We start from the raw sequence: 144,179 nt of genomic DNA, 5'->3' as shown, positions 1-144,179 counted from the left end.
TTGTTCAAAAGCTGACACAAAATATCAACTTCCACTAGATTTAAGAGTTGTTTGTATCTTTGGTTTAATTCATTTTCTCTCTTTTCCTATATATATGAGAAGATCTTCATGGTAACTTCAAGGTCCTCATGTATTGACATTCCATCTTCTCTCTTTTCCTACCAAAGCAAGTTTTTGATCAAATCCAAAACACAAAAAAGCACTGCTTTTCCTTTTCCTTCTTTTTTACCTTTTTGCTCGCGTGGAACATTTGTTAAAGAACACAAAAAATAAAAAAGATACTATTTGTTGTTATTATTATTGATTATTGATTCCTTTACATTCTTGTTTTTTTTCTTAACTTTATGAATGTCTTAGTAGGAAGCCTTGCTACCTTGCCTTGATTTTGTTGTTAATTAACTATCTTCAACAATCTTTTATGTAAACATAAAATCAGCACAAGCTATACCTCTTGAAACTTTTTTTATGGTATAGATTCTTATCATTGTGGGTCGAATATCGTGTGTGTGATACATGTAACCAACCTAATGTAGACCTCATGTACTGGGATGATAAAGTTTTGTTATTGTTGTTGTTCTAGGAATTCTTGTCACAAATGAAAACTTATAACTATAGGTGTTCTCTCTCTCTCTCTCTCTCTCTCTCTTGGGGTTTCTCAGGACAATATTGGACTTATAATTGTGAGAGTAGTCATGGAGGGGATGGCTCCCAATTCATGTGCAAGGCCAGTTGTAGAGAAGAAAGCAAGGCCACAAGAGCAACTGAATTGTCCAAGGTGCAATTCAACCAATACAAAGTTCTGCTACTACAACAACTACAGCCTCACACAGCCAAGATACTTCTGCAAGACTTGTAGAAGGTATTGGACAGAAGGAGGGTCTCTGAGAAACGTTCCAGTTGGAGGTGGTTCAAGAAAGAACAAGAAGGTCTCTGTGACAGCTTCATCATCACCAAAGGTTCCAGACCTAAACCCACCAAACCACTCAGCTATCTCATCACACAACCCTAAAATAATGCATGGTGGCCAAGATCTCAATCTTGCTTTCCCAGCCATGGAAAAGTACCATCATCATGGCATGTCACCTTATAACGTTGAGATGCAAAACAGTAACACCACCACTACTCATCATCATCACCAAACCTCTCCTTCTTGTTCTGCTCCTCCAGCTAATTCTCTTTCAGCTCTTGAGCTACTTAGGTCCAGCATGGCATCTAGGGGTTTGAACCCTTATGCTCCTAATTCTTCCTTGATGCCAAACTCAACAAACAACAACAACAATGCCCTTTACCCATCAGGGTTTCCCATGCAAGAAGTTAAACCTAGTCTTAACTTTTCTTCAGTTGATGGGATCGGAAATAATAGATCATATGATCAAGAGAGGGGTGGTGGCAGAGTTTTGTTCCCTTTTGGAGACGTCAAACAGCTTTCTGCTGCTGCAGGTGCTGCTGATCAAGTGGAACAACAACAACAAGGAAATTCAACTGGTTATTGGACTGGAATGATTGGTGAAGGAACATGGTAAGAAAGAAAAAAAAAAGGGAGGACAAAGGAAAATTAAGAGAACATGCATTAATAACATTATATTTATATATCTTTTTTTTTTATTTTGGTCTTCCCTTTTTTTTTCTCTTTCCACAATATGGATATCATTTGGCAGCTGAAGTTGTTCAGGAACTAACAATAGGACACACATGGTTAATTATTTCTTTGTTTTGTACACACCTCCTTTGTTTTATTTGAGAGAACGTAAGAGGATTTTACTTCTCGTCTCCGTTGTTTTCAATTTTTATATATAGATAGACATAGAAGGGGTGAATACTGGACCTGTTTTTGTCCATGGCACATGCAATTCCTGTATTCATTGAATTCTATGAGAATTAATTAGCAGATCTTCTTCATTTGTACGTATGAATTTTCAAATGTTTGGTTCAAATTAAGGACTTTTGGAGTGATGAAGGAGAGAATTAATTAGGTTTTCCAAGTTTGTAAGTGTAACCATAATTATAAATTTTGGTTGAGTTGCTTTGTGCTCTTTCCAGCTACTCTTTTACTATCTCTGTCTGTGCAATAAATTAGTGGGCTGTCAGCTTTGTTGTCTACATTATCACATCTGAGATTCTTCCAACTATGAAAGCACTTTGGTGGAATTATTCGGAGGAATTATAGTAAAAGAAATCTGAAAAGGAAGGACAAGGGAGTGTTCTAAGATCTCAGTGTTTTAGCCGAATCAGGAATTAATATTAATGTCACACACCCACTTTTTTAATGCAAGCTACAATTAATAAAACAAGCAAATAGTTAATTACATGTAATATACTATATATAATAGTAACACCATATAATTTGACAAATCTTGAAAATTGGACTACCTGCCCCAACTAAATATACTAACATAATAATATAATTGTCATCCCACTTGTAGTTTAATTTAATTAATTTGAAGACTTCAATTAATTCCATGAGTGTCTCCTATGTCATGATCCATCCACCTGCTGTTAATTATAGGATTATTTGGAAGGACTAAGAAAATTCTTAAAAGCACAACTTCGTTCGGTATTTTAGTGGGGCCCTCAAACATTCCCTTGGGGCAAGTGGAAACTATTTCTTCCACTAGCCAGGTCAATGGTTTGGCTTTACATCTGGACAATTCATTAGCTACTAATTTTATTTTATTTTTATCTTGTTATGTTATGTTTTTCACTTTGAGGGAGCTCGATGGGGGGACAAAATACCTTTCCTCATGTGTTGTCCTTCTTACGCCAATCTCTTAATTATTCCTTTTCTTCTTCTCAGTCTCAGGGTATAAATTCATCTTTGAAAATGAAAATGTTTTTTTTTGTCCACGATAGATAACCGATCTTGAAACGGATGACACAAATCATTTATAAAAGTATCAGAGCAGTTTATACTTTAGAGCACAAGTGCAGTCCGCTAAATATAATTAATTAAAAACTCAAGATGTATTAAAATAACAATTAAAGGACATAAAAGTCTTCATCGAAATTATTTGATGTCAACGAATGAATAATGAGAAAATCTAAAGCAAATTATATTAACACTCTCAAAGTATTGCATATCACTCTAATTTTTTAACATTTACATCGATGCTTTTTATAGTTATAGGAGTACATGATATAATGTTCTTGAGTAATACCGCCGTGGTGTCAATATATAGATATTTTTAGCTTAATATTTTTTTAAAAAATTAAGAGATTAGTGTAAGGATAAATAAGAGGTACATGATATAATGCTCACTTGTTTTGTTTTAGTCCCTGTATAACTAATTTTTTTACGTTTTAATTCCTATAAACTCCTCTTAAAAAATTCCTATATATTCTTCCCTTTCTTCTCTTGTCCCTTGTCTATTTCCTTCTTTTCTTTTCTTTTTTTTCTCATCAATATCTCCTTCCTCATTTTATTTTAAGGATTGTTTCTTTTAAATCTTCCTACACTAACTAATTCTCATTAACCCTAAATTGAAGAGTATAAGTTGCATAATTTAGAGGCACTTGGACAATATGAGGTAGCTTGTGAGTAGCATTTCTTGTTAACAGTCCTTTTAGTTGCAATAATTTGTTGCATCATTTTGATCTTGTTGTATAGAAATATGAAAGTTATTTAATTCATTTTCTAGATCACATAATGTTTTCACCAACTTTCATTGCCAAAAATCTCCTCTGACAACAATATGTGATGAAAGCATTTTGATTCTTAAATTTCTAACAATTTAACAACCATAAAAAATATTTAAGTTAATAGAGTTACATGAGACGAATATACCAAGTGTTTCATGCAACAAGATTAGAACGATACAGTATGCCCCCAACGTTGTAAGGAGCATCAATACAAATTCACTACTCAAACTATCTTGTCTTGTCCAATAAGCACATTTGAACTTTGCAACCTCAACATTCTCAAATTTAGAGTCCATGAAAATTAAATTAATGTAAAAGCATTTTAAAAAATGAATGAAACAAACATCAATGCCATGTTGTGGATAATTTTCAATTTTGTATTCCGGTGAATGGGGAGAGGACGAGGGCGAGGGCGAGGGCGGCCGGCTAAAATTCCGATGCCACCGTCAACAACTACTCAAAAATCACCACCGAAATTGAACCCGGAACCTAGCAATGCTAGTCATGAAGTTACTGTTGAAGACTATGTGAGCTCTGAGGATGATGAATCTGAAGAAACCCCAATTCCTTCAGCTAACCTACCGAACTGCAATGTACCAGAGAAACCTAAAGAGGAGACGAACGAAAATAAGGTACCAAGAAAGCTATGGACTGATGTAATTAGTGGAAATCGTAAGCCTGAGAATGGGATGACTCTTGAGTTTTTTGCTCCAAAGATTGTGGAAGGAAAGCCGATTGCTAAAATTGAACCTGAAGACATCATTGGTGAGCTTAAATATTGGGAATCTGCTTTGATTATGTATGTCATAGGGAGAGATCTTAGTATGAATTCTGTTAAGCAATTCATGGAAAAGAATTGGAGTTTTGTGAAATTGCCAGATCTGTTCTATAATGATGAAGGATACTTCATTATGCGTTTCCATTCTTCCCAGGACAAGGATGAAATTTTATCGAAGGGTCCTTACACAATTATGAACATGACTATGCTCCTTAGAGATTGGTCCCCTGAGTTTAATCTCAAGAGAGACATGCTGAGAACAATCCCTATCTGGATTAAGCTTCCTCAATTACCTTTATACCTTTGGGGTGCGAAAACCATGGGGAAAATTGGTAGTATACTGGGAAAACCGATAGTTACAGATGAATGCACAGCTCAAAGGCTGAGAATCTCTTATGCTAGAATGTTAGTGGAGATTGATATCACCCAAGAAATGCCAAAGGAAGTCACTATTGCTGATAATGAAGGGCATGAGTTAATTCAAGCTGTGGAGTATGAATGGAAACCGAAGTACTGTGGAAAGTGTAAAAAGTTTGGACATGTGTGTGAAAAACCTAAAGTCAGAAAAGAGAAAGTTTGGGTACCAAAACCTACTCTGAAAAGTAATGAGCAAGAGGAAGGGGGGCCTAGCAATAAGGAGACACAGATGATCAACACTACTAATACTGAGGACCTGGTTTCAGAGTGGACTACAGTACAGAAGGCAGGAAAAAAGACAGTTACTGATACAGGTACAATGCAGAAAACTGGAAAGAAGATAATTACTGATACAGGTACCTCTGAATTGAATTGCTCTAATGGATTTGGCCTACTAGGAGTTGTGAATGACTCTCTAGTAGTGCAGGAGAAAGTGCCATGATGATTTCTTGGAACATTAGGGGACTAAATAAGGTTGGTAAGACGATAGAGATCAGTTCCCGTCTCAAGAGTCTCAACCCCACTATTATCGTTCTTCTTGAAACTAGAGTAAGAAAGAATAAAACTCTTACTGTTAGAAATAAACTCAATCTGAATATGAAGTATCTGGATAACTATGATAAGCATGAAAATGGGAGAATCTGGTTTATTTGGGATGATAGCAAAGTTATGATCAAGCACATTTGTAGTACTTCTCAGCTGATTCACTGTGGTGTCTATAATCCCAATGGTGATTTCTTGCATTGGTGCACAACTATTTATGCTCTTAATCACTTAGATGATAGAAGGAAGCTTTGGAAAGATATCGAAGATCTCAGAGTTCAGCAGGCTGATCCTTGGTGTCTTTTGGGCGATTTCAACAATGTTCTAAAGGCTGAAGATAGAATTGGTGGCAGAGATGTAACTGAGTCTGAATATGTTGATTTGAGAGAGATGATGTCTAGAGTTGGTTTGTATGAAATGGATACTTGTGGAGATTTCTTTACTTGGACCAACAAACAAGCTGATAATACCATATACTCTAGGATTGACAGATTTTTGGGTAATCTCAATTGGCTGCAAATGCATATTGATTCCACTTTAAAAATTTTGGCTCCTAGTGTTTCAGACCATGCCCTTATGTTTCTCAGTTGTAAAGATCAAAGTAGCAGGCTCAGGGGTAGATTTAAGTACAGAAACAGTCTGGCTAGGTTGAATGGTTTCCATGATAAAGTTAAGAAGAATTGGAACTTGGGTGTACATGGTAATCCTATGTATAAACTTTGGACTAAGCTCAGTAGACTTCAATCTGTTCTGAAAAACCTCAGCAGTCCTCTAAATGGCCTAAGGGAGAAAATTGATGAAGCTAGAAGAAACTTGCAGCAAGCTCATGAAGATCTATGCAGAGATAGATTCAATGTGGATAACATTAACAGGGTAAAGGACAGGACTTCTGAGCTTCTTCAACTCAATGAGTTGGAGGACAGTGATTTGAGACAAAAGGCTAAGATTAATTGGATTCGTCAGGGGGATGGTAATAACAGCTACTTTCATGCTACTATCAAAGGTAGATATAAGCATAATGCTATCAGATCTCTGATTAAAGAGGATGGGAGCTGCATAACTTCTCATGAGGATATCGAGGAAGAAGTTTTAAAGTTCTACAGTGCTCTTTTGGGTTCTAGTGAGAGCAATCTGGCTGGTCTGAACATTCCTGCAATTAGGAATGGCAATACTCTAAATCAATTTCAAAGAGATATGCTCATTGGCCCTGTTTCGAATGCTGAGATTGATACAGCTATAAAAGGTATGGATGTGAATAAAACTCCAGGAATTGATGGCTATGGTGTGGGTTTTTTCAAAGATGCTTGGAGCATAGTTGGTAGTGATGTGAGAGAAGCTATCCTAGACTTTTTCCTTCGTAATAGGCTTCATAAAGGTTTCAATAGTTCTGTGGTGGCTCTTATTCCCAAGCATAAGGAAGCTAAGATGATTAAAGATTTTAGGCCTATTTCTTGCTGTTCTACTGTTTACAAGATTATTTCTAAAGTGTTAACTAATAGATTGAGTAAAGTTATTGACACTTTAGTGGGAAAGAATCAAGCTGCCTTTGTTCCAGGTCAGCAACTTCATAATCATGTTCTGCTGGCTTTTGAGCTTCTTAGGGGCTATGAGAGGAAACATGGTACTCCTAAATGTATGTTGCAGATTGATATTCAAAAGGCGTATGATACGGTGCATTGGGATGCTTTGGAGCATATCTTAAGAGAGCTTGGTTTTCCTGATCAGTTTATCAAGTGGATCATGATCGCAGTCAGATCTGTCACCTATGTCTTTAATATCAATGGCAGGTTCACTAGAAGATTAGAGGCTAGGAGAGGAATTAGACAAGGGGATCCTATCTCCCCCTTGCTGTTCATCCTGGTTATGGAGTATCTCAACAGAATTCTAAGCCAACTGGATAAATTTCCTAACTTTAATTATCATTCTAAATGTGAGAAGATGAAGATAACTAATTTGTGTTTTGCGGATGACCTTCTCCTTTTTTCCAGGGGTGATATCGGTTCAGTGCAGATTATGCTTGACAAGCTCAACACTTTCCTCCGTTCTATGGGCCTTCATGTGAATCCTTCAAAGTGCAACATATACTGCGGATCTGTTGATATTAATGTCAAAGAGCAATTATTGTTGATTTCTGGTTTTAAAGAAGGAAAAATGCCCTTTAGGTATCTTGGTATTCCTTTATCCAGCAAGAAACTCAACATAAAGCATTATCAAGTTCTTATAGATAAAATTGTTGGTCGGATTACTCATTGGAGTGCTGGTCTTCTCTCTTATGCTGGTAGAGTGCAACTTATTCAAAGTGTCATCTTTGCTACAATCAATTTTTGGATGCAATGTCTGCCCCTGCCAAAATTTGTGATCATGAGAATAAATGCTATTTGTAGGAGTTTTCTGTGGATAGGTAATAGCAACATTTCTAGTAAGTCTCCAATTGCTTGGGAAAAAGTCTGCAGTCCGAAGATTAATGGTGGTTTGAACATCATCAACTTAGCTATATGGAATAAAATCAGTATCCTGAAATTACTTTGGAATGTCTGTAATAAATCTGATAATCTTTGGATTAAATGGTTGCACACGTACTATATTCGAGGTCAATCAATTTAGAGCATGGTTTTGAAGAAGAGTCACTCTTGGATTATGAGCAACATGATGAAGTTGAGGCCCCTGTTGCTGCAATACCAGTCCAGAATGCAGGATGTTTTTAAAATGAAAAAAATTTATTTGGCTCTGTTTGAGGAAAGTGAGAAAATGAGTTGGAGGACTCTTATGTGCAACAATCTGGCCAGACCGCGGGCTCTTTTTTGTTTGTGGCAGGCGTGTCACTTCAGGCTTGCTAGCAAAGATCGTCTGATAAAATTTGGTTTGAATGTTGATGCTAACTGTGCTTTTTGTTCTTCTATGGAATCCCATGAACATCTCTTTTTTGGTTGTATTAAGTTGAAGACTATTTGGACTGCGGTTCTTAATTGGTTGCAGATAATTCATATGCCAAGTACTTGGTCAGAAGAATTGAATTGGATTACTAGGAAGTGTAAAGGAAAGGGATGGCGTGCTATGTTACTCAAATGTGCTTTTACTGAAACAATATATCATATTTGGGCTTATAGAAACCATAGGGTTTTTGGTGGAAATGTAATTAACAGGAAAGTTGAGGATTCGATTATCAATACGATAATCTATAGAGTGTGGGATAGAAAGAGGTATAGGAGGTATATTGCTGAGTTGATGACATAGGTTCTTTTTTGGGGTTTTGGTTTAGCTTAGAACCAATTCCTTGGTCTTTTTGTTCTCTTGGCTTGTTGGGGCTGGATCGGTTGCGATCGCCTTGTGTTTATCGTTTTTTTGAATTAATTCATTTCTTGATTCAAAAAAAAAAAAAAAACATCAATGCCATGTTAACACCATATCATCCACTATTAATGACATTATTTTTTTTATGGCAAGAATCAAAACAAAATTAAAAGTACTTTATATATATAAGTAATTAAACCAATTGTCAAATACGTCCTTTTAAAACTGACAAATAAATTGATCCTACATTAACTTTTGTCACAAAACATCTTGACATATTAAATGCATTATAGAAGACCAACTAGCTTGAAGTCTCGAATAAGGCATCATTTTATTCTCTAAAAATTAAAGAGGCGGATCAAATTAATCTTTAAAAAATAAGTGGATAAATTTGAATCAAGGAGGAAAGAAAAATGGAATATAACAATTTCTTGCGGCTAGTATGAGACCAACCACAGAATTTCTTCGGTTACATGTAGAACAGTTTTTTTTTTTAAAATCAAAATAATTACATCTAGAAAAAACAGATATTTTTGCTTTTAAAACAACCTCAAAATAAGCCTTGCACTTTCATGCAGAATCTGATATCATGCAGCAAATATTTATATTTGGCCCAAAATACATGCTTAAAATTCCAACGTAATGTGACTTGTGGTTTTCAAGTTTCCACAACACCATTCAACTTGTCTCTCACACCACAAAGTCTTCACCATTTGACTTCTCAAATTTCAGGTGACGTCTAATGTAAGTATTCAATTTATGCTTTTGAGTTATCAAAAAGGACTATTATTTCCAAAAGAAAAAGTTAATACCAACGGAAAGGATCATCCTTGTATATCTCAGTTCTAAAGCATCAAATAAAGGAAAAAATACTAGAAAAGAAAGGTACATTTTAAAAGCACCGATATAATCTGATACATATACTTCTCTACTGTACAGAAATAACTCAACATATTTATTTGTTTAATAATACTTTTAGAAGCAGCTTAAAAAGCAGTTGGCAACAAAACATTACTTGAGTATCCTTCCAGTTCTGCCTTCTATACAAAGGTGTGACCTTTTTTTCCAGAACAAAAGGACAAGAGGCTCTTGAGCAGGTAAGGAGTGGTAACCAAGTGTCATGGCCACAGCAACATTTCACTTATCAGCATTGATTCCAAATATCCTGACCTTGTGCATGTGGGGGAACTTTGCAACAACCAGCACAATCACTGCAACAGTGTTGAATAAGAACATTGGATTCTGATAGTCTGTTGTGTGTGAGGCTATCAAGTACCTGACAATCACCAAAAGTACAAAAAAGAAACACAGTAAATAACTACTAAGTTTTAAAATTCTAACTACACTCTACTCTATCTACCCTTCAAAATATGGAAAATTTCTTCGAAATATCAAGTATTGCGGTGCTTCTCATCTTCAAGATACAATTACAAGATTAGTTGTCTAGTTGCCTATTGATATTAAACCTTATTCTGTTAAGAAGTCTTAATTTTGATATTGATTATGAGTATGTTATTTAATTATGTTTGGTTATTATTATTCATATATGTTTTAAAATAACTTTTAGAAGTATGTGAGCTTTTACTACTTCGAGAGTTTAGTTTTACCTAATGTCTCAAGTTAGGCAACCTCACAACAACTACACAAGCCCTTCCCCACTAAGCAGGACAGCTACGGATTAAACAAAATCATTATGTTATGTCAATAACTAAATCCTCAGCAAATCCATTTTTTTCTCACATGGTCAAACCAACTAAGGTGAGATTCTACCATATTTTCCTCGTAGATGTTGGCCCTAAACACATTCATTCATGATCCCATCTTGTCATGATTTTCTGCTCCTCCACTATAATAATTTATCTTTGCAACACTAAGCTTATGCTCTTTTTGACTCTCTATAACCCAACATTTAACAAAACACAACACTGAGTTTTACACCAGTGCAGTAAAAAAATTCTTTAAAGTTAGAGACAGTTTCCATAAGAATCTGAATCATGGCAAAGCTGCTGACATACAATCCTCTAGCTGAAGCCCAAATCATTTCCATAAATAGTACCTCCTGCTTTTGAACTTCTCAGTTGAAAAACAAGATGGGTGTACCCTTTTAGGGCACTTTTGGGAATGATTAGTTCTTGGAAAATAACTGTTTTTGCCCCCTCAAAAGCTCTCCAGGAAGCTAAACGCCTAAAAACATCCATAAAAAAAAACTTCAAAGTAAATTGAACTAAATGTACACTTGATCTGGATCAGTTATGATAAACTCCATAGATTTTGGTAGCACCAAGAATGTAATGGCTCTAGGCAACGTTTTCTATATAAATATAAACTGCTCACCGCAGTATTTGGCATGTTAAATGCAGTCATTTTCAAGAATATCTTCAGGCAAAAAAATCTGCTATTGTAAATTAACTTTTTTTTTTTGCCTCTCTGGTGCTTACTACAGTCTCTTTTTGAGGTTTTGTTTTAACTTGTTTGAACTTCTTTTCTATGTTTATCTTCTGTGCCTTCGTTAAGGAGGATTTCTTATCCTGTCATGTAATTGTGTTTTTCATTTTAGATTTGGTTCCTCTAAAGTGAAGGGGGGCTGGCTTTAGAGAGAAAAACGTACATAATAGATCATGAACATGCATAATAGATCATGCTAAAACTTAATTCACTGATTTTCCAATAAATAGCTATAGTTTCTACTCTCTAAAAAAGCACCCCTAGTTTCAAAGGAAATGGCTTAATAATGTTTAGATCAAACATTATTTCTTCTATTAAAGCAATTTTATGGCAAAACTAACCAAGAATCAAGGCAGCTAATGAGTTTACCACACCATGAAGAATAGAAACCACCACATCTTAAGCTAACTTATTTGTTTCATATAATTCATTTAGCAAACATTACTACTCATTTGAAAAGTCACTATGGCTTCTTAAATTATATTTGCATCCTGATATTTTTATGCTTACACATCCAATAAAACTCTTGCACATCCATAACAACCATTTTATAGGTCGTAACTTTAGGCATACTAACTTCAAATCACTTTACAAGTTCCCCACACCAGCAGCCCATGTAAATAGTAACAGGATGGAAACTGTCCTTAAGAAACAACATTTAGTATTAGCTACCCAATTGATTTACAACCTGTCTATATAATATCTTACGATATGAATGAAATATATATTAGAACTACATATGGTTTGGCTTCTTTGGACCATAATTACAAGGTTTACACTTTCATTCTGAATAGCTAATAAAATCCTTACTCTTCCTGAAATAAATGTCACTCAAGAGAAGTGGGAAACAAATCTTGATTTCAGACACAATCCAATGGTATAGAAGTTGTTCAGGAAGGCCACAGTTACTACAGATCATAAGGTGCAGAAATTTTCAAATGTAGCCATTTTACTTGGCTTTTTCTTTTTCTTATATTTCCTTTTTCTTATTAAAACAGATTCCTGTTTTCTAGTAATTACTTGTGGAATTGTCATGAAGCATATAGATATAACTCTTCAAGTATCGTGAACTTCTTAACAAACAACAGAGTTACAAAATGCATGCAACTTATTAAGCTACATCACAGCAGAGTGGTATTTTCTGTTCATGTGAACACACATGCTCACACATCATGAGAGAGAAGGAAATCTAATTCAATAAATAAGCAATACAATACCCAAAAAAATGTTTTGGAAAAAAAATCTATTAAATTGGATAATAGTTCTCAATCCCAAAAAAGCAGTGCAGAGTGGTCATCCCTGAACATGCTATGGCAGGATAGTGGGATGGCTGACATTTTAACCAATTAAAACAATATAAAAAAATTAAAGGGTAGGAATTAGAACAGGACAGTGAGATGAAAGACATGCTTTAGATAGATTAAAAAACAGAACAACAGAGACAGAACAGAGCACAGCAGCAAAGGTCACGGTTGGCCAGAAACAATGACAGGTTCTCCAGAAAATGGCCAGAGGTCAGGGATAACTGGAAACTAAGGAGAACAGAGCTGCAGAGGTTAGGGAAGGCCAAAAATTGTCGTAGATATAAGAAGTGTTGTTAGAGAAGGGTCAGTGTTTGTTGGAAAGGAGAACAGTGGGTGCCACTTCATAACAGAGTGCAAGAAGGTGGCTGAGAAAGTATGGTTTTCAGTTCTGATTCAAAGGTGGGGGCAAAATCCTGAATTCACACAATAGCCCTAAATGGTGCTGATTAGTACTAAAAATAGGCATTTTGCAACCCACTCCAAGAACACTGGCTCCATCTGTGATTTTCAGCAATTTTGTCCACACTACTGCAGCCGCAATGGCTTCTACCTCAAACTGTGATGCTATTCAATTTTTGTAGCATGCTCCAAGTCGCTCTGCAACACAATTCTGCAATAGTGCCACTGCCACTAATTGGCATATTGACAACTAGCAACTGGATAGGTTGTGATTAATGGTTTCCACACATAAACACAACATTCATTTGCAAGTCTAGCACCAAAAGAAGTTAAGTCCAAAAAAAGAGTATAAAATGCATACAAACAATGGCAGACATTTGTTCACACCAGTGATTTAGTGTAGACCATATTTAAATGAATACTGTTAACATTTATATAACAAGGGTGCACACACATTTATAGACCCTATGACATCACCAGAAGCAGATAACTTTGTATATAAAAATGATGGCAAGTAAATTAGAGAACTTACAGCACCAAAGGAACAACTGTGAGAAACTTCCTGTTCCGAGTAAGCTGCTTTCCATTGTCTACCTGCTCCCACCAAGTCAATCTATTGTAGATCCCTTGGTCCTCCGCAAATGGAGTTCCTTTCTTCCAGTGAAAAAAGTGATATGTTACCTGATGGACACAACATAATCAATTAAGCGCCATGTAGAGAAGTTAAATTATTTTAACATCCATTAACAATATTTACAAACAAAATATTAATTTATAACCTGACTAAATCATTCAATTTTGATTGAAAATAAAAAGGAAAAAAAATGTCCTGCCCATCACTTCATGAAGTAATAAATGAGCAAAAATGGATTCTCTAAGTATTATGTTAATATGTCCATTCCAAACCTACCTGTTTGAAAATTATTTGATGATAAGAAAATAAGAAATATAAGGTTCTATGAGAAAGCACTATCAAATGAACTATACTTTTAGAAATGGCCACACCTTAAAAGAAACCATGAAAATTGAACTGTCATACTTCTAGAGTCAAACAGAGGAAAAGCAAGAGCAAAATAAAAGCAAATCTAGTTCAAGATCCACAACAATTAATTGAATCAAGAGAGGAAACAAATATGTGAAGGACTCCTCTGTACTGTGGAATTTCCCAGAACCCCATTCGCCTTCTTTTAAAATTTCATAAACAGTTGGCACTCCACCTTCACAATAACACACAAAATAAACTTATGGACAGCAATTTGGAGCAAAGTCAGATCACCATCAAAATCATCTGCAGGCAAAGAGATTAAGAGACACACAGGAAACCTTGTACATTTCCAAGTGAATTTTCTCTAATAGCATCAACATCTTCCTAAACTAAGAGAGGCAAATAATGGTTTAAGAAGAGACTACAACGAGTAAAGACCAAACTATGCTTATGTATCTTGTAGGGTTGGGGCCGTGGAGAGGATACATCTGATATAGTAAATATTTATTAAAGATAGTTAAGAACATGGTGGGGCCATGGAGATGGGAAAGAGAAATCAATTGTGTAATATTCTAATAACTAAATATTTACTTTGGCTTTACACTATATCCACAAAGTACATATATTTTTAATAAGCGTGTATAATAACTCCAAAGCTTCCCTTGAGTGGCGTATCACATTCCCATCCTCATTCCTCATTCCAAATAACTAACTTTCAAGCCACATGAGAATAAGAACAAGATTATTGCAGAGTAGTTTTCCAGGCCATGAGATAACATGAACAAGATTATAGAGCAGACACAACAAATTGCTGGCCACCCTTAATCCTTGACAATAGGAAACTAAGGTAAAATAGTAAAACATAGGATGATAGGAATACTGATCACTTTCAACTTTCAATTCCAGATTGTGATTTTATGAGATGACCAAGGTACCTCCAATTTGTACATGCCTTGTGATAACTTCCCCCACCCCCTTAAAACCATTTATCAAGCCCCCATATAAGAACAACTCCAATACTAAACAACCGCCAATGACACAATAAATTATCATCCCAATTTTTTCTCTAGGTCAAGCACAATTAAATTCCTTCTATCCAAGATATAAATCACATTCTTCCAAGATTCAACAGAAACAACACAGGCATATAACCTAAAAAGCCTTAAACTGCAAGGTTTCTAATAGGGTAACCAAATCAACAAATAAAAGACACCCAGAACTCAAATTCAATTTTTTTTGGTAAAAAAGGCAACAATTAAATTAAATGACAGGAAGCAAGAGATAGAAGGATACAGCAAAGTGTGCGAGATTAACGATGGTCCAAGCGATGCCAGGGGAACAACCGAAGACGGAGAGTACGAGGATCCAAGAAAAGAAAAGGATGAGGATGTATGTGGTCCAAACGCCAGGGTACGTGAACCACTCCGTGTTCCTGTTCAGATCCGCCGGTGGCACCGCCTTCACGTACAGGTTTGCCATCAATCAGTTCCGAAGATAATACCCTTTTAACCAAAAACCCCAATTTCGCGATCCCAGATGCTCAAGTTTCGACCTTTCAAATTCCTTCGATGATTATTATTGATGGGGCTTCTTGTTTTTCGATATTGGCTGAAATTTCCAAAACCCAGAAACACACCCTCTCTCTTCTCTCTTTCTCTCTTTGTTTTTTCTTTTTCTTTTTCTCTCTCTAATTAAAAATATCAAAGACAGAAATTGGATGGCGTGTGTGGAGGAATTGAAAAAAATGTAAATGAGAGCTGAAAATTCAATTTTTAAATGGGAAAATTAATGATAGTAGAAATTGATAAAGTGGACAAAATATCTTCGAATAAAAGCCTAAGTGCCCCTCTTATACACATATTCAGAGGGCGCTAAAGGTCGTCGTTTGGGGTTTCTTTGATTTTGTTGAGAGTTGGATGCTGTTATTTTTTTAACTTTTTTTAGGGGTATTATCACACAACTGACACAAGGAAAACTAAATTGAAATAGCCAGCATAGTTTCTTTTAAATTCTGTTTTTTTTTCTTTTTTTAAAGGATTGTTTGACCAATCATATATTTTTTTATATACTCTTTTAATATACTTTTTTCAATTAGTTAAAATTTGATTAAATCTCTATATGAGATGAATTTGTGAAGCACTGTGGTCGAATTTAAAAAAAAATTCAAATATTTTTTTAAAAATAAAGTTACTGTGTCTTTAGTCTCTAAAATTACAATTAAAAAATATCAAATAATTTGTTTAAAAATAAATTTTTTAAATTTTTTTTTTAAATAAATGAAAAAGCAGATAAAATTTTCTTAACGAAAACATAAAACTATTATTTTATAAAAATAACTTAAACAAACACATAAAAATATAAAATTATTTATGTTATTTAAAAAATATTTTTTAAAATAAGTTTAAGCAAACAAACTCATGATCTTTAAGAGAGTTAACAAAAGAGACTAACATGACTAATGAGTTTTAATTTTAAGAACTTATTTGAATTAAAAAGATGATAAATATCATATGTAGTTAGAGTATTTGACTTTTGCTAATACTCTGAAGTATCCTCATTTATTACAAACTTTGGTCCCTTAAGCAATACTACAATACTGTCTCACAAGTTTAAGGATTAAAACAAAGATTTACTTATTAAAATTTATTGAACTATAATGTCAAGAGAAAGATTCATTAAATAAAAATTGAAATCCACAATTTTTTTTGTAATTTTTAATATGTTTCAATCAATTAAAGAGAAAGTGTGTTACGCTTTGAGGGAAAGTGTTACAAAAAAAAATGTAATAGAGAGTGTTTTTTTTTTTTGTTCAATTGCACTTGAGAAGAGGAACTAAAAGTCTTTACGAAAATAAATTTGAACTATATCAGCTTTTACGGCTTCCAGATAAAGTTAGGAACGAAATAAAATACATGAAAATTTATAAAACAAATAGAGAGAGTGTTGATCGTAATTCTCTTACAAATTTATATCACCATTTTTCATATAATATATCACATGAAAAATATAAAATAAAATTGGTTTATAAATCCCAATTTAACTGCTAGCACTTTACCAGTTCAACTCAACAGATAATTTTGCTGTAATTTGATTGGAAATAGAGATGAAAACATCCAAACGCAGCATTATCATTTCGAGGCAATACATTTCATCAAATGCACGCAACTAGAATAACTAAAGACAAATTTATAGAAAAATAAAAGTGATATCAATAACTAATAGATAGCAATCCGCAAGAAATAACAATTTGACAAGATTAAACAACATCAACCATTAATTAGACATATGCATCAGTTTTATGTGCATATCAATAGGTTTATTCAAAGCCAAATTCTCAACTGTCCCCTTGATCACATCAATGTCAGTTAGTCACACCAACTGAAACAGTACTAGGCATTAAAGAGGATAAGGAAACATTTCAGCCAATAACATAAGAAATTTGATCACTTTCCATTCCTTCTTGGCCATATAGCAAGACTACAAGACCACTTTTGCTATACAGGGCAAAGTCCTCACAATTGTTCAATTACTAGCACTAGTATAGCATATCATGATTACCGAAGCCTTGGGGTAGTGGTACATGTGCCTCCCCTTGTACTAAAAAAAACAGTAACTACACCCATTTTCAATTTTCAACATAGCAATAATGAAGAAGGTCCTCAATATGGGAAGATGACTAAGGCTACTGTCATAGGCCCAACTTTCATCTACTCATTATAGAAACTCAATGTGTATAGAGGCCCAAGAATAAAGATTTTCAAAAAATTTAAAATATTATAATGTTAATGCTCTTGTTTGTCATCGGTAACAAAAATAATTCATATATAAATGTCACTTAATGTGATTTGATGTAAACTTTATATTATTTTCTATTCTCATAAATAAAAAAAAATCTTAATGGATTCATCTTTTCAAAATTACCTCACAAAAGACTAAAGCTGTCAAAAGCATGGGACAACCACATATTTAGAAACAATGAAAGAAGTTCCTCTGAAAATAAAAAAAAAACATATCATGGCGTCGCCCGGACTTGAACCGGAGACCTTCAGTGTGTTAGACTGACGTGATAACCAACTACACCACGACACCGATGCTTTTTATTTCTAATAAAGATTGTATAATTCTATAACAATTTACACCCGCTGTAGATAAAAGGCAATATAAACGAATAGAATAACTTCCCTTTTGTTGCATTACAGAAAACGTGAACAAATTGCACACTATCTAGTTTTTTTTCTTCTATTTCTCTAAAATATAATCTTATTATATTTTTAATTTTTACAAAAATTTTGCTCCATGTTTGATTCTTGTAAATTTTTGTTTTTGTTTTGGAAAGGAAAATTCCACTACTAAAAATAACTAGTCAATTTTTTTAATAAAAATTGATATGAATAATGAAACTAATGAAACATGATAAAAATTTAAATATGAATTAAGTTTCTATAAGTTCATTTTTTTAATTTTTGGTCATATAATTTTTATTTATTTTTAGTCAGTTTTATTTTAATTTTATTTTCTGTAAGTTTTATTTTATAATTTTTTTATTTTTTTTTATAAATTTGTGTTTTTTTAATTTCAAATACTAAAAATATAAACTTAAATAGATTAAAAAATATATAAACTTAAAGGAAGTAAAATTGAGAAACGTAAATCTAGCAGAATTATTTTTTTTATTTTTAAAAAATCTTATTTTAAGAACTAAAATTTAAAAGAAATCTTCCTTTTAAATTATATATATATATATATATATATATATATATATATATATATATATATATATATATATATATATATATATATATATATTCTCTTTTTCCATCAAAAAAAAAAAAAAAAAGACATCTGATTCTCATCTCCACATTAATATATATTAAGGTTTCTTTCTGTTAGTTAGTTTAGTTCACAACTTCCCCCAATTGACCTCAAAAGTCAAACCTCATCTTCTTCCTTCTGAAATGCAAATTTCTTAACCAAATTAGCTCTCTGATTCACCATACACCTGTGTGTTCACCCCTTCTCTTTCTCATCCCCTGTTTCCTCTTTTTCTCTTTCTTCCCTCACAAACCACCATCCCCCCCCCCCCCCCCCCCTTTTTCCCCCTTTGATTTTTTTCCTCAGAAGATTGGATAATGGGAGACCCATTTGGTAAATTTTAAACCCTTTGAAGGTTTTGGTACCTGGGTCGATGGAAAGAATGGACTTTGAGAGGAAGGCGATGGTGTGGGTTTCATTTGATTATGAATTTTTGCTCTGACATGGAAGGTTGGGTTTTGGATTTACGTTCATTGCCTCCAACCATTGTCATCGAATGTCGGTTCCAGCTGTGGTCGGCATTCGATTCCTCCTTCGTTCAGTCCCAACCTTTCTCCATTCCAATCACAAACTAGGCCCCATCCAATAAGCACAAATAAACAAAAACACAAAAAGAAGCAATTTTTTGTGTTTGGTTCTGTTTGTCTCAGCCACTAGAATGAATTCTGGTGCTGTCTTGGCATTGCCTCCAGTAAGCAATGTATTCAGGACAAGGGAACCTCATGATTTTGAGGATGACTTTGTGGAGAAAGATCCAACTGGCCGGTACATAAGGGTATCATGATGACCATTCTTCATTTATATATATTTTTGGATTCATTTGTGGTCAACTTTGGTGGTTCTACTACATTTTAACCAATGTGTGTGAAATGTGTTGTGTTTTTGTGTTTTATAGAGGGAGGTGGAATGTTTTAATTGCTTAGGTTGGTTTGGTGGTAAAAAAAAGTGCTAGTTGAGCTAGAGGGCTAGGCGGGCACATTTGGAATCAATGCTGCATTCGTGGTTGCACATATGCTGGCCTTCAAAGTTCAAACAATAGTAATTTGATATTGATTAACCATATTTTTCTTGTGTGACTTGTGGATTACAAATTTGCAATATAAGGCCCCGTTTGGGGCCTAAGCTATATAAGTTGAATAAATGGCGTGATGCTGCAGACTGTATATTATGTGTGTAAATGCATCATCTCCTTCACTTTGAATTGTGCTCGCTTTTGTCGGGTTTGAAAGTGTTGTTATCATTAGAGAAAAGAAGTTGTAAATTTCCTAATAGGTTGTATCTGTAATGAATTACCTTGATACAGCTATGAAAGACAGAATCACATATTAAGTTCCATTTTTACTTTATAAATCAGGTGTGGTAGTGATTATCATTTTTGAAGCAGAAGTGTTAAACCTAATGCTTAAGATTAATTATTACAAATAATCCTCTGAATGAGAAATTTGCTTTCTGTAAAACACAACTAGGGGCATTTATTACAATATGCACACAACGTCCAAGGGGATTTGTTTACTTCTTTTCAATAATTCTATGATTCACTTGTTCTTTATATTTGTTATTTTCATTTGATTTTTTTTCTCTTGTTTTTGTCTCAGTACAATGAAATCTTGGGTAGAGGTGCCTTCAAAACCGTGTACGATTCTGATGCCTAATCTCTATTTTTCTTTCTATTTTTAATATTTTTTTCTCATTATCTCTATTTCATTATATTTTCTTCCTAGTCTTCTAGTTTAATTTGATTAAGAATTTACTTGCTATGAATTATTTCTTCAAGAAATTTAGTCCTCAATAACATTTAGGAGGGTCTGGCAGTTTTTACTTGTTAACGCATGCTATTTAATCTCTTTCTCTTTTGCAGTTATAGGGGTTTTGATGAAGTTGATGGAATAGAAGTTGCTTGGAACCAAGTTAAGATTGATGGCCTCATGCATTCAGTAGATGATCTTGCGAAATTGTATTCTGAAGTTAATCTATTGAAGTCTTTGAAACATGAAAATATCATTAAGTTCTATGATTCTTGGATTGATGATAAGCAGAAAACTGTTAACATGATTACTGAACTCTTCACATCAGGAAATTTAAGGCTGTAGGTTCTCTTGATGTCCCCTCTTTCCTTTATGTTATTTGGTTGTAATGTGCACATATGAAATTGTTGTACATCTTTGGCTGACAGATATCGTAAGAAGCATAAATATGTTGAAATGAAAGCTATAAAAGGTTGGGCCAGGCAGATCCTTCATGGCTTAGTATATCTTCACAGTCACAGGCCACCCATTATTCACAGAGACTTGAAATGTGACAACATCTTTGTGAATGGAAACCAAGGTGAAGTTAAGATAGGGGACCTTGGTTTAGCAGTTGTCATGCAACAACCAACTGCCCAAAGTGTTATTGGTAACATTTACTTTCCTTAAATGTGATTTTTTTTTATCATTCTGGTCCCATATGGCACTGAACTATGCTTTTGTTTGTTGTTTCTCTATTTTAAAAGGGACTCCTGAGTTTATGGCTCCAGAACTATATGAAGAGGCATACACTGAACTTGTTGACATCTATTCTTTTGGGATGTGCATATTGGAGATGGTTACTCTTGAATATCCCTATAGTGAATGCAAAAATCCTGCTCAAATCTTTAAGAAAGTTACCTCAGTGAGTAAATCAATTATTGGCATATCCTTATTAGTTATAATTGCATGCTCATAATAAAAAACTTTTAACTCGTCTTTATGTTATATTGTCATGCATGTCATTGCAGGGCATCAAACCTGCTTCCCTTAATAAGGTGAGTGATCCCCAACTTAAGGAGTTTATTGAGAAATGTTTGGTTCCAGCATCTGAGAGATTGTCAGCAGAGGAGCTTCTTAAAGACCCATTTCTACAAGTTGAGAATCCAAAGGATCCCATCCTTTATCCTTTACAACCGCCTAGCCGAACACTGAGAGCATATTCATTCAAGTCTGGTTCTCTATCTATGGACATGGATTCTGACTGCAAACCGTTTTCTATGAGTATCTGTTCTGAAAGCAACCAGGAAAACCCACATTGTCCTGTTTTTGAAGTGCAGCGGACAAATAATAAACACGAGTTTAGGTTGAAAGGGACTAAAAATGATGATAACTCGGTATCATTGACCTTGCGTATTGCTGATACATGTGGTGAGTATTTAGTCTGTCCTTTAGCTTCACTTTCACTTTTTGCTATTTTTGTTTCGAGGAGTAGAGAACTTTTGAATTAGTTTTTGACATGCTTTCCTGTGCCTTGGAATTTGATACTTGAATGTTGTTTGTTGTGCTACTAGCAGGTCGAGTCCGGAATATACATTTTCTCTTTTACCTTGATACAGATACTGCAGTCTCTGTGGCCACAGAGATGGTTGAACATTTGGAGCTGGCAGATCATGATGTAGATTTCATAGCTGAGCTTATTGATTACTTGATAATGAAACTTCTACCTTGGTGGAAGCCCTCACCTGATCATTTCTCATGTGGAGAATTAAGTCCTTATAGTACAAATATAGATGGCCAATGGCCATGGGGTTCTGTCCTAACTAGTATTCCCTCTGAATTGGCTATTGATCAGGATGGCTTCTCTGGGTCTGATACAACTCCCAAAGAAGATTTTGTTGCATCTGAGAAGAGCAGCGTTTCCAAAAATGATAGCAATGCTACTTTTGAGGGTGATTGTAATTCTTCTAGTCTGGTTAAATTGGAAGATCGATATTCACAAGGATCTAGAGCTTCTGAGATGATTGTTGAAAACACTTCTATGAAAAATGACAATTGTCATGATTCCAATGCTGATGTAAGTTCTGAAAGCTTAAGTAATTCCATGTCTGAACTTGAGATTGGGGGTGCATATTTTGAGGACTGTAAATTGCAACCAGCAGAATATTGTTCTGGAGAAGGAGTTGTGATAAATGAATTCCCAAAGAACTCAGGGTCAGTTCTTGGAACGTCCATTAATGTTGAGAACCCTACAAATAGTTGTTCTTATGTGTCATCAACAGAAGAGGACATTATTGATCTTGAGCTACAGTTTAAACTTGATGAAATTGAGGCACACTATCAGCATTGGATTGATGAACTTAAGAAAATGATGTTGGAGGCATTGGATTCCACCAGAAGGAGTTGGGTGGCCAAGAAGAAATTGGCTGTTCAGTGATTTTGAGCTTGTTGATTGACCTCTTTTTACCCTTGTCAAAATTGTTTCATTGTAAATTTTGTAATCTTAACGGCAATTTGTATATTGGATGTGGCTCTTTTTAGTGGAAGCGAGTGTCCTTACCATCAACCTATTTTTTCATGCTTTGGAGATATTTCTCAGTCTCTAATTAGCATAGCATAACGTAGGAGAATGTGTCTTTAAGAAAAATTTATAGTTCTAGAAGACACATTCTGATGCAGACTCTTTGCAATTTTAGTATATTGTTCATCATTACAACTTTGCATGCCAGGATTGTTGCAAATCATTAGACTTCTTCACTCCCCGAATTAAGCATGAGATAATATAATCACATTAAGTGCTTTATTCTTTTTTATTTATGATTATTAAGTGTTTATAAAAGAAAACCAGCATTTCTTTAGCTCCACTAAACCATATTTAGTGATAATTTGGATCTAATCCTCTTGATTTTAACCAACTAATATAAAAAAAAAAACTCCTGTTTTTTAAAATTCAGGTGTGAAAGCTGTGATTCATCTTTACCCTTAAAGGAAATTAATAGATGAAGTGGTTTGTGGTGATTATGAAAAGTATGTTTGAGTACCATATTATATTGATTATGAAAAGTGAAATTATATTTAATAGTCAAATTAGATGGAGGAAGTCGTTTGTGGTGATTGAGACTTGAAATGTACATTATCACGATCCATACTTGTCAAAAAGCAAGGAAAAGAACATTGAAGTTTTATAAATTGTAAGAAATTTTGTGTATTAATGTGACCGTGTGAATTACACGAGATAATCTTTTTCATTCTTTGAACCGAGATTAAATCTCTGAACCCCCAACAAATAAGGACTTATCCGTTGGGAAGACTAACAACTCCAAAACTAAAATAATTAGACTAATACATCAGGCATTATTCAGAGTTTATATCTTCTAAAAATTCCCCGCACATACAAAGGGTCAATTAGTTAGCATTTGCAACCGAAACTCAACCCCTCCCTCCTTTCTCTCGCACCGACACCCACTCCCACAGCTAGGATTATATAATAGAAAAGAAATTGCGCCTTTAGTCTCAATACCTTTGGTCAAATATAGTAGTTGTCTTTATACTTTTATATTGATAAATTTATTTCTCAAATTATAAAAAAAACATGCAGAATTAATCATTCCTCTCTAAAATTCAACATATTTTTTAAACTTAGAAGAGACTAAATCCATATATTTTAAAGTTTAAAGATTAAATTCATTTATATAAAAAATGTAGGACATTTCGCCAAAAATAGTGACTAAAACTACACTTTTTTTCTTATAAAAAACTACATTTTTTCCTATTATAAAACACATAAATACCGAGCGCTAAGCATAACTAATGCATAAACCAACAAACATACACATCAAAAACCAAAAGGGCAAAGGTAGGTTTTACTTTAATGTACAAGATGATGAATGAAAACACATTAACACAAGACTCCACAATATCAATTGGTGACATTTTCAGTGGAATATTCCTTTCTGTTGATTCTAGTTTTGCATATGTTGTATGTGTTTGTTCTCTCTTGTGCTTATGCTAAAAGGAATACCTAGCTTTTCAAGCAACACAAAATATTTCTTAAAGAATTGCATCACTTTCTCACCAAACTATTGTACTACTTTTCTCATGCCATCATAATCGACACCTTTTATTTAAGTAATATTCTTATTATCAAAACTCTTTTAAGAATCTGCGTTACTCAATCACCCTCTTAGGCATATTCTTTTCTTCAAATTATTTTCTATGTGTTGACGTCACACAGTTTGGATAGGTACGTATCATGCACTTCAACCAGCCTTATAGACAGTTTGAGATACTCATTTGACAAACCATAACCATTATTATCACATTTCTGACATGGTAAGATAGGCTTCTAGTGTTTGGTTTGGTCACTTTTCTATAATTGAGTCTTTGACCAACCTTTTTCCTTTTACACTTTTATTTATGAGTAGGAGCAAAAGTGGCAGTGCCAGGAAAATTCATCAATGGCGGAGTTGATGGCATCACAGGCATACTGCTGCTTTAAGTGCCAGAACCTTGTTGCTTTTCATGATGATATTGTCTCCAAAGATTTCCAGGTGAACCTTTTTCTCTTCCATTCTTGGCATTTTTCTCCATGTTTATGCTACTTTTCTAGATTGAAATGGATCATCCATTTGAACCTATTTAGAATAGGATCTGTTGATGCTAAATTTTGACTAATCAACTGTCTGAAACGGCTAATTACCAACGAGATGATTCCCTTAAAGCGCCAACAGGATCCTAATAATAATGATGATGATAATAATAATAATAATAAACAAGACTTCTACAACTTGTTGTGCTAAAGATTAAGATTTATATACTCAGTATTAATCATGTCAAAAACCTTTTCAAACATGGCCTGAAATTAAACTAATCTAGAGTGAATCACTTCAAATTATGACAATAGAATAAGGCAAGGCAGATTAATTATCCTTAATTGTACAGATTTGTTGCCAGATTAATTATCTTTAATTACACAGATTTATTGGCCCTTTAAACCAACATATCTTGCATGATTGTATTGCTGTAATTATGTAATTATTGTAGATTAGCAGATTAGCAATATTCAAGGCTACACATCATATTGTATCAATTCTATTTAAATGAGAATTCTCCAAAGGAGAACACACAATTTTACCCACACATTTTTCTGAGTTTGATAAATTATATTATAATTTTCCTTCAAACTTGTCCATACCATGGCTATATGTATGTATATATAGTGCACAGTTTATTTTTCAGTTGTTTGTGTGAATTAATTTGGTGCAAAAACTGGATAAAAGGGTGGATGATGAAGATGTTTCAAGTTCCGGTTTAACCAAGGATTCTCAAGAGTTATGTGTAACAGGCAAGCAATGGCAGAGCTTTTTTATTCATGCAATGAACATTATTTTGGGTCCTAAAGAGGATAGGCTAGGCAGCTTATCACTGGTCTTCACACATTGGTTGATGTGTTTTGCTCAGATTGTGGAGAGGAACTTGTTTGGAAATATATTAAAGCTTATGAGGAAACACAAAAGTACAAAGAAGGAAAATGCGTACTAGACAAGTTCAAGATAATCAAGAGCAATGGATAGTAAATGTATTTTACCATGTTAGATCCAAGCCATATGATCTCAATTGCTCATAGGTTGGTTGTGAGTTTCTTGCAAAGATCAGGGGGGAAAAGAAATTGAATTTGTTCAAATTTCAAAACATTATTTTAATAGTTACTCTAAAATTTTTCTAAATGAAATAAGTTACAAGATTTCTCCCCTAATGTGAACAGTTAGTTGGTCCTTTTCATGTTGCACAAAAGATTCTTTTCAAGAAATTACGAAGGTTATTCATTGGTCTTGGTACATAAAGCTTGGCAACTAGCAAAACCCTCTTTTGTTTTTTCACTTTATCAGCCAAAATGACAGACTATTTAGGAATAGATAAAACAGAGATACAATTCTATGTACTTTGGTGTTGTTCTCCAATCACAATTGGGGTTTTACCAACGTAACTTGCATTCACATTTAATGAAATAGTTTATTATGCGTTTTACTAAAGTAATTAATAGTAGTAATTTATATTATAGTAGTAATTTATAACTTAACTATAATTTTCTATAATTTATTTTAATAAATTTTATTATTAAGTTTATAACTTGATTAATTTGTTTAACTGAATATCGTCTAGTTAGACTGCTCTATTTTTGCATGAAGTAGAAACTTTTTCTTTGTGAGCATTTCTTGTAAAATTGAAATTTCAACTGTTAGAAAAAGTTGAGACATTGTAACTCTCAATTAAGCAGATTCCCCACAACCCCCATATAGATATCGTTGTGCCCCCGCATTGATAACAGGAAGTACTGTCTGAAATTATCTGTGATATTTGTACTAAGTTCTGTCATAAAATAAATTGATTTTTTATCCTTTAAAGGACAAAGTAAATTGAATATGCTTGGCACATCTTTTGCTGTTTCGAATTCTACTAATTCAAAATTTCAGCTGTTGGAGCATCTCAAATAGTTCTATGGTAGAGTAGCTTTACAAATTTTTGGTGAGTTTTACCGTAACATGAGATTTAAGAATTTTAACTAGTCTTCTCTCAATGGTGTAATCCTTAAAAACTTAAAATGGATCATAAAATTATTTTTATATCATGAGTTTTAATTATAAGGAAGTTTTGTCAAACAAAAAAAAGATTAAAAAATTAGAAAAACTATAAATATTATTACCATAGTGATTAATTTGTATTAAAGTTTCATTTATTCTTCCTCCACTCTTTTACACAAACTATCTAGAGTTTTGATTCACTTTCCACACTGCATCACTTATTCTTCTCACCATTCTCGGTCTCTTCATCACTTTTATTTATTTATTTATTTTTTCCTCTTGCCACTTTTCTGTCACATAAGCAGGTTGGTTGTATCTACACATAGATACGTTTTATGCTGATGAAAAATCCAAATTCTAAGGGGGTTCTCTTTAGAACCCCACCTAAGACTTTGATCATTAAGTCATTATTACATGTATAAAAAAAATTTATAATATAAACCTAAACCTGAGAGCCAACTCAATCTGTTGAAGTTCTTAACAAGACAGCAAACTTGTTGATGTTTGAAAATACTATTAATTATGCCAACATACACGAACATGTTCCTAATAGTTTTCCAAAGTTTATATTAATAATATTGAATGGTCTAAAACTGATCCAACAGACAAGAACCACGTCCAACTAATAAAGCTCAGCATTTGCTAGGATTGCAATATTTATCTATTGCCTTTGGCAGAAGAGTGGATTAATTAAAGTGACGAAGTTCTTCTTAATTCAATCAAGAAAGCCCATATTTGTCTGGTTTCAGAAACATAGTCTGTCTTCTCTACTGTAATGCTTGTCTACTTAATTGGTTTATGTTGCATGTTTTAAATATCTAGTTCTATTGTAAATTTTTAATCAATAATAAGTGTTTTGATATTTTTGGCATTTTCTTACTATTATTATATACCAGTGAAATTATATCTTTCTATAAATCCTTTTAATACTTCATAAATAAAATGAACAAATACATTTAATTTTTTTGAAGCACAAAAAACATTCACTAACTAGTAATCAAGCTCTTGTTAAATCGGAGCAGAAAAGGCAAGTGAAAATGCTATTTTGAAATTTGAATAGCAATTTTAAGCTGCAATCTGACTCGTTCAAAGTTGCTATTTTGACTAGCACTTTCAGATAGCAGATTGGTAATGTTGGCACTTTTTAGTTTTCTCCCTTAGAGGAATAATAAGATGAAGTGTGTTTAAAAGAGTCCGTTTAAAAATGTGACCCTAGGCATTTCTTTTTACCCTAATAAAATGGTGTGATACTTATCATTTACCAACGGTCAAAAATAAAATTTTCAGCCGCAGAACTTTGTCCCTCATTAAAAACATATGATATATAATTGTGAAAAACTTGTAGGTTCTAGCATCAATTAAAGTAATTCTAGCCATCCATTTCTTATCTTGTTTTGCTTTTTTTTTTGTGTATATATGTTAGTAAGAAAAATATTAATAAGTTTTTTCCTCATAAATATTTTTTTATTAAGACAATTATATTTAAAGCAAGGTTGGACATTAAACATAGATATTCTCCCAATACACTTTTTAATGTCTAACAACGCGCATTGTTTTAAAATGAAATTAAAGCAAGTCTCATTATAAATTTGAATCGTATTTCCTATTTAATTAATCTCACGTGAATGTGGCTCAATAATAAGGTATTAAAAAATTCGTTAAAAAAAAATCTTACTGATTTCTATATTATTAATAACGATTATGATAAAGATAAAAGTTAAAACATGACCTTTTTTTTAATTTGAACTTTTGACTTTTCACACTTAGCGCCAAATTGGCATCTCTAAGGATCAAAGAAGAAGCATTATTCTCTTGGAGACTATTGTGGAACAAGCTGTCAACTTGCGATCAATTGCAAAGGAGAAACATCCACATTCAGAATATAGAAAATTCATGCTATTTATGTGGCAGCAATTAAGAAAGGAGGAATCACTTATTTCTAAGCTGTGAAATCGCCTCTCAGATTTGGAAGGCAATTTTCAATTGGTTAAATGTGAACTTTGTTTATACCTGCGGAACCAGTTCAGCTGTATGAACAATTTGATCACCTGATTTCTGAAAGGACAAAAAACAATGGAGCCATGTGATTTGGCATGCAACAATGTGGGGCATTTGGAACGCAAGAAATCATCGCGCTTTTCGTCAACAAGCTGTCAAGGTTGCTAAAGTTTTTGAGTTCATACGCTTTATTACATGGCAATGACTACTATACAAGCGTAAGAAATGTCATTATATTTCCATATCAGATTGGTACTTAAATCCGGTTATGTGCATGACTTCTTGTCTGTGAAAACCTTCTGATATAAGTAGACTTATGTGCTGGGATAAGGAGAATTGAGGCAGTTTTTTTTAGATTGACTTTTTGAAATACATCTAACTTAAATTGTTAGATCTTATGTATATGTACACCTTGTGCATGTTGCTTTTGCTACAATCATATATATAATACAACTTTGCCTTTCAAAAAAAAAAGAAGAAGAAGCATTATTCTCATGCTTAAATTCAAGAGTACATGTGCTCCAGTTTGCATGATCATCTATCTATTCATATATTCGATATATACTTGCGTCTTCGTCAATCATTCCGTAAACTCGCATAAAAAAAATCATTCAGTAGCACGAATAAATTCATAAGTAACCTGTAACAACTTGAGCAATATTTAATTAAAAACCCAATATTTCTACCTTTCTTGTTTTCGTATGTGGAAATAGAATGCCATTCAAGTCATCAATGACAACACCATTTCAAGAAACTTGTCAATTTCCTTAATTGTCTTTCTTACATCTCCAAATTTGTTTTTTCTTCCCTAAGTATTCATTATCCATGTTTAAAATTTAAAATCAACTAAAGTAAATATAGTTTATAGAAAATTAAATCTCTTAAATATATGTATTAGAGTTTGTTTATAAAATATAAGTGTCAATGCCTTTTAAGCTTAGGGCTTGAGGGACTATGAATTATTTGATCAAGTGGATCGACCAAGAATAATAAGGGTCCATGCCTTTCAAGTTTGAAGGACTGTGAACTATCCGGTCAGGTAAGCCAACAGAGCATAACAAGCGTCCACACCTTTTAGGCAATTAGGCTTAACGCTTAAGTGACTTTAGATTGTTTCGTCGAGTAAGTCAACCAAGCATACCAAGCGTCCACACATGTCAAGCTAAATGCTTGAGGGTTTGTGGACCGTTTAGTTAGATAAGCTGACTGAGCATAAAAAGTCCTACACCATTCAAGCTCAACGGACTACGAATCACTCAACCAATTAGGCCATCTAAGAATAATAAGCACCCACAACTTTCAAGCTCAACACTTGAGAGATTGTGGATTGTACAATTGGATAGGCCAATATTGCATAACAAGAACTTACTTCTTTTAGACTTAGAATGCCGATCAAGTAGGTTGACCGAGTATTGTAAATTGGTTGCTCGTGATAGGACAATTAGACATTTATTCTTATGCCTAACAACATTTCCTAACTTATGATGATTGAGCATCAAACCTTTGGCTCAATCATATCCAATAAATTAGATGTAAATAATTTCTAATCATGTATATAAAAAAAATTGCTACTAAGATTTTTTTTATCAATAAATATGAAGCCTATTCAGATGATTTAATTTTACATTTTGAAGAGGTTAGTTTCCTTTTGCCGATTAAAAAATTTCATTGAATCACTCGCAAAAAAAAGCAATGATCTACCTTTGATGGGTAGAGTTGTGAAACACGTAAAGAGTGCATTGGATCAATCTTCAAATAAAAAAGTAAAGGAAAAAAATATAAAATATAAACGAAACCAAGGTAAAAGAAGATGTTGTGATATGATTTGCTATTTCGGAAAAGAAATAAAAAAAATTAACAAAAAAACAAATATCTTGCGATTGAGAATGATGTCCCGTGTGGAAAGGTTGCAATCTTGGCGTGGTTTAACAACAGATAAATTATTATGGCACTTGTCACATATATGATTGATTGAGAACACGACAGAATACCAAAATTCGATTGATAGAACATATAAGTAGAAGAGGAAGCTTCATGGAAGCCAAACTATGGAAAAATTCCTGCCAATGAAGATTACGTCTTAGCTAGAATATCCTTCTGTTCCCACCAAAGGCACCTTCCTAGAAACCTTCCTAAATAGATGGATGCATATTAAACTCATGAAAATGAAATAAAATTCAATGGCACAGAAATACATCTACTTGTGACAAACAATACCGTCTTCTCTAGATTCCTGAAGTCCTTGACTTAGTACAATTTCCACCTCCTCAATCCAACTTAAATATTATTGGAGACACTAGTTTTCTTCGTGAACCTCATCACTAAGACTTGGTTCTCTTTTGTGCACATCATTACTATTTCTTAATTAATTAAAAATTTACCATATTATTGTTTTATGTTTAGAACATGCCCCCAATATGTGTATTTGTGTACCTATGCATGAAAGTGGTGTAACTGTAACATAAAAAAATATGCGTCATGGGTTGGTTGCGATGAGTGAGTTACTCGTAGGGAATTAAACTAAGTTAGACTTAGGAGTAAGCAATTATTAGGAAGACTCTAAGTCATTATAGCTCCCCAAATAAATACTTAGTCTAATCTAATATTAGTACTTGATTCCTTACTTTAGTCAGAAAAAACAAATCAATAGGTAAAGCATATCAAGAATACAACCTCCAAACATACGGTTGAGATCACAAACACAAGCTGGCCAATTTGACACCATTCAAGTACAAGAACGGTAGCAAGAAGAAATTATCGTATAACTCTTCCATATGTAAAAATTGGTCGACACTACTTGTCCATGATTCTTGTTAATTTTTATGTGACAAGTAGCCGAGTTTTATTAGCTATTTCTTATAAATTGAAAATTCTTAACTACATGTAACGTAAAAATTGACCGAAACCAGGAAGGATAGTTTGGAGCTATACAATAATTTCTCACTAGGAATAGAGTTATTCCAAAAAGGAAAGGACTTTTACATCTCTATAAAAGGCCATTGTCCTAATAACGAATTCTCTTTCAGTCTTCATTCCTATATAATAGAAAAGTCTTCCAAAGTAGCTTTCCCCATCCATCTTTCTTTCCAACGTTCACAAAGAAAAAGAGAAAAAAAGGAAGGTTGCTATTAAAATGGAAAGCAGCCATAACATGAGGCAAAGCACCATGGAAACTGAGTTTGAGGACTTGCTGCCAGTGATGGCAGAGAAGCTTGATGTGGAGTCCTTTGTCTCTGAACTGTGTGGAGGTTTCAAGCTTCTATCGGACCCGGAAACTGGTTTGATCACGAGCGAGAGTCTAAGGACAAACTCAGCTCTTCTTGGCATGGAAGGGATGAGCAAGGAGGATGCAGATGCTATGGTTAGACAAGGTGATCTTGATGGAGATGGAAAGCTTAATGAAACTGAGTTTTGCATCCTTATGGTGAGGCTTAGCCCTGGAATGATGGAAGATGCTGAGTCATGGCTGGAGAAGGCAATTGATGAAGAGCTTAGGAAGTCATCATCTTAGAGATAAATTGGTCCCCTTTTGTAATCAATTGTAAGTTATGATAGTATGTATTTAATTTTAATCTTGCCAGTTTTTAAGTTCCATGAAACTCATCTTTGTCCTAATGGGTCGTGGCTTATGAAATGAATTTCTTTGATTTCTTTTGTTACCGCGATATTGATGTGATATATATATCGTTTTTGTCAAATGAATATGAGCCAAATCTATGTAAGGTTGTTTTGAGTTTATCAGGTACATACGTTAGTATAAAAGTTTATTTAGTCAATCAATTGAATGTTATTAACAAATTTATCCTTCTAAGAAATCAAATTTAATATATATATATATATATATATGATAGTTTTTAATTGATTTTTACACTATGAGTACATGTGTACAACATTTTTCCTCACTTGTAAATTCTAATATCATTTGATGGTTTCATCTTCATCAGCAATCAATATAGCTATTGATGAAATGATTGAGTCAGTCCTTTTCCTAAAACTTTACAGTCAATAAAAGACCATCCGGAGGAAAATAACTTTGATAACTTGATGTAGAAGATGCGGACATCAGAGTTAAAGAGCAAGGAGTTGCGTTAACTTTCAGCCACAAATTCCAACTCAGATTCATCATTCAGTGGTTAATTGGTTGGTTTTTGTTATTTTGTTTTGGTGTTTCAAATCAATTTTTAGTTTGTTTCAAAAATGGTTAATTGGTTGGTTTTCGTTATTAACAGGAAACACCATGATGTCATTATTATCCAATTTTTCTAATGAGAGAAAGTGCATTTTAGAAGATAAAATACACATAGTTATGGAGATTAAATAAAAATCATATACTTATACAATAAATTTAAAAATTAATTACAATTTCATCTGTTGAATTTTTAATCAATGATTGTAGATACATTTTATCTTCAAATGTCCACTCTCCTCACTTATAGAAGTCAAGTCCATTGATCAAAATCTTTGAGAAATAAGTTTTGAAGCAAGTAAATTACAATAAGAAACATTTATTCACATTTAAAATATTTTATACATTCTCCTACAAAAATATTGTATACATTAAAATAAAGTTATTTAAGAAAGTATCATATAATATTTTTTAATAGTAAGTATCATATAATTTTTAAATTATGGGAAAAAAAAGAAAGCTACGTAAATTTGATTTACTTGGTAAAAACTTAAATTTTGTAAGATAAAGTTAATGAAATTTAATGTCTTTAATTAGTTATTAAATAGAGTAAATGCAATAAGACTTGGGGCATGTTTGATTTAGTTTCACTAACGCACTTATTGCTAAATTTTCACGTCCAAATTATAGAAAGGCACAGAAGTAACAAATTAAAACATTGATATAGATGCTTATAAGAGACATCTAGTGCCAAACCAAACACATGGTTAGCGTGTGTTTGTGTATGCATCAAACGGAACGCAACAAAAAGTAACAACCTAGTTGTTTTGACATTTTTATATTTGAACATGTAATTTTTCCTTTTAACGTGGGTGTGACACATTTTTAAATATATTTTTTTTTCATTTTTTTCATAGTATTTTTTTTTAATTCTTATAAAATGTGTTTATTTTAATTGTGCATTTTTTTTTATTGTTCAAAGTGCTATTATGAAAAACAAAACAAATACTTTTTACAAAGACTAAAATGAAAAAAAAAATTATAGAGACAAAAATTTATAAAAAAAAAATGCTAAATTACAGGATGAAAAATATATTTTATCATTTTATTCATTGATTATGATAATTTAATGATAAAATATCGTTATAATCAGCTATTAAATACTTTTAAGAAAATGCTGATAAAAAAACTATTTTTAAGAAGCTACTAATAAAAATTCATTTGCCGGAATGATTTAACATTGTTATTTACTCCAAGATATTTAAATATGTAAGTCATCTCAACTCATTTGTCTTTTCCAAGTGTCACCCCCAAATCTTCCTAAGTTTTGGCTGAATTGTGTGAAAATTTTCTGTGCAACATTAATCATATTTTAACACTTGCTGAGTGTTATAATCCCATCATTGTTCATTCTTTCCCCTAAAACTTTGTTGTATCCCACATAAAGCAAATAAAAACTTAAAATGTGATGGCTTAAAAAAATTAAATAGCCCTTAAATAATATAAACATTTTTTATGGACTTTGTTTTAAGAATTGATTCATAACAAAAATATGCACACATAAACATGCCAAAGTACAGAGTTGCACATACACGACAAGAAATTTTATCTCATGAAGGTAAAGCTACCCCAACCGTTAAAATCTTATCTTAAGCTGCTGCTAGGAAAACACGGAATAACAAGATATATTTCACATAAATGTACTATGGTTTTTACTCCCTTGGACCCTTATTATATGAGACACCCATTATGAAATCGAGCAAAAATGTTTATTTTCAGGGGATCTAAGAGAGTTTAACCTTTTGAGGCTTATACACACAATTTGACCATACCAAATTTAAAAGCATCCCAAATATTCTCTCTTCGTAAAGAGCCCCTCTATTTTTACTTAACTGTCATGTAGAGGAAATGAACGCATTTTGAATAAAGCACCCCCAATTCAGAGCGTGGACTAGGCACGTTCTTCGACTCAATTTGATTCAATTTTTCATCAAAAAAAATTACCCGAATCGAATTTAAAAATATATGCAATTTGATTTAATTTTCATTTAAAATAAAATTCAAATCATATCAAACCAATATTTTATAAATCCAAAAAGAATCAATTTAATTCAATTTTCAATTTTTTTAGCAATTTTCAATTTATATTTTGGATCGATTTCTCCTTGTATGTATGGCGCATGGACCCTTCTTTTTGCTTACAGCAGTTAATGTAAAATTATAACTGCTAAGTTGCATTTGCGAGGTGAAGGGATCTTGGTTGGGTTTGGATGCTTAAATTGATGCTGCTCAAAGATTTTGATGCCGGCATTTCTGCTATTAGTTACTGATAGATTTGTTTATATGGGGGAAATGCCCGAGGTATAATGGTGTTCAGTTCCATCTTAAACTATGTATGTAACTTGGTTGGTCTGGGACTTAGGAACAACTGACAAATAAGGTTAAACTATGTATGTAACTATGTATGCTCTTTTTGCTGTGAAAAAGAGAAAAAAAGAAAAAAGAGCGAGCGCACTAATTCACAATAGTGTCTAAACTAGGGTACGAAAAAATATTCAGTTGTAGCAAAGCACGATGTCATTGCAAAAATATGCATCAATTCAACAATAAACAGGGTTTCCGGTCTCATATTCAGGTCCTATAGAACCATTGGCACTGACTGCTAAACAGCAAATACGCAAACCACATTAAACTGAGAAGTACCGTTTACTACAATATACCACATGCTATTCTAACAACTAGAAAGTAACAGTGCCACTGAAGCCTTCCGTCTTACCCTAAAACCTGAGATCACCTATGTTCTTGACCTTCGCACCGGCGAACGGCTGCAGATAAATAACAGAATAAATAAGCTCTGACAAGAGGGGGGAAAACAGTTGCAGAAGATTATTATATTGACTATACTACAATACCTGCGATATCTACCATATTCAGGACTCCTGGGTTTCCCATAATCAGGACTCTTGCGCCTTCCATAATCAGGACTCCTGCGCCTGCCATAATCAGGACTTCTGTGCCTGCCATAATCAGGACTCCTCCGCCTGTCTGGTCCACCACCATTGTACCTATCATAGACAGGGCTGCGTGGACGACCATAGTCAGGACTTGGTCGCCTGTGATAAGGACTGGGTGATCTCTCATAACCACCTCTTCTAGGACTGTCATAATTGTCCCCCCTCTCACCATCATCCCTCAGAGCATACTCCACAGACACCACCCTGTCCAGGATCTTACTGCAAGTGTAATGAAACCAGAAATTCATTATTTGTATATAGTAAAATAAAATAAAAAAAGAATTTTACCATAAGACAATATAATGTCATCACTTACCTCATATTTGTACACTCTATAGCTTTGGTAGCATCTTCTTGTGTCTCAAACTGCACAAATGCAAAGTTCCGCCGAATTCGAACATGAAGAACATTCCCATAAGGTTCAAAGTGTTTTTCTATATCACGAACTCTAGTACGGATTGGGTCAAAGTTAATCACAAAAAGGGTTTTTGTTGGCTTCTGGTTTGCCTTCGATCCATCACGATGACGTCCACGTTCACCCTGCCAAAAAAACAAAGAAAGCTCTCATTAATTTCAGGTATGACACTGTTATACTTTCATGATCTCAACAATAAGTAAACAAAACTAAAGCATGATCATGAAAATACTATCATACCCTAGCCCACTCCACTGACAGCCTTCGCTTTTCATGACCAAATGGAACATTGTCAAGTGCACGAATTGCTTCTTCTGCATCACGCTCATCCTCATAATAGACAAAAGCAAAACCTGTAACATAACTAGTATTAGAGGCAGAAATGATTATGAAAGACATCGGCATGTTATTCCTCACCAGAAGTACATCAGCCAAATCAGGAAATCATTTTCCCTGTCAGGAACAAAGGAATACAACACCTGAATATAAGTGAGGGCTGATGCACATGAAGCTGTAGAGGCGTTGAATGAGGAACAAAATCATGATTGCAATTAAAGGTTTAAATCCAAAATTCATATCTGAGACTGCCAAGCATGCTTCTCCATTCAGACAGCACAAGTGATTTCAGAAATAGAATGGCATGACTTGACAGAATTTCATTGATCCCCTATTTTCAGAGAAGCTAGGCATGGCTTAATAAATTGATTGATGATCCCACTAACAACATTCTGATGGAAATGTCAATGTTGGGAGATGATGAGGTGAGTGACCAGTGATCAGATGTGAAAATGCAGATCTGTGAGTAGAAGGAGAGCAGACAAGCAGGAAGTTTTCCTTCCCAAAAAAAATTTGCAGAGAGGTTGGCAAACCAAGACAGAAGCTCAGCATATTTTCCCTTAGTAGAAGTTCCTGCGCCAAAAGAAACACTTAAAAACCAGAGGATTTTCTTTCCAAGGCATTGCAATTGTGGCTTCCATTTATTTCCCACCAGGACATAGGAACTAGACATTTAAGCCACAAAAGCAGCCACGTTCCAAATTCCAAATCATGGGCGCCCCAATATCACTAGCTTTTAGATGAACATCTTATTCAACTACAAAATACTGTTTGCTTGTTTGCGTATGTTTGGAATAACTTATTTGAACTTATCTAATGGCATAAGCACTTGTGTAAGTGTTTAGGAGAGCTTATGAAAATAAGCTACGATCAGCCAATATGCTGTTTCTAGCTTATTTTAATATGCTCTCTGCGATAACTTATGAAAACATCTTGCGACCTATATGAAAAAACTATGCTCTCTGCGATAACTTATGAAAACATCTTGCGACCTATGTGAAAAAACCTTATCTTTTCTTCGAACCAACTTATACATAAGCACAACAGCAAGCACTTATATTGAATAAGTGCTTAATTAACCTACCCAAACCAGCCCTAAGTGATACACTAACTTCACACAATCACTGAATGACACCGTATGGGAACCATTAAACCGGTTTGACAATGGATCATTCGAACATGCCAAAGAAAAACAACGGAAACAAGAATCAAAATGGGATGACAAAGAAGGGTTTTTTACACGAAAAAAAATCAATAAATATAATTAAAAAATATTCAAACTTCATCACAAGGCAAGGAAAGCTAGTTTAAAAAATTAAACAAGTAAATTCCCATTAAAGTATTCGTGATTACGTATATTAGAACACACAAACGCTAGGGTTTTACCAGATTTCATGTCCACGCGGTCAATCCTTCCATACTTTGAGAACAAGCGCTCAAGCTCTGATTGACGAGTATCGTACTCCAAGTTCCCAGCAAAAATCGGCCTCATCTTCTTCTTCCCTCAAAATCGCTTTCGAAATCAAACCTATTTCATACAGCACAACCAAAAAATCAAGCCACGAAACCCTAACACCCCAAAAATCTAACCCAGCAAACAAGAGACAGAGAAAGGGGCATAAAACCCACAATGTCCAAAACCCTTATCCACCCCTTTTATCACTATCCCCACGAAGACAATTTCTTTGCTAAGAAACCCTAAAGTGCTGGTTGAAGTGTGAGAGAGAGAGAGAGAGAGAGAGAGAGAAAGTACCTGAAAAAAGGCTTTGGAATTTTTTGGGTTTGAAAAGAAGCAGAGTGTGAATTTTAAATAATAGGGTAGCCAGGTGAAGTGGGTTGGTTTAATCCAATTCCCAAATGAGCCCAAAACGAAAAACCCTAATTTCGGCCCTTTTTTCCTGAGATGTTTAATTTTATTTAAACTAAAAATTTGTAAAAAAAAAATCAAAATAATTAGTATTTTAATAAATATTTGTGTTTATATAACGAAAATTTATAAATAAATATTTATATACAGATGTTATAATTAAGATTCGTATGAAACAAATTTTTTAACATATAAATTACATTTCAGATTTATAATAAATAGTTTATATTGTGATAAGATTTTTTTTTCATATTTCACAACCTCCCCTGATTTCATAACCAAAACCATTTTGAACGTAATAGTTTCATTTATTGTATTCTTGAGGTATTAGTTATTATAAACGACCTGCTGTGATTGATCATTATGACTTATAGCTAAAGGATTTTTAATCCTTGTTTAGTATTCATGCTTAAGTTGTAAATGTCCTAAAATATTATTAATTTTATTATTTTTTAAAACCCCACTTGTCCAAAATATTTTTCCTATTCTCGTTATGACCAATGAGTTTGTTTTTATCATATCCAAGTTAAAACAAATCTAAAGAGCCACGGTTAGAAACAAAAAACGTCACAATTAATCATATTTTACTAGTTTAGTAGTTTTATGATTAAAACCTAATTGCATGCTCAGTAACAACACTTCAAATGGTTGATAAAAGCTTTTTGACATCTCATAGATATACTAGCATGATATTCTTTAAGGATCAAGTTCTCGTAATCCAAAATGATGACAATAACTTTTCTCTTGGTATGTAGAACAGGTGATGAGTAGAAAGTTACGAGGTTGCCACCTTAACAAGTGATTGTCAATATACCTGAGTTGTTCAGTATTAGAAGCACCTTAGATTATTTTTCAATAGAGTCATTTAGAAATCCAATAAAAGTATGAGTGTTTTTAATGACTAAGTAAATGTGGGTAAGATTTAATGGAAGAGATGCAAAATTTAAATCGAAAATACGATTGAGTAGAAATAACTTGCTTGAGACAATAAATTAATATATCCCATTGTTTTAAAATGTAGTCACAACAACATAAGTAATGGACTGTAGACACAATCATAGAAAAGTAATTGTGCTCTTAATCATGCTAGCAAATTTCATCATAATTTTAATGAAGATGTTGTGACTTATGATGATAGAATAATGGACATAGAACAAAATGTATAAATATTAATTTGGAAAAGTGAAGTATTTTTCTACCATCAAAATATAATTTGGTGGAAGAAAAAAAACTCAGACAAATATTAGTTGTAGATGTGTTGGATTATTCTCAAATTTATTATTTGTTAAGACCCCACATGTCCAAAATATATTATTCTTCCTCTTTATGACCAGTTTTATTTATTTTTGAATCTCATTCAAGTAAAAAAAAGTGACTTGAAGATCTATTGTTAGTAAAAAAAAATGATGTCATAATCAACCACTTGATTAATATTTGTGATTATAACCTAATTTCATGCTCATTAGTAATCCTCTAGATGGGTGATAAAAGCTTCATTGAATATGTTATTGGAGACAGTCCATAATTATATCATACAGGGCCAATAAGAATCTCAAGAAAACTTGTAGTAAATTTCTTATTTGTGTAACATGTTTTCAATTATTATAAATTAATGTAGCAAAACATTCCACACAATTTAAATAGTAAAAATAAAATAAAGTCATACAATATAAAATAATACTAAAAGACACTCTTCGTAAATACCATTTTTTCTTTCTTTATTTAATTGTGAGCAAAACTTTCTAGTTTTGCTGATAGGCACACTTTTGGATTTGCCTTATGTCAATTTTTTCTTACAAACCTTTATCTTTATAATTTTTAATGTTTTGCTGTCGTGAGTGTGTATTTTATGTTTTGGTTTGTGTAGGAGGACCATACAGGAGTTTTGTTGGGGGTGGAAGTTTTTTATTCTATTGAACTTAATTATTATCTTAAGCTCTATATATTTATTAAGTTTCGCTAATTTCTGTAAGTTAAATTATTGAAATTACTTCAAACGAGTACAAGCTTAATGATCGGTATTATGCTTGCACTATACCTTGTTTTTGTCATGAAGATAACTCTTTAAGTATCTTCAAGGATCATGAGACGAGTGTCATTTCAATAATGAAAGGGATTAAAGGGAGGGCATCCTAAGCTTTTACAAAGGCTTAGGGACAATTTACATAGGTGCAATACCTCCAAGAATCATTTATGCAAAAATTCTAGAAAAGACAAAATACACCTCCCTCGATTATGGAAAATGTTGAAATAACTGAAATTATGAAGGTTGACATAACAAATGGAGTAGCCCATAATTTATCTTCATTTGTGGCGTACAACATGTATGTACCATTTTATATGGTATGTATATGATGCTTAGTTGTATTAGAAATTATCCTCTGTCAAATGATTAATCCTTAAAACTGATACATGTAAGACATTTCTTGTATTTCTATTCAGGATTATCCTCTGTCGAGTACCTAACCCCTAAAGATGATGCAAGGATGAAATTAAAATAAGAAAGGATAATAGGAAGGGATAATAAAAAAGATTGCATTGATAAATATAAAGTATACAATACATCTTTTAACTTTTTAGACCTACCAGACCCTAATTAAGGGTTTAGTCTCTCATAATCATAAGGGGCCTTACACTTGAAAAGGGGTTTAGAAACTGATGGAAGAAAAAGGATGGAAAAAAAATAGAAAAATAAATATTTCTCCTACTAGAGACACTCAAGCTTAGGACGTATTCATTAAAGAGTTCTGAGTTTCCGAAGTGATGTCTTTTCTCCTTGGCTTGACTTCCTTTTTATAGTTGTTGGAGTGGACTTGGGTCTGATGCCGAAAATCTTCCTTATTCATATTTTTGGATCTTTTTCGCTTTTAATCCCTCCTTTTCATATTTGCAAGTCATAAATAAGAAAAATATCAATTCCTAAATTTAAGCAAAAAATAATTGCTAAATAAATATTTTTAAAGATATTTTCAATATATTTTTATTATTAAAAATAGTTCACATTTAGCACTTATCAATGATGCTTATTGTTTGCTCTCTCTGCGATGCTATTCGACAAGTGCACCGAGTCACACAAATAATATAAAAACGGTAAGAACCGAGTATCATATCCACAAGAAATTTGTTTCACTCAGAAAATGTATGTTCAGTGAGCAAACATTTGTACACAACTAAAAGCGAAGTAAATATCAAGTTAGATTTTTGTGTGGAAATCTAGTTAACTATAAACTTATTTATGGTTTGAGAAGTAAAAATAGTCAAGTAAAAAGTGTTGAGTTGTTCTACTGAATCTACCTTGATGTTGCTATATATTTTTCTTCATTTAATGTTATCCTAGTATTCTTATGCTGAAAAATTACCCAAACCAAGATCTCTCGAGTGAATGGGCTTAACTCTCTTTAAACCTCGTCCTTGATCCCTCAACAAACTCAACTTAAAAGAGTTGCATTAAGATTACAACATAATAAAAACTAAATCACTACACTTCATTCCTAGACATACAGTTTTCTAGCTTGCTTTATCAAGTTCTAAGGCTTTAAAGCACTTTCCAATGCTAAAAATCCTAACTATACATACAAATGGGTGATCAAGCCACAAGCATATAAAAATAAGCATGGATAGAAGCAATGAACACATAAAAATAATATTAAATAGATAGTGAAAGAACATTACATCAAAGGTTCAGCAGAACTCCTCAACCAAGAGGTTTAGCCTTCCATTACAAGTAATGAGCTTTCAATACAAAGAAGAACAAATTTTGGAGGGAAGAAAATGGCTAAGGAGGGTTGAGGATGTCTCCTTCAACCTCTAGAACCCTAATCTCACTTCTCTAACCTAAACTCTCTTGGTGGCTTCGTTTCTGTCACTCTAGCTTCTCTCATGGCTTTATTTTTCGATTCCTCCCTTAGTTTCCGCCAACTTCAGTGTTTTAAAGGCTCCTTGACGTTTTAGATTCTGAAGGCTCGCTTAGCGAGATTGGCTCACTAAGCGAAAGTAGGTGAATTTTGGCTTAGCGAGCTGGGCGCCTTGAGCGCGAGAAGAGACAAACAACTCGCTGGACGAACACATCTCTGACTGATCCTCTTCTAGGGTTTCTCAACACGCTAAGCGAGTTGTGTACCTCGCTTAACGGATGTCACTCGCTAAGCGCATATGCCTCGCTTAGCGAGACACCAGCTACTTGAACCTTCTCTTCTTTTAGCCTAAAATTGAAGTGATTTCAACATTAATTCACAAAATGGGAGTATCTACTATATAAAATCAAATTAAACATGAAGATATGTACAATTCCTACAAAAAGAACCATAAATTGGGAAAAAGATGTTAATTTTATGTAACTATTTAGTACAAAAGTTAATCGTAAACAACGACTAACACTTACCAAAACCTAGATAAATGAGTCTTTAATAGATTATCTAAAAAAATCATAATATATACTAACTATTCACGTTGAATGATATTTAGATTGATCAAAAGTTGATGGTATAAGGATACTCTGATCATGCCCAATATAATGGGGCTCTAGATGTTATATGTAAGATGACATAAAGGGATTGTATAGATTATTTTAATTGACATCAAAGACTCATGCATAATCTAGTGTTGTATGGTGGGCAAGTTATGACTCAACTACAAAATACTTGTGGAGACGAGACAAAATAATGCTTATTCTAAAGTCTTAAAGCAACTGATTTATTGTTGTATTATCTTTTCCTTTATATTATATTGTTGGGTAAAATATATTTTTTATTCTTATAAATATAGAAACATTTGAAATTTGTCATTGTAAAAAATTTTGTATTTTTTTGTCCTCACAAAATTAAAATATGTTGTTTTTGGCTTAGAGCTAGACTTGAATGAAACTGAACCTACGTGACTTTTTTTTAATTTAAATTTTAACATGTAATTTGTGGGGGTTAAAAACCCCCATAAATTACAATAATTTTTTTAAAAAAATTAAATCACAATTTGTGAGGGTTAAAAACTACCACAAATGGTAGGATTTCTTTTTGAAAAAACCCTTTCATTTATGGGGTTTTTAATCCTCACAAATTGTGATTTGATTGTCATGGCAAATACAACCATAGCATCTCCACAAATTTGTGGCAGTTTTTAATCCTACAACCCTAGATTTCATAAATTGTAGGATTTTTAACCCTTTCAAACACAACTGTAGTGTCGACACCGCCAGCGCAACCGCCACCACGACATTGTTAGATTGTCATGGCAAATACAACCATAGCATCTCCCACGTGAACAACGAGTTCCACATGTTTCAGTCCTACCTTTGGTGGATGTGCTTGAACTAGTCCAACCCTTTCATCTTCGCACTCTAGCGATCCCCGTCACATTACATTTCCTCCTCACCTGCCTTGGCTGTGATGTCTGCCCTTACGACGCCATCGTCCAACTCTCCCTCACCTCCATCTTTTCCCTCTCCATCACCTCAAAGGTGCACACATTTCTCTCTCTTTCTCATATTTGCCACCTTGACGCTGTTGTGTGTCTCCATCACCACCATCTTTGACCAAATCTGCCTTCACCTAGGCCTCCAAATACTTCCACCACAACCCCGGCCTCCATCAACCACAACCACAACAACCATCTTGCATTATGTTTAATTTTTGTGCGTTTTTCTTCTTGGCATTACTTGGGTATAGATGTGGATTTTGGGCTCACCTATTGTCGTGTATGATTTTTGGTGATGTGTTTATTGTATCTTGTACTCCTTGTTGGTACCCTTGATACGTTTGAATACATATGTTTTTTGTTGTTAAAAAAAAAACAACTACCAACAGATCCACATGGTGTTGAAGAGAGAGAGAAAGAGGGTTTAGCCTGGGATATGGACAAGCATTTTAATATTTATAGAGACGAAAAATATATTTAATCATTTTTATCAAATGATTAGAAAAATTGAATATTTATAGAAATTTGTGTGTTTAACTTGAGAATTTCCCTTTTTGACGTTTAACCAACACCATTGGGGTACTATGTCATTAGTAATGAGTGTATTGAAAAAACTTATAAATCTATGCAATATATCAACAATTAGTTAGGCTTTAATGTATCATATATGTAAATGTTCATTGTAATAAAGGCACTAATTTCAAAAGTAGTTCATTTAAGTTAAATATGTGTATATTTGTTGTATTCATAATTCTGAGAAAATGGTAGAATTACAAAAAAAATTGATAAAGATCTTTAAGTTTAATGTTATTCTGATCAAATCAATGCAAAGGAGTCAATCCCAAAAAATTGAAGTGTGATGCTTGAAATTTGTGTATATGTAAGTTTGGAGAGTTAAATTTCCTCTCAACTTAGAGAACTTATAAAAAACATGAAAAATTTTGCAGTGAGCTTAGGTTTTGTATCAAGTTTTTTTAGATCAACGGATTTTATCAATAACATGGTAATGAACTTTCAATAGATAACATTATACTAATATCTTGTATCTGCATTATTAGTCAAACTATTTGATATTAAGGATCATTATCACTAATTGCTTTGGCAAATTCATAGATAGTAATCCAAGTATATCAAAGACTTTTCTAGTTCAAGCGGCTAGAGGAATCATTGTTGGTGTAACATCCCAAATTATAGGCATGTAGTGATAATGACAAGATAAATGAGATAATAGTCAATTTAATTGAATTAGTATACCTGCTATATATGATGTTTACACCCTGCAAAGGTAATAGACACCCTGCAAAGGTAATAGACACCTAGTATGAAAAAACAGGAGGCAATATGCCAAAAACTTAAGAAAGGAGATACAAACCATAACATCAAGTAGATGAATACTAATTAAAATGAGTAAATTGCATATAATTGATATAGATTAAAATAGATTTGCTAAGTGCCTTTTGGACACGAAGCGATAGGGTCTCACCAACTAAGTGGGACAAGGTCTTTGCTAAAGGGAAAATAAAATGAAAGAGGTGGTTCAATGTCTCCAAATAAAAAAAAGGGTGATTCCATAATTATCACAAGGGGGAATGTGTTTTTCACTAAACCTTTTGTAGGTTCAAACAATTGTGAGAGGATTCTAAAAGAGTAGTTAGGTTGGATTGACTTGAAAATGTTAAAACTTTATAAAAATTTCTCACAATTAATTCAATTGTACTTATAATACACTCCGTAAATATTAATCCACTCTTTACACTTTTAATTAGATATATGCGAGTAGTTTCTCATAATGACAATTTGAAGAAATGAGAATTGGTAAATTTATGTGAATAGGTTAAATTTTTTAAAAAAATTATAGGAATAACACAATTATTTTAAAATATGACTTCTTTATATGAAGTCCTTTAAAACACGACTTACTCATTGTCTCTAGTATTTTCAAAATCTATTTATTCTTATAATTTTTTTATAAAATTAACTCATTCATGTAAATTTGCTGACACAATTAAAAAAAGTTCAAGGATTTAACTAAAAATTTGATAAAAGTATGAAACCCGCAAAATAATTAAACTTTGATTATTATTATTTAGTCATAACAAGCATCATTAAGTCTTTTTACTCTTCCGTTTAATCTCTTTTCCGAACAAAACCCACTTTATGACGAACACTTCATTAATTGTTAACCTATGTACTCTACAGTGACAAAATATTTTAAACTTTTTGGAAGATGACATATTGACATTGTGGCGTATGCGTTTTGGTTATCCTTGATAAAAGTCAGATGTAAGCTATTTTAATTTGAAACGTTAAGAATACAACTTGACGGAGCAAAGTGTAGTTGGTCAGCTTCGTATATGCGAAGCACAAAGCACGAAATAGACATCATGGATAGAAAAGGAAAGAGAAAATTACATCGAAGCTTCCACGGTAGAAAAAAGTTTATACTCGACAAAATTAAATACATCTCACTACCTGGGTTTGGTATAATCAAATGTTTAAGGAAAAAAATATATAGAGAGTAAAAAAAAAAAAAGGTTAAAAAGAAGAGAGAGAGTAAAGAAAAAGAAGTGGGTATTACCAGGTTGGTTCAGGTTTAATAAACAAAGGAGAAGGACAATGTCTGGGTATTTTGAATGAGAATGATAACATGCAAATCAAAAGTCCTTTGCCGTATAAAACATAGTTTGGTGTTTGCATACTTTTTAAGGGTTAATTAACAAACCATCTTTTTCCCCATTGAACTTCGGTCTTATAAAGCTATTGCTAATTATAATTACACACTCGTTGTTGTAAGAAATTGGCTTTTTTCCTGTCATTTTTTTTAGCTATTTTGGTGTTCTTCACTTAGTTTGTGTTAATATTTAATTTTGTGATTTAATTTAAAATTATATAATTTTTAAGAGATCGTACAAGAACAGCTAAAAAAAAAATAAAGAAATTAGCTCGGTTGTTGCAAATGCACCGGATGTCATAATTGTGACATTAACACATAGCCTAACAGGCTAGCACTCGTGTCTTTAAAGTGTAAGAGATAATCATACCATCATATAAAAAGAGTTTTTAATTTATTCAAGTTTCATGCTGTGTTCCCAATTGCCAGGATAATGAATTTGTTATTGATTTTAATTTTCATATGCTTTTGTTATGTGATTAAATAAATTTAATAGTAATACATTTTTATAACAAGAATTAAGGAACATCATGCTGAACGCAAGAGTGAAAATAAAAGGAGAAATGCCGCTTAATACGAAATTATTTTCGTCAAATTCACAAGAAACCTGTTTCAGTCAAAACTTACTCTGTACTACTCTTTTAGTTTTTTTTAGTTAATCTCTGTTTAGAAAATGATATTGGTCCAACTTGCATTTGGTTCAGTACGTGCCACGGCAATGTTAAAATGAAAAGTTTGCAAATAAATAAATGAATATTAAATTTTTATGAGTATATGATAGGAAAATAAAGTGAAAAAATTAGAGAAAAATATAACATTTAATATTATCAATGTATTTTCATAATAATTTTTAATAATAACTTTAACTTATAAAACTGACCTTTAAAACACACATTTTATTTAATATTTATTTCTAAGTAATTTAAAAATAATGTGTACTTAATATTTTTATACCAAGTACTCATGCGCACATAATTAAAAAAACATAGAAGAATTAAATTTTAGTTTAGTTTTTACATATTGCTAGCATAAAAAAATTTATATGATCAGTTAATTAAAAATTATCTTACACATAATTTTTAAAATAATTGTTATAAAATAAACAATATTAACAAATATATATATATAGTAATCATAGATAATATAAATTATCTTTACATTATTGGTGCATTTCAATTAATTTCTTGAAGTTATTTAATAGTATCTTTTTGGTCAAAAGTTGTTATAAATGATTTTATTTTATTAAAAATACGTACATTTTTTCAATTTAAGGGATCTCATTGGGTTACGATGACTCAAACAAAAACTCCTTTTTAACAAGTCAGCTAAATTTATTATTTATTATAAATTTTAAAAGTCAATCCCCAACATAAAAATGATAAAATAGAACTAGAAAACAAGCATTACCATTTTCAGATTGATAATGTTGTTGTGTACTCCCACTACCTGCAGACACCGCGTTCACCAACCTTTCTGTCACCCTTTTCTTACCTTGAATTATTGTTCTTTACAATTTTTTAATCATAGTTTTTGTTCGCAGATCCTTTAACTATTAATATCAATTTCATTTTTAATCACTATTCTCATTTGTCATATCTTGGACGAATCCTTAAGCAACAAATTAGCCGTTCGCTAGTATTATAAGAAATATTGCATCCAAGTATAATAAATTATTCAGGAGGTTACTCAATTATTTGAGAATTTTCAAATAGGTTTTAAAATTATTTTCATTTATGTAATTTTTTAATTAAGTCAATTTTTATATTTACCTCAAATTATTTCAACTTAAATAATCATCTTTGATGTCCTAGTGAAACTGGACTCATCTCCTTAAACAAAGTTTCAAATTATTCAAATCTTATGAATAAAAAAAATACTATTAAAATAAAAGATTTTACTAAAATAATTGAATAGATAATTAGTAATTAATAAAACTGACCACACAAATGTCTAATAACTGTTACATAGTATTTAGTTCAGTCACGAATACCTGAAAGAAGAGTTTATCCATGATAGTAAATGTATTAAAAATAATAAAAGTATAATAAATGCATTTAAAGCAGAATATGATATGAAATTAAGACAAACAAATTTCAAATGTGTAAGTGTAACGTTGCAGTTAATAAATGGTTTTAAGCAAAGTCAAAAGCAGAAAGTGGGGGTGTGCAGTTCATTCCAACTCACGTCTCACGCACCCCTTTAGAAAATTCTAAAGTATAACTGACTGGACTTGAGCACTGGTTATAATAATTTATACTGAAAAAGAAGAAGAAGAATTTTAAAGGCATCAGATTCTGAAATTCTCTTTCAGAGATGAAGGAGTTTCCTAACCCCACAACACAAGAAGATTTATCCAAAGTTGTGTTCAAAGACAATACCAATTGACCAGTGATTAGTCCTCAGTCTTCACAACTTCTATTTCTTGGGCGAAAGGATTTCATTTTCCACCCTCACAGCATCTTTGGAAAATTCCAGGCCATAGCTTTGCTTGGTTTCCAAGCTAAAACAATTCAACGTTTTCTGCTTCTTCTAATGGTACAAATTCTGTTTATTTCCATCTTTGTAACTTAACCAAATATCTTGACTTCACCATGCACTTTATGCTGTTTGTGTGTGTGAGAGAGAGGGATAAGGTACGCAATTTGTCTCCATTTGATGTTCTCACAAGATGTTTTTCATGTACCATAATATAAAAATTTGTCTTCTGCAATCACTTTGTGTCTTTGTCAGTTTACTTCCTGAAAAACAGGAAATACTTTTTTTTTTCTCTCTCTTTTTCTTGTTTTTATGTCCAAGATAACACGGTTGAGATTATTTTCTAGTGTTTATGATCTGTTTAGGGAGTGCTTTGATGTATGTGAATTTTAACAGCATGTGGGATAAGGCTTTTTTTCTTCTTCTGGTTGTTATGACATTTATTTAATGTATAATTTTCAGTGGTGAATTTGGAGAAGCACATACATGAAGGTTTCAATGGAGGAAAAACCATTCCCTGCATGGTCCTGGTCCGTTGAACAGTGTTTGAAAGAGTACGGTGTGAAACTGGACAAGGGTCTGAGTACTTATGAGGTTCAGAAGCGGCTCGAAAAGTATGGTTGGAATGAGTTAGCAAAGGAGAAGGGAAAACCCTTGTGGGAACTTGTGTTGGAACAATTTGATGACATGCTGGTGAAGATACTTTTGGCTGCAGCCTTCATATCATTTCTCTTGGCTTACTTTCACGGAAGTGACTCGGAGGAGTCCGGATTCGAGGCATATGTGGAGCCGCTCGTGATAATTTTGATTCTGGTTCTTAATGCAATTGTTGGGGTTTGGCAAGAGAACAATGCAGAGAAGGCCCTTGAAGCTCTCAAAGAGTTGCAATGTGAGTCCGGAAAAGTGTTAAGGGATGGCTATTTTGTGCCTGATTTGCCTGCAAGAGAGCTTGTTCCTGGTGATATCGTGGAGCTGCATGTTGGAGATAAGGCCCCCGCTGACATGAGAGTTGCGGCTTTGAAAACCTCGATATTGAGGGTTGAGCAAAGTTCTTTAACCGGAGAAGCAATGCCGGTTCTCAAGGGAACAAATCCTGTTTTCTTGGATGACTGTGAGTTGCAGGCTAAAGAGAACATGGTGTTTGCAGGCACCACTGTTGTCAATGGGAGTTGTGTTTGCATTGTTATCACCACAGGAATGGACACTGAAATTGGAAAGATACAGAAGCAGATACATGAGGCTTCTCAGGAGGAGAGTGACACCCCTTTGAAGAAGAAGCTGGATGAGTTTGGTAACAGGCTTACCACTGCAATTGGGCTAGTTTGTCTCATTGTTTGGGTTATTAATTACAAGAATTTCATTTCTTGGGATGTTGTGGATGGATGGCCCTCAAACATCAAATTTTCATTCCAAAAGTGTACCTACTATTTCAAAATTGCTGTTGCCCTTGCTGTTGCTGCTATCCCTGAAGGCCTTCCTGCTGTTATCACAACTTGTTTAGCACTCGGTACACGGAAAATGGCTCAAAAGAATGCAATTGTGAGAAAGCTTCCAAGTGTGGAAACTTTGGGATGTACCACTGTGATATGTTCAGACAAAACTGGCACTTTGACAACAAATCAGATGGCTGTGACAGAGTTCTTTACTTTGGGAGGGAAAACCACTGCTTCTAGACTCATTGGTGTTGAAGGCACAACTTATGATCCTAAGGATGGGGGCATTGTTGATTGGGGTTGCTATAACATGGATGTCAATTTGCAAGTCATGGCTGAAATATGTGCTGTTTGTAATGATGCCGGGATTTACTTCGACGGTCGCCTTTTTAGAGCCACAGGTTTGCCTACTGAAGCTGCTCTCAAAGTTTTGGTTGAAAAAATGGGAGTTCCAGATGCAAAGTCAAGGAACAAAATTCGCGATAATACAGAACTTGCTGCAAACAACATGATGAATGGCAACACTGTGGTGAAGTTAGGTTAGCAGATGGACTTGAACTTTATGTCATAAGTGCTATAGTGCTAGGAGTAACAAAGTATTGTTTAAACTTTGCTGTACAGGATGCTGTGAGTGGTGGAATAAAAGATCCAAAAAGGTAGCTACTTTGGAGTTTGATCGAATTCGGAAGTCGATGAGTGTCATTGTTCGTGAACCAAATGGTCAAAATCGGCTTCTTGTCAAGGTGACTTGATCTGATGCTTTATCACCACCATGGCTTTTATCAGAAAAGAAATGATCAACGGTTGTTTGAACTGAAGCGTATTACTATGCACAGAAAGTAGCATACTTAAAATACGTATTTACAATTGGACCTTATATAAAACCATTTATTATCATTTGAAAGAAGAAATGATATTCTGCTACATAGTTAAAAGACATTCCCTAAAGATCTTTCAGGATTTTAGTATGTTTTCTACTTTGCTTTCAGTGAAATTTACTTAAACAAGTAGAAATGACAGGCGAAGTAGAAATGGAAAGGTTAACGTGGTTTGAATATGATTCAAGTTGGGCAGCAAGGGGCCAAAAGGGGTTTGTGATGCTGAGCCAGATTATTGAGTTCTTATGATTCAAATTTTGACAGTGACTATTTTGTCTCGTGTCATAACATTTTTTTTTAATGATTACTACTTTCTTTGCGTGATGTTATTATGTATTATTTTTCGTTTTTTAATTCTTGAACTCACATTTTTCAGTTCTCACTAACATTATGGCCTTTGATTTGTGTCTCATTAATTCTTAACTTGTGGGGTATGTTTCAATAGCTAGAACAAGAAAGATTATCTTTATCTGGCGTTAATAGTAAAATGTCTCCTTGAGTAAAAATTGAGAGTTGTTTTGATATTCCCTATTCACAAACTGGGACTTTTTTCTATGCCTGGTTTCATCTAGTGCTGCTTTTTTTAAGTTCAAAAGTAATTGAATCTCAGGGTGCTGTTGAGAGTTTACTGGAGCGTAGTTCACATGTGCAACTTGCTGATGGATCTGTGGTTCCAATAGATGATCAATGCAGGGAACTACTTCTTCAAAGACTCCAGGAGATGAGTTCAAAGGGATTGCGTTGCTTGGGTTTCGCATATAACGACGACTTAGGAGAATTTTCAGACTATTATGCTGACACTCATCCTGCACACAAGAAATTGCTTGATCCAACACACTACTCATCCATTGAAAGTGATCTAGTTTTTGTTGGCATTATTGGTTTAAGAGTAAGTTTGTGCCATTACTTATGGATCAATGAATCAATCAATGATCACTCTTTTGTGATGCAACTTTTTGAGGACATTCATTTAGTTCATAATAATTGTGTATTTGTCTTGATCAGGACCCTCCTCGTGAGGAAGTTCACAAAGCAATTGAGGATTGTAAGGAAGCTGGCATTAGAGTTATGGTGATAACTGGAGATAATAAGTCAACAGCAGAGGCTATTTGTAGGGAAATCAAATTGTTCTCTAAAGATGAGGATCTCACAGGGCAAAGTTTGACTGGTAAGGAATTCATCTCATTTTCTCCTTCAGAACAAGTTAAAATATTGTTGAGACCTGGAGGCAAGGTTTTCTCTCGAGCTGAGCCTAGACACAAGCAAGAAATTGTTAGACTACTGAAGGAAATGGGAGAGATTGTTGCAATGACTGGAGATGGTGTAAATGATGCACCTGCTCTTAAGCTTGCCGACATAGGGATTGCTATGGGCATCACTGGGACAGAGGTGACATAACTTTTGCTATAGTGGGGTGCAACTAACTTTGTTTTATGTCAATGTCATACTCATATCATGACCCTTCCATTTCTTTCTTCTTTTTTTCTCTTGTGGCATTGTATTTATGTTAGTATTGTCATAATAAGTTGAGATGTATATTTCCATGTACAAATGTTCTTTAGATACTATTGGTGCTGTTTTCCAATCAGAATTGGAGTTTCATCTTAGTAATCAGTTTAACAAAGGTTTGTACTAAATGCCAACATAAATTATCAAGGTGAAATTCCAATTCTGATCGAAAAGCAACACTAAAGAACCTTAAGGAACAGTATCTAAGTTTTTCCTATTTCTTTTCTTCAGAAACATCACCATAAAGTGTGAATTGTATATTGACTAAAAATAAATTGAGACCTGATATGGGTCTACTTGGACTTCTTAGCATTCTGATTGGAAGTTCAATAACCTTGTCTACTAAAACACAACAGGTTGCAAAAGAAGCTTCAGATATGGTGCTTGCAGATGACAATTTTAGTACCATAGTTTCAGCTGTTGCTGAGGGTCGCTCTATTTATAATAACATGAAGTCATTTATCAGGTATGTTATGTCTCTTGGTATTTCATTTTGAATATGATTTATCTACACCAATCCTTCACATTTACTCAATCTTCTTCAGGTACATGATATCATCCAATGTTGGGGAAGTAATATCCATATTCTTGACTGCTGCTCTGGGGATCCCAGAATGCATGATTCCAGTGCAACTTCTGTGGGTGAATTTGGTGACTGATGGTCCACCTGCAACAGCTCTTGGTTTTAACCCTGCTGATATTGATATCATGCAGAAACCACCTCGCAGAAATGATGATCCTCTAATAAGTTCTTGGGTTCTTTTCCGTTATCTGGTACGTTTTGCCCAAGTCTCTTCTCAATTTAATGCACAACTTTGCATGTCTATGCTAAAGCATTCTCATTGTGGACAAAACTTAGATGCAATTCCTTACAATTTTTTCGTGGAATTTGAGTTTCAAATCTGTTCTCCAATTGAAATTCGAGTTTCATTTCTTTAACCTATGTTAACTTTTAATGCAAATTTTTATTACGAGAATTATTGAAGTGAAACTCCAGTTATGATTGAGGAAAAATATGAAAAGTATTTAAGGAATTGCATCTAAGTTTTGTTCATTTATAAATTCTAATCTTCTTTTTTGGTGAAAAAAACAGTTTTTATAAATTCTATACAATATCAGTGTAAAAGTTTTTTTACTGTCAAGTGTCAACTAATAAAAAAATTATGATATGTATGATTTTTAAGGTAATTATTGTCAAAGTCAACAAACTAACCATATATGTTAGTTTGTAATTATTAGGTGAGAGTGTAAAATGTTCAATGTACGTTCATACGCAATTTTTTACTCTTGTATTTATCACATGGTAACGAAACTAATGCTCATGACAGGTAATTGGTTCCTATGTGGGACTAGCCACAGTTGGCATTTTTGTCTTGTGGTACACTCAAGCATCTTTTCTTGGCATCAACCTTGTGAGTGATGGTCACACAATCATAGAATTGTCCCAGCTTCGCAACTGGGGGGAGTGTCCCTCATGGTCTAATTTCACCATTGCTCCATTTGAGGTTGCTGGGGGTAGATTGATCACATTTTCAAATCCATGTGATTATTTCTCAGTTGGCAAAGTAAAGGCCATGACCCTCTCTCTCTCAGTCTTGGTGGCAATTGAGATGTTTAACTCTTTGAATGCCCTCTCAGAAGAGAATAGCTTGAGGAAACTACCACCTTGGAGGAACCCTTGGCTTTTGGTGGCTATGTCAATATCATTAGGACTACATTGCCTCATACTCTACACCCCATTCCTTGCAGAAGTGTTTGGTGTTATTCCACTTAGTTTGAACGAGTGGTTTATGGTACTTTTGATATCAGCACCTGTTATTCTTATTGATGAGATTCTAAAGTTAGTGGTGAGGAGTCATAGAAGGTTGTTGACTAAGGAGAAAGAAGCATGAAGTCTCAGGCACATGGCCACTATAGGAAGCAATAAAAGATGGAGATAGGATGATAAAGTATCAAGCCAAATTCTTTGATATATTCTTTTCTCTAGCCTTTAGGAAAACTACAGCTCATTAATTTATGGCAAGAAATTTGTCACTTTTTATGATTATTACAGTAAGTATATCTTTTATGAACATTTTGTTCAATTGCTCTCTTTTACTTTTTTCCTTTGAGAAAAATCTAAATGTTGAGTCAAAGGAACAAAGAAAGAGGAAGTTCTGTTTATATTTTGGTGTACTAAACTTCAAATATATATATATATATATATATATATATATATATATATATATATATATATATATATATATATATATATATATATATATATATATATATATATATATATATATATATATAAAGTTTTAGGCTTAGCATATTACCTGCAAGTATTGATGAAAATGCATTTTTTTTTGTCGTTAGATAGGGGAATGCAAGTCGAAAAAAAAAGGCTTTCTACAATTTTTTTTTAAAATATTGATGGTGACTTTTCCCAGCCAGAACCCGTCATCGTCACCAACTAAAAAGAAGTGGCATTGGCCATTTGTGAAGTTGATTACAAAGTCTTGATAATAATGATATTGAGCGATTTCATTTTATTCAAAAGATAGTTATCTTGCAGAGAGAGGCAAAGAAATTACGATTGGTTTTTCGAATTATGAATCTTCCTTTAAACTCTTTCATAATATATATTTCATGAAGCTTGATAGGCTGTTAGACTTAGTGTGCAAAAAATGGATATTTTTATTCAGTAGTAATACATTAAATTAATCTCTAAAATTATAAGCACCAGTCCATTTAATTCCTATAATTATGAGAGAAAAAAACCTATGGCTTGTTTGATTCTCTTTTCACCTTTTAGTTTTAAAACTGTTTTCTAAAATTATTTTATGCTATTTACCAGTTAATTTCTCAAAAAAAATATCAAGTTTTGAATTTTTTTTTAAAAAAAGTGTTTTTAAAAAAATGACTGATAGTTGCTAATTTCAATGACTAAATTTTCCTTTTTCGTGATTCTAGGGACTAAAATGACTAGCAAATGTAATTTAAGGATTAATTTGATACTTTATTCTTATTTTATTTTTGACCATTGAATCTGTGATTATTAAAAACTGAGTAAATGCCAACACATTTGCTTGGCCAAAATGGGAATGGAGGAAAATTTCAAGGTTACAAGTTTGGGGTATCCACTATGATTAATCTTAATCCCTATGAATAGTTGCTCAAATCAAGATCCAAATGACATTCAAATGCACTTCTATTAAGCTTTATCATTTCATAAACTCCATCAAGCAAGGCAAAAATTTCGTTGCTTTCAGGATGTGATCTATCTTCCACAATGAACTTATGCAGTTGGCCTCCCTCTTCAATGAAACTATGTCCAGCTGACTTTGTAATTTTGCTTCCCTTCATCACTTTCCTGAGCTTTGCAACTCCATCCCATTGGCCAGCTGATGCATAAATGTTGGAAAGAATGACATAGTTTCCTGGATTCCAAGGCTCAAGTGCAAATAGAGACTCGGCTGCAATCTCAGCCAGCTCAACATTATCATGGAAGCTGCAAGCTCCCAATAGAGCTCCCCATATCACTGAGTCTGGTTTCATGGGCATTCTTTGTATTACCTCATAAGCTTCTCTCAATTGCCCGGCACGGCCTAGGAGATCAACCATGCATCCATAGTGTTCTAGTTTGGGAATAATGTTGAAGGATGTGGTCATTGACTTGAAGATATGCCTGCCTTTTTCAACCATGCCTCCATGAGTACATGCCAAGAGGAGCCCCACAAATGTCACATCATCAGGTGAAGTTCCTTCTCCCTGGCACCATCAGTGCATGCGCACATGGTTAGTATCATTTACAACTTCTCAAGGTTCAAAATCACTGCTTCATGGACCATGGTTTAAAAGGGTCTATTATGAAATCTGTGGAGGAAATGGTTAAACTATTTACTTAGTTCCTATAGTTGTACTCATTTTAAGTTTTATTCCCTTTACAAGAAAATGATAAGTTTTAGTCCCTACACAGTTTTTGTAATGGTTTATCATCGCTAGAAAAATTTTGCAGCGGTCTTATACCAGCAAAATGTTTTCTTTTGTATTATCAATTGGGATCAAAACTCAACTTTTTATGCATGTGTAAGAACTAAAACTTACAGTTTTCTTGTATAGGGGGGACTAAACATAAAATGGAGACAACTAAAAGGACCGGATCAATAATTTAACCAGAGGAAATTAAGAACAAGGCCAACCAAACTGCTTACCAGCATTTGATCATAAAGCTTAAGGGTCTTGCAACATTCTCCATGGACAGCCAAACCCATGATCATTGAATTCCAAGAGCACAAGTTTCTCAAGCTGCCAATCTCATTGAACACCTTCCAAGCAACATCAATCTTACCACATTTTGCATACATCTCCAACACAGCATTGCTCACATATAAATTCTTAAAGAACCCATTCTTCCTTGCGTATGCTTCAACCCTCTGCCCAATCTCCAGTGCTCCAAGATTTGCAAAAGCTGGAAAAATGCTTGCCAAGGTTACTGCATTGGGCATCATCCCTTTCTCCTGCTCCATCCTCAGGAACAACCCCAAAGCCTCCCCGTACTTTTTGCTCCGCGAGTAACCTGATATCATGGTGGTCCATGACACCACATTCCTAGAAGGCATCAATCTAAACAATTCCAAAGCTACATCCATATCACCAAATCTTGCATGCCCAGCCATCATAGCATTCCACGTGGGCACCCCTCTCACAGGCATTTGATCAAACAGTTTGCGTGCCAGCTCCAAAGTACCAACTTTTGTATACATGTCAAGCAAAGCAGTGGCTGCAAAGAGGTCAGGTTCAAAGCCTGATTTGATGAAATGGGTATGGAGCATTTGGCCAAGGGATGGGGAAGAAAGGGAGGTGCATGCAGAGAAGAGAAAGTTGAAAGTGTGTTGGTTTGGTAGGAAGCTATGAAGGAGCATTTGGGAGTAAAGGGAGAAACATTGGTGTTGGTGTTGAGGGTGGGAGGAGTAGGCTTGAATGAGCTTGTTGTAGAGGAAAAGGGTTGGCTTTGGGGAATGGTGCAACACCTTGTGTGCATAGTGAAGGTTTGGGATTTCAAGTAGCTTCTCAATAAGGATTTTGGTCTGGTCTATGCCATTTCTTAGAGTGTAACCATGAATTTGCTTCACTTGCCTCATTACATCACAAATCTTTTTTTGGTTTGAGTTGAGTTCCTCAAATGTTGGAAACTTGGAAGTTGTTTGTTTGCCTCGTATAAATGTCACTTCTAATCTCAGTTTGGTTGGTTTAACTTGTTTAAAAGCCCATAATTTAATTATTGAGTAAATAGTATAATGACAGGTGTAGTATTAATATTATTGTTGCAATGCTACGTTACTTGATCGTATAGGGCAAATTTCAATTTAAGTATTTAACATTAAAAAAATCAGTTATACTCTGATGTAGTCTTTAAATTATTAAAATCAATATTAACAACAATTTTATTCAAATGCTATATTCTTAAATTGAAGTTTACGACTTAAAATAAGACATCATAACGGAATGGTACTATTACAGTATAATATATAGAACTTATAATCATCCGAAGAGTGAAACCACTCATCAACTATGTACAATTTACACCAATCAAATTAAGTTTATTTATTAAACAAGTTGGACTTTTATATTTTTATTATAGAAGTTAACTTCTAGATCATTTAAAAAACTTTAAAAATGTAAGATTGACCTATTTAAATAAAACAAATAACAACAACATGAGAGCCAATAATAATATAAAAACATGTGTGCATCAAAATAACAACTTCGAATTTATGTGTAGTTATACTTCTTGACTCGTGCTATGCTTTTGCTTGCTCCACAATTGCTTTGCTCCTCCAATAGTCTGTTACTGTATGCTTGAAGGGAGTGCTTATTGAAAATCACAAAAAAATGTGAATTTTACTTTTGATTTAATGAACTTCACTCATAATTTTGCAACTTTCAAAAAATTTAATCAATAATAAAGAATATGTTAAAAATAAAGCGTTAGAAGTGTGTTAGTGACACTCTTTAAATGAATATTATGCATATGATTACCAGACTTCACATGCATAATATTATAGTGCAGTTATAGTTAACAACACAACATCATAACAAAGAGATGACTGCCATACTCCTTGTCAAATATCTCTCTACCTTTTCACTGTATAAGAAGAATCACAATGAGTTCGAATAGCAAAGAATACAATTATTAAAGAAAAGGGATTTTTTTATTACTTTTACACCAAGCAGTGACAACAATCAATCTTCAAAGTTACAAGTTATACTATTTGAGACGTTTAATGTAGGCCTCAAATAAATCCCTGCATGTCCAATGGCGCTAATTCCTTGACACATTAACAGCCCCAACAGAACATTGGTCACAACTCACAATGGTTCAAGAGCTAAAGGGACACTTCATGAGAACTAGCCAAGTGCACACTTGCAAAGATTTTTGGTCAAATGGTTACAACAGATTGAGGAACACCATGTGAGGTTCTCCTGGTATGTGAAACAATGTTGTTGCTTTGAGGAAAGCAGTTATCTCTGTTATAAAAGGCTCCATTTCCTGTCCAAGCATGTAGTTGATGTCATGCACAATGCATCAAGAGAAGGTTACTCCACAACATGGTTAGCTACCTAGCTTAGCTCAGTACACAAACTTGAACCAACATTTTTCTTTAGAAATATGAAGATTGATCGTGAAGCACGTTCAAATGTGCCAATATTCTAGCTGACATGGACCTAACACTACCATTACCCCTCTGAGTTAAGTCAACTAGAGGCATTTGAGCTGAGGCTCCATACATCTGTTTGTATTCGACCAGCCGAAAAATCCTTTCCAAAGCATGTAGAGACTTCTCCTGCAAGCCAGGGGAGGTGGAGCCAAGGTATCTTATTATTAGTGGTATGGCATTTGCTTCTGAAAGCACTTTACTACCACTCTGAAGTCTTTCACCTTCAATTAATGTTAATAGAGCGTCCAAAGAAGCCTCACAAACTCCGGGATCAGGTTCCCCAAGAGTCCTTGTGAGTGGTCCAACTGCATTAGCCTCCAAAAGGCAAAATGATGATTTGACTGAGCATATTCCTTCATGAACCATGCAGCCAATGTCAGCAGGAGCTGAGAAACACCACAGTCCTTTGCGCTTTGATATTGGCCGGCTCAGCTTAAATGAGCTTTTAGAAAATTGAGCAAGAGACTGTGCCACGCGTTGCTTTGTCAAGTTTGTTCCATTTTCAAGCAGCTGCACTAAAAGAGTCATGATCCCAGTTTCAGCTGCACTTTTTTGCCATTCCAAGTTTGTTGGAACTGTAAAACGACATAGGGCACCAATGGCATTCTCTACTAAGTTATTCCTTTGATGATCTCTGTTTTCCCCATTTTGGACGTAAGTTTTAATGATTGGCAGTGCACCAGCATCCAAAAGCCATTGAGTTATCTGGTCAACTTCGGGAAGATAGCATATTATTCCCATGGCAGAAAGTATTTCCTCTTCATCAGATGGAGATTTTATGATCTGGAGTAGAGTATTAATGCATTTCTGATTCACATGCTCCTGTATGATGCCTTCGTCACAACTCTCTACCAAGCAAGAAAACAACTTTACAGCACTTGCTCGTAGGTTTAGGTTTTCATTCTCACACAGTTGAACCAATTCTGGAACCGCTGAGCACTGTGCATAAATAAGCAAACTAATTCAATTATGGTATACTTTCATGCAACAAAAACTGGAAAAGTGAAGGAGTCAGAAACACATCAAGTGAACTCAAAGCCAAACACTGGAAATTTTGGTCCTCAATCCGCCAAATATTGGCATAGCCATGACCATAAGGTATATCTATACATGTATGGGTGTATGTATTAACTCTGGCATAAGGTATAACTGTACGCGTTATATTGGCATAGCTTATACTAGAAAATTAGTCCCAACACCTCAACATATCTTCATTAGAAACTACATGAAACCCCAAAAGAACAATGGCATAAGCATGGAAAGAAAAGTGGGATGAAAAACAATTCAGAAGACTAGTAGCAAGTTATGACACGATCATCACCTATCCGATATCAGTCATGACATTAATATTAAAGAATGAAAATCGGGAAATTAAGGAAATATGAGAACAAGTTTGTTTATATCATATCTAAGCCAAATGTAATTAATTACTAAACTTAATTGAGTGCTTACAAGAAAACTCTGAAAGCAATTGCTTCCTGGATGCTTGCTCAATTAAGCATGCAATATTCATAAGGCTATAATCTACCCAGCGTTGTCTTTGCTCTTTAGTTAATAGAAAGTTACACCTAGATGCATGATGTCTTAAGTAATCAGCAATTTCGTGCCTTGAAAATCTTGAACAGGCAGGAGTTTCATTTGACAGAAAGACTCGGTCTATTGATAGCATCAAGTTTTTGTTCTTTTCTAACTGAAAGATATTTGCCAAGTGTCTTAAACATGATTATCAGGATAGACACTTAGACAGTAAGATGGATCTTTTAGAACTTAAATGTTGATGCCTAGCTCTTTTCTATATGTCTTGGCATTGACAATGTTGAGTGATTTGCCTATTTAGTGCACTAGAGTCATGATTCAACAGAAAAACATTTCTAGCTGTTGTCGGTGCACTTAGTTTCAGTAAGATACATACCTCTATTAGTTTGGTTCTGATAAATGAAGCTGAGGGTGTTTGACACAAGGAATAAAAGGTCTGGATAATGTTTTGTTGCACTTGCACAGCAGACTGTGGGACACTAACTAAATTGAAGAGACGGGAAACATCATCATCAAAATCTAGTAATAAAACAGGTGTTTGGGAATCCTGAGAGATAGTTGATGCAGCAAGTTGCATAATTATGGCTGCTACATCTTCCCACAAACCTGTGGTGTGTAAGCTTTGATTGAAAAGAAGGTTAAGTAGTGGCCGTGCAGCTCCCTGTCTTATCATTTCCTGTCCATTTTTCTTTGAGCTGGATAAATTCTTAAGTGCCTTAATAGCAACAGTTTTCACCTGTAGATCATTATGTAAGAACATGTGAAGAAGAGGAACCAGTACACCACCATCAAATAAGGACTCCCTATTGTGGTCAGTTAACTCCATTTCGGCTAAATTTGTGGCCATAGTCATCTTTACGTCATCTGGTCCTGCATAGAAAGAGGTAGAAACAGCTTATGGTAAAGGCTTGTTCTGACACAATCACCCTTATCTTTTTGTAGCCAACATTCAGATTGATTGAAGTAGTGTTCTTAACTGAAATTTATTCTGTTCTTAGAAACTTAATAACAAAACATAACATACTTCCTTGCACTACTAGTTGCACAAGATAAAAAAATATTTGTGAATCTGATCTTTTATGTTACCTGCGTATCTTTTAAAAGAAAATGAAGAGGGGAAAAAGAATGTGCAATTGAATACTAATACACTGACTCTACTTATGCAGCTTAAAGAATAAACCTGTGGAGAGATGCTGCAATAAATGCTTGAAGTAATTTGTTTTTGCCATCTGTATAACATTCTGAGCGGAGTACGAAAGATTCTCCAATAGCTCTGTTGCATCTCTAGCAGCTTGATTGTCATCTCCACTAGACATGGTCACCAATAGTAGTATGCAACCTTGAACTTTTCCAATGTGTTCTCGTGCCGCATCATATTTGGATAACTCGAGCAGTAACGCCACTGCTAACTTCCTTTCCTCAGGACGACGTCCAAGAGACCGAACAATCGATTCAATTGCATGGTCAGCGGCTGAAATTCTTTTCTGCAGAACAGAAAGTTAAATAGCAACGCTGAATGTCCATTTTGAAATCACATATAGTTCAATACAATCTAAAGTAACATTTAAAAAGGAGATTCAACCATCAATCTTGTAGACAGATAAAAAATAAGTTAAGAAGAAAACAAGGAGGAAAGTTAATTAAAAGAAGAGAAAGGACTAAGGAGTACAAAATGATTAATATTCTAGATAAGTTGATTATCTTTTATTCACAAGCTCATTATTATGGTAGTGTTTTCTAATTTCTGATAGTGGAACTGGATCGATTAGATTCATTAGAAAGGTCCTAACCAATTGGTCCTTGCCTCTAAGATAGTCTGCATCACATATTTACACTAACTTTGAATTTCTTCTCCAGATTCATTTTTCCATGTTTGGTTCCTAGAATCTAGCTTACATGTTATTGAAGCTACAATCACTTTTAACCAAAATGTCTAGAATGCATTTATTTTATCTAAAACTATGGCTGTCATTGATCAATATATCTTTAGAAAGCAAATATTGAATGTAGCAAATTTGCTATGCACCTTGATAAAATATATAAAAGGAGAGTATCAATTTAAGTACCTTAGCGTCTTCATTGTCCTTTGCCAGCATGCCAAGGATGAAAAGAGATAATTTCCTTATATCACGGTTTTTTGACAAAATTTGGATGAGAGTTTGTATGTAATCCTCTAAAATCACCCATTCCCTGTGTTGGTTTTTTTCTTCACACAAAGTCTGAAGAGTTTCCAGATCATGCAGCACTTCTTCATCATTTCCAGATAGGATTTTTTCTTTCAATGTGGCAATTGTAATCATTATATTTCTATCTTTCCACTCTTGTATGGATTGTTTCAACTTTTTGTTAGGTCTCAAAATTGATGTGTCTAAAGGAATCAAGGTCAAGGGGCACAATTTGTTTCCTTCAGCAAACCACTTTTCTATGGCACTTCTCTCAAATGTCTGCCCTGATGAAATTTCTACAGGATCCACCATAACATCCTGGGTGATGGGGCAATAAAATGACTGCAAAGGCTCCATGATTTGAGTACCCAAAGATTGGCGTTTCGCAAAGTATTTGAGTTCCTTGTCCTTAGTTGATGAAGCTGCATCAGCCCTTTCCAACAAAGCAATGATTTGATCCATTTGCATAGCCTCGGCCAAGTCCTTCCTAACACGCGCATTTTCAATCTCACTCTTAAACTCTTCAAGTTCTATCTTTATTGTTGACCTCTCATTCCCAATCCCAACAGCATCAGTAATGTCAAGTAGCAACTTATTGGCGTAGGAACGGTCAACATTGTTTTCCCTTATCCCTGACTCGATTTTCTCTAAAATCTCTTCTTCAGCTAGAGCTGCCTTAAATCCAGCTGTCTTCATATCTTCGCATAGCTTTTCAATTTCTTCACCTATTCCTGAAGAAAGTCCTGTTGTGGCTAAAGGAAGAAGACCAAGTGCCCTACTCAGCTGTTTTGTGTGGTTTTCTAAGCTCTTAGCTATGGACCTGCAGTTCATTAGTAGATAAAACTTACTCTTCTTGCTGCAATCTAGACATAGTTGGTTTGCATCTTTAATTTCTTTATTCATGATCTCAATGGTGCGGTTGAACCTCTCAGAATCACTGACTTTTCCTTTCCTCAATTCTTCTAAGACTGGCTTAATTCTTTCCATGTAAGCAGCAAGTTCCTTAAAACTATCCTTTTGCACAAGGACATCATTGGCAGTAACTAGGAAGTCAGCAATGGTATCTACAGTTTGAGAAATGGCCGTTCCGGTAGGACCAGATAACACATCTAGAACCATCATTTTGTAACACAACTTAGGCAAGGAAATAAGGCCCTTTTCCTTCCCATGAAATAAGAATACTGTTACTAATATTGGCAGAAGGGAGGCAGAAATTTCCCAAAAACTCTGATGGATACGCTCCCATACTCAGTCTAATTCAATTCCAAATGCCTAAATCTGGTACCAATATATTAAAAAAAAAGAGCTAATCAGATTCATTTTCTACATTGAACTAATGATAAATTATGAGTAAACAGTCAAATTAGTCCCAAAAAGTTATTTGACTGTCAAATTAGTTCTTGAATGAGCGAAATTATGTTTAAGGTTCTTGAATGTGCATTTTCAGTTATATAATTCCCTACAACAAGAATCCTATAAACTAACTTGACTAAAGGAATACACATTAATTAAACAATTAAAAGCACATTCAGAGATACCACGAATTTAAGTTTCATAATCCAGAGAGAAACATGACCGATGGTATATCTTTCAGAGACTAATTAAACTGTTTACTCAATAAATTATTATCATAAACTAGTATACATTTAATGTCTCAGTTAGTTTGGGACGATATTATGAATAAAGAAATCACACTAAACTTCGAACAAATATTGACAATCTCTTGAGCTGATAAAAAAATAAGTCACATTTCTCATTTTACTGTTTTTCAGCACAAGCAACAGATTCTGGACTTGACATCATGTCCAGCTCATTGCTGTAAGGAAGGAAGAAGAGCAAATTGAGATGAATCAAGAACCTAAAATTGCTTTGACTACATTCATACATACAAGTTGATCTTCTCCAATCTACAATGTTCTGTGGCAAAGAAAAATGGTCATGCCATTATGAATTTTGAAGAACTGAGTCCAAGGAGGATAAAGTTGACTTGACTAGTTGACAACCCTTTCTTTTCCATGTAATTCTGGGATGCCGAATATAATGCCACTCTTAAGTTATCTTTCTCCAATCTCCATTAACATTTTCTCAGTTCCCAAACAAAAAAAGACAAATTCATCTCCCAAAAAAGCTAGTTCCTCCACCCCAAACTACAGAATTGCATCCCCTTCCTACATACCTACTCTTTTTGGTTAGGCAACAACATCAATCACAAAAAAAAAAAAACATGGATTTGGTTACTACCATCTGCAGGTGAACCAAGTATCTTATATTATACCAAAAACATACAGTAAACGAGATGTCAAGAAAGCTAAAAAAAGGTGGGGTGACCCCATTGACATGTATGTTCTGATTTCTTGAACAAGCAACAAAGGGAAGAGTCAAAGTCAACACATACCTGAGGGAGCCATGAGGATTGAGAAACCCCGTTTCAGCAAAGACAACTACAACATAACTTTCCCTGAGAAACTAGATCCTATATCACAGAGGCTGAGATTACAATATTTGAAAGAGCTTAAAAATTGAAAGAGGTTGAATTGTGTTGTGTTGTATTGTATGGTGTTCATCCAATGTTTTTTTTTTTTCTCTACTATCCCAACAAGAGGTCTCCCTTGTCTAAGTCTAGAGGACTTTTCCATCTCATTTCCAAGCTTGCCCTGGCTTCGTTTGACCAGCCACATAGTAAAGTTTCTCAGCTGCATAAGGTTTACCATTATTATTATTACTTTTTTAATCCTTACAAAGTTTAGGCGACTTCAAATTTTTGTATCTAATCAGATCACGACAAATTCATGACTTATTGAACTATCTATAGATTGATTATTTATGAACAAAATGTTTGTATTGACAGTGATAATCGAACTTTTGTTGATCCATCATCATTATTTATTATTATTATTTCATTGTGTCATGTATGCATAAATATAAATACAAATATAATAATTACCGGCCCCGTGCAACATGGTTCTCGAAAAATATTGACCATGTTGGATGAATGAGCCTTTGAAACAATATCCGTGGAATATAATAATATAAAAGTCACTGCTGAATAGAAAATTCTGAGATGTAACTGTTTTAATTTTTAAATATGAAGAAGAGTTTTGTATAACATCTCATTTTTTAAATAAATTAATATATATATATATATATATATATATTTAAAAATAAATAGAGTTTTAGAAAAATAATGAGTTTTTTTAATCAAATAAATAAAAAGAAATAACTTTATTAATTAAAATAATGATTTTAAGATAAATAAAATAAACATGTTCTTAGAAAATAAAAAGAATATTTTATTTACTCATTTGATAGACAATAAAATATAGCTTTTTTTATAAAATAATAAAATAAATAAAAATAGAGTAAATAATAGATTGAAAGTACCCTAGTTATAAATAGAGTCGTATTAGGTCAATTTTTACATTTACGATACTTCACGATATGTCTCTATGCTCTCTCTCCTCCTCTCAAATTCGTTTTCTCTTCCCCTTCTGCCAAAACCCTTTCTTTTGAAGTTTGAACACCGGATTCGGAACTTATTTTCGCACATCCCCATAGATGGGATTTGCGAGATTATGTTTGTGGTGAGAGAAATGTCTCTTACACATAGTTCTTTTTTTCTCGCATACATTCAAATCTGTCTTAGTAAAACTAAGATCCCAAACTCGTTAACCATTGGATCGTGAAATAATGACTGCGGTTAGAGAAATGTTCCTCACATAGAGGAAATGGAAACTCAAATCCCTTATCCTTCACTCTAACACTTGGAAACCCTAACAGAACAACCAGAGGAAAAACTTGAGGAATCTTAGGGAACCGCTAGAGATGTCGCTATCGCTGTCGAACTACACACGTGAGTCGACTTAGAGGTAAGAAATGAATTTATCGCAATTGGGGTTAGAATAAACATTTGTAGGGATCCTTAGAGGATCAAATTGGAATTTGTTTTGGGATGTTTACTGTATTGTAATTCTTCCTTTATGTTTACAGTTACGAGATTTGTGATACCCTCTACCCCGACATATATATAAATAAATAAAATATATAAAAAATTGGTAAACAAATTCACGTGAGTAAAAGGTTCACATTCGCTTCACTATTTTCAATTAAAACTTATTAAAAATATATTCGACTCGAAACAAGGCCGTCAAAATTTACAAAATGTTATGCTAAATCAGTGAGGTAAAATAAAATAGACTAACATCATGCAATTAATATAAACTTACGCCTCAATGTCACATCCTATCAGAGCATTGTGTCCCGACGTCCTTCAGCACAAGGTTCCTTAAAGCGATTCACCTAGTCATATGCTCCCTTGAACACAAAGTTCAAGATCATTACAGGATCCAAACACAAATAACACACAGGGAGTGAGTTATCACATTCCTAACTAATGAAGAGTAATGATACAACATGTAGGTATAAATATCATAAAAATAAAATAAAACTTACTTAAACATAGCTCACATCATTTCACCACTTTGTCATCCAACATCACATCATCACATCATCACACAACACATTTCATATTCGTTTTTACAACATTCACGTACTCAAGGATCAAAACACAATGTCATCAAGTCAATCAATATCGATCAATACACAAATGTTATGCAACATATACACTAAAACTCAATCTTATATGCAATGTGGTACCATGTCGGTGAAAAACCCTGTCGGGCGCCTAGGAGTACATGACAAGACAAACCACACACTAGCAAGTTAGGTCACTCTCACTAGGTAAAATCATAGGAAGACCAGTAAGGGACACAGTGTTTTGCGAAAATACTCCAACCATATGGGATCAATATAGGCTTAAAGGAGCACTCAAACTAGGTGACCCCTAAGGCCTACACTCCGAAGAGTCGGTTAGGGCCTCTTCCTCCTGATTCAGGTCCAACCTAGAAAACATTTTAGCACACAAACTCTATCTATGAATTGTACAAAACACACGACTCCTCAATTGTTCTCAAATAGTTTATCTCGTCGCCCTTAAAGAGTCTTAGCATTAACTCATCACCCTTAAAGGGTCTTAGCATTAACTCATCGCTCTTAAAGGGATTTAGCATTAACTCGTTGCCCTTAAAGGGTCTTATAGTCGTGCGATTGTACAATTCATAGTTCACAACTCAATGCACACAACATCTCAATCACATACATACACAATTTATCACATACATTCGATCTCAATTACAATGGTATAATCTCAATTAACACGTTATCACACCTCATGAATTATATACACTTTACCTATGAACTATGCAATACACACAATTACTTAATTATTTTTAAAATTATTTTAACTCGTCGGGCTCCCACAGTAGATCTCATCACAATAATCGTTGTCCTTAAAGGGTCTTACAATTGTGTGATTGCATAGTTCATAACTTACAACTCAATACACACATCTCAATACACATTTATTTCACCATTAATCACAAGTTCAAATTATCACATACTCACAATTTGAATCACCATTTCATAATCTCAATATAACAATTAATACAAAAAGTTTATCACTACATGGGGAATAAAATCCCTCAAATAATTTCACACAATTATACCAAAATCAATTAATCAAAATCATAGATATAAAAAAAATAAAAACACCAAGATCACTTTATTTTATCAACCAATTTGCATCAGGACATCAATATTGTATTTATAATAGTAAAGGAAAAATTATAATTTAATAAACATTCCAAAATAAACCCAATTTAATTTTCTAAGGATCCATACACATGTTCATTCTAACCCCAATTGCGATAAACGCATCCCTTACCTCTAAGCGGGCTCACGTATGTTCCGGCAGCGATAACGGCATCTCTAGCAATTTCTTGAGATTCCTCAAGTTTCTCCTCTGATTGCTTTGATAGGGTTCCTAAACATTAGAGAGAACGAGAAGGGATTGAAGCCTCCAATTGTACTGTCTTCGTGCGATTCCATTATCTCCCTCCAGGAAAATTATCACGCAAATCCCAACGGTTAATGGGTGCGTAACTGAATCTTAAACAACATATAAAAATTTCACGACAATCCAACGGTTAACGAGTCCAGGATCATAGTTTTACCGAGACAGTTTTGGATTTCTGCGAGAAAAGAAAAGTCTACAGTGCGAAGTGTATTTCTCTCAGCTCAAGCACTATTTTTAAATTAACAACGGTGAAAATGCTAGGAATTGAGTTGAAAATGTGGTGCTAAAATTTCATGACGATCCAACGATGAATGAGTCCAAGATCGTTATTTTTCTGAGACAAGTTTAGTGGTCTGCGAGAAAATGAAATAGTTTTGGAAGGAGAAAGAAAGAAAAACAAGAGGAGACTTCGTTTGAAAACTGACCTAACATCACTATTTATACCTAGGATACTCATAACTTATTATTTATTTTATTTATTTATTTTTATTATTTTATAAAAAAGAACTCTATTTTATTATCTATCAAATGAATAAATTAAATATTTTTATTTTATCTTCTCTCAAATCATTATTTTATTATAAATATTTTTATTTATTTATTTAATTATAATAACCTCTTCATTCTCTAAAATTTTATTTACGAAAAATGAGATGTTACAAGATTGTTGTGTTTGACGGGCCAATTGATGCCCTGATGTGAATTGGTTGATAAAATTAAGTGATCTTGATATTTTCATGTTTTTTACCTATGATTTTAATTTCTTTGATTTTGATATGATTATGTAAAATTGTTTGATGAGTTCAATCATATGAAAATAACATATTAATATTATTATTGTGTGACATGTATATAATGTATGAGACATGATAACGTGTTATCTTGTGATTATGGAAGTATGATGAACTATGTGTAAGTAACAAGTTAAGTATATGTTAAATTGTAAGATCACACATGTGTATTGAGATGTTATGTGTATTGAGTTGTGAGCTATGAACTATACAATCACACAACGGTAAGATCCTTCAAGGGAGATGAGTTAATTTGCGACGAGTATTGTGATGGGATCCACTATAGGAACCCAACGAGTTTAATCACTTTGAGGCGCGATGAGTTAAAATTATTTTGAGAATAATTGAGGAGTTGTGTGTTTTGTAAAGTTCATAGATAAAGTCTGTCTGCTAAAATGTTTTCTGGGTTGGACCTGAATCAAGGGGGAAAAGCTCTGAATGACTCTTAGAAATGTAGGCCTTGAGGGTAAATACACTCGGTTTGAATGTTCCTTGAAGCTTATGTTGATCTCATGTGGTTGAAGCATCCTCACAAAATAGAGTGACTCTGATTGGTCTCCCTATGATTTTACCTAGTGAGAGTGACTTGACTTACCAGTGTGTGGTTTGTCTTGTCATGTACTCCTAGGCACCCGGCGAGGTTTTTCACTGACATGGTATCATATTGTATATATGATTGAGTCTTAGTATATTTGTTACATAACATTTATGTATTGATCGATATTAATTGGTCGAATAATATTATGTTTTGATCCTTGAGTACGTAAATGATGTGAAAATGTGTAAGACGTATAGTGTTGAGATGTGATGTTACACGATAAGTGGTGGAATGACATGAGTTATGTTAAAGTAAAATATATTTTATTTATATAATATGTATAGCTATGTTGTCTCATTTCTCTCTATTAGTTAGGAATGTGATAACTCACTCCCTATGTGTTGTTTGTGTTTGGATCATGTGATGATCTCGAACTTTGTATTCGTAGGAGCAGATGATTAGATGGATGGCTATGGAGAACCTTATGTTAGAAAATACTAAAACACAATATTTTGATAGAATATGACATTGAGACATGAGATTTTGTATTAATTGCAAGAAGTTTTGGACATGTAGTTTTTTTCATTTTGTTTCACATGTTGAATCTTTAGTTCATTTTTTGGAGTTTTAGACGGTCTTGTTTTGAACTGGAGATGTTTTTAATAAGTTTTATTTGGTAATAATAAAGTTAATGTGACTATTTTACCCACTTGAATTTATTTAAGTGATTTGAATAAAATTGATTTAGTTACATTTCAAATTTTTATATGTTTTTCTTAAATATTTGTATATCGGAATAAAAGGTATTGATTTCATCTGACCGATAAATAAGTATTTATAGTAAAATCGTGAAAAAAAAAATCATAGGCCAAAATCTTCACCATTGCTGTAATATTCCAGGTCCATAATATGAATAATGACTTTTTATTAGTTTTAATAGTTTATACCCCTTTTTCCTGAATTCTGTGATGGTGAGGTACGTTATATTATAGGGATCAACATTTTCATAATCACATGTCAAAACTCCTAGTCAAAAGCTTTCTTTGTGTGTGCGTGTGTATGGCAACACTACCAATCAAAATTAACAACCGGACCACATAAGGAATAAAGCAATCAACAATGTACTGCCCCAGAGAGGTTTGTGTGACTTTGTCTTAGCAGAGGCGTTTGTAACTTGTAATCACATATAGGGATTCGTCTCCTAAAAGGCTAAAACTAGTATTTCATCTAACTTATTATAGTTTCTTCTTCATTTTAAACTGAGAATTTGACTCAAATAGGATTCTTAAAAAATTAAAAATGTTATAAATAGAATCTTAAAAAATGTTTTTCAATAAATAAAATTTTAATGAGGCTATTTTTTTACTTTTAGTTTAGTTTTTTATTTTAAATCTCAATATTCAAAAATAAATTATTTAAAACTAATTAAAAAAGTATTTGTGGTAAAAAAATATATTTATTGAATTGTTTTAATTTTAAATTTAAAATAATTATTAAGTTCTAAAGAATTCAAACAAATGCTACTTGTGTGATTGTGTAAGAAGTTGGTTTAATTCTAAGATGGCAAACTAGGGGGAAACAGCTATTATACTATTTTTCCTTTTGCTAAAAAAGAGAAGAAAAAATAGTCCACATCCAAGAACATACATAAAATAGACGTATACTAGTTCCTAAATGTCATTTTATACAATACAATACAATTGCGTGGAAAATTAGCCCTATTTTGCTCTTTGCTTTTACCAGTTCTACGAACAAATCGAAATGCAACAACGCATTTGTTATTTGCACGGTGAGAAAGCATAATATAAGTAGTGATAGAGAGACGTGTGTTATGATATTACGTAGCTACTCAATAGGCGTCGCTCTCTTGATAATATATGTCAAGTATGTGAGAATGAGTTTGGTTTTCACATAATATCAGAAGGTAAGGTACCAGTGGAGTTTTGAAAACTATAATCTACTTACAATTGGAGATACACAATTGTAGGAAGACCACTAGACACGAAATGGAGCGGGCGAGAAACAGGGTGTGTTTCCCATATTCGGGAGAGGAGTGTGCATGAGTGATTCAGCTTAATTTTGATCAAATTTAGAGTCCAATCTAATTAAATTTGATCGGTTTAATTTGATTTGGTTTTTATAAAAAAAAAAATTGAAACCCAACCTAACTCATTTTATTCATGAACGGTTTGGTTTGATTCGAAACAACGGGTTATTTATTTAAATCTGATCTTTTTTTCTTAGAATTATTATTTTATATCATGATTCATTCAAATATACAATATAATTAACACAATATTATCAAATGTATGAAAGAAGTAAAATTGATTCATTTAATATCATCAATATAATATTCTACGATAGACTAATACAAATTAAAACAAAATATTTTTTAACGAAAATTACTATAATAATATGAATCATAATTATTTCCTACAAACTAATTTTTAGCAATAAGCTTTGATACTATCATATTTATTGCAACCATATTTGCTAAAACAAATAAACAAAATATGATCCATGACCATTAAATTTTAAACATTGACTATATCAGAAATACACTATTTTACCACTATACCCAAGTTCTCATTTGGATATTTGATGTAAATATAATATTAATGTAAGTTTTATGCAAAAATATTTCAAAATTCAAATTTTATTCTTTTTAATTTATTATATTTTTATAATCTTATATATTATCTTTTAAAATATAATACATAAGATTAAATTCTATTTTCACATAAATTAGAATATGTATACTTATATAAGCTTTATTTTTATTTTATATATTATATTTTTATAATTGATAACTGTTATGTATAAGTATATTTTGGGATTAAATTATGTAAAAATTGTTAATTTTTTTCTCTTAATTCTTCCTTTTTATGTGAATAATTGGATTTTTAACATCATTTAAATTTTTGTGCAAAAAGGGTTAAAACCTTGTGAATTTATAGTGCTTGGTGACTAAGTGGTACAGAAAAACAAAGTAAATCTCAAAGAAGTAAAATTGAAGATATGAAGCTGCGTCTTAGCACGTCTCAAACACTCATCGATGTAGTTGCGTAGTGGGCACCGCAGGCTTAGCGTCATGAAGTATGAAGAAGTTTGAATCATGGAGGCGTGCTTAGCACGAGATTACCCCACGGCAAATCATGCTTAACTGAAGGTTGCGTGAAGACCAAACTAATTTACGCCTATGAAAGAATGAGAGAGAATAAAGAAAAAACACACAAAAAACTCAAGAGAATCTTTGATATTTATTTATAAATTAAATTTTAATGATTTTTTTTTTTAAAAAAATTGTCAATAATTAAAAGAAATACGATATCACAAAAGTGTTATTATAAATTAAAAATATAATTTATACAAAGATATTTTATTTATACAATTTTTTATTATAATATAATTTATACATTTGATATATATATATATATATATATATATTGTAAATTTGAATTATTTAAAAATAATCATTTATCTTTTATTTTTTTTAATATTTTCAAAATCAAATTAAATTAAATCTATTAGTTTGAAAAAAAAAAATCCTCTGAACTCAAACTGAAATTATCCATGTAGTGGTCTTTTTTCATGTTCCAAGAAGAGTTTATTAGTCTTATATTACTAAAATTATGAGTGAATTTAATCTTTAATTCAATAAATTAAATTAAAAGATAATCATGGTCATAAAAAAAGTAGTGTATTAAATTCAAAACTTTAGGTATAAAAACTTTTGCTCTAATATGCACAAGTACACAACGAGGACATAAACTTCACAAACATCAAGAAAAAAAATGAATACATGAACACTTTAAAGTCGTTGATGGTGATGCATATGTTGCATCGCTATCTTTGACAGCACATCCAACGCTGTATTGGCTTCTCTGAAGTCATTGATGACTATAGTTCTGACCAAAAGATCAATGAGTGTACACTGCTCGTGTCGGTGTTTGTTGTAAGAAATAAATTGCATAAATCTGGTTTAGCTTATAGGAGGATTATTCTCAGGGTATGAGGCATCTTCAGACCTTCCAAAACAACAATCAATTTACCCTGAAAGAGAAAAGGACATAAAAAGAGATATGTAATGTAATGTAATATAATAAAAAAATGAAATATATTCATATATCATTTACTTATCAAACACAATGTTGGAGCACTCCTTATTTTGATTTTTTTTTTTGGTAAAAGTAGACTTGCTCCTTTTATTTTACTAAAAGATTGTATTTCTAATTCACAGAATTGATTTTAAAACAGCTAAAGCTAAAATAATTAATTTTAAAAGAATTGCAAAAATTGATTTGTTATTAAAAATGATATTTTAAAATTGAGTTAAGAATATTTAATTATGTTTAAATGATATAAAGTTGTAAACAAAATGCTATTCTTGGGTCTTAAGCCCTAATCCTGTTAACAAAAAACAGAAAACAACAAAAAATTATTACCTCTAGTCCTATAACTTATTTCTTATATATTATATCAGAGATAGTATTGTCATGTGTAATATAGTATCTATTGAGTTTCCTAATGTGACCTTAGTCTCTCTTCGTAAAGAAGATAACGAATTGTAAAATATATATATTGAGAATCATAACATACTTATAATATGCTATATGCTAACCTAATAGAGTATCTACTATTTTCTAATGTCTCAACAACACCTATATCCACTCTTATAAAGGCTCATATTAATTAAATTAAGAGTCTGATGTGCTTAATTAACATCAATTTAATTTGATCACATAAATGGACTCTTTTATAATAAATAGCTAACAAGTAATTAAATAATATTAGCAGATATTTTATCAGTGGAACTTAACACTCCAACAACAGTGTTGTTGTCTTGCTAGCAGGAACGAACGGATCTACGTAGAGAAGAGAAAAGGGGCAATTCCCTTCATTAAATTTTTATTTTTTTTCTTAATATAACATGTGTAGTTATAATTTATCTCTATAATTTAAATATTAGTTAAAAAACAAATTATAATGAGTTTTGTTTTTACTAATTTATATATGTCAATATTATTCCAACAACTAATAAAATTTTGTGAATTGCTCGCTTGCCGGCACTTCTTCCAACGTTGGCTCTGAAACATCACCCCAGAATTAGGTAGGTTGAATTGAAAATATGAGATTGTGAGTATATTTTCACTCTGCTAATGTAAACACATTGAACAAGGTACGTACACGGGCTGAAATATCAAGCATTAGACTTGATAAACCTTCAAATCCAATTAGAGTCGTTGCATGTCGCGTACACAGACAGAGTGATCATGATTCATGACTTTTGCATCAAATCAAGATACTATATCATTAACAAAGAAAAGAAACTGATTCGAGTATTTCACAACTACTTGAGTTATTGCTTAACATGCAAAATTGTGTTCAAACACAGCCCGGTTATAGTTTTGCCAAACATATTAAATTAATTAGTTTGCACACTCCAGAATTTGATGTTAGCAAACTATTCCAAACATATTATAACTCAAACAAAAATTACAAGTTCCATTAGTTATAGGATGCATGCAAGTAGCAAACCCAACATCATCATAACAAGAAACAAGGGTAATAACAAATAGGTAGAGATGTTACCATCCATATGTCAATACTGATGGTTGAAGAAGTTAATTGGAAGCATGAAGATAGAAAGCAATCTCTATAGTGCCAGAACCTTAGTGGGATTTCATAGTTATTTATTTATGATAATATGGTTGTGGAAGTCCTCATTTTGGAATGGCTCTCCTGGTCTTTGTGGGCCAATCTTGTATAAGATTTGTGAGTTTTTTATATTTTTTTTTTATTAAAAATAAGTAGTAGAACAAAGAGACACTGACACTATGGTGTAGGACACCAATGACATGTTGAGACTTTCAGTAAATAACTACCTAAAACAAGCTTATTGTATTAACAGTGGCGGATCTTGCTAGAATTTTTTGAGGGGATCAAGTAATTTAAATACATATAATTGCAATTATTTATAGTATCATATATATTGTTAAAGGAAGAAAAAAAAAATTGGGGGAGCATGACTACCCCGCTCCAACCAAAATTCTGCCACTGATCACTTCATAAGCCTAAATTGAAGGCAGTTTCCTTTAGTTGCCACTACTCAATTAGCCCTTAGACCCTAGTGAATTTGCTTGAGAAGGATTGTCCACCAAAAGAGGAAAGGTTGCATGAACAGGATTGTAGTTGTAAAACATATTTATCATCATAAATATCAAACCATTGTAATCTAGATGGTTAAAATACTTACTTGAATCTCCCAGGAATATAATTTGTTAAAGTAAGTACATTCTATCTAATAATAATATGAAAAAAAAGGCTTGATTGGGGATTATATTGACTATTGAAATGCAATTTGAATGTTGGAAACAGAACTTGGCAAAGTATCAATGAGAAGAGAGAAGAGGGAGAGTGGGGTAGAAGAGATTTTAAAGGCTATATGGGAGGATAAGTTTGGGTCCTCTAAAGTCTGTTTGTCACGGTTGGTAAAACCTGAGAACCCAAGTGACTTCTGACTACTTCAAATGGAAGTTAATAAACGAGGTCCCTTTCATCAGATTCAGATGAAACTCATGAAAGAATGCAACAGCTGTTATAGCGCAGTTGAATTTTCTTTTTCTTCTCTTTCAAAATTGGACTCTATCGTACTATGATCGTTACTTTACAGCATCAATTCACAAACATTGAATAGATCGATATTTAGCAACTACCATACAATTTGGAAAAGAAAAACTTTAGTCTTGTGTAATATATAACTCAGAATTTAGCATCATTGATGATTATGAGATTGTAAATTATGTGGAAAAAATTGTGAGTAGTACCATTGTAAAAATTTAATTAAATCCCACTTGAATTTCAGGAAATTAATTAAAATTGTGATTGACAAAGAATTACAGCTTGTAATGCAAAAGAGTAGAACAAAATGGCAAAAGAGCGATTACTTTGTAAAGGAAAGCACTAAATAAAGGTCCATCATATATACTTTGGGTTCCTTCGGAGAAAGTATATCATATTGCCTCACAGTCACTTTCATAGCAATCTCATTTTTACTATCAAATGCATAAACTGTCTTGACTACTGCGAGAACAAATTACTATACGGTACATATTGTTATGGTTCTAGTGAATCTTTACCTCATATATAATCAAATTTTATTAAAAAAAATGATAAACTGAAAAACTCTACTGCATAGATTAATTAGGATCAATGACCACATATAGTGATCTTCAATCATATAAAAGAATTTCCTTGACAATAAGGGCTGCACTAGTCAAGATTTTAAAGATACAATATAAAAACTACATGTTTGATTGCTTATTTGTTTCCTGTAGTTATTTGGACTTTAGCCCCTAAAGTTGTTTGTATTTTGTGTTTTAGTCCTTATACTTAAAAAATTTACATTTTAATCTCTGAACAATTATTTATATGTTTTAGTCCTTGTTATTGGTCACTAAGTAACTTTGTTAATTTTAAATTTTCTAAAACCGTCCCAAAATTGAGACTGATAGTGCAAAACTGCCAAAATTTTTAAAAAAGCACATTGTTTTTGTGCTAAGTTTATACAATTTTGTGCTGATTTCAATTTTGCAGCGACTTTAGCTAGAGAACTTATAACTGATAAAGTTACTAACTAACAACAGGTTGTATTCGAACTAAAATGTAGAGATTCTAAATATAAGAATTAAAACGTAAAATGTAAAGTGTGGACAAGCACATCTACCAGAGCAACTATTAAACCAAAACTATATATATATATATATATATATATATATATATATATATATATATATATATGCAACATATCCTCTAACCAACCACTACATCCATACCTACCACTCACAACAAAATGGTACGTATAGCCGTACATAAACTCAATGACTCTTTAATTTCCGGGGTCCAATCAAACGAGTTAAATGTTTCCAGGACTTAATTATTATGCTAACATAACATCCCTTCTTTGCTTTCGTTCTTTCTCTTATTCTTAAATATTGTTTCTGTTCAATGCACATGTACAATAATTTATTGTCATAATAATGCATTCATTGTCATTAATGCGATTAAAGCCGTATTATGATTTAACACTAAGAACTCATCTTGCACAATGATGTTATTATTAGTGTTACATAATCTCTGTGGGTGGAACAAAGGATAAGTTAAGCTATGCTACTAATTGCTACGTACGTCATCGCAATGGATGTTGTTCATAGACCATGACCACTGCCAGAAGCCAAAGGAAAAAAGGGAGACAAAAATAATTCAGAATCTTTCATGTGTGGCTGGAACAAAACAAAGGTAGTAGGCCATGCTCCTGCTACTGTATGTACAAACTACACAAATTTCTTTTCACTCATAATAATAATACCATTGAACAGAATAAGATCCCCTGCAGTATCAAAATAAACTAACAGGATGTGTAGTTCTAAATTTCACTCTTAAAATTTAATGAATTCAATTTCACAAGATAAATTTATTTTTTAATAAATTAAATCAAACGACCATGTTAATGCAGTTCTCTTTTAACAAATGCAGAGGATCTTGATCTTCATGGAACAAATAAAGCAAGAGTCATTGTCAGAGCCTTCCTTACGGTTTTCTTTTTCTACTTGCTTTTTGTTTGTAGTTTTCGTATTATATTTTGTTCACCACTATTTCATTTGCACCGATCAGTAAGTGAAGCATATAATGCAAAAGTTCAGATATTATAGATTTTAGATAACAAGTCTGATTAATTTAAAAGCAGCCAATGGATGTTAAAAAATTGACAATACTATGTATACATATATAGTATGTATTATTAAACAGTAACATTACTACTACTATCAACTAAGTGCCTAAATCAACTAACGTTGCATTATTCAAACTTAATCAGTTGTTCAAATTTTGAGTTTGTAGCTTTATTGTTCATAATAATTTTATCTAACTCGAATATGATTGTATTCCATGAAGGATATTTGTAATCTAGACAAAAAAAGTGTCATTACTCTGAACTAATCCAAGAAATTTGTCCAACTCAGTGGTTATCAAGGAGGAACATTCTTATTGTATCTTACTTGTTCTTCATTTTCGCATCATCAACTATATTGGTAATGGTAGTACTCAATTTGTTTCTATGATTTAATCTAATTATATCAATTTGCGAGACACAAATCAATTATATTAATTTGATTAAAAAAAATCAATTATATTATGATAAAGAAAAAGATCAAACGGAAAAAATGTAAAGAATCGTGAAAAGAAAAGTCATGTGTCCTTGGATTGCGCCTTAAATTAAGACCAAAGTGATCCGAAATTGTAAACACTTAAACCATTAAAAACAAAAACCATGATTCCAGGTTTCCTTAACCTGAGGCAAACCACCATAGCTTTTTAGTTTATTTGTTGATTAATTTACATTTATGTTTTCCTTTTCGACTAAAACAATTGCTAAATTACATCCCATGATGTATTATTAGCAGCAGAAGGCATCACGGCAATATAATAGTGCCACATAATAATATTAAAAGGGAGACACAGAACTGGACCCCATTTTTTCTTCCTACACTTTTGCCAGTGATTCAACATTGATTTTGTCCGGTTCATAATTTTTCAACCAGTTTCCTGTTCCTTTTCTTGCTTCTACTCACCCCCATGACCATTAGTTTATACTTAGTCCAAGTTGTACTTTATTTTGCTGTGGAAGAAGAATAAGACCAAGGTTTTAATTAGAGCCTCGTTTGTGCAAGTGAAAAATAGGATCACATTGACCTATTCTTTTTTCAAGCTCTTTTAATTGTCTTGGGAAGAAAATGAACCCAGAAATGAATGGGGTTGAGGCTGAGAAGAGGCAAGAGAATGGACATGAGAAAGTGGATTATGATGTGCAAGAGAAAATAGACTATGTTTTTAAGGTGGTGGTGATAGGGGACTCAGCAGTTGGAAAGACTCAAATACTCTCAAGGTTTGCAAAGAATGAGTTCTGCTTTGACTCAAAGTCCACCATTGGGGTTGAATTCCAGACTAGGACTGTCACTATTAATGCCAAAGTCATCAAAGCTCAGATCTGGGACACTGCTGGCCAGGAAAGGTTCATTGCATTCTTTCTCTCTCTTTCTATCTCTAATTCATGCTTGTGTTTTGATTCTTTGTCTATAATTTTCTTGCCATTCCTTTGAACTCAAGGGTGGACAGACATTGAGTTTCAATGATGGTATGGTACGGATTCAAAGGTTATTATATTATTGTTTGACTATTCAATGTGATACCAATTTGACTTAGGAAACATACATGGCCAAGAAGCACATGTTCTTGACTTTTGTTTTTATAGGTATTTCATTTTCCTTGATTAGGCTCCAAAAGTCACATTAATGTTATAAGGGGTTGTATTGAGACACTATAACAGTTTTGGTAGAATGCAATGCTTCTTAACATCTAAGTCCATTCACATTGTCATATTCTATATACCATTCCAAGCTCTGAAAAAGTTTGCTAGAATCCTATGAATTCAAAATTGCAAACTGTGTGCAATAATGATGAAGGATTTTTTTTTTTTTTTAGTTGTTAGTATTATTAGTTTTTATTAACGGAAAAATTCGAATCCGAGGCCTCTCTCTTCTTCCCTTTCCCATTCACCACTAGACCAACTTATATCTCCCATGAAGGAAAATGTTAATATGTTATGCAATATGATGGAAGAGGGGATAAACCAACAAAAGTAAACTTGGGAGCTAATAAGTCTCAAACAAACCACAATTAAATTTGACATAACATCCAAAAGATTAAATTTGTGTCACTCTCAATTATATGTTACTGAACTTGTTTATTCTTATCCAATGTGGGACTTCTTTGTCTGTACTTGTAATACTTATAATTTTGGTGCAGATAAATTCTCACAAATTTAACACATTACATAGGTACAGGGCTGTAACAAGTGCATACTACAGAGGTGCATTAGGGGCAATGCTTGTCTACGACATAACGAAGAGGCAATCGTTTGATCATGTAGCGAGATGGGTGGAGGAGCTGCGTGCGCACGCAGATAGCTCCATTGTGATCATGTTGGTTGGGAACAAAGCTGATCTTGTGGACCAGAGAATGGTACCAACTGAGGATGCAGTGGAGTTTGCTGAGGACCAAGGCCTCTTCTTCTCCGAGACTTCAGCTCTCAGTGGTGACAATGTGGAGAGTGCATTTCTCAAATTGCTAGAAGAGATCAATAGGGTAGTGTCCAAAAAGGCTTTGGAATGTGGTTTAGGGAAGGAGAATGGTGACACCAATGTTGCCTCACTCAAAGGAACAAAGGTTGATATAATCTTAGGTCCTGAATTGGAAATTAGTGAGATGAAGAAATTGTCTTCGTGCTCTTGTTAATATTGGTAGTGAGATTTAAGTTTGTGTATTTTGATTTTGAGTTTGGGAAAAAGAGCAGAGTGAGTGAAAAGTATATATACATGAGTATCCTTAACGGTGAGTGTGGAAGGCTAAGTTGATTTTATTTGCTATTGCTTTCCATGCTGAGTTGAAGAGTAATAGTTATCCTGTTTCGTTATGATTATGAATTATTACAGTTATGGCACATTTACTGAAAAAGTGTACTGATAGCTAACGAACTTATGGACTGTGGTGTTTATTTAGAACATTCACCTTAATGTAACTTCTAAACTGATAAAAAAAAATGTGAGTACAGTAAGTGTTTGAATGATTAATATAGTACAGTATGTGTTTCATTAAAAGAATTAATTAAATCATTAGTGGACAATGTGGCATCTGTAACGGGCCCGTCGCTCACTTCCCATCCGCTCCAATTAAACTCTGTTTATCTGGAGTTGGGCCTTTGCTTCCTGCACCTCATCGAAAATCCAAATGGGCCAAATTTTCCTTCGCAAAGAACCTGCTCCTCCTACAAAAGGCTCTTCTGAATTATAAAATCCTGTTCATAAAACAAAAAACAATACATTTTTAGATTGTCCACATTCTAGAATTATGCACATATAAATCAAGTATTTTAAAATATACAGGATGTTGTTTTTCGTTAATTAAGTTAAAATAAACTCGCTCTAAGTTCATTCACGTGCTCAATAGTAAGATTTTTAATATAAGAATCATAAAAGAAGAATTCTAATAAGATAGTGAAGATAAAAAAAAATGTTAGGTAATTACAAGTTAAAATGCAACGTGAAGTAACATTCATTAAACACTGCAATAGTAATATTAATATTTATTAAAAAAACTATTTTAATTAAATAAATTTATGAGCTAGTCAAAATAAATTAGTCAAATAGGCTGAAAATTGTAGCTTATTTATCTGGTCAAACACTCTTTTGGTTAGCAAGACAAAACTGCAACAAACATATCCTCCCAAACAAAATATCTTAATTCAAAATCTGTTTTAAATAGTTTCAACGGTCCATTTTTTTTCATTCATAATTATACCAAAGAATATAGTCAATTTGTTATAACTTGCTCAACCCTGTGTGTTTCCACTTTCATAGACAAAATGATGTAAGTTGATCAAGTTGAATTCCCCTTAATTGCTGCACTAGTTTTAATTAATCAACTTCTGTTATGTCCATGAGTTTAGAAGACACTGTAATTAATAGCCCCAGAGACTGGCTTGACTTACTTAATTGAATACCGTTGAATTCGATAAAATCTCAATTAATTACATCCAAGTCATGCTGAATACCTAATTTTAAAAAGAGTAATGTTAGTATCATTTCAATAATTACAGTATAATAAGATTGGTATCTAAAATAATATTTATAATAAGGTAAGACAAGAGGGAAAATATAAGTTATATACTACTGTTTTGTTTTTATAAACTTTAAGTTTAATTATATTTTCGATTTTTCTATTTTTTTTTAATTTGAATTTGGTCTTTTTTTCATAACTAAAAACTAAAAAAACATTTTGAATAAGGCCTATTTTTTAAGATTATTATTATTAATTTGCTTCGAGAAAAATAATTATGCACTAAAAGTATAATATGTTTTATGTCGTTATTGAATCATAATTTGTTATTGAATCATAATTTATCATTTATGATAAATTTATTAATTTTTAAAATAATTATATTTAAGTAATTCAGATAGTGTTTTATAGTTAAATAAATAATCACGTAAACCTATTTTGATAAACATGAAATTCAGCTATTATTGTATGTCACGAATATGTCACAAATCTGTATCATTTTGTCTTTAAAATCTATCATAATTAAGGATTTTTTTTACTTTTAATTTACAAAACTGGCATCACATGTTATTTTCAATTTGTTTCATGTTTTTAAATATTTGTATAATAAATAGAAAAAAAATAATTTTACTATTTTCTGTAGAAATCTTTAAAAAGAAAGAAACATATTGAAAATAATATAATAATTTTGTAAATTAAAAATAAAAACAGAAAATAAAAATAGAAGTAAATAGAGCCTAAATAAAAATGAAAGAAAAACAATTATTTTTCCACCAATCTATTGATAAAAAAATGAAAACTCACTTAATATACTTGGTAAATTTATGCTAGTAATAATGCCATAATGCTTGGACTTTAGCAGTTTATCTAAACTAAATTTGATGATATAGCAATTTTATTTAAAAGAGTAAGAATTCTTTAAAAAATTAATTATAAAATGCCGCTGAATGCTGATGCATCCCTATCCTCTGTATAGGCATCGACACCTAAAATTTAGACATTGCTCACTAGCACATGTGATATTCAATTCATGATACACATATACAATCTCTCTTGCAATTACATGAAACAATTCCCCATAATATATCTATCAACTATACAAATATTTCTATTATTTTTTTTTTTTGTTACACAGCATATTTCTATAATAAACACGCCAATCATACAGGTCAATAATTAATGATTATAAATAGTATGCCGTGCCTGCTATCATATATTACAGGAAAACGTTAACGCATAAAATAAATCATTTCTTTTCATGTCAATCCAATTTTCCTTTTTAATTTGTTCCTCAAAGATATCGGATTAAATTAATTTTTTATCCTTTAATTTATTTTTAGGTACTATTCTTTTGTTTTTATTCCATTTGATCTACTATTTTCTTATTCAATTACATCTTTTAATTTTTAAAATAACTTTATTTTAATTTTATCTTCTAAATTGAACTAATAATATTAAAAAATGGGTGAGATGGAGTCAACATGACACACTTTTTTCTAACATTTTTAGTTTAATTTAAATCGTATGATCAAATTGAATAACTTTAAAAATTAGAAGACATAATTAAAAAAAATAGTTTAACCAAGATAATATCTATATACATTTCATTATTTAATATTTATAAGCATACTAACCCTACACGAAGTACGAGCCACAAACACACTGCCAAACAAAATTTATAAGTTTCATTGGTGTATTTATGATGTTGATTTTTCGCATATAATTACCAAAATTCTAAAACCATTGGCAGATAGCAATAAAACAAACCATAAATTATTCATATTCTTAAATTAATGGCATATAATAAAAATAAAATTATTTGTAACATTTATTAATTCTTATTTGTGTTATTGCTTGACTCATATTGATCATCAGAAAAAAGAAAATTATGTACATAATTTTTAAATGTAGTTTTTTTTTTTTTCATTTGCAGGTTGACTCTTGAATCACTACTCAACTGTCTCGTATAAATATCTATCACTAGTAACTTTTTATTTGATTTTTTCGTAGTGTATAAATCAGATACAGGACTTTTGACTGTGGAAAGTTTCAAAATTAAAATGTGAACTAAAAAAATAATAAAAAATAACCATTTAATCAACAGGAGCTGATAGTGAAATTGAAACAACTAGAAATTGCTAGTTAGCCAATTATATTATAGTAGTATTTCTTATTTGTAAGAAGCTTGAAATTATCAAAAGTAATAAACGTGATTCTCAGTCAATTTGGGGAAAAAAATGATAAGTCGAATTTTTCTTCCTTGTCAAGCATAGCTCCTAGATCAATATATGTAAACAATGAAAAAGAGGGGGGGAAATCAAAACATTTGAACTTTTTGTTTTGTTTTTTCCAATGTGAAATCTATACAATTGACTCCACCATTCATCAAAATTGAAAAAGGAAACTTTACAATGGAGTAGTTTTCTAATTTTCTCTTACATTAAGAAAGTTTCTAGTTCTATCATTTAATTTTGTTTACATCCCCACTAAAACATCCCATGGCAAATCAATTCTGAGGGACCAAAGTATGGACAATTTTGATTGGGATATCCTGCCAATAAATATTTTTTTTTAAAAAAAACTTTGCCAACAAAATTGACAAAATTTTTAAAAACATTTTTTTAATTTCTTTTTTTCATCTCTGGTGATCAAGTATCATGGGGAGAGGAATTAGACTGTTGTTGAGAAGTTCTTCTGCCGTTCCGCAATTTGAAGAAACCGTACAACTTCCGGATATCTTTAACCGTAGAGAACCCGTCCCCACCACAGGGCGCTTTGTCCACGTCATCACCCTCTATCCGCCGTCTGATCGAATCAGCATACGATCTTCTCCCATCACCGTCCGATTGCAGCGCCCCGATCACCGATTTGATGGCGCGACTCGGCGAGGTCCGATTCGCGATCATCAACTCGCTGATCTCCGCGGGGCTGAGAGTCGCGCCGTGCCGGAAAATCTCCTCCACCTGCGCGAACAGCTTGTGCTTCCTCACGCCGAGGTAGCTGCTCGCCAGCGTCTTGAACGCCGAGAAATCGCACACCGGGAAGTGGATGTGCACGTCGACCCGACCCGGCCGCAGCAGGTCCGGGTCCACGCACTCCTTGCTGTTCATCGTGAACACCATCACCCTCTCCTCGCCACAACACGCGCTAACGATTCCGTCCATGAAGCTCTGGATCCCCGACGCGGTAACCGCCGTCGCTGTCTCCGGCTCCGGTTCCAGAAACCGGTCGAGATCCTCCACCACGATTACCGATTTCGCCGTCGTTTCCGTTAACAGAAACATCAGATCCGAATCGCCGCGAATCTTGGAGAGATCCACGTCGTACACGTCGTAGCGGAGAAAGTTAGCCATCGCGGCGACGAAGCTGGATTTTCCGGTGCCTCCGGCACCGTACAGGAGGTAGCTCCGCTTCCACGCCCGGCCGATTTTCCGGTAATACTGCTTCGCCTTGAGAAACGATTCGAGATCTGACTTGATCTTGTTCTTCAGATCCTTCTCCATCGCCATCGTTTCAAACATCGCCGGATGAGTAAACGGAACGGATCTCCACCGTGTGCCGCCGTCTTCGACGGCGGAGGCGTTCATGAACAACCGTAAATTGCGCTTGCTTTGGTTCTCCATCTCGTCGGCGACAGTGTTGATGTGGCGGAGGTACTGGCGAAGGATGCGACGTTTATCGGTTTTTCTGATTTGGAGAACGAAGGTGGAAATCCGGTTCGGTTCGGTTTTTTGGTTGAACCAATAGAGTGTGGCACCAAGGAAGCGGTCCTCGATGGTTTGGTTCGGGTCGAGGCGCAAAACGATGTCAGTTTGGTCATTTCCGGTTATGAGATTGGTGAAGTCAGCGTCCTCTATGGAAGGAAGGGAATGCAAATAGAGAGAAACTTTGCGGTGAAGGTTATTCCGCCGCATATTATTGGTTTCGTTGAATTCGGGGACTTTGAGGAACTGGTACACGTGGCACCAATCCACGACCCTTCGGAAGCGTTTTCTTATGGTGTGCATCAATCCCGTTTTGAACAGCAACCACCGAACCGTGAAACCTACGACGACACTTAGGATTACGAGGAACATGGGGACGACAATGATGGAAGATTCTTCGAAGAAGTCCCAATTTGTGTGTCTAATGTTTCACCAAGTTTGGGGTTTTGGGGTATGAAAAAAGTAGAATCATGTTTGCATTTTGTGGAGGAATGTGTGGTTTTGAGGACAATGGAATGGACCTCCTTCGTCTTTGTTTGCACTTTGGAGCTACGTGTGTGTGTTCTGTTCAATTCAACTTCTACGTCTTTATCATTCTCCTTCAACAAAATTTTGGATTTCCATTTGGGGGAGTGGGGGGATTTATATATATAACGCATTTGGTCACGTAATCTGATTTATTAATTTCTCTTTCAACACGGAATTAGGTGAAAGAACCATGATAATTTTTTTATTTTTTATTTTTGAAAAATATTTAATTAGTTTTATTTTGTTGTCATGGAAACTAAAACTTTAATATTTATTGATGCATTAATTGGCCGATCATGTGCTGCCACGTGATTAACCAATTTTTTGTCCAACTCGAACGAAGAGGCGTTCATGAACAACCGTAAATTGCGCTTGCTTTGGTTCTCCATCTCGTCGGCGACAGTGTTGATGTGGCGGAGGTACTGGCGAAGGATGCGACGTTTATCGGTTTTTCTGATTTGGAGAACGAAGGTGGAAATCCGGTTCGGTTCGGTTTTTTGGTTGAACCAATAGAGTGTGGCACCAAGGAAGCGGTCCTCGATGGTTTGGTTCGGGTCGAGGCGCAAAACGATGTCAGTTTGGTCATTTCCGGTTATGAGATTGGTGAAGTCAGCGTCCTCTATGGAAGGAAGGGAATGCAAATAGAGAGAAACTTTGCGGTGAAGGTTATTCCGCCGCATATTATTGGTTTCGTTGAATTCGGGGACTTTGAGGAACTGGTACACGTGGCACCAATCCACGACCCTTCGGAAGCGTTTTCTTATGGTGTGCATCAATCCCGTTTTGAACAGCAACCACCGAACCGTGAAACCTACGACGACACTTAGGATTACGAGGAACATGGGGACGACAATGATGGAAGATTCTTCGAAGAAGTCCCAATTTGTGTGTCTAATGTTTCACCAAGTTTGGGGTTTTGGGGTATGAAAAAAGTAGAATCATGTTTGCATTTTGTGGAGGAATGTGTGGTTTTGAGGACAATGGAATGGACCTCCTTCGTCTTTGTTTGCACTTTGGAGCTACGTGTGTGTGTTCTGTTCAATTCAACTTCTACGTCTTTATCATTCTCCTTCAACAAAATTTTGGATTTCCATTTGGGGGAGTGGGGGGATTTATATATATAACGCATTTGGTCACGTAATCTGATTTATTAATTTCTCTTTCAACACGAATTAGGTGAAAGAACCATGATAATTTTTTTATTTTTTATTTTTGAAAATATTTAATTAGTTTTATTTTGTTGTCATGGAAACTAAAACTTTAATATTTATTGATGCATTAATTGGCCGATCATGTGCTGCCACGTGATTAACCAATTTTTTCTTATTAATAATCAATTTAAATTAAATTTAAAAATAATTATGATGTATTATTCTTTTGTAAATATGGACTCAAGTAGTCAGCCATACAAACCATACACACAGAAATGTATTTAACGAGAAGTTCCTAGGAATTTTTAAAAACTTACTTGTATTTTAAAATAGAATATTTATGATAAATAATTAATACTTAATTTTCTCAATCTCAGCTTTCTCATTTCGTACACTTAATATATATTGAGGGGACATATTTACCGTCTCATTATAATTATTAATAAATAAATAAAAAAGAATAACAATTTTATAAAATTAATTTTATTATCATTAATTTATTTTTTATTTTTGTAGCTAATATTATTAATATTAATATTATAAAGAATATAGGTGATAAAAAATAATTAATTTTATGATGAAAAATTAAAATAATCAATTATTTTAAAATAATTTTTTTTCTACGAAAATGAGAAGTTATATTTGGTCACACGAGCATATGTATATAAATTACGGGGGGGGGGGGGGGGGATAATCAATTATTATATAAATTATATAATTAATGTTTTCTTTATCGTTTGTGTGTGGTCGGGGGATAATCAATTAATACTTATTAATAATGATCGATTTCAGATTAAATTTAAAAACAACTATAGTAATAGTACTTATTTTCTTAATATTTAAGTATTGAGTCAAGTGGTCAACCATAGTAAGTCAATTATATACCTTTCAACTACGGTTACAATGAAATGAACGAATGAAAGAAAAAGAATGACTTTATCCTGATTAATATTTTAATAAAATCATCATCAAAATTAGTATAATTTATTCACTCTATTACATATAAAGGAATTAAAAACTAGTTCAAAGAAAGATCATTGCCGAATTCCTTATAAGAAATATTTTGTCTTTATTTTCAGTTGAAGGGAGACATCTTAGAACACCTATCAACGATACCTTTTATAATTTCCTCTTCCTTTTTCCCTTTACATTCTTAATACTATTTCCTTTTTCTTTTGAAAATTGTAAAATATTAAAGATTAAAAAAAATATGTTACGATAGTTATACAGACCTATTCAAAGATATTTTGATCAATATCATATTACCCGATTTGTTTTTGGTAGAAAATCCAAATTGTTTTAATCTATAAAATTTGTCTTTATATAGAATAATGTTAAGCGTGATTATCATTATGATATACAGTATAATATGTACAATCACGATGAAAACATTTTTTAAAAATGTTGATAACAGTAAATTATCGTGTTTTGATTAATATTCTCATTATTATATACTTAGATCAAGCTTTCTTAATTAGTGTGCTTTGATCAATGTCACTTTTCTTCGTTTTTTTTATTTATCTAAACAAAACTTTATTTCAATCAAGAGTCGCGAGTTGAGTTCTCTAGGAACTTATAATCATAAGTATTCTCCAAAATTTTCAACTTAGGTTTCAGTAGTAATTTATGAAGCAGTTTTGTTAAAATCAATTTATATAGAGCCGAATTTTGGAAAACCAAGTATTTTCTTTGATAAGTGCAAATATTCAATGTCTTTTGTAAATAATGAAAAAAGAATTTTGACAATAATAAACAAGACTATAAAAAAAGAGAAAATTAAAGCATTTGTAATTTTTAAAAAAAGAGAAAGAAAAATATAATTGAAAAGAAATATTTCTTTTATAGATAATCATCGTCTCTAATGTTGTTTGATTATATAATAGAATTTAGTTTTTTTTTCTTCTTGTTGAAATTAGTTTTTCATATACGAGCTTAGGTCTAATTTAATCTTACAAAGATAATTTGTAAGATGACAGTTTTCTAGCTTTTACTTCCACTTATATAGTTATATATTATATTTTGGTGACATCATTAGTTAATATGAATTTCAATTCAACATACTCTTCATGCTAAGGATAAGACATTGAGGTGAAGTTATAGTGTTATGAAAAAATTGATAGATCCAATAATACTTGTAAAGAAAATATTGATATCTTTTTAACATGTGAGTTTAAATATAACAATATTAAAATTTAATTGTGTTGTCTTTGAAAATAAATAAATAAATAAATAAATCTCTTAAAAATATGACAAGATAAAAGTAACAAAAATACTACTTTGCAAGTTGAGTTCTCCATTAACATTATTATAACAATAATTACTCTCTCAAAATCAATATATATGGAGTGTTTTATAAAGGATTGAGTACAAAATATGCCCCCACGCTTCCACGAATCCTCTTTTATGCTGGGTTTGGTTGGGGCGGATGTGCGCAAACCAATTTATTTTAGGTGATTTGGTACATTCAAATTAGAGAAGAAAAAAGTTCACATAGAATAAGTCCCATAATCCCAATGTCAGTAATTCAAAAGTGCATCCACACTAACACAATGTGTACAAGTAAAATTGTGACCTCCTAATAAGGGTTTGAGGCATTTTCAGTAACTAATAACTAATTAAAATATTTCAATTGGAGAGAGAAAAGCATAAATGGAGTTGTCTTTCTCGATCTCCAACTAGAAAATCCTCTCAATAGAAAAAAAATCTTCTTGATAATTACTTGTGGTAATTTTTTGTACCTATGACACATTTTTGGAAAGGTCTTATATGTTAATTTGATAAAAATCAAATAATTTTATAATATTATTTTTACACTATTTTTCATAAACTAAACAACCTAACATTAGATATTATTTAATTTCCACTCTGTTTTTTCCTTTTTTTTATTATCTCTCTTCTATTTTTATTTATTTTATTCCTTTTTTCACAACAATTGTGAGTATTAAATTGCACAATTTATATAATTAAGGTTATATTTAACAAAATTAGTTGAAAAATTAATTTAAAATTAAAAAACTAACATCATATTAACTTATAATAAAAAATATTATTAAAATAATTGAAAAGTGTAAAATAATAAAAAAACAATAAAATTATGAGTTATTTCAAAAATAAATATCAAATTTGATAAATATATTAAGAAAAAATATAAAAAGATAAAAAAATAATATTTTAAAAAATATTACTTCTTGTATGTTTTAAAAAAATATTAAAAATTCCTAAAAAAATTATTTATTAAATAACTAAATTAACTTTTTAACTAATAAAAAAACTAAAAATTAATTAAAATATATTAACAAGATAGCTAAAGTTGATAGTTTGATAATATCCTAGTCGAAATCCGAGAACAGAGAGCCCTTACCTGCGTGTCCAACTTCAATTCTTTCAATATCGCTGACTCTGAAGCCATAGAATCATGTGCTTTGTACTGCATCTAGTATCTACCAAAGAGTTTGACCCATTTAGACATTAGTTTGCAGGGTTGGACTGCTTATGCCGAGAGTTATGTGAGTCTTATAAAAAATCTACCTTTGAATCTTGTTAAGGTTAAACATATAGAGGGTATGTATTTTCTGTTTATTTCTTTAAATTAAATATTTTTTTGTTTCTCCATCTAAATTAATATAAATATTAACTTCTACATATAATAAATTACAATTATTCATTGTTAGTAGAATTTTTTTTATATGTTTTCTTCTTTGTCAATTAAAAATATAATTTAATGAAATAAATTTATATTTTTTACATGTTACTAGAAATTTCTTTTATATGTTACTAGTAACTTATTTTATATGTTGCCTTCTGCTGTGGTGTGGAGTGACTGAATTATTATAATAATTTACTATTTTTTATACTTTTATTTATGTATATATGAATGGGATTTTTTTAAGTTCATATCATATTTTTAACATCTTAATTTATATTATAATCATGTTTTAATTAATAATATATTTTAATTTCAAAAAAAATTATACGTGTTTTTTTTTGTGTGCGTGTCACACAATTTTTTTAAATCTATGATACTTAATTTTTTTATTTTCTTAACAACTAAAAATAGATACAATCTGGCAATTGAATTTTATTTTTAATATTTTTGTTATCAATAAAATGTTGCTATAGTAATTATTAAGTTAGTTTATACAATTCATCTATTAAAATCGCATCCTCAAATGATAATTAAATATGACACTTTTGCTTTTATATATATAGCAACATTTTATTTCAAGAGAAAAATCGAAATCTTTAAGTATTAATAACTCACGTACACTACACTAATTGAGGTAGACTTTTTATTAACACTTGTGCTTTAATTTGAAGTTTCATTTTCTTTTTGTGTATAATAATATTCGTACTTAGGTTTAAACCTATGACCTCTTATATGTACTACTTAAATTTCCCACTCCTAGGCCATCCTGATGAATTTATTGGAAGTTCCATTTCAGTAACTCTTCTTTTACCTCTGATAACTTTTGAAATATTACTAATATACAACTTTCTATATTATAAGTTTTCAAGTTGTTCTTAATCAATTCTAATTGCCTTTTCAGAACTCAAACACCCCCCATTTCCACCTTAATTCCCCGAGGCCCCCACTGTTCCTTTACCAAGTGTGAATTTTAACTTGAAACCATCAGTTTAGCATATATATGAAACGGGTTGTAATTAATTAACCAAGCAGGATTTTATACGTGATCATATATTATGAAACCGAGGGGGTAATATATAAGTAATTTTTTTTTATAAATTTAAGTCTTAAAATTTTGAATTAAAATATAATATCTAATTTATTTATATGATTTTAATTTTATTTTTATTTTTTATCTAATGTAAAACTTCAATTCAGAATTGTATTCCAACATCATACATATTCAACTATTTGACATTTGAGAGTGATATGTTCTCGCTATGCATTCTTACTATCATATGCATAATAACTGAAAGGGCTAGCTGTTTGAATCATGGTCGTAATTAAGGACTTTCCATCTTAATATTGTTTTTGTGCAAGTCTCAAGTCTGAACTCCCGAATACCCGGGTGACACAGTGACACACACTCTCGATTGCGACACTAATTGCAAATTTCTCAAAGGTTTTTTCCTCTTGCTTGTGTTTAGGTCATCAACTTTCCGTTTCACTGGTTCGTTTTCATCCTTACCTTATTATTATAAGGATGACTTAAATTCCAGATTAATTATTTCTCTTTTATATGTTTCTCTGTGATTCCATCAGATTCCTTCGATCAGTCGGTGACTTGCTACTTTTTTCAATCTATTTTTGTTTCCAAGTTAATAATTTTCTCTGCCTTTGGCAATGTTTATTTAAGAAATACATATTGATTTTAATTAGTCGTTTTTTCAAAATTCAAAGAGATACTTTTCAATATATCTTGGTTTTCAATATATTTTTCAGAAACATGTAGAATTCAAAAAACCAATATATTTATGTATGTAGAGGTTAAAATAAAATTTTAGACAAACTAAATGAGAAAGTTTTCATAAATTAATTAATTTGAATAAAAAATTAATTTATAAAAGATAGTTAATATATGTTATCTTTTTTATTTATTTATTTACAAAACTGTTTATTAAAATCTTACTAATAAATTTTACTCTCTCTATCTTTATTTATAAGATTTAAATTTAAAATAAATAGTGTTCCTTTTTATAAAATGCAATCTATAATATTTCTAATATTAATTATTTTCAGACTATAAATATCTCTAATAAAAATAAGAGAAAAAATGTTTTAACAAATAATTATAAGAAAGAAGAGTATTAATGATAAAAATAAATTAAGTAAATTAGGTAATGAAGTCTTATAAATACAAACACGGATTAATTAATTAATTCTTAGGGAAAATTTTGTTACTATTGAAGCTAGGAAGCGATTATTATTTAGTGGTTCAAGTTATGACAGAAGTAATTAATTTAAGATGGCTTTTCAAACCTAGTAAGGAAGGATATACACAATGAATAAAGCTGAACAGAACTATTAAAAGGAATTTTCTCTCAAACAAACTATTGAAAGGAACTGGTCAAGTCAAGTTAACCCTAGTCCGTTTGCATTGATCGTCTACTATACGTTACTCGTGAAAGCTCTATAAATCATCTTTCTCACTAGTATATTATACCAATTAGCAACTACACGCTAGGTAAATCCCAAATCCTATTCTGTAAGTGAAAGTTTTGTGTTAATTAAAAGGAGGTGAAAGTTTCCCATCCATCCCATTCTGTCGTTCTCTCATCTAATTAACAGTTCCCGAAGAATACGACGGGGGAATAGAATATACCACAAATTTCGAATTAAATAAGACATAAACTTTCAGAGAAATTGCAGCCTAATAGGATTGTTGCTTCAGAGCTTTATACGAAAAAAAGTTGACATTATAGACAAATATATAAATTGTCCAATGCTTTGATTATCTTTGTAATTAGTATAGTCGTCATTACTTAAACGATTAGTATAATTTTTGAAAGTCTACACTAAAAAAATTATTCATTGTACTAATATTTGATGTATTAATAAAAAACATAAATAATCTATATTAGCAACATACTTTTGAAAAGTGGTTCAATTGATTGAATCGATCGAGAATTAATGTACCCGTCCAAAAAAACCTAGCAAGAAAATTGGTGAAGTAAAATTGGCCAAAAATAGTTAAGAAATAAGACAGAAAAAAGTTTAACATGGACTTTTAAAAAAAAATTATAATATTTTTGAAAAATAATGTGAATTAAAATAAGCAACTATGAATATATGAAATATACATATTAATGGCTATTTATTATTATTTTTCTTTAATATTATAGAACATGTAATATAACCATTTCCGAATCTAAAAGTTTTCTTAATTAACTTATTTTTCTCATAATTTTACATCAGTTTACTATTTAATACATTAAAAACATATTTAATTACCGTCACTGCAACTCTAATTATTAAATTAAACTTCAACTAATGAATGATGAACCAGTATATTCATTGTTGATGTAGTTTAAAAACATTAACAATATATGAAATATATATCTTTAAAAAGTATTTCCACTTTAATATTTGGAGTATTAATTTGTAACATAAAAATGCCTGTTTATATTTTTCCATTTTTAAATAAATTTTGTTTATTTACTTGTAATTAGTGGTTATAAAAAATACAGAAAATATGTTGTTCAAAATAAGTAAGGGCACGGCGCCTTTGGTTGTAAAATTAATATATTTTATGTTTTCGTTAATAACTATACCAAAAATATCACATGTATTGTGCTTCTTATTTTTTTAATTAAGGATTTGTGAATGAAATGATGGAAATAACGTGTACATTTGTCATTTCATTATTTATCTTATATTTTCAGAACCTTTTTATAAATTTTGAAAAGAAAGAAAGAAATTCGAAATAAGACAAGTTTTTTTTTATAATTATTAATCGAAATAAAAATTAAATTCACGAACTATCTTTTATCTTTTCTTCCATTTACGGGTACCCTATTCTTTACTTTTCGTTTTTTAATTTTTATTTTGGGCTTCGTACATGACCTCTATGCATGACTTTATTTGTTTTCACTCATAATTTAACCCTTGCAACCACTGAAGAGCTAAAGAAATAGCGGACACAATTATACTGGACTAGTGTATAATATTAATTCTTCATCGTGTATGTGCTTTGGTGGGTTTCGATCTTTCTAACTACTATTTTGCTGCACGTTCAACCTTGAGAGGCTTCTTATGTAAGTAATAATATACTTTAAGTCTTAATAGAACTTCTAGATCTCATTATTTTATGTTTGTTTTTAACATTAATATTAAGTCAATCAGAGGAATCTTTCAAAGTGATGTGAAATATTGAAATTCCAAATAGAAGAAACTTATGGGTCAAAATCCAAAAATAAAAATAAAAGTAACTAGGGCAAAAACTGCCTCCGGTTTTATACATAAGCAGGCCTGAAAACCAAAAGCATCTCTATCATCACTTTGATTGTAATTTTGTAAGAATAGGACAATAGTCTACTTGACGACACTTCACTAATTAAGCATATTGCCAAGACATCATGCCAATATGCCTTTTTGGACTGTTTCATACCCTTTGCTTTTGTCTTAATTAACTGTTTCACCACATCAAATAAAATACAAATCGCTATATTATTGTATCTGGACTTCTGTTCCGTACAACACGTGAATTTTAGGGTTTTCTGGCTAGCTTTTTATTTTATTTTATTTTAAATAAAATCTTTTTGGGTCGTAGATTATTGGTTTGGTTGAACATATGGTTCTGCAAATTAATCATGAAATAAGCTCTAAATAGGACAAATGCATGTCAAACTAAGGATTTGGTGGAGCCTCCAAATTAAAGCTGCTTACTGTGGCAAATTGGTTGAGACTGCACTGAACAATTGTTTGCATTTGCATCTGCTCAATAAGGTCCATTTATTTGTCTTTCACTCTTTTATATTAAAGTATCTATTTTTGCAGTACTGATCGACCGCATGCATGGAACATGCATGATGCATTTCTATTAACTATTGGGTAATGCTACTTTCAATCATGCATGTTTCTTCTTTTTTTATCATCGTCGTTTGAGCATCTCCAATAAAAATCATTTAGGAGCGAGATTGTTAAATTTAAGAACTAATTATTACACAGTTTCATTATTAAAAAAATTGATGTGACAGTTCTTATATAAAACTACTAATATAAACAGCAGTTGTTAATTGTTCTTAAGAATTATGAATTATTGTATGATTTATTTTAAACTCTTTACGTTTGGTTGAGAAGAAATAAGCTAGAAAAGAAATGAAGAGAAGTAAGGAGAAATATACCTATTTCTTTGCTTTGACAGAGTGGACATATGCAAGAAAATTTTGAGGTCTCACGCTCGCCGCTGCAAAGTTCTCCTTTATTCATAAGAAGAAAAGAGAAGAAATGCTGATTTTTAATTGTCTGACTTACTATTCCTATTTGTTGAAGTTTTTTTGACAATGTGGTGAAAACAATTGATTATCTTACTATACACAATTGATTATGCTCAAAATTAATAATATAGAGAATGACATGCATTATAAGGATTAATAATTTATATTTCTTCATTTCCTTTCTTTTAAAACAAATTATCTTACAATTTTATTTTCACTTTATTTCTTTTAAACTAAATAATTAGTATTTGGATCTTTTTTTTTTCCTTTTCTTTTCTTAATTACCTATTTTCATCCCCTCTATTTCCCTCATTGATCTCTATCAAAGACAGTCTTAAAGATTGAGGACGATTCTCCGCGCAAAAGTAAAGCTACACCCTGATAATTTATTGGTTATGGATTCAAATTCAAAAATATTATCTTTGGACATGTAAAGATAAGATTGTGTAAAATGACTTTTCCTTCTACCTTTACATAATGAGGAACTTCCGGCTTTGAATTATGTTAATTTTTTTATTATATTTTAAATTCTTAAAAATTACATTATTGAAAACAAAACTTAATTGTTGAATTTCTTAAATCTCTTGTACTATTATAGGACCTAAAAAAATAATTAAACAACTCTGTGCACCATTGAAAATACTTTTATTATTATTATTTAGGGTTTAGTGTGAGTAATGTCTTGTGGATCACATGAGGGATTTTGGCAGCTACATTGATGTAAAGAGATTGTGTTGAACTTTGAAATACGTACGGTACTCAAGACCAGCTTTAACCTTACTCAGAAAGAGACATGAAAGGGAACTGAGAACCACAGAAAAACTTATGAAATTAATGAAGCAATCAATATAGGGAGGAAAGGCACTAGTGTATCACTGTTGTTCAGGGCAAAAGGCTGCAAGCAATATTCAGAAATTGATTGAGAAAATTCAGCCGCCAAGTAATGAATATTAAATATTAAAATATTATTATTCTTGCATTTGATGACTTTAGCGTTAATTTGCAGTATTGAGGATGTATATTAACAATGTTATCTACTAATTAGGTTTAAGCACAACTAGACAATACTACAAGAATGTCGGCGTCCAATGTTTTGCATTGCCGTGACGTACGTAAATAGATAGATGATAATAAAATGATAAGCATCAGATTAATTTGACGGGTAATCTTGCAATGTTGAACAAGCGTTTGTGTGTTTGTGTTTACCCTATCGATAAACAAGATAATGAAGAAAACAAAAATGTAATGTGACTTATGACGTCGTTTAGCAAGTTTATATTATTGGTCTTGGAACAACATGATAATTAACTTCACAAAGGTTTCCCTCTAGGTTAGTGAAGTAACCGACACATATTAGGATATATAGATTGATAATTAAAGTGATCGAGAAAAAGTTTGAGCAGGGTAGTTTCATACTGCTTTAGGGTAATTTTGTCATAGGATCATTCCTTGTTTCTAATAATTGCGTGTCAGTGAAAATTCACCAAAATAATTAAATTAAAGGCCACTGTTTGAGGTTGCAATAAAGACACAATGGTTGATAATTTTTATACTCAACACAAAAATGAAAAAGAGAAGAGCTAGACACAATGGTTCATTTAACTTAACCCTTAAAAAATGCAAATTAAGGTGCTGTTTGATTATCATTTTTTGGTTTCAATGCTTAATCTTCTAAAAAAACCATTCAAGATGATGTACATGTTTGAATTAAAGTTTATAAAGTAATACAAATTTTGCTTCTACAAAACTAAATTTTTAGATAAAATTTTATCGTGCAACATACTTTTAGGTAACTAAATACGTCCTGTACCAAAAAAGATAACTAAATATGTCAGAAAATTGAGTTTATTTTCCAAACTAAATTCGGAGTATCTCAAATAAAAAATCAAGCATAGCTTAAAATTGTTGAATGGTTTTTGCGGCTTAGTCCAACTACAACCCTTGAGACTGCTGAGTGTATATTTGGATTAAAATTTGTAAACTTAAGTTTTAAGTTTAAGTTCAACTTAAATTTACTAACTGAATTAGTAAAAACAACTAATTAAGTGTTTTGTTTCTGTAAAATTGTATTTTTAGGCAAAATTTTAATAAAAAAATATATTTTAAATTTTTATGATAATTAAACACGCCATAAAACTAAGTTTACTCTAAATTGAGTTTGAAACATTCCAAACAAAAAAAATCAAACATAGTCTAACTAAGTGCATATTTGGATTAAAAAAATTAAATTTAAATTTGTGTTAAATTTCAATTTGCAAATGTATTTCAAGTTTTATTTCTCTTAAAGCCAAAATTTACTCAAACATAATTTTGAAGGACAGCCAAATATGATTTCAATTGAATCTTACTCTTGAACTTACTTTTGCAACCTTCCCACGAAAATCCAAACTCGCATAAGCTCTCGACTAAGATCGCTTCTCAAAACAATTGAGCAGTACTGATGGATATATGTAAACTGTTTCCAATAGTTTCTAAGCACCTAACAGTTTTTTATGGTCTGTCAAATATTCCAGAAATAATTAAGCCGTTTCTAACCAAATAAAGTATATTCCATTATTTTAGAGGAATTAGATATCTTGTTAGTATTATTTTTTTTTAATTATATCAATTAATAGCTATGATTAATTTTGGACAAAAAATAAAAACTGTCAAATAAAAAGAAATAATTATAAAGTACTATAGAAATAACAAAATTTACTCCATGAGTTCTGATTTATTTATTCCGGTCAAGTCAGTTCTAAGCTGTTGCTTACTATATTACAGTTTGCCTCTAGGCTAGCTTAATGGATTGGATGACAAAGTTTGTCCATTGTGGTTTTTTCAATTTGGTTTGTTCTTGATGGAAGATTTTGGTTTGGTTCAGTTGCATAGGATCTCTGCCATAGTGTTGAGAAGGGAGAAGAAGCACAACAGAAGAAGCAGAGAGGGGTAATAAGGGGATATTAAAAATATTGGAGGTGCAACCGTGCAGGAAGCAAAAAATGAGAGGCAGGAAGAAAAGGCTTATCCTTTATAGGCAAGAAGTCCATAAGGCTTAACGGACATTGAGAAGACCCAAAACCATGTGGGTTGCAAGCTTCATTTGCAACATAGTCTACCTATCTAATCAGGACTGAAAAAACCAGCTATCTATTTTATTTTATTTTTTGGTGAAAAGCCATCCAATCATTCATAATGGCTTAGCTTAATTTAGTTCCTAAAAAATGACAACTAATGAAGTAATTTAACCTAAATACCTATCAATGCATTCAAAAAGGTTAATTGATTTCCTTTAAAAAAGAAAGGTTAATTGATCTCAATTATTAGTGATCCTTTGGAAACGATTAAATAATATAAAATAATAATCTTTTTTAAGATCATTCACAAAATTAAAAAAAGAAATATTTGCTAAATAAACTATTTAATCATATTTAGACAAACAACTTTCATGAACATAGTTCTTCTTAGGTCTGTTTAAAAAACGCTAGTTATTCCTTTTTTTTTATCCGTTATTTTTCGTGTCAGATCTTTATTAAAAAATTTAAGGGCGTTATTAAGCTCGATCTAACAATTTTTTAAAATGCTTATAATTAACCATGCATAATTTTATTTAATTTTAAAATAGTATCATATCTGCTTTCTACTTATAAATAATCCTTTTAAAATCAATACTAATAATTAGCGTTATATATAAGGTTAAGAATTTTTAAAACAGTATGATCTCTTAGATGTATAAATAGATTCATAATTTTCTTCAATAATATAAGCATAATATCTGTATCTCTCTTTCACTTTATTATTTTAATTTCTTTTATTATGACATCTTTTATTCTTTCTCACACGCTTTAGCATCTCAATAATATATGTAGAACTACCTTAAGCAGCCTCTAAGTTCTAACTGTCTCTAGCCCCTTCCATTTTCTTCACATGTGTATTTTGAACTTTTTGTTGAGAATTATACGGCACTGACATGTGGATGGTGCCATGTCAACATGTTACATGTAATCTCACATCTCACTCTCAAAATCTCAAATCCTAGCTACCTTATCTTTTGTACTGTTCCAACGTTGGACTTCTAATTTTTTTTTTTTCACCACCCCCCAGATCCTGCCTCACTCTTCTTCCTTCCTAGGATGCTGCTCATGGCCTCTACCCTCCCTTTCCCAACACTTTCCATTCTTCCTCACAAGGCACACTGCAAATCAACACCAAAACTTCATCCACTTCCTCACATCTCTTCAAGATTGAATGTTGTTTCAAAAGATCCTCCCATATTATTAGATCAATCTTGCAATGTTCTAAAAAATGCCTCTCTTTCCCTCACATCAATCACACTCCCCTTTTTATTGGAACAAAAGGCAAGGATCTATCTGCCCCAATAGTTGTTTATGATCTCATCATGCTTAGTAACACTTGCTAATTATTTCTCTCTTATTTTGTGACATAATTGTTGTTGAAACAGGATGTGGCACTTGCTGTTGAAGGGGAATTTGGGATATTGGAAGGAAGAACATTTGCTCTCATACACCCCATTGTGATGGCTTCTTTGTTCTTGTACACCTTGTGGGCAGGATATTTGGGGTGGCAGTGGAGGAGAGTGAGGACTATTCAGAATGAGATTAATGAGTTAAAGAAACAAGTGAAGCCTACCCCAGTCACCCCAGAAGAAGTGCCACCACCATCAGAAATTGAGCTCAAAATTCAGCAACTTACTGAGGTATCCTTGCTTTTATGATTTCCATTGTTATATTATATCCAACAAATTTCTATATGGTCATTGACTAGTTGTCTTAAAAATTTAAAATTGCCTAAGCTTGATGTAATGAAATTGATTTTCGAAATTAGCATGACCCTGGCTTATATTATATCATTAGTTAAAAGATTTGCCCCATATGTATTTTTTTTTTTTTAATTTTGTACAAGATATAAGGTTTGTGTGATTTTGTTAATCCATGGATTGCTGAATTCTGTGGAGTACCTAATTTTTTGGCTTCTGAAATTCAGGAGAGGAAAGAGCTGCTAAAAGGGTCTTACAAGGATAGGCATTATAATGCAGGATCCATACTTCTAGGATTTGGGGTGCTTGAGGCTGTTGGTGGAGGATTGAACACTTGGATTAGGACAGGGAAGCTATTCCCAGGCCCACATTTGTTTGGAGGAGCAGGTAAAAGTTTTAAATTTGCATTTGATGATGAAAATAAATAAAAAGAGTAAGGATTTTAAAAAAAAGTATGAATTAGAACAGTTTGGCAATTTTGTTAGCTTTTTCGACAGATTGATCAATTATGCATTGAGTAAATCATTCTCTATGAGATGGTTAGATTACACATCTTTCCTTTTTTATTTCAAAATATACCATTTTTTTCACCTAGGAAATTGGGAATGAATATAAATTATACAAGAAGAATCTGTATAGGTAGTTTTAAATGCAAGACATATTGATATTTGAATGTGCATATTCTTTTTTTAAAAAAATATGTTTAATTTACTCTTGTATATTTTTAGTTTTCAAACATGTAGCTTTCTGGTTCATTGTTGGTATGGAAAATGACTGTTTAGGCCAAATTTTGTCTCCAGCTATTGCAGTGTTGTGGGCACTTTCAGCAGCATTGGTACCATCAATGCAGAGAGGGAGTGAAACAGCAAGAAGTCTTCACATTGCTTTGAATACATTAAACGTGCTGCTATTTGTGTCACAGCTTCCCACTGGATTTGACATTTTATTGAAAGTGTTTGAGTTCACAAACTGGCCTTGAATGATGTTTCCCTTAGATGTACTCCAATTTGCAACACCAAAATCACCCCAATTTCATAGTTTAAGATCACACTTTTTCTTTTTCTTGAATAAGGTGTAGAAGTGTGTTTAATTAAAAGTGAAGGAGACGAATATAAATGTCATTGTAATTAATTGGGTAGTTGTAGAGTAGTGAAATCAGATTCCAAAAGTAACTTCGGGATTTATGGCAATGTAAATCGTTTTTATTTTCCTCGGTGACATGACAGTGGACCCATCAGCCAATGTTGTCTATCTTAATCTGATACTCTCTTTACACCTTTAGGGTTTTTTTTTTATAGGCCGAGTTTCACATTGAATAAAGATGAAAAAATTTAATATCACATAAGTAAAGAGAAAATTATAAATTTAAATTTTAAATTAAAATGTGATGTGATGGCTATTTTTTTTTTCCCTTAATCAAATGCTGACAATTTTTTTTTTAAGATAAAAATCTCTTCCCCAATGGAAGCTGAATCTAATCGTCCGTTTTCATTTTTTAATCATCAAAGTTTTAGTTTTGGTTTTGTTAAAAAGCAAGTCAATGCCGTTGTTCATTTCTGTACGAGGCTGGCTCCATTTATACTTAATCTCCATTTTTTTTAATCAAGTTTCAACCTGTATAACTCATTTAATTATCATTTGAATTCCATTAGTTTGTTTCCGTAAATAAAAAAAGAAGAAAGAACTAACATTATTCGATGAATAAAAAGTATGGCCCATGTATTTGTTGGTTTCAAGCTAAGATAAAGTATAGCATCCTTGTATAAATTTATTCACGAAAAGCCTTGTTATTTTCTGGATATTTAAACATTAAAAATGTTTGGAAGTATATATGCAAGCATACTTTTATGAATGAATTCTTGGATAGAGTACATATTCTTCTGTCTCCCAAATGAAAAGCTTCAAGCTCCAACACTCGACGGTTGTTTGTGCGTTTCATGAATTATAGAATAAATGTGAGCCATAGTCAACCATATATATATAAAAGTCAAACTTTTATTATAAAATATGCAGGCAGGAGCGCACGCTGGGCCTAGTTAAAAAAGTTAAATTCGAAAGCAATACACCTTCATTTGAACGTTTAATTACCTCCCCACCTTTAATTCATTCTTATGTTACAAATGGGGTTGATTAGTATATAGTACTCTTTTTTGGATGCAAAAAAGTTACATAATTTCTTTTACATCAAGTATGAACACCCGAATTTTTTTTGGAACAAATGAACATCAGATTTTATTCTTTTATATTTTTTAAAATATTATTATTGAAATTTAAATTTTATACATTAAATAAAATTAATAAACACGACCTTGACATTTCCTGATTTAAATGATCTATTTCTATATTTTTATTTTCAAATTTAAAGGTTTTATATAGTAAAATAGAAATTATTACTAAAGAAAATATTTCTTATTATACTTTTCTTAAGATATGTGATTTGATGACATTTTAATCTCAACCTAAAGATGATATTGCATGCATGTGTTTAATGATGAAAAGGAGAAGTTGAAGCATGTGTTGTCTGTAAATAAACAAATAGTTTCACTTACTACGGATACTTGGACGTCAATTCCAGATATGAATTACATGTGTGTGACAGTTACATTGATGAAAGGTGAAAGAATTGTTTAAAAGAATGGATGATTTCAAAAGTTTGTTGTAACAGTGGATAATGCAAGTTCTAATAACTTAGTTATTTCATATTTAGCTAGAGCATTGAGTGTTTGGAATGGACATACTTTGTTGAATGGAGAGTTCATGCATATGTGATGTTTTGCTCATGTTTTGAATTAATTGTTAGTGATGGATTGAAAGAAATTTACCTATCCATTAGAAAAATAAGAGTTGCATGTAAGTTTGTGAAGTCTTCTCCAAGTAGATTTGCAAGTTTTAAGAGGTGTGTTGAAGAAGTAAGTGCATCCACTAAGGTCATGCTAATACTTAATGTATCAATTAGGTGAAACTCTACTTATTTGATGTTAGATGTTGCTGAAAAATATAAGCATGCATTTTAGCGCTACTGCATATATGTTAAATCTCATATCTAGTGAAGAGGAAACATATCCCAAAGAGATTGATTGGTAACATGCTCGTATTTTTATTATCTTTTTGAACTTCCTATGATGCAACTTTTTTTTTCTTGGGTCATTGCATGTTACTGCCAACACTTTTTAAAGAAGCTAGTTAGTATTCAAAAATCACTAAATGCATAGTGATGACTTAGTGATACAAAGGATGACAACAAATATGCAGTTAAAATTTAACAAATATTGGAAAAGTGATGGAATTAACTACATTTTGCTTGTTGCTATTTTTCTTGATCCTCATTATAAATGTGAGTACATTCAATTTTGTTTTAAATGTATGTATGATGTTGAGAAGAGCATGAACATGATAAAAAAATTGAAAAACCTCATTCACAAACTGATTCAGCAATATGTACTACAACATTCCATTTCTCATTCTAGTAGCCATTCAGCCTATTCTAGTACATTGGCTTCAAACATGGTCTCACAACATAATGATGACAAAGGTGATAAGGGTGATGATTGGAATGATGAATTTAGGATGAAAATGAAAAAAAAATAGGGTGAGGTGCAAAAAAAATGAGTTAGATAGGTATTTGAAGGATAATGTTGAAGATGATCACACTGAGTTTTACATTTTGAATTGACGAAAATTAAAAGCATCCAAATATTATATTTTTTCCTGTATGACTAGAGATATATTGATTATTCTTGTATGTACTGTATCATCCGAGTTTGTATTTAGTACATGGAGTAGAATTCTAGATTCATTCTATAGTTCCTTGAGTCCTACTACTGTTGAAGCTCTCATTTGTGTCCAAAATTGGCTCAGATCTACTAAGCAAAATGTTAATAACTTGCAAGTTGAAATAAATGAAGCAAAAAAGATTGAATTAGATGTGTAATCCCTTATTTCATTTTTATATATGTATAAAATACCAATTAATTTTTGTGCTAGCAAGGTTGTGCTTAAATTTTTAGAGTTATTTTATTTGACTTTAAATACTACGAGTATTGAGACTCTAAGTGTTGAGACTACTAGTGTTGAAACTTCTTAAAATATTACTTTCAAGTACATTGTTATTTATTTCACCTTTTTTCATATTTATTTTTTCTACATGTTTATAATATTAATGAATCATATTTTGTTCATTTGTTTCAACAAATTTGGTTGCAACAAATGTGGTTATAGCAAATCTGGTTGTAAAAAATTAGTTTGTAGGAAATAATTGTGTTTCAGACTATTATAGTAAATCTCATTGAAAAATAATTTGTTTTGATTTGTATGAGTCTATTTTATAATATTTTGTTGATCGTGTTAAATGAATCAATTTTACTACTTTTAGACATTTGATAATATTGTGTTAATTGTATTGGATATTTGAAAGAATTATGATACAAAATAGTAGGTTTAAGAAGAAAAAAAAGACTAAATTTAAATGGATAATCCGTTGACCCGAATCGGACAAAATTGTTCATCAATGAATTCAGTTGTGTTGGGTTAAAAAAATTATGAAAATCGAATTGATTAAATTTGATTGGATTGAGACCTAAATTTAATCAAAACTATTCCAAATCGGCCCGCAAATACTCCTAATGATTCATTTATTCTTCCTATACACTACTCCCACTAAAGTATTTATTAAGAGTATCCTTGAGAAAAAATATTTAATGTAACATTAGTTTTGTAAAATCACATATATTTTGAAATATTTTTTTTTTCAAAACATCATATATTTTGGAACGAAGAAGTAATAAAAAAATAAAAACTTTGCCTATTATACAAGATTTGATGTTGTCATGCAGAATCTAATCCAACTTATTCCTTTCACCCAAAAGGAGGAAATTAATCAACTTGTTCTGTGAGTGAATTTTGTTAATTCATTGCATTGGCAACCATGCATGCATGCATGATTGAAAAAAATGTTGAGAGCAAGTATGAATAATTAATGAGGTTACTTGGAAGCACGATGGAGCCGCTCTAAGCACAGTAAGCACAATCCACCGTACATCATACTAATAGTCAATATACGATTCTCTGCGGCTGAATTTTCAAAAACGTCCACACTTGATCATGAAAAAGCATTAGTTCATTTCATACATGGAATCTAAATCTAGACAGTTCACATTTTTTTTGGCCTTTTAACCACAATTAAAGAACTAATTAAACTGATAAATGTTGGATATATGTACAAATATACTATATATTGACAAATATGGCAAGGATGATTGTAATGGATTTTTACATTTTACATATATATTGCACCGAATTCTCTCCAACAGGCATTGAATTATTCAGGAAAGGCTCAATAATGTACGATGTATGAGATCGAGTGTAAATTAATCAGTAAGACAGTCCCCAAAAGCAAAATTTCGTTGTATCACTTTGGCATATACGAATAAAGCCTTGTGCCAGCTGGAAGCTGTACGTGCCAAATGCCAATTGCCAAATCGAATCTAATGCTTTGATCACATTTTTCCGTCATTCCATGTTTTAATTTGTACAAGGTAATAGGTATTATTTTCCTCATGCACTAATAAACATATTATTCCTTTTATGCGACCAACAAGTTGTGATTTATGATTTCCTATTGGATCAGCATTGATTATTGACTCCATCTATATATAAGATTGCATGAAACATATATTTTCATACTCACATCAAACAAAAAATTACCTCCTCCTCATTTGTGTGTTATAATATCTCTTGTGTAACTGAGGTTTGAGTTGAGCATTTCCATTTTCCAAACCATGACTAACCCAATTCCAATTCGTCCATGGTCTCGCTTGGCCTCTCTAAGATCAGTTCCTGCTCCAGAGTCACATCCTAAACCTCACACTGCAGAACTTTCTCTTAAAGCAACAAACACCTTTTCTAATGACAACAATGAAAGTGCCACAAAATCTCTTCCAATAACACCAGATCTTCACAGCCCAATTGAACAAAAGCTCAAACTCACTACCCCCATCACCTTTCCAACTGCCAAATTGAAGGCTCAGCCTCAAATTGAAGGGAACATTGAAAAGCCTGATGGAAATGGCAATGGCATTGGCCAAAAAAATGAAAAAGAGGTTATGATGACAACCAAAGAAAACGAATTAATGAAAGAGAAAGGTATTCACACCAAGCTTTCGGGTTCTGGGGGTCAATATGGCATAAGGGTCATAACAATTTCAGGGGAAAATAAAGGTGCATGCATTCAAATAACCAAATCCCACAAGAAACCCTTTCACAAAATGAGATCCCTGTATGCTAACAGCAATGTGCAGTGTGTCAACAACTCAATGGTGTTCCACACTAGTTTAACACACCATGATCCAGGAGTGCACCTTATTATCCCAAAAAAACAATTTGGCGAGGGATTAATCCATCTCAAGGAACGTGATAGTGGTCAGCGCAATTGATTTCAATGTGGCATTCTAAGTAATTTAATTTGCTAGACCTAAACCCATTTGGTAGTGATTTTAAGTTATTTAGTTCCTTTTTCATTTTTAAGCTTTTGTGTGGTGTGATTGATATGTCTAGCCTACTAGGTAGAGAAAATAAAGGCGTGTCAAGCTTGAGAAAAAACAATTTGGAACAGCCAAAATAATTATGCTGATAATATATAAAATAGTTGTAATGGTTTGGATATATTTGTTCTACTTATTAATAACACTCCTTAGTTTTTTTTCCTTTTTATGATTTTTATATTCTCGAATGCTACTGAATTAAAAAAAATAGAGAATTCATTCAATTCCTAATTATTTTTTATAAAAAAAACTATGAAAGACTCATTAATTAAGCTTTTTATATGGAAAATAAAACTTGTACGAGAATACACAGAAGACACTATAATATTCTATGATTTTTTTTTATGAAATAATTATATTTTTTGCTAACGCCGTAGCAAATTTTGTGAAAAAAATCGTAAGAAAATTAAAAAGAAATTAACTTCTCCCTATACAAGATGTCGATCTAGCAATAATATTTTCTAACTTTGCCCTATTCAAGATGTGATGTTGGACAAATATATTCTCGAGTTTCCAAATAACCTCAGTGTCATTTTTATATTTGTTCTACTTGTTAATTGGCAACCATACATGATTAAGAATTCATAGAGAAAGTACGAGTGAGGTAATTATTTGGAAACAAAATTAGGATTCTATCTCTCCACAAAAAGTTCCATGCAGCCAAAATATTCATGCAAAATCAGAGACCTTGATTGGTCATTATACAACAAAGAAGGAGAAGAGAGTATGTAATCAATGGTCCTGATTTTGGCCCTCTGAGAACAGAAGGCATAATCCACCGTACAATTACTACATCATACTAACAGGTCACAGGTGCATGCCAGCCTCAGCTCATTCCACAATGTATATGATTCTCGGTGGCTGAAATTTCAGAAACGTCCACTCTTGATCGATGATCATGAAAAGCATTAATTAGTTCATTTCATATCAAGAATCAAGTTAGTTACAGATGCCACCAAATTGTAAATTTGTTAATGCAGAACCTTCCATAATTGCTCATATGGCTGTATTTATCTAGTTTTATTTTATCGGAACAAGTGAGGGAAGTGGAACCCTTGGATTAATTAGTACAACTGCTCAGGTGCAGAACAATATTCAAAAAATATATATTGGTTTGCGTGAAAAGTTTGGAAGAGATTTTTTATGGCCTTAAACAACAATTGAAGAATTCAACTGATGAAATGTTCCTTCCATGCAGGTGTATCAAAGCTGACAAAGGTAGCTAGATGATGGGGTCTGCAACTATGTAACTAAGGAAACAGATGTAATTAATATCCATGTTACAGTTGAATTTTCATATGATAGCTAGTACATTTGATTGAATTCTCAAACGTACACGCATGAATATTAATGAAACTAGAAATTAATCAGACTTAATTTGGGCCTTAAAAGCAAATTCTAGGAACATCTCTTCGATGGTACCTATATTTGTGCTAGCTGCTTGAAATGCCAAATGCCAATAGAATCTAATACTTTAATTTCTATATATGTTCTCACTTGTGTTTGCTACTAGCTAGGTAATAGGTTATAGGTATTTTTCTTCTTCATTGCCCTTTTCTCATGTACTACTAATAAAAAATCCTTGTTTCAGTTGTGATTTTATGATATCCTAATTGGATCAGCATTAATTCATTCTGGCATCTATCTATAAATAGGATTGCACGAGTCGTACATTTTCATGCTCACATCAAACAAGCCTCCTCATTAGCATCATTTCATTCTCTCGAGTTTATCATTTCCAATATTCCAAACTCCATGGCCAACCCAATTCCAATTCGTCCATGGCCCCGCTTACCTTCTCTCGAAGCAACAAACACTTCCTCTCATGAAAAAACCAAAGAAAACGAAACGAAAGTGAAAGGTATTCTTCACACAAACCCTTCGGGTTATGATGAGGCCAATGGTATAAGGGTCATAACAATTGTAGGGGAAAATAGAGGTGCTGAAATGAAAATAACCCAATCCCAAAAGAAACAGCAACCCATTCAAAAGAGTGATAAAGCTGTGAGAACACTATCTTCCACTCCAATAATGAATGTTGTGTACAGTACTAACAGCAATGTACAGTGTGTCAACAACTCACTGGTGTTCAACAGTACTAGTTGCAACCACCATAATCCAGGAGTATTGCACCTTATTATCCCCAATTAAGAAGCCATTTGGCCAAGGATCAATTCCAAAGGCGTTCGGCTCTCCGGTTGTTAGAAAATATTTTCTTATGATTTAAAATTTAAAGTATGTTTTGATTAAGTTTGTAAATTTAAGTTTCGATCACATTTATAAATGAATTTGCAAAAACAACTCATGTCTTGGTTTTATTAAATTGAATTTTCAGATGAAATTTTCAAGTACAAATGTATTTTTTTTTTATAATAATCACATATGTTTACTCTCGCTCCAAACTGATTTTGAAGTTCCTCAAACAAAAAACTGAACATAACCTATTAATATGATGATTTAATCTACGAACTTTGTTTTATGGAAGCTTAAACCATGTTTTTTGTGTACAAAAAGGAATCCTTAATTGTTATATTATGGGCTTGATTATGTAACTTAGGAAAATGACAACACCACATATCATTTTTTTAGAAATATGGGTGGAAAGAAGAAAAAAAATGAAGAAAACAAAAATTACACTGTACTCACTTAAAAGATGTCTATACTTAATCATGATAAAGAACCTAGAAATTTCATATATTCACCTGAATTCACCCTGATGGACAATATCTGTTTTAACTCAGTATGAGTATTGCTTAACTTTTTAAGGACACAGATGGATATCTAAATACATGTATCCGTCTTGTTATTTTTTTTGTTTACAATTTTTTATTTGTAACAACACACACATATAAGATTTTATTGTTTTAATTTATTTTTTAATAATTTTAAAAAATTAAATTAATTAGTTTAATAGTTAAGTAATTTGAATTGTTATAATAATAATTAAATAGAAAAAATTAAAATAATAAATTTAACTAAAAATATAATTTAATTCTTTAATTTTTATTATTTTTTATATTTTATTTGAATTAAAATATATTCAATAGTAACTTAATATAAAGTTTATTTTAAAATATGAGTAAATTTAAATTATAAAAAATAATGCAGTTGATTACCCATAAGTTATTTCATTCCTAAAAAAAATATTGGATAAAAATGAAGGTGAGTGCATCAAAATTTAAAACTCACCTCGACAAAGGTGGACAGAGATGGGAAGAATCAAATTCGTTCCGACTCACCCATTGTCATGTATAATTATGTTATTTTTGCCTCTTATATTAAAACATACGATCTAGTCAATTTAACACATGTAACGTCATTAAAATAAATTACACTTCTCTAGCTCCTTTTGATAGATGGAAGTTTTATACCACACATTTCCCTTGTTATGTTAAAATTGTAGAATACACTATTCCTCCTCTCTTACGTTAAAATATACTACTAAAGACTAATAATTATAAGATTTTAAAGTATATTTTTAACTAAAATATATATTAAAAAAAATGTACTGAAGTATCATACCGAAAATCCAATAAATTTAGCAAATTCCAAAAACAGAACAGAGTAAGCAAAGTAGAGATATACAAAATTCTGATACTAAATATTAATCTAGATTTTGATATAATCTAAATATGCATGCAACATATTAATAAGCATTAAGCAACATATTCAGTAATTCAGATCAACATAGCAAAGGCAAATCCGACCTATACGTATACGATACAGCTTTTAGAATTTAAGAGTACCCATGCTTCAGAGAAACTTGATAATATTTTATTTTTTTAAGAGAAGATTATACGCGACAGATAGACACATTCAATATATAGAACTATGAACATCATAAAGCTGAAAAAACGTGACCAGAGCCAGAGATTAATGCGAGATTCTCGCGTAAAAACATTGTATTGCTTAAATCTAATTCAAAGAAAAGAAGAAACAAATATCCCGATAAATCAGCAAAATATGATAGAAAAGAAAGGAAATTCCATCATATAATGCTTCTCACAATGGTTGCCTATGCCTAGGCACGAAATAGTTAAAGTAGTATACATTTCTAGCTAGACATGTTAATGTAATGAATTGCACTTTCTCTTTAAGTCTAATCCCCATTTCTTATCGTCTAACTCGTATCTTCTTGTCCAATTAACTTTACCTCATTCTCTATTACCCTTGTATTTGATTTGATGCTAACAAATCCTTTCATGTTTTTGATGTTGCTCCTCCACTAATCCATTGCCACTTACTTTCTTTGCTCTCTACCTCTCTCCACCGATGAACGAGGTTTTGCATTGAATGTTCAGAACCACCACCCTACTTTCTAACTAAACACTTTGTTAAGGAAAAGATTCAACAACCCCAGTTGGAGGTCCATCGTATACCTTCAATTAATCCTTCATCAAAACAATTAAACTGCTGTTATTCTCACCAAGCTAGTCATTATATTTTTCAACAGTGCAAAATACAAACTTAGTTCAATATCTTCCGACTTTAAGTTTGCGGAAGATTAATTAATGTAACGAGATGAGAACAGATCAGTGAGTTAATTAGTTCAATTAGTAACTGAATTGCTCACTGTATCAGTAGTATATAAATGGTATCACGTACTCGTGCAACTATGTGTCAAAAAATTACCTTCATTCTCAAAAAAACTCTTTTCTCTCTCAAAATTGTCACTGTTTTTTTTTTAATCATGGGTGTAAATTATTTATCGTTTTTATATACGACTAATTTCAACTAAAAAGCAATTTTCTTTTATAAAATTCTTATGCTTGTTTTTTCTATCCAACAATAATACTCAATGAAATATGTTATTCATATGCACGATTATGTATTATCTATACTAATAATAAAGGAAATATTTTCTTTTGATATTCACATTTTATTGGAAAATTTTATCTTTATACTATTTCTTAAATTTTCAAATTTTTCGTCTAACCTACATTAACTTCCTTTTATTTCTATATTGTTAATTTTTTCATTCTACCATTATTCTATTAACTGTATTTAACTTATTATTTGAAAAATTTTGAGAGGCTCTTCCCCTAGTTAATATAATAGGCATATATAATTGATATATAGTTACCTTTAACTTTTTTTTATAGAAAATTTTAACCTGAAAGTATCACTTTATCCCAAAAATAAATCAACCCTGTGTGAGGAGTAATACACCTGTTGATTATAAAAAAAAAAAAAAACTTTAGTTAAAACTCCTATATAGAAATTACTATAATGCAAGCATATGAAGAATTAAGAATTATTTGCAATATAAACTGAGATATTCATTAAGTAACACCTCCTTGAGTGTAATCGGCTCAATTTTTTTTAGTTTATTGGGCTAAACACATTAGTTGAAAAACTCTTTAAAATAATCAATTTATTTTTATAGAAGATAATTAGAAAATTAATATTTTAATTAAGTTAATATGGAATTTATTTTGGAGTTTACACGAAATATATATATTCATGCATCAAATCCCAACTCGAGCAAAAATACCATCTTTTTTAATTTTATTCTATATTGATATTTTTCATTAATTATTAAATTTAATTAATTAATATTATATATAAAAAATATTTGTGAATCATCTATAAAATTAATTTTAATTAACTGAAATATTTTTTGTATTTTATAAACTAAAAGTTCTAAGTGTACATATTTTAAAATTTCGAGGTATTTTTTGTTATCATTAAAATAAATTTATGTCAATTAAATTAATTTTACATTATATTTTATCAACATATTATTTCATTGAGTGAAGTGATTCATTTTAAATAAAATTAAAAAAAATAAATTATTTTTCCAAAAACTTTTAACTTAAAAGGAACTTTAAAATTAAAAAAAAATACTAAATAACATATTTTATTTTTAAAGCTATTATTTTCAATGCAACTTTAACTTTAAAGTAGATTTTAAGAAGAAAAAAAATGAACCGAACGTAATCTTTAGAAATGAATTGTAAGATTACACAGTTTTTAATGGGTTGTACTGAAATGAAAAGGTTATCACCGTCGCATTATGGAGAAAAGGGGATCTTGAAGAAGGAAACAAAGGCACGCATAGAACTAAGAGGTCAAATCAAATATATGTAACTATTAATTATCAACCTTACTCATTATTCATTACAAAATTATAAAATTCAGTGTCATTTTGTCTCTGAAATCGACAGTATTTGAAAGTATCTATCAAGGAAGGTAATACCACAAATTCTTTACAGACAGATAAGGTAGGATAAATATATGATCATCTAGGCAAGCAGAGTATAGTGACCTAAACAAATTTTAATTGATAATAAAATTTATAGCAGTTTAAATGGTGATATATGTGAAAGAAGTTAAATGATGAACTAATTAAGCTGAATTTCTAAACCGAGTAATATAGAAACAACTTCCACTATTTTTCTCTTGTTTAAGAACTGATGGTTTTATATTGTAAGCTCTGTTATAAATATTAAATCTTATATTAGCACTTACTTTTTTTTAAGTTATAAAATCTCATATCATTTAAGAATTCGAATCAAATATCATTTATAAATATCATTTTTTCTCAATTTAATCATATTTCTTTTATAAGGACAAAATCTTGACACTTAAATAAACATAAAATTTTAACTATGTTTGTAAATTTGATGTCAAAATATTTTATTTATTTATTTATTTTACTTCTTCAACCGATTGAGTAAGGCATTAAACCACTCTTTTTGGAAAGAAGAAAAATCAAAATTTACCACCTCTTTTGGGTGCAAATGACATATTAGCATATTATAATTCCTAATGGTTATCCAAATTTCACTAATAGTGATTATGTTATTACTTGCAAGATCTCTAAGTGGGTCTTACGTGTGGACAAAAATCTTGCATGTGCATTGAACAAGATACAAGAACACATCTATTTGACAAGGGTGATACCTTCAAACTCTTTCATTAGGGTCTACAAGGAACTTTGGACCGTGAAATTTTTAGCATGAAGGAAGTTGGATTAAGAAAGTGTCTTGCCTTTCATTCATTACACGGTCAATTATGCGAACCTACATTCAATGGACCATTGAACCTAATCACCATTGAGAATTGAGAATCATATACGGACAATGTATCTTGAAACAAAAGAACCTACCTTTTCAAATTCAGAATTCCATGTTTGATTTTCAAGTGTCTTATTCACCTAGTAGATAAGTATAACTCATAAGGTGCAGTAATTTTATAAGCTAAAGTTTATTTTATTTGATTTGATTCCATGGCTGTGTTTCAAAACTGGAATTAACAATTAACATTCTGAATCTTTGAACTTGAACCCTTCACGAACTTAGCCAGCTGTTTAATTGCTGAGCTGTTTGGATAGGCACTTTCATAACATGCTTAATTTATATATTATGGAACCAAGATGCCCCACAAAATAACCAAGTTAGGTGAAGATCCAAACTGCAAAAGGGTACCGTTTATCGTTAACATGGCAAGGAACACTGTGCATGCCTAACAAATTAGTCAGAGTGAAGTGTAGGTACCCTTTGAAGGGGGAAAAAGAAAATGGGATGTGGGAAAGAAGCTAGAAAGTGAAAAAGATCATGTGGACAAACCTGAAAGCGGTGTAACAGTTGCACTTGTACGGGGTGTCTCTACATGTCATAGTCCCATCATTCAGTACTGAGATTACAAAGCTAAACATGGAAGCAAACCACATTATTCTAGTTGTTTATCTGTTTACTCTGTCTCTAGTATTTTCTTATACGTACATAACTGCACATTAAATTTCTAAGGGCCACTAGCTAGCTAAGCATTATGTACTAATGCATCTAAATACTAAACATGGAGGCCATTGCAATGGCCTTCTAAGCATAGTTGCTTTAGGTCATTTTTTGGACGGATATATGTTTTTTTTATCTAATAAAAGTTTAGGTGAATCAAACTTCAATAACTCGACAAAATCAGGAATATGATATATTAGAACAAGTATCACGATTTAAAAAATACTTATAAAAGTATTTATAAATTATTCACTAACGAAGTCTATACATTTGTAGTGAAATTCAAATCTAAATCCTTGTGTGATATAAGTGTTATTCTTACTAATTTTTGTTAGTTTACAGTTATATTAGTATTCATGTTAAAGGAAAATCCTGTTTCTCTTTTGTAATGAAGAATATTTATTGAAGTATGTACAAATTATTCATGAAATCTTCACTATAGTAGTGTGATTCAAACCCAAATTGTAGAGGGATATAAATCTTATTCTTACCAACAAGACTAACCTTAATTAGCTCACCACTATAGTAATACTGATATGAAGGGGAGGCCTTGCTCCTCCTTTGTAATGAACAAGTCTTGTTTAGTGTATTTTGTATGCTATAGGTTTTCCCTTTTGTCCACAAGAGAAATTGAAGAAAATTAAAACAACCCTCTAAAGTTTATTATAACGTTTGAATTAAATCTTATTGGTTTCTAACTTTACTGTGTGTGGAGAGTTTCTAAGGTTCTGCGTCCATCACTCCAGAGTTATCCCAATAGAGTCATCCATCCTTCAATTCCTTCCTCAAAATTTGCTCTAACTGTGACTCAAATTTGTAAGCTAGTAGTATGGAAGTACTCAATAATCATATGACCCACTTGACGATATGCAAATATATGTGACACACCCTTTCAGCTGGGGAGAGATAATAGCAGTTAGCTTTAACAAGAATCCAAAGCGATTTATTTGTTTTTAAGGCAACACTAAGACCCATTGATAGACAATAGATGAAGGGCGCATCCCAATTGGTGCAAGGCATTTGCACAATGCTTACAAGAAGACAAATAGCTATGAGTCAAAACATAGTACCATCATTTGAATGCCATCCAAATGCCCCTTAACTCTGTTTCCTCTTGGCTAAGCCTTCTTGGAAACCTTCTTCCAGCTAAGGCTTTCACTTTCATGGAACATTCTTCTTGTGAATGTCTGGTTTGCCCTCGTGGAAGCTTTGCCTGCTACATTGTCCCTCTTCATCTTCACACAACCATACTGAATTATGGAGCTACTTTTGATATTAATTTCAAAAGAGAAATAATAGGATTGTAATATGTGACACACTCTCTCTTATTGATTGAAATTTATTGAAAATCACAAAAATTTAATGTCTTCAATACATTTAAATCAATAAGTGAGAGCATATATGAAAGAGTGTGATAAAGAGTATGTTGTTACCCATCCTTTATTTAAAATTATCCTCATAATAAAAAAAATGGCTACAAATTAAATTGCATTGCTATGGCAGACATTGAAGCATTGAGGAAGACTTTGTTGGACTATAGCCTATACCGTCGTTAGTGGACAACAAACAAGCGAGAAGACAAATACCTGATTCGTGTAGTCCATTGATTTGATAATATTGTAATCAAAATGTGTTCATAATTGAAGTATATTAGGGAAGCATTCAATCTTGAAACTTGGAGTTTACAAAATTGAAGTATATTAGGCAACTCTTCTGTACTATGGGAAAAATATGAATTTACTAAGCAATAATTAATTAGTTCCTATCTTCTAAACGCATCAATGAAAGAGTTTTTCACTAGGAATCCATGAATTAGCTGATATAAATTATTCTGACTTAATCAATGGTCTTAAACTCATGTCTTCAATAAATATTTTAAAATAAAATTTTATCATTTATAATAATTATATCCGAGTCTAACATATTTTTATTATTTGCTTTCCATTTATATATTAACCATTCGTTAAAAACGGTAAGGCTTTGTCCTTGCAGATCTTGAGATAAAGTGGGGGTGGATTTGGTATGGGCGTGTAAAGAAAGCTTTTTCCACAAAATTTAAACTAAAAATAGAAAAAAGGAACACTGTGCAAAGGCCCACTTGCAACAGTCACCGAAAGGCTGAATGCAGCAATTTAAGTAACTTGGCACATCACACGTGAATATATATGTATAGTGAAGGAAATATCTCACCACTACATCGATATTTGATTCGTCATGGAAGAAGAAGAAGAAAAACTTCATCTGTTTAATTAGTCTTATATCCATGTGTTGCCTAATTTTAACATTAATATTCGATAACTCAGCTCCTTCATGATCAATTTATGTATCCTCTTCCGAAAAATACCAAGGCCTTACTATAAAAAAAAAAAATCATTTTTTGTGTCTTGAGATAGCTTAGCCATTTAATTGATCCAACTCGGCGATTAATTCATGGTGTTGAGATCTTATTAGAAGCAGATGAAATAGAAGGTAGTGCCAGATCATTTATCAAAATTAAGAACTAATTGATGGCATGAGGTAACTCTAATGTACAGTAAGGTGAATTACGGGTTAAATTTAAATTATGTTTTGATGGATAACGAGCATGAAACCCTAGTCCACAGACATAAAAAAGTTTTCCTACATTGCGATAGAAGAGAAAATAACAACAGCAAGTAGTTCATTAATGTGACTGTGCACCAACCAGCAATATCTCATGGTCGGATATTCTTTGGCAATTCAATGTTCAAACTTGCTAATAAACTTGACATTGTATTATGATTTACGCATAAAAAATATTGAAAATTACGTTTAGAGTTTGTATTATATACACCTCTTCTTGTTGATCTCTTTTTCATTAAAAAAATCCCAAGAATTAGGATTCAAAGCCCAATCTTTTCCATTTGCTAAGTATTATGTCCACAAATATAGCCTTTTTCATTTACCGAAAGCAAATATAGTACTTCCAAAAGTAAAAATAATTTACTAAAAAGTGTGTCTCTGAATACAAATTAAAAACTTCAAAATCTAACATCATATCATATGTGCGAACTCAGAGTATTTATTACTTTTAATTCAAGCAATACAAATTAATTTTAAAAATATTAAAAGTTGATTAACTGCTATCCTAAACACTTATAATAAGGATTCCAAACTAGTTCTATTGTTTTAGGGTGCTCCCAGTAAGTTTGGGAGTACCACGGGTCTTCTTTTCAAAGGTTTACAAAATAGGTGTTTTAACTTTGGAAATTACAAATCAATCATTGCCATAAAGACTGTTTGCTGGAAGGTGCTTTAAATGGAATTGCCAGTAGTAGAGATTGCCAGATTGCAAAATGGGTAGGATTTGCAGGGCCTAACAAAATCTTATCTTATTGCTATAAATTTAAACTAACAAAAATAAATTGAGTTAATTTGGTCTGATATGATAAGTTATTGAACTTGAGTGAGTCACAAAAAATAAGATCCACGTAGAATTTGGAATGACCCAACCCATCCATTTTTTATGCTTGACCTGACAGTAAGGCCGGTTCATTTTACCATTTCTGGCTAGGAGGCATGGTGGTGACGGTTTGGTTGGTGACAATAATGTTTTATTGCTTCATTGAACATCATGCACCGATTTCTAATCTTACAGTAGTAACACCACATCAAAGCCCTATAAAAATTATTTCTCTCTATCCAATTCAAATTCTCATTGTTGTCTATGTCTTCATTGTCCTTTCATCCTAATTGAGAGTGTGCCACCAAAATCTTGAGACACAAGTATTAGGAAAGGACTTAATAACCATTACTAAGGCTTGTGCATCTTGATATATCTGAACCATTCACCAAAATAATATTATATCATATGGTTAAAATCAATTGGATGACAAGTGGTGGTCCATTTGCTAGGAGGGTCTTATGGCGATTTAGTTCTGGACTTCTTATATATATATTCACCATTTATTTTTTAAAGGATCACCATTGATTATTAGGTCTCAAAGATGAACATATAGAATTATTTTTCTGGTTATTTGTTATGAATGAGCACATTATTAAAAAAATAGTTTTTATGACGTATCTTTTACTATAGTTCTCAAAAACCATATTAGTATATAAGGTGATGACAATTTTGTAAATATGAGATTTTCAATAAAAATAATTTTACAAAAACCATTTTAAAAACTACCATTCAATGACTTTTTCACAACTCACAAATTAAGAATACTACTATCGGGTCTAAACTAGAAAGAGTTAATTGTGAAAAATGAAAATCATAATTTGTATATCAATTAAAAAATGAGATAAGTAAACATGACAAAATCATATAATTTTAACTTAAATTATGCAATAAGTATTTTGTCAAAAATCATATGGTATTGTTTGTTTTGGCAATAGGTTGGTCACAACGGTTTTATCCTTAAAAAAAGTCTTGATAGATTAAGAGAGAATGATATTTATAAATTTTTCTTAATTTCAACTCTTAATCGATATGGGACTCGTTGGCATTCTGGAACAGATTTTTCAAGCATTTATTATTTAATTTTCAACAAAATTTAGAGGAACTTATTAAAAATAGTTTAGTTTTACTTAAAATATAAGATTTTGATTGGGTGATTTCTTAAATATAAAGAAATTTCGTGTCTTTAAGTTGGTTAATAAATTAAGTAAAAATACCAGTAGTTTATATGAATATATATTAATATCATTTACATATCAATCATTATAATTTTTTTCTATTACTCGGCTATGTAATTATCCCTTCTTAAATAACTTTTTTTTACCAAGTAGGCTGAGATTAGATTGCATTTTTTTGGTCAATGAGTTAGTGGAGTTATTTTAAAGAGTAGGAGAGAATATTTCATCTTCAAGATTGACCTTGAAAAGACTTATTATTTTGTGATTCGGGTTTTTTAGATAGTATATTAAGTTATAGGGATTGGAGTTTTGTGAGAGATGGAGAACTTCGATTTGAGCATGTATATTTCATGGGACATTCTTGTGTATGTTTAAGAGATTAAGGCAAGGATCCTTTTTTATATTGTCTTATCTGCAAGGCATTTTTTGTGTGTTGTATTTCTCCTATAAGGAAGATAATAAATACTTATTTCTATCTTGCACGATAACAATTCGGATATGGTATATGCAGTTTACGAAAAATCAAGCCTAATGATATTTTTGCTCATTATACCCAATTAAGCTCTCTTTAAAGTAGGAAAAATTTTCATCATGTTCAACATTTTTTTTACACATTGTGGTATGATCTATAGGAATTATGCATAACAAAAGTTAGATTGTGAATAGATAGACAATGTTCAATTCTTTTCTTTTATGTGTTAATCTTTGTAGTTTGTCTTTATTTATCTCTTTAGTTTTACCTAGTTACACTGATGTATTAAAATTAAAGTACATTTACTCTCTTAATAAGGCTTTATTTATCTTTTTTTTTAAATTGCATATAAAAAATAGTCTTCATTAAAAAAAATAAACTTTTAGAATAAACATTACAAATATATGAATAGTATAAAGTATTATACTAACATTTAATATATATATATATATATATATATATATATATATATATATATATATATATATATATATAATGTTCTATAACACTAGCATTGATATATTTTTAGGGAGTGACATTTGTGAAAACACTTGGGATTAACTAGGACTATAAATCATACATAAATGATCAATATTAAAAGTAAAATGAATAATTTTTTAAGTGATTTTGTAACCACCAACTAACTTATAATCTTCATCATCCTTATAATCCAAATTTATTGTTATCATTTATCATAATAATCAAACATTCTCACAGTAGTCATCCTATATATATTGTTAATATAAATCTGCAATGTCTATATAAACAGTTTAATTTTTGTGGGATAAAAGTTATGTTACAAAAATTAATCCAATATCATTTAACTAATTAGTATATGAATAGCAAATGCATGTGATCTCTTTAGAGCTTTATAGGTATAGATTTGCTCGGTGAAGTAATCATTAATTTGGATCTGTTTGACATGATGAATGTTGTAAAGACAAAGAAATTGGTGAAACGAAGCTACCTTAATTAGATTGATCAAGTTTAAAGCTTCTAGTAGGTAGAGTTATTTCATCTATCACACTGTTGAAATATTTGAACATTCTTGTGCATATTAAACATATCAAATACATATGACATTTTTGTATTAATAAATATTAATTATTAATTTATTAATTTTTGTTAATAAAAAAATTTAAACTCACAATTTATCCTTTTCTTCCTTTATATTTTACCATCAAATTAATTTTATATCTACAATACATACCGTGTATGTAGTGTATGAATACACCAAAGGTATTTAATTAGTACTCTGTTGCAATTTACTCATTACTGATCCATCAATGGTGTTCAAGTGATTATTTCATTGAAAAGTACACACAGGAAACAGTTAATTAGGAAAGGAACTGGACCAATGTTAACTGGTTTTTAGATTGCATCCCAACTGCTTGTTAAAATGACTCGTAATAGCCATTTTGGGTTAAACGTAGGCAACAAAGAGAAACTAATCATCAAGGAAGGGGGCCTATTGGTTTTACACCAAAATCAATTTAATTTCACACACACCGTAACGTACCTTTCAATATAAAAACTAGTGATTTAAATTAATTTGAATACACTTCTCAATTATATTCAATTAACAGTAGTGCAAAAAAAAAATCAATATTCCACGGAAATCTAAAACAAACAAACAACACCAAACGTTTGTGTAAATGAAAACTTGCCATCAGCATGTGCAACGTGAAAGTGAACAAGTACTGATGAGAGGACTAATATGATGACTCTTGAAGCGTATTATGCTACGGACACATGAACATGGTTGAACTACATGGGGGCCAGTGACCACGTGGCACAGCCTAGTTCAACCACCAATGTTGGTCCTATTTGTTGGTTTTATTCCTGTTCCATATTATGTTGACCCTCACACTCCCCTCACTCCATTTCAATATTACCCTTGCACAGCCCCCATTCTCTGGCCAGCTTTTCTGATCGAGAAAAACAATGAAGGTGATTGAATTGAAACCATGCATACAACACCATTTTTGTTTCCCATGCATGTTCAATTTTAGTTGTACTACTTTTCCTTCACTCCTCCTTTACGTATGGAGGTTGGAGGTTTATTCTTATAGGTATTCATGTTAATTATCTTCATATATGACTTGTTCTGTCACAGATCTTCAATTGGGTTCACAAGAGGTTTCATCATCACAACACTCTGAAAGGTTTGATTGACCTCTATGTATAACTTATCTCATTTGCAATTTAATAAACCACATCCTTCACAAGCTCCATATATGGTGGCATTAAACAAATTAATCTTCATGATATACACATAGGTGTTAGTTCTTTTTCTTTTTTTCAAGAGAATGACATTTTTTTTTTTTTTTTTTTTGTTGAAACTTTGATATTTAACCGAGTCAAATGGAGTCATCTGATCCATGTAGCAGACCTGAGCTAATGAGATAAGGATTTGTTTTTGTTTTAGTGTCATATTTTCTTCTAATGAATCTTTTGGTTTTCACTCAGATGGGTTTGCTACAAACATGAAAAAGACTGAACCTACAATTAACAACACGGATAGTCAAGCTTTGCTGAAACAAGTTGCCCTCACTGAATCACTTGGTGGATGGGAAGATGGCATTCTAACCATTGGCACTCTCGGCTATGATCCCTTAAAGAGCATCAACCCTCACAAAGAATACTTTGCTTTGGAGATTGAAGTTGAACAAGAAGATGGTGAAGGAGAGAACAACATCATGGTTGATGATCATCAGGAGGAGGAAAAGGGCTATAATGCTGCGCACGAGGAACTGAATCCATTGATATACAACTCATTTGAGCACAACTTTGAGGTGGATGTTGTTAGTGAAAACAACCATGATGATGGTGATGTGGTAGTTAGAAGCTTCAATGATGAAATTGTTGTGGCTCCACCTGTGATCTCTTATGAAGTCATGGAATCAAACGATGTGGATGCTGATGAAAAGAAGAAGAAAGGAGAAAGGATCACACTAGCTGATCTCTTCTTGGCTGACACTGATGTTAAGATAAAGCTTGACCCTTATGCCAAAGTCTGCCACCTTGCTTCAAGTGAAAAACCAAACCTTAAAGCAAAGCATGGACTCTCTTTTGCCAAGAAGCTCATTCCCCGTGTTAAAGACAATCCCCATCCAATGAAAGATATCAAAAAAGTAAGTTGTTATTACAGGGGGGAAAATGTCATGCACTCATAGTTTGATATTGGATTAGTTTTCATTGATAAAACGTTTGTTTAACAAAAGTTAAAGTCGGTTGAATTTTTATGCATTTTTAATGTAAGAAAAATTACACGATGAACCAATCAAAAATCATTATTAGTATAATTTCTAATACAATTAATATAAAATTTAACAAACTAATTATACAAAATGGTTTGTTATTGAATGGGAATATAAGAACTATTTACAGTGGGAGTATATAGACTATTTACTATTAAAATATTGTGGATCTACACTAAATTAATAGAGTTAATATATACTATCTATATATTAAATATTACAATATATTTTTCTATTAGTATAAACTAAATTTTTATATCAATCAATACTTTAATTTCTGCTAGACAAATTGTTATATCAATGGTTACAATTTTACTGTCTATTTTTTTCCATTGATAAATAATATTTTTTGTAGCCAGTGCCTCATTCACTAGCTAAAGACTGTGGAATTAAAACTCTTCAACGAATATGAAACAAATTAACTGGCTGGACCAAGTCAAAATTGTTGTTTTCTTGGGAACATGCATGTATATAGTGTCGGGAAGTTCAATCTGATTAAGCCGCTAATAGCAGATTTTGCTTGAATAAGTTTGATTAAGTATTTTTTTAATGCTTTGTAGCTGATGAAGAAGATGTTGAAGAGGAAAATCCACCCGGATCTTGATGTCAAGAATCACAAACCAGAAGGTCAGGAAGTGAGTGCAGCAGGATTAAACATTGATAATCACATGAATGAAGGCAATGGCTCAAGTTATTTCCTTCCAATTTAAGGTATGGTAGTTCCAATTTATGTGTTTTCATCTATTAAAACAGTGCCTTTTTTTTTCTGATAATATCTTTAATATGGTTTTTCTTACTTGTTTTCTCTACACTAGACAAACATACACATTTGCTTGTTCTGATGATGTCTATAGATATTTCTTTTTATAGTTTGGAACAAGAATAGACAATGAAGGTCGTCTATTTCTTCAAAATTTCCACCTAGTATTTCTTATAATTAATTTTGACCTATATATTAGAAGAAAAAGAAATTATAATACACTTTTTAGTCAAAAACAAATGTCCCTTTACACTTTTAATTTATTGGTCTTGACTTAGTAACATATTTTTGGATGGGTGATGCTAATCACACATTCACTGATTAGTAAGGAAAGAAGAAAAAGATAACACTAGAGGCAATAAAAAAATTATATATTAATATAGACATTGATTGTGGTATATACAGGTTTTTTTATTTATGAAATTATTCTATAATAATTGTATATTTATCCGTTGGTACAGGTCAATATATCATATTATTAGGTTAAACTCATAATATTTATATCATCCAATCAATTTTCATTAATCAAAGACTAAGGTAATCGGAACAAGCTTTATGACAAACCATTTTAAAAAAAAATATATAAAAAAATTATTAAAATCAACGTTTTGCATAGGTGATTATCGTTTGCTTTTGTATCCCAAATATGATCTTTCGTTCATTCATAATCTTTTTGACAAACCTTTGCAAGTAAAAAAGGAAACTCTTGCATTATTTTTCTCTGTTTTTCTCATTAAACTAATACTACCATTTTTTTTCTTCAACCACAACATCTTCTCGATTTAACAAGTTACAGCTTAGTATATTTACCGCTACGTATATACATGCATTTCTCAAGCGAGAAAGATACAGGGTCCAAAAACCAGTTTCCAAAATGTCATTTTCCATATGATAGTAATAGATCAATTATTTATAATCTATGGGTCCCTCCCACAAAATAACCCTGAAAAATCCAAGCAAGGAGGTAAAAATAACATCTTCTAATGCATCTTTAAAGTGGCAATCACGTATTGTATTCCTCTTGTTGTGACCTTTTGCCAGCCAATATAATGGAAAAAAGTAGGGACAAAAGCCAGGCAATATAATTTATCTAGTTTTATTGATATTTTTTTAATACTAATGCATATGACAATTAGCTTATTAGGAGACTTTTAGACAATTTCAAAAACTGTAATTGTGTGCATGATCCAGTTAATGGTACTAATTTGATTTAAGAAATGGTGCATTTTTACATAAAAAATTATCATGCATTATTTATTTTATTTCTCATTTTATTTCTTATTTTTTGAAAATAGATAATTTTTTTATATAAATATAATTTGTCGTTTCATTTATTCTACTTAATTATAGAGCCTAGCTATATGTATAGCTATATTGTAGGATTTGATGGAAATATATAAAAGTAAACAAAAAGACGTACATATGATCTTCAGCTTGTCAGTTGTCACGAGGACAATCGTGTTTTGTATGGCATTCTTCTTATGATATAGCTATTATTGGGGGTAAAAGTAGCTATATCTACATGATTCTTCGATGAGTTCCATCTGAAAAAGGAGGAAAAAGAAATTGGAATTTTTAATTAATATTATATTATATATTTCAATTCTTTTATACTAATTAACAAAGTTTATATAGCTAATTGGCCATTTATAAAATGACGAGTCCAATAAATAAATTTATTTCTCTATCTGTTTCATTAATTATTATTGGAATTAATTGTATTGAAATAATTTCTGACTTGTCGCAGGTACTAGCTAGTATTGAGCTGATGGGAGTATCACTCTTTAATCATCTGAAAACGTAGATTTGTTTATGATATATGTAAGATCAAATACTTAGATTTTCTTCTTGTTTTTTTATGACCAATGCATTGAACCCATGTGATTCTGTAATTTGTGCTATCCCTTTGTTTCTGTTGGCTTTAGTTTAATTTGACGTAAGGAGTGGATGTCTCTATGTACCTGCCTGTGGTTCAGGTTTATATTTTGGCACGCCTTTATGCATAGTTTTGGATAATAATTGGATTTAATGCATGCAAGCTGAGCAATTTTATGGTGCGACGGAAAGAAAATTTCCACTAAAAAAATGACAAACAAATAAAGTCATGCAAATAGTATCATATTATTTTTCTTAGGAACTACAACTCCAAGTTCGGCACAAAATAATGTGAGTGTCCCAAAAAAATAATAAGAACACTCCCCCTCTCTTCCCTCGCAAAAGATGATATATACTTAGTGCTTATCTTGATTATCTGAAGAATTCACCAAATGTATGCCATGAGAAAAATGTTAGAAATGAAGGAGGAGGAGGAGAAAATCTACAATGAATTCATTAACGGTTCCATGTAGTATTATTTATTTATCTTTTAAAAATATATATTTGTTATTTTAAATGTGTTAAATAGTTCTAATTTCATGCTCTTATTTCTTTCTAATTCTTAAATATATATTTTATACACTAATTATAAATGAGAATAATAATAATAATGGTCATATTAAAATGTTAAAAATAGTTTCAATATAAACAAGAATATTAATTATGATTTATAATCTAAATGTTATCTTTTGTTAACTTTCTAAGAATATATAATAGTTAAAATATCAATTATTAAAAAATCATTTAATAATATCAAATATTATGCTATTAATAAAAAAATTAAATTTATATTTTTTTAACAAATGTTATCTGCGAAAGTAGCTTGAGTCTCTCTTTTTTCCACGAGTAGCTCATTGAACATTTCTTCCGATTCATTATTTACAAGGTTAACAACCAAAGCCTAATTAAGTAATTGGAAGTCAAACCCTTAAATATCTTTTGATTAGGGTGACTCTTGCCTAGTCCTGCTAAGTTATGTGATGCCATTGACTTTCATCAGTTTGTGACGTGCTTCATTAAAAAGTGCAGAAATTATATATGGGGAGATTTGGAGAATAAAATGTTGTTTAAATTTATTTGTTAAAAAATATTTTTTTAAAAATAAAATAAAAAATTTAGTATGATTGTTTAAACTATTTTTGTTTTAAAAAATGTGTTATTTTATTTATTTTACTTCTTATAAAAGTATCTTTTAAAAGTTTAAATAAACTTATTCAAAATAAGTTCTCATATAATTTAACTGGAAGTTAGTTTATACTATCCCAAAACTTAGGTGAATTGGGACTTATGGGTGTAGATGATCAAATCAAAATACAAGTGTGCTGATGCCATTATTTTCAAAATAAATGGGCATAGACTGACTCAATTTTTTTTGGCATGGTGAGTTGATAACTTGAGTGTTGTATTTTAGTTTGGTAAGGTGTGGCAACTATCAACGGGAACTAAACCATCACACTTTATGGACTAGCTAGGAGTTGGATCAATGATTATATCACGCAATCTCATGATAGCATTAAGTTCTACATTTTAAGACTTACAGATTTCTTTTAATTTATGGCAACTATGATTGAATTTGGGGGCAAGAAATCCTTGGTTTTTTCAACCAATATGCAACTATGATCATGAGGTTTCACTTATATGAAAAAAATCAATATTTCAAGCAAATGCAGGAATAATGATTGATTGACATATGATCACATGAAGTAGGAAAAACTCATAATAAGTGTCTAAGGCAAAGAAATCACATGCATGACACATACTATAAATTGAAGTGTTTTCATATTTGATGATTTGGGGAGAAAATTTCAAAATCCGAAAACAACTAGGAGTGAGAATATATGTAAACAGGATTATTAATCCTTGTACTAATAAATGCATTCAATTAAAAATTAATAAATGTGAGTGCTAATAGTCTAACATCTATTGACTCACATAGGCTAATAAGAGAACAGGGACCTTTTTAAGTTATTGAATTTTTATATATTTTATAAAATATTTTTTAATTATTAGTAATAAATTTATTATATTATTTGTATTTAATTTGTTATTAAAAATTAGTAAAATTTATTTTCTATCTAAATATAAAATAGAATAATTATATTAAATGAGAATATTTTTAAAAATTATTATTTAATAAAAATATTTTAAAAAAATTCTTTAACAACTTTTTTTGGATTTTCTTTGTTAATTTTTTTCTCTTTCAATTTATATTTTTTATTGATGCACAATGAAAAAGTAACTTTATTTTAATAATATTTGTTGCACAATCCATCTTTTTCATTTTTATTTTTAAGTTGAACTCAAATATTTTTAGAAAAGAAACTACTAATAATTAAAAGTAACTTTATATAACAATATAAATAACTTATTATAATATTAAAATATATTTATACGTTCAAAATATTTGTTTGATAAGAATTTTAATTATAATATAATACTTTATATAATATTTTTTTTATATAACATAAACATTTATATTATACTAATATATTATAAAAACGAACAATCTTTAATGATACGTGTGTGTGCACACACGTGCGTGCTTGCATATATGTGTAAATTTAAGTTTTAGTAAGCATCACTTTGATATTAATAATGTAGATATTTTTTCCAAATTAAAGTTAGTAAAAGAATTACTAATAAAAGTATTAAACTAAAAGAATTACTAACAAAAGGAATTAGTGTCCTAATAAAAGTATTGAACTATGTTAAAAAAACAATTTTTTAGTGTATGTAATGTTGATAATATATTATTATTACTTCTTGTGATTAATGTCAATGTTGAAAAGATTTTTAAAAGAAGATTTAATTTGAGATAAACTATGTTATATAATAGTGATTAAATAAGTTATTGAAGAATGAAATGTTAAAATTACTTCATTATTAAAGTGTAGTTGTCAGATGTAATTCACATAGAAAAATAAAATAAACATTGATGAATTGTATTAAAGAGGAACTCAAGTAAAATATATGTTAAAGACCTCAAAACTTGTAGACACTTAATTGGTTTAGGTTCATACCACATTGAAACTTTATAATGACAAACTAATTTGGACGAATAAGGAAACATGTTATAAATCTTATCTTATTGTTCAATTCTTATCAATAAAAAATAGAAACAAATGATATTATTTTATAAAAATATGAAACCAGTTTAATTTTTCATAGAGTAAAAAAATATATAAATATTTTGTAAGAAAAAATGAATTTACTAAAAAGGAAAAAAGTAAATAAATCATCTCTTAAGTTTACAAAAATTTTACAAATATCTAAAAAAAAGTAAAGTGTGTAGCAATTTAATTTCTTAGAAATAAGATTAGAAGAAATAGTATGTGTATTGATAATATAAACTATCATTTACCAGAAATTATTATATGTTATAATTTTATACATTTTTATAATAATTATATTAAAATTTATATAATTTTTTTTGATAAATTAATAATATAAATTTTTTGAATACTTTTTTACATTAAAAAAAACACATGTATTCTTCATATGTCTTTTTTCTCCATAATAATACAGTTATTTTTTATTACAAGATTAAAAAATGGTAAACAAGAAATATTGAGTAATGCAAATCTTCCTAGTCAAGATTTTATTTTTGTCAAATTAAATAAAATTCAATTTTATTGGCTGCTTTAAATGTTACTTTTAATATATTATTTTCCAGGTAAACAAAGTACAAACACATATTTCAAAGTTTGACTTTAATGATCTGAGCGTTAGACACGATGTCTCGTCTGGTACATGTCCTTTTTTCCCTTTTTATTTGTTTATTTAGTAATAATACCCAATTTTTTCTATAAAAAATAATTGTTGAAAGTTGGGCAGGACAAACAGTTTTAGTTGATAAATAAATAAGTTGAATTAAAAATATTTTAATAAAATTAATAGCTAAATTAATTAATAAATATAAAATAATTCAAATATAAATTATGATAAAAACAATACAAAAATAAAACAAAAAAATTATAAATTCAAAAGTTTTGTGGATTATCATTTAAAAATCTTTCAAAATACTCTTTTTCAAACAAACTTTTAAATTGGTCAAATAAGTCTGTATGATAGAAGGTCTGTACCCAAAAAAATTATTTAAATATCCAAAAAATAATAATTAGTCAAGTAAGTTAAAAATTAATTTATAAGTTTTATGAAAATATTCAATACACAAATGAATGAATGTAATTAATATTTTTTATTTATATAGTAAAAACTATTCCAACTATTTAATATTACATTTATTACTATCTTTTTTTGTTTATAAAAAATATTTGAATTTAATAAATAAGTTTGTAATAAATAATAGTATTAATATTATATTTAATTTTCAAATAAATTTAAAAAATATTTAAAGTTTGGACTTTTCAAATGTAAAAAAAAGTATTATAAATAATTTAAGGTTGTTGAGAAAGAGAAACCACAACAAAAAGTGGTGTCCTAAAGAAAGACCATCTTTCTCTTTTCTGTATCACCGTGTAAGAAAATTTCTTCTTCAACTTTTCCTATCAATGGTTGTGCCTTTCGTTTCTTTCTTCATTTTTTAGCCTTCGTAATCTGAATTTTTCTTGGGTTTTTAGTATTAAACAATTATATTTTCCTGTTGTGTGTTGTATTTTATGAATAACGTGTGAATTGTAAATGTGGTGTGGTTGGTTTTTCTGTGTGCAGTGGAAGAGACTGAGATGGGTTCAAAAACCAAGACTTTTACCTTTGAAGAGGTGGCTAAACACAATCACAGGAAGGATTGTTGGATTATAGTCAAAGGGAAGGTGAGTTTTTGTGATCTGAAATTGAGTTTCTGTCATAAATTTGATTCCTAATCTGTTTTTCTTAGTTGATCTGTTTTTGTTTATTGGATGAATCTGATTTGTGAATAATCCATAGTTGAATTGCACATTCATGACTTTATCATACTTGATTTGACTAATCCTGGGGGCTTCAAAATTCCCCCATGCATGGTTTGGGAGTGAGGTGGATGGGGTTCAATTTATTCAGAAAAGCCATTAATTGAATTTGAATTTTATATTAAGTTATTAAAAAAAATTAAAATTTGTGTATGACATCTAATTTTTAAAATTTTGGTATAAAAAATAATCCAAAATTCTTTTATCAATTTAATCCCGAAGTCTGACATGTAGGACTGTAATTATGTAGTGATAGGGTTATAGGAATGCCTGAAAAAGATGAAAATGACAGTCATTAGTCATTACCAACCCTCAAATAATAATCATGAACAAGGATTTTCATACAATGATTCTAAATAGGTGTCTCCCCTTATGATAAATGTTACTCCTTCCATTCTAAATTGATTGATGTTTTAGCATTAAAAAAATCATATTGGTTAATGATGTTTTCAAACAAATATTTAAACGTGTATTTCAATGTTGCACCCTAATAAATATTGTTGTTTTAAAACACTTAATAATATATTTATTGAAAATAAAAATAAAGTTAGGATATTGGCCCCTAATAGATACTATTGTTGTGGGTATTTGTTTTTCTTAATTTGTATGAAAAACCTTAAACACATGGATTAAGAAAAACAAATACTTACCGACAATGGTATTTAATAAGGGTCAATTTTTATTAAAAATGTTTTTACTTTCTTTATTTCAATAAAAGCATTGTATTTATAAAAAAACAATATTACTAAAGAGCAAAATTGGAAGAGATGTTTTAATATTTCACTTAAAACATCAATCAATGTGAAAAAAAATTTGAATGCTAAAACGTCAATCATTTTGGAATGGAGGGGGCGTATTTGATTATATTCAATAATGAAATATACTGAAAGCTAGATTAATCACAGTGTTTGCAATGGGAATATGTTATTTAATGATTTAGAGAGTTGTCTAGGCATAATTAAATGTCATATATATACCATTTGTAAAAACTGGATTGCCTTTTTTTTTTTTTATTTCCTTCTCATTTTGACACTATAGCATCCACAAAAATACTATTAGAATTATTGTATTCATAATTTTGTTGAGGGATATGACTATCAGGATTGGAGTACAAAAACACTATCTAGTATTAACCGTTCAGTCATTCAACATGAATTAGTTAGCATGCGCCTGGTTGGTAAGGAGACTATATTTGATGCTTGTTGATCTTGTTATGATCTATGGCTCCTGGCTGTTGAGTCTTTTCCCGAAGTGACATTGATGTGAAATTATTTATTGAGGAATAGGATTATCCTGTTTAAATAAGTGGAAGTTAAATGAGTTATTTTTCAAGTGCTCATTACATATTGTCATAACACTAACTGAGTTAACTAATTCGTAAACTAACATGTCATTTCCTATCCAAAAGAAGATTTTACTTTCTTTTTTGGTTGAAAACGAACCAAATTTTACTTTTTAGAACAAGTTGTTTGTCTGTAGTGTTGGCCACTGCATATTTATTGGCCTGTATACTTTTTTTTTTCCTTCTAATTATTAAAAGAAGGAATGCTATTGAAGAGAAGAGAATACACACACACTCGAAAAGGGAAAGCAATGAAAGAAGAAAATCTTCAAACTACAATTCTACCAAATGAAACTTAGCCAAAAAATTCTTACTCTCCAGGTTTCCTAGACCTTTAATCTCCCAAAGCTTCATGAGCACAACTTATTTAGAGGTGGCGAATGGGAATGATCACCTTTCCTCTCTTCTTATAACTTTACATGGTATCAGATATTGATGTCTCCATCAACAAAGTACAAACACCTCTGCATCCATCAACACTCCACCCCCTTCAAGCACTCAGAATCTCAATCTTCTCAAATACCTCCACTCCTACTCAATACCTTTCGCTTGTGATTTCTACCAAAAAAAAATACGTTGCTAAAAACTCTTGATTTCAATTTTCAAAGATTATCTTCTCTGGAAATCCTCATTCATTCCTGTCCTTACTTAAAGCCTATAATGTTTTCAATCCTATTGAAGGCTGCCACACCACCACCTCTATCTAATCAGAATGATACTAATTCTTTCCTTCCTAGTTATCAGCAAAAGAAAAATGATCCTTGTTGGTAACATCATAAATGTCAATCATTTATGTGAATGGCAACCATGTCATTGAATATTCTATTTAGACTGTCTTTACTCTTAGAGAGAAATATGAACTCATTGGTGGTTAGTTTAGGAAACTTTAGGGACTGGTAATGTTATCGAGCCTATAAAGTTATGATGATGCTACCATAAACAACATTGTTGAAATAAATATCTGACAGTAAATTGATTAGCCAATCAAATGGTTGAGCTATTTTTTTATATATTTCTTTTTACACATTGTCTGACAATTGAACGGTTAATAATACTTTGCACTGCTGGAAGGACTAGTAGAAGGGGATATAAGAAAAACTCTACTAGAAAGAATAAGGTAGCTTATGTTTGAGTTACCGTTGAAGGGATATCCAAGATACTTTTATCAAAGTATTTCTTTCATAATTTCTCTGTTTTTGATGTGTTGAAAATCATACTACCAATATTTAAAGGTATGTTTGCTTTTGCGATCAAACATTGGTAGCATAAATTCTAACACATCTAAATAGAGAAAATAGAGAAATTACGAAGGAAATACTTTGACGAAAGTACCTTGGATATACCTGCAATGTTTACCCAAACATATGCTATTCTATTTAGTAAAAATTTTCTTTTATTCCCTTTTAGCAGCCCTTTCTGCAGGGCAGAATATTATTAATCCATTCAATTATGAAACAGTGTGCAAAAAGAAATATATATAAAAAAGAACAGCTTAACTAACCATTTGATTGGCCAGTCAATGCATTTGAACGGAGAAGTTATAGAGGGCTTGCTTTGACAAAATGTCGTTTGAGGAATTCCAACGGTACCCCAAACAGGCTATAAATGGTTAAACAAACATACCATACTAATTTGTACCTTTATTTCTAGATGTCAAATGCATTCCCCTAGTTCTTATCCTTCTCTTTTCAGTTTTATAATTAATTGGGTATCGAAACTTAAGGAGATATTCCCTTGGATTTTTCTTACAAATAGTATTGGAATACAAGTGTGAGGTAAAGTTTCATATTGAATAGAAGTGAAAAAGTTAAGTACCATATAAGTAAGGATAGGACCCATAAACTTGAACCTTAAGGTTTTGGGTTAAAACGTGGTGTCAAATTTCTTTATGTGGTTGTTCATGGCTTATTAGTGTAAATCTCCCCGTGTTTACTCCCCTCAATTCCCCAACAACTGGTATCAGAGCCAGGTTTGACTTGGTGACCGGATCAGACGAGTGAGATGACGGCAATGGATTCTTAACCTTGGGGATCCCTTGTATCGAAAGTCTTCTTGGCGGCGTGTCCCGTGGGTATGGAATACTCATGGATGATAATGACTTCTACTCGAGAGGGAGACTACAACCATATAAGTGAGGAGAGAACCCATAAACCTGAGCCTTAAAGTTTTCGGTTAAAGTATGGTGTCAAATTTCCTTATGTGGTTGTTCATGGCTCATTAGTGTAGATCTCCTTGATATTTACTCCCCTCAAATAGTAGGATTATATATACATCAGAATAATTTGCCTAGCATAGTAACATGCATTCCATTGATTGATGCAGGTGTATGATGTCACCCCATTTTTGGATGATCATCCAGGAGGTGATGAAGTTTTAGTGACTGCAACAGGTAATTATCACTTTATCTTGGTCAGTTTCACGCCATTAACATTATGCAATCAAAATAATAGACACAGAAAATTAATCAATAAAGAAACAGAGAAAATAATAGACATGAGCCAAGAATGTTTGTTTTGGTCTTTACACAGAGAAGGATGCCACCACTGATTTTGAAGATATTGGCCACAGTGATTCAGCAACACAGATGATGGAAAAATACTTTGTTGGGGAGGTTGACACCAACACTCTTCCAGCACAAGTTACCAGCAACAACAGTGTACGCCAACCAACACAAGCACCACCTGCCTATAACAATCAATCTTCAGGATTTGTTGTGAAGATGTTGCAGTACATAGTGCCATTGCTGATATTGGCCTTTGCATTTGGCCTGCAGTACTATGGCAAAAAAAACAAGTCCACTGAGTCAGAAAATTGAATTTGAGTTTGTGACCATTGTTTTAGTGGTAATAATAGACTGGTGGCAGTGTTGTTTCTTTTCTTTTCTTTTTGGGGTATCATTTAAAACTACTTCACTATCTCAAATACCATGCGGGGATTAATTTTGTATTCTTAGTGTGTTGTGGCCTCTTGCTCAAGTTATGCTTGTTGTTATTTAGGTACCGTTCGATTGAGTGGAAAGAAAAGAAATAAAAGTTCTAAATCAGAGTAAAAAGGTGTTGGATCATCTCATGATACTATTCATTTATTCTCTTTCCCCCTTTCTTCTCAAGCAAATGGAGACTTAGACTCAATCTAGTATCTCGTGAATAATATTTTGAAATAGATTCAATTAAACCTAGTAATTGCAGTACATATAATGCTATTTTCTGTTATGTTCCATGTTTGTAACCCTGACTAAATATTGTTTTGTTAAAAAGATTGAATCGTTTAATGGCAGGTAATCAAAGTCGTGAATACCTCTTAAGTACAAATATGTATCTTGTTTGGGAATTACTTTATGTTGACGATATTATAATTGTGTTCATCTCTCTTTTCATAGACATTAAACAGGTGAGATTATGAAACTTTTTGTACATTTAAAAAGAGATTCACAAAATTTTCACATGAAAATTTAATTTCTCATAATATTTATTCAATTCCCATCCCTTTTGTTTGCTTGAGAAAGCTATATATGGATCTAACCATGTTATCTGTATGTTATTGTTCTCGGGCTATGGTTTCTGTATACTTAGCATATTGAGCTTGCGTTAGGTTTAGATTATTTTTTTTACATGTTGTGTTAGGTTTAGATATTCAACAATAGTTTTGTATAATAGCAGGTTTGAACCTAGAATTTTATATAAAGTATTTAAATTGTTTACTATTAGGCTTACGTTAGTAGGTTTCAACAATAGTCAATACATCTTTTTGAACCCTTTAGATTGACCAATTACATCTTCTGCCTTTTCTTTCTATGCGCTTAAGACCGAAAGGTTGTGTATCCTCTGAACGATCTCCAACCAATTAATTAATTTGATTGCATCAAACCATGATCAAATCGATTCAACCAACGATATTCTGCTATGCTCGGGGATTCTCCACGATAGCAAAAACTGAATTCCAATCCTCGAGGGGGTATCATCATAACAAGTAACTTGAATACACTGTCTAGGTGACCTCAAACCCTAGAAGAAACCTATATTGCAACACCTTTAAAAAATTTACCATTCCTTAGTCAGGGTATGTTGTAGGCATTATTTAGTTTATTTGTATAAGTAATTATTATCATTAAAACAAATACAACCAGCAGCAAAATAGTTTTTACAACTAATATTCTTCCTCTAACGGCGCCCTTAATAGTTTAATTTTAACAAGCACATAATTTTGGCTGGATAACTTGCTTCGATGATCAAATTTGTTTCATACACCAAATGTAACCGTTCGAAGCAAATTAGAACCTACTATTCTCTTAACTTATTTTGGTTTTTAACAAAAAGAGAAAAAAGAATTTTACATTTTTGAGAAATGAATTTTCACTTATGATATTAATCACGCTGAATCCATTGTAGACCCGTTATAATTCTTTTAGAACTGACCGTAGAGCTATAGATAGATGAGACTTGAGAGAGTATAAAATAAAGTTTAAGATTCGGTCCCCCACTTAGTGAATCCCCATGACAAAATGTGTCATTTAGGTGTAGACATCGTTGGACCCATCCATCTTCCTTTGTGAGCTAGAGGGCAATAACCAAACGTAAAATCTTGTTTGTCCCACTTTGTTTGGCCCAATAAAACACTAAACGACCCACGAACAAATTTGTCCCCTTTGTTATGTTGTCAATTGCATATTTGAGCTCACCTTATTTCACACTCCTTTCTTTTTGTTTTTTTCTCAGTAAAATTTTTTCACTTGCCTTTTTTTTCTTTCTAACATAAAAAGGATAAAGTATATGGGATGAATATGCCGGGAGAATTTTATTTTTTTTTGTTTAATGAGACTCAAATAGGATAAAGACTCAAGCTTCAACTGGTGTCATGTCATTCATATTAATTTGATAAACCGATAGGCTTTTGGTAGCATAAGTTTTTTCTCTTCTTTTTTTCATGTCTTTGGATAAATCTTTACAAGGAAAAGGCTAGGGAAAATTCTTTCTATATTTTTAGTTATGACTTTTTATAAGGGAAACAGTAGTCTTCGTTTTATCCTTAAGCTGTGAAATAATTTTATTAATTTAATTCATACGATGCCAAGTTTTTATAAGACTATGCTTGGATATGTGGAAAGTGACACATTTCAACAATTAAAAACCAATAAATAGGTAACAAATGTATCTCAACCTAATGTTTGGTCACATACATTGATTAGTGTTCTTATCAATAATGTCCGCTATGTTTGCAAGAGGTTGGTAGATAGTGGTTTCTCTAGAATATCATTATTCTTGCTTTAGTCTTTAGAACTTTGATTTGATGTGCAAATTCACAGGACAAAACAACGAGCAATCCGAAAAGAAAAAAAAAGAGAGAGAGAACGAAAGAGAAACAAGGACAATTCTAGAAGTAACATAAAAGATCATGTGAAATCATAATTTCCCTCAACTCGAACTATATATGAAGTTAATTAGAAGTCATTTACATGTGAAACTCTTTTTATTAACACTAGTTAATTAGAAATTTTCAATAGATATTACAACTTGTTACATACTATGTTTGTTTCTTGGAATGTCACGCTAATGGTGACCAACATGAAACCTAGCCTTGTTGCATGGTTTTAAGCTGTTATGTTGATAATAATTAAGATTATCCGGAAAATTAAACTTAAAACGCATAACCAGGTGATTTAGAAATATCGATAATTTTGGTAATTAGGAGTCATTGTATGTTACTCAATTTGGATAGAGTATTCAATAGGGGATGAACTGATCTTGGATAAAAGCTTTGATGGGCACAACCTGATGAATGCATTGAACTATCCACAATTGAGTCCAATACTACTTTATCGTCCCAACAAAGAGACCACCACTAACGTCTAGGATAACTAGCATTCCGTGATCCTCGGCTGTTACACATGTCTACACTCTGAATTGTCCATCTTGCAAATGTAAGGATTGTATTGTAGGGCATGATCCTATATAAAGGTAGTAACCAATATTCATTTTCGAACGGCATGAGAGTGTTTATATAAGTTGTTTGATTTTAAGTAAAGTTGTTTAAATTTTTTTCTCACTAAAACATTGTGAAGTTGCTTATATAAGTAATTATTGTTTAATAATATTATACCGTAAAAAACATACTTTTAAGTATTGTAGGACCTATAAAATTAATTTATAAACTCATTTTAACAATCTTAGAATAGGAGTTAATTTTTGTTTAAAATGTTTAAATCTATATAAAATTATGATAAACAATTCATATAAACAACTATATATTATAGATACTCTAATAATATTATTTAGATTCTTAATTAAGTTGAAAGTCACGTTTACTTGACTCTCATAAGTGCCTGTGAGTAAATTTTCAATTTAATTAATTTTCAAGATTACACAAATCATTTTAGTTTTCAAAATTTTAGTTTAGTTTTTTATTTTATTTTTTACTATCCTTTTATACTAAAAAGGAATAACTAATATAGAGGGTCATGTTTGATAGATAATATTATCTTTTAAACATGTGATTAGAAATTTAATATTTGATGTTTGCATATAAAAAATATTTATTAAAAGAAACCTTTAAATGAATCTCACTGCTTCAAAGCATTAGTCATTAATTGTCGGTCAAGAGATACTCAAGTTAAAAAAAAATGAAATAAAATGAATGTCATTTTGGAAAGTCAAGGACAAATTGAAAATTTTTAAATCCTAAAGACTAATTTGACGATATACTCTACTAGAATACTTTTAGGTACTCGATCACCTCTCCGCCCAATATTGAATCTTTAAAAACATCTAGCTTTCACTCAGAAAAAGAAGACTCGAGAACAAGATTCACTAACTTTAATCTTTAGAAGATTAAGCTAAACTATTGTAAAAACTCACCTTCTACAAGATTCATATCATTTGTCCTTTTGTGTTTTTCGTTCCTTATCCTCCCATAAAAAAATGACACTTAGCAAAATAATAGCAAATAAGAGAGAAAGTTATTTTTCAAACCACGTATCGTTTTTCTATTGAGGGAATAGGAAAAGGAAAATCAAATGAGTACAGGTAATTTATATCCTTCAAGAAGAACTATGAGGATGATTAGTGTCCTGTGATAATGACATACTGTTCAATTTCGAAATGCTAATTCAAAATTGTGGATATACGGAAAATTCAGAAGCACAAATTTCTTCTGTTATTCGTGAATACCAATAACTCTAATAATGCCATTTAAGGAGCATATTTAGTAACTTTCCCAAGGATATTAAATTTGCAATAGGATGCTGACTGAGAATATATCCGATCATTATATTTACCTGTTATTATTATTGTCTGTTTCCTATAATGTTATACTTATATAGAGGCTAGTAACCTTAGACTTTTGTATTAATTGTTGCATGTGCATGGTTTTAGGCTGGCTATGTCCATAATAATTAAAATACTTCGGAAAGTTCCAATTTGGCACGATTATTTTCAGTGATTAGTAAATACCAATAATTCAGCTTATCTATGTAATCCTATAGATGGTAGTAAAAGACAATATAGTCTCTCTACTAGGTAGGATTGTACATGCTAAGTTTCTCTTGCGTGTAGAAAATTAAAATATCAGCTGGCTGAAACAGACTTTCTTGGATTTATACCCTAATAATTGCAAAAAATGGCATTACTTAGAACTTACTGGGTTGATTGTTCATCATTAAATGTGTCTCAAATCTGCGAGATTTGGGGGATATGCCACATTAATTGGTAGAGGGCCTAATTAGATTAGATACTTCGAATGGTCGAGTTCACCAAACAGACACATAAGAAAGTAGAAAATGTTGTCATGGGACGCTTGTGTCAAAATCAGCAAGGAGGGAACATTAAATTCGTACACTTCATCTTGATCATCACTAATCTTTCTGATTAGCCTTAGGACATGTCTTTCTGTTCTTTTTCTAAATGCACTGTTTCTAACAAAATTTATTTCCCTTACAGACATACCCTCCATTAAATATATAACCCAAGAGTGCATGAATGAAACCTTGCATTAGTGTTGAACCCCCACAATGCCTTGTTTTATCAGGCAATCACATCATTAGTCCATATAATTTAATTGTTAAAATTGCAAAGAAAACAATGTTGCTCAACTTGATACGTAGATCGCTTTCCTTGTCATCATTATATGCTTGGAAATACTTGTATGTACTGCGCTAACCACCCAAAAGGGATGGGTATTAATCAAAGAGATATTTTGTCTTCATGCAAAAAAAATTGTATAAAAAAATTATACAACAAAAAGAGAGGGAGGAAGAAAAAAAGAAAAAATGAGACAAGACCATTTATGTAATGGTAATATTTGCATAATGATTGAAGGATACGCCTCAACTTTAAACATTTCGTTAGCACTTATTATTTATGTCTCTGTTTTTATATTATATTATATCACCTATCATATTATCATCTTTATTTCTTCTCTTGCTTTCTCTCACTTGATATATTTTAGAGTGAAGGTATGAATAATCATTTTTTTTAATACTATTTTCTTAGTCTAAATGAAATAGATATTGTAATATGTCAATGTCACAATCCTATCAATATGTGTGGTCATTAGCCTCAAAAACACCTACTGAGAGAATCATTAATTTGATCCTCATGGGTCGTGGCCTCAGATACACAGGTTTTAAATACTTGGCATATATAAATTAAGGTTATTGTCAACTAATTTAATTAAATCAGAAGGAACTACCACACGTACGGCCATGAAACAGCCTTGTATAGTTGTATATGCAAGCACCTAGCATTATTCTTCTAGATGAAGTAATCAGATTGAAATGGACTTGAAGCATGGAATATTGGAAAACATCTTAGTTTGAGTTCCCTTATCCGAACAAGGGAACCACAACCACCCTTTGGTCCCTTGTGCTTGGATTTGCTTTTGGGTCAGTGTCTCTGTCTAGTGATAGGCAGGGCAAGCCTTAATTAGGGATATATAGAGGATCGTGTTAATTAGGCCATACTTGTGGCTGTTTTTTGGTTGATGTATATTACTACTATTTATTTAGCTTAATGAATTAATTGTTGGCAAGTCTTTGTCAAATTCACTGCGAGAAAAGGTCTAATTGTCTCTTGGGCTCCATTTGTTCCTTCAACCTTCTTAATGACATGAGCCAAATAGGAAAAACAAGCTATAAGCACGGTACACGCAAGACTCAACATGTTTAATATTTGTTTGATCTCAGCATTTACTCAATTTTAAAGACCATGAAGTGAACCATGTTTAGACAACACTACCTATCATTGACAAAAAACAATTTGTGATCGTTGTCTCATTTGGTGTCATTACTGTCTAGCACATGATCCCATAATCTCATCCATACGTCTAATCTCATTTCATTTCACTTGTGTTGATAAGTACAACAGCCTTTGAATAAAGGAAGATAGTATTTGGAACTTGTTAAAAGTGAATACGTGAAAAAGTCTAGTCAGAAGTGAATGAGAATATACACTTTACTATTCAGTTTTGAAAACGATGCAAATGGTAGACTAGTAAGTAATCAACATATAAAAATTTGTTGGGATCCCTCCTTAATTGGAGAGGTTCTAGAAAATTCTAGAGCTTTCTAAAATAGTGTAGAATTTTCTAGAACGTCTTGGAGAACCCTAGAGTAGTGTAGAACTCTCTAAAAGCTTGTGGAAGAATGTGAAAACCTCTAGAATATTCTAGAGATGTGTGGAACCTTCTGAAACCTTATGGAAGGGAGTAGAAGAGTGTAGAGACTCCTAGTATGTGTGAAGCATTATAAAGAATTAATCTCCACAATTCATTGTGGAGGTGGAGTAGTATAAATAAGGGTAGGAGCCTTCATTCCTAACGGATTCAAGTAGAGAGTCTCTCTGAGATAGAAGATAAATAGCTTGGGAATTCTCTATCTTCAAGCTTGAGTAAGCCTCTCTAAGAGAGAAGATAAATAGCTTGAGAAGTCTCTATCCTCAAGCTTGAGTGAGCCACCGTAGAGTGAGTCGATTCCAAGACAAGAGTGAATTCACTCCTTAGAGTGAGGAAGCTAGAAAGTTAGAGAGCCTCTTTAAGAAAGAAGATAAATAACTTGAAAAGTCTTTATCCTCAAACTTGAGTGAGTCACCGTAGAGTGAGTCGATCTAAGACAAGAGTGAATCCACTCCTTAGAGTGAGAAAGAGGCTCTTTGAGAGAGAAGATAAATAGCTTGGGAAGTCTCTATCCTCAAGCTTGAGTGAGTCACCATAGAGTGAGTCAATTTTGTAAACACATCCTTGTAACCCTACTATCATTTTATATAGTGGAAGAATCTTCATATTGGAGAATTATA

General features: G+C 31.7%; 15 protein-coding genes, 1 long non-coding RNA gene, 2 other non-coding genes and 1 pseudogene across 28 annotated transcripts in view; 12 read left to right on the top strand and 7 right to left on the bottom strand.

Moving 5' to 3' along the window:
- The window catches only part of LOC100793115 (dof zinc finger protein DOF2.5), a 2,196-nt gene extending 308 nt beyond the window's left edge, over nt 1-1,888 (top strand). For both annotated transcript variants that reach the window (XM_006598832.3, XM_006598833.4), the window contains exon 2: nt 660-1,888. In XM_006598832.3, the coding sequence (XP_006598895.1) occupies nt 693-1,523 (831 nt within the window). In that variant the 5' untranslated portion in view covers nt 660-692 and the 3' untranslated portion in view covers nt 1,524-1,888. The remainder of the gene's footprint in view (nt 1-659) is intronic.
- Nucleotides 1,889-4,073: 2,185 nt separating this feature from the next.
- LOC102668549 (uncharacterized) lies at nt 4,074-5,273 on the top strand. Its single transcript, XM_006599706.1, has one exon. It carries the CDS (start codon nt 4,074-4,076, stop codon nt 5,271-5,273), a length of 1,200 nt encoding a protein of 399 aa, XP_006599769.1.
- A 4,454-nt stretch (nt 5,274-9,727) lies between these two features.
- LOC100813346 (uncharacterized) lies at nt 9,728-15,347 on the bottom strand. The gene is given in 3 exon segments (NM_001252883.2): nt 9,728-9,941; nt 13,346-13,494; nt 15,092-15,347. Coding segments are annotated over 3 exon segments (474 nt in total). The 5' UTR covers nt 15,278-15,347; the 3' UTR covers nt 9,728-9,802.
- Nucleotides 15,348-17,813: 2,466 nt separating this feature from the next.
- TRNAV-AAC (transfer RNA valine (anticodon AAC)) lies at nt 17,814-17,887 on the bottom strand. The gene has a single exon. It is a non-coding gene; the product is annotated as a tRNA-Val (tRNA).
- An 803-nt stretch (nt 17,888-18,690) lies between these two features.
- Nucleotides 18,691-22,880, top strand: LOC100809602 (probable serine/threonine-protein kinase WNK10). Of its 2 annotated transcripts, none has more exons than XM_006598830.4 (7): nt 18,691-19,385; nt 20,206-20,243; nt 20,469-20,696; nt 20,784-21,004; nt 21,102-21,259; nt 21,366-21,765; nt 21,909-22,880. In XM_006598830.4, exons 1-7 carry the CDS (start codon nt 19,269-19,271, stop codon nt 22,769-22,771), a joined length of 2,025 nt encoding a protein of 674 aa, XP_006598893.1. In that variant the 5' UTR covers nt 18,691-19,268; the 3' UTR covers nt 22,772-22,880. The 2 variants fall into 2 exon arrangements, with proteins under 2 accessions (XP_006598893.1, XP_006598894.1); XM_006598831.4 differs by having other exon boundaries at nt 18,699-19,385; nt 21,912-22,880.
- Nucleotides 22,881-24,476: 1,596 nt separating this feature from the next.
- LOC100805324 (protein yippee-like At4g27745) lies at nt 24,477-29,387 on the top strand (annotated as a pseudogene).
- A 2,272-nt stretch (nt 29,388-31,659) lies between these two features.
- Nucleotides 31,660-33,203, top strand: LOC100802677 (calcium-binding protein KIC). Of its 4 annotated transcripts, none has more exons than XM_014768509.3 (2): nt 31,660-32,454; nt 32,967-33,203. In XM_014768509.3, exon 1 carries the CDS (start codon nt 32,047-32,049, stop codon nt 32,422-32,424), a length of 378 nt encoding a protein of 125 aa, XP_014623995.1. In that variant the 5' UTR covers nt 31,660-32,046; the 3' UTR covers nt 32,425-32,454; nt 32,967-33,203. The 4 variants fall into 4 exon arrangements, with proteins under 4 accessions (XP_014623995.1, XP_006598892.1, XP_003548273.1 ...); XM_006598829.4 differs by having other exon boundaries at nt 32,964-33,203; XM_003548225.5 differs by having other exon boundaries at nt 32,916-33,203.
- Nucleotides 33,204-35,619: 2,416 nt separating this feature from the next.
- LOC100797709 (serine/arginine-rich splicing factor RS31) lies at nt 35,620-38,677 on the bottom strand. Of its 3 annotated transcripts, none has more exons than XM_006598827.3 (6): nt 38,558-38,677; nt 38,191-38,332; nt 36,709-36,821; nt 36,370-36,593; nt 35,952-36,272; nt 35,620-35,864 (listed from the first exon to the last, which is right to left on the bottom strand). In XM_006598827.3, exons 2-6 carry the CDS (start codon nt 38,294-38,296, stop codon nt 35,834-35,836), a joined length of 795 nt encoding a protein of 264 aa, XP_006598890.1. In that variant the 5' UTR covers nt 38,297-38,332; nt 38,558-38,677; the 3' UTR covers nt 35,620-35,833. The 3 variants fall into 3 exon arrangements, with proteins under 3 accessions (XP_006598890.1, XP_040866665.1, XP_006598891.1); XM_041010731.1 differs by lacking the exon at nt 38,558-38,677 and adding an exon at nt 38,434-38,543; XM_006598828.4 differs by lacking the exons at nt 38,191-38,332; nt 38,558-38,677 and adding an exon at nt 36,948-37,377.
- Nucleotides 38,678-48,920: 10,243 nt separating this feature from the next.
- Nucleotides 48,921-55,080, top strand: LOC100792952 (calcium-transporting ATPase, endoplasmic reticulum-type). Of its 2 annotated transcripts, none has more exons than XM_006598826.3 (8): nt 48,921-49,286; nt 49,689-51,198; nt 51,281-51,402; nt 52,148-52,426; nt 52,543-52,926; nt 53,403-53,512; nt 53,592-53,820; nt 54,375-55,080. In XM_006598826.3, the coding sequence occupies exons 2-8, from the start codon at nt 49,713-49,715 to the stop codon at nt 54,936-54,938; spliced, it is 3,174 nt and encodes a 1,057-aa protein (XP_006598889.1). In that variant the 5' UTR covers nt 48,921-49,286; nt 49,689-49,712; the 3' UTR covers nt 54,939-55,080. The 2 variants fall into 2 exon arrangements, with proteins under 2 accessions (XP_006598889.1, XP_003548255.1); XM_003548207.5 differs by having other exon boundaries at nt 48,921-49,384.
- Nucleotides 55,081-56,026: 946 nt separating this feature from the next.
- On the bottom strand, nt 56,027-58,286 carry LOC100790321 (pentatricopeptide repeat-containing protein At5g08510). Its single transcript, XM_003548202.5, has 2 exons — nt 57,243-58,286; nt 56,027-56,799 (listed from the first exon to the last, which is right to left on the bottom strand). Exons 1-2 carry the CDS (start codon nt 58,170-58,172, stop codon nt 56,191-56,193), a joined length of 1,539 nt encoding a protein of 512 aa, XP_003548250.1. The 5' UTR covers nt 58,173-58,286; the 3' UTR covers nt 56,027-56,190.
- A 938-nt stretch (nt 58,287-59,224) lies between these two features.
- On the bottom strand, nt 59,225-66,139 carry LOC100787128 (U-box domain-containing protein 44). Its single transcript, XM_006598825.4, has 5 exons — nt 65,847-66,139; nt 63,353-64,729; nt 62,467-62,770; nt 61,663-62,156; nt 59,225-60,689 (listed from the first exon to the last, which is right to left on the bottom strand). Exons 2-5 carry the CDS (start codon nt 64,571-64,573, stop codon nt 59,694-59,696), a joined length of 3,015 nt encoding a protein of 1,004 aa, XP_006598888.1. The 5' UTR covers nt 64,574-64,729; nt 65,847-66,139; the 3' UTR covers nt 59,225-59,693.
- An 8,233-nt stretch (nt 66,140-74,372) lies between these two features.
- Nucleotides 74,373-76,560, bottom strand: LOC106796514 (uncharacterized). The gene is made up of 2 exons (XR_001385462.2): nt 76,284-76,560; nt 74,373-74,744 (listed from the first exon to the last, which is right to left on the bottom strand). It is a non-coding gene; the product is annotated as an uncharacterized lncRNA (long non-coding RNA).
- Nucleotides 76,561-80,242: 3,682 nt separating this feature from the next.
- On the top strand, nt 80,243-82,378 carry LOC121173763 (ras-related protein RABA3). 2 transcript variants are annotated; one of them, XM_041010728.1, is made up of 2 exons: nt 80,243-80,760; nt 81,593-82,378. In XM_041010728.1, exons 1-2 carry the CDS (start codon nt 80,483-80,485, stop codon nt 82,041-82,043), a joined length of 729 nt encoding a protein of 242 aa, XP_040866662.1. In that variant the 5' UTR covers nt 80,243-80,482; the 3' UTR covers nt 82,044-82,378. The 2 variants fall into 2 exon arrangements, with proteins under 2 accessions (XP_040866662.1, XP_040866663.1); XM_041010729.1 differs by having other exon boundaries at nt 80,248-80,760; nt 81,587-82,378.
- Nucleotides 80,296-80,535, top strand: MIR5766 (microRNA MIR5766). The gene has a single exon (NR_126617.1). It is a non-coding gene; the product is annotated as a microRNA MIR5766 (primary transcript).
- Nucleotides 82,379-85,701: 3,323 nt separating the features above from the next.
- Nucleotides 85,702-87,753, bottom strand: LOC100792584 (AAA-ATPase At2g46620). The gene has a single exon (XM_006599705.4). It carries the CDS (start codon nt 87,437-87,439, stop codon nt 86,012-86,014), a length of 1,428 nt encoding a protein of 475 aa, XP_006599768.2. The 5' UTR covers nt 87,440-87,753; the 3' UTR covers nt 85,702-86,011.
- A 13,908-nt stretch (nt 87,754-101,661) lies between these two features.
- LOC100780348 (uncharacterized) lies at nt 101,662-103,696 on the top strand. The gene is made up of 4 exons (NM_001253038.3): nt 101,662-101,984; nt 102,089-102,343; nt 102,631-102,790; nt 103,204-103,696. Exons 1-4 carry the CDS (start codon nt 101,760-101,762, stop codon nt 103,380-103,382), a joined length of 819 nt encoding a protein of 272 aa, NP_001239967.1. The 5' UTR covers nt 101,662-101,759; the 3' UTR covers nt 103,383-103,696.
- A 4,484-nt stretch (nt 103,697-108,180) lies between these two features.
- LOC102661397 (uncharacterized) lies at nt 108,181-108,834 on the top strand. Its single transcript, XM_006598823.2, has one exon. It carries the CDS (start codon nt 108,181-108,183, stop codon nt 108,832-108,834), a length of 654 nt encoding a protein of 217 aa, XP_006598886.1.
- A 14,756-nt stretch (nt 108,835-123,590) lies between these two features.
- LOC100777156 (protein TILLER ANGLE CONTROL 1) lies at nt 123,591-127,777 on the top strand. The gene is made up of 5 exons (XM_014768545.2): nt 123,591-123,702; nt 123,869-123,917; nt 124,222-124,886; nt 125,573-125,723; nt 127,520-127,777. The coding sequence occupies exons 1-4, from the start codon at nt 123,697-123,699 to the stop codon at nt 125,720-125,722; spliced, it is 870 nt and encodes a 289-aa protein (XP_014624031.1). The 5' UTR covers nt 123,591-123,696; the 3' UTR covers nt 125,723; nt 127,520-127,777.
- Nucleotides 127,778-132,059: 4,282 nt separating this feature from the next.
- Nucleotides 132,060-136,970, top strand: LOC100305546 (cytochrome b5-like heme/steroid binding domain-containing protein). Of its 2 annotated transcripts, none has more exons than NM_001249962.2 (4): nt 132,060-132,125; nt 132,319-132,419; nt 136,219-136,285; nt 136,425-136,970. In NM_001249962.2, exons 2-4 carry the CDS (start codon nt 132,333-132,335, stop codon nt 136,709-136,711), a joined length of 441 nt encoding a protein of 146 aa, NP_001236891.2. In that variant the 5' UTR covers nt 132,060-132,125; nt 132,319-132,332; the 3' UTR covers nt 136,712-136,970. The 2 variants fall into 2 exon arrangements, with proteins under 2 accessions (NP_001236891.2, XP_006598694.1); XM_006598631.4 differs by having other exon boundaries at nt 132,075-132,161; nt 136,425-136,948.
- Nucleotides 136,971-144,179: the final 7,209 nt, after the last annotated feature.

The sequence above is a fragment of the Glycine max genome, chromosome 16 (assembly GCF_000004515.6).
Source record: "Glycine max cultivar Williams 82 chromosome 16, Glycine_max_v4.0, whole genome shotgun sequence".
In the NCBI taxonomy this organism is placed as follows: Eukaryota; Viridiplantae; Streptophyta; class Magnoliopsida; order Fabales; family Fabaceae; genus Glycine; species Glycine max.
Note: the sequence above shows the minus strand (reverse complement) of the source record. Positions and strands in the feature narration are given on the sequence as shown.

Coding starts and splice junctions, on each gene's coding strand:
- LOC102668549 (XM_006599706.1), top strand. CDS start 4,074: ATGCCACCGTCAACAACTACTCAAAAATCACCACCGAAATTGAACCCG.
- LOC100809602 (XM_006598830.4), top strand. CDS start 19,269: ATGAATTCTGGTGCTGTCTTGGCATTGCCTCCAGTAAGCAATGTATTC. Junction 19,386..20,205: donor CAACTGGCCGGTACATAAGG/GTATCATGATGA, acceptor TTTTTGTCTCAG/TACAATGAAATCTTGGGTAG. Junction 20,697..20,783: donor ACATCAGGAAATTTAAGGCT/GTAGGTTCTCTT, acceptor TTTGGCTGACAG/ATATCGTAAGAAGCATAAAT.
- LOC100802677 (XM_014768509.3), top strand. CDS start 32,047: ATGGAAAGCAGCCATAACATGAGGCAAAGCACCATGGAAACTGAGTTT.
- LOC100797709 (XM_006598827.3), bottom strand. CDS start 38,296: ATGAGGCCGATTTTTGCTGGGAACTTGGAGTACGATACTCGTCAATCA. Junction 36,273..36,369: donor ATAGAGTGTACAAATATGAG/GTAAGTGATGAC, acceptor TTACACTTGCAG/TAAGATCCTGGACAGGGTGG. Junction 35,865..35,951: donor GAATATGGTAGATATCGCAG/GTATTGTAGTAT, acceptor ATTTATCTGCAG/CCGTTCGCCGGTGCGAAGGT.
- LOC100792952 (XM_006598826.3), top strand. CDS start 49,713: ATGAAGGTTTCAATGGAGGAAAAACCATTCCCTGCATGGTCCTGGTCC. Junction 52,927..53,402: donor TGGGCATCACTGGGACAGAG/GTGACATAACTT, acceptor AAAACACAACAG/GTTGCAAAAGAAGCTTCAGA. Junction 53,513..53,591: donor AACATGAAGTCATTTATCAG/GTATGTTATGTC, acceptor AATCTTCTTCAG/GTACATGATATCATCCAATG.
- LOC100790321 (XM_003548202.5), bottom strand. CDS start 58,172: ATGAGGCAAGTGAAGCAAATTCATGGTTACACTCTAAGAAATGGCATA. Junction 56,800..57,242: donor AGCTTTATGATCAAATGCTG/GTAAGCAGTTTG, acceptor TGATGGTGCCAG/GGAGAAGGAACTTCACCTGA.
- LOC100787128 (XM_006598825.4), bottom strand. CDS start 64,573: ATGATGGTTCTAGATGTGTTATCTGGTCCTACCGGAACGGCCATTTCT. Junction 62,771..63,352: donor AGGACAATGAAGACGCTAAG/GTACTTAAATTG, acceptor TCTGTTCTGCAG/AAAAGAATTTCAGCCGCTGA. Junction 62,157..62,466: donor ATTGCAGCATCTCTCCACAG/GTTTATTCTTTA, acceptor CTTTCTATGCAG/GACCAGATGACGTAAAGATG.
- LOC121173763 (XM_041010729.1), top strand. CDS start 80,483: ATGAACCCAGAAATGAATGGGGTTGAGGCTGAGAAGAGGCAAGAGAAT. Junction 80,761..81,586: donor GACACTGCTGGCCAGGAAAG/GTTCATTGCATT, acceptor CACATTACATAG/GTACAGGGCTGTAACAAGTG.
- LOC100792584 (XM_006599705.4), bottom strand. CDS start 87,439: ATGTTCCTCGTAATCCTAAGTGTCGTCGTAGGTTTCACGGTTCGGTGG.
- LOC100780348 (NM_001253038.3), top strand. CDS start 101,760: ATGCTGCTCATGGCCTCTACCCTCCCTTTCCCAACACTTTCCATTCTT. Junction 101,985..102,088: donor CCTTTTTATTGGAACAAAAG/GCAAGGATCTAT, acceptor TTGTTGAAACAG/GATGTGGCACTTGCTGTTGA. Junction 102,791..103,203: donor ACATTTGTTTGGAGGAGCAG/GTAAAAGTTTTA, acceptor TTTTGTCTCCAG/CTATTGCAGTGTTGTGGGCA.
- LOC102661397 (XM_006598823.2), top strand. CDS start 108,181: ATGACTAACCCAATTCCAATTCGTCCATGGTCTCGCTTGGCCTCTCTA.
- LOC100777156 (XM_014768545.2), top strand. Junction 123,918..124,221: donor TCATCACAACACTCTGAAAG/GTTTGATTGACC, acceptor GTTTTCACTCAG/ATGGGTTTGCTACAAACATG. Junction 124,887..125,572: donor CAATGAAAGATATCAAAAAA/GTAAGTTGTTAT, acceptor AATGCTTTGTAG/CTGATGAAGAAGATGTTGAA.
- LOC100305546 (NM_001249962.2), top strand. CDS start 132,333: ATGGGTTCAAAAACCAAGACTTTTACCTTTGAAGAGGTGGCTAAACAC. Junction 132,420..136,218: donor GGATTATAGTCAAAGGGAAG/GTGAGTTTTTGT, acceptor TGATTGATGCAG/GTGTATGATGTCACCCCATT. Junction 136,286..136,424: donor AGTTTTAGTGACTGCAACAG/GTAATTATCACT, acceptor GTCTTTACACAG/AGAAGGATGCCACCACTGAT.